Below are 144179 nucleotides of genomic sequence, written 5' to 3'. Positions count from 1 at the left end.
GGTGTGATCGCACTGCATCTGCCAGTTGAAATCATCAGCACTTGCACTTGGCTCTCGCTGCTGGCTGCCTGATCAGGCAGAGCAGCTCAGCATCCAGAAATTTTAGAGGTTTTATATCAACTGCCAACATCTCACTTGGCTTATACAGCAAGACCTTTCTGGTCTCCTCTTTCATCCCAGGATATTTCTTTCATTAAACTAGAAGTAACATTTCCAGGAAATGTGGTGTCCTAAAATGCCAAAGCCAGCTGGCAGCTTTGACTGCTCAAACATCAACATGGGTTCTACTTAGGTAGATAATACAATAACTTGTACAAATCATGAAAACAGTTATGAAACTCTGAAGTTTCCATGGCATCGATGTCTTGACATAGTACAAATGTTTGCTGTTTTTAAAGGCTGGTTCTTTAGAACCTCTGCAGTTTTTTAAAGGGAAGTATATTTACTGGCAAATACTGAGCTTAATGGTACTGGGCTAGAAAGGGCACTCAGAAAAACTACTTCTAAGCACTATGTCTCATGTTACCAAATTTCTAAAACACAGTAACAAACTGAACATGAAGGGTCTACAAAGTCATTTCCGTACTTAAATACAAGTTAAGATCATTTTGCATGTAAAATGCTTTAAAAAAATACATAGACCAAAGGCTTTCAATAAATCCAGTGGAACAGCTTAAAACTCTTGAGAACATGACCTCGGTCCCTTTACTGTAGTACACCTCAGCCTCTTTCCACTGTTACTGATCATAAACTCTTCACACCTTGCAGGACACAGCTGAGAAGGGCCTAGTATGAATTTCCAGGTGTTTTGGTTTGTCAGCTTAGGGCAGGGTCAAGTGTCCTGCTCTCAGTACAACTTAAGGTGTCCTTGCTTTGGGCTGAACTGAGCAGATTGTTTTCCTGGGGAATAACTCTAACTTGGTTTAAAACAAACAAGCAGTTAAAATACCTTAAACTTCAGCCAAGCTATACCCCTTGACACCTATAATCAACATCTTCTCCCACAAATCACAATTCAAGTTTTGTGTCTTTAGAACAAATTCATTCTATGCCTTGGCATACAGTGCCTGTCAGCTTTGGTGGCAGAACTGACTAGACAATGACCATACCAGCAAATAGCAGGTTTTTCCAACCAACAAAAGTGACAAAAACCTCAACATGACACTTCACATGTTAGTTTTGTAAGTTGAAAAAAAAAAAAAAAAGAGAAAAGGAAATAACCCAACTTACTGTGTGCATTCAAATGGCACTTTAAACCTTCTGTTGTGTGTTAATTCTGCTGCTGGTAAAATCGACAAAACTCAATCAGTTTACAAAGAGCTCTTGGTTACTAATTACCATGCTATGGTTTTATTCTTGCAAGAGACGTGCATCAGCAGAGTTCAGTTAGAGATAGTATTGAGCACTCACCAGCTAAGCACACTCCATAGCAATCTCAGGGCACAACCCTGAAAGGAAGCAGTTGGGATTAAAGAGGTACAGAAGACTTTAACTCCTCACGCCTGCATTACAGTGACTAAACACAAACACATCTTCCCGTGAGGACTGGGGAATAAGTGAAAACTTCCCTAGTCAGGCAGTCTCTCAGGCTCCACGACCACAGGAGAAAACCAGAAGATTCTCTTTGTGCTGGGTGCTTGGCTGTTCAATAGCTAACTCACATGATCCGAGCTTCTGCCTTCAAGCATAAAACTGACCACAGATTCCTTGTGGGAACAAAGTTTTTCAGTGAAAGCATATGCTTGGAAAACAAAAGGAATCTAAGTTCATTGAGCAAGAGTTTGCAATATACTCAGCTCAGAAGAACCTCTGTTGTAATAAAAAAATACATAATGGCTTTACTGGGTCAACACTTCATCAGTCCTGGGCAAGAATTCCTGTCTTAGCCTCTGCACCTGGCTCTGACAGAAGGCAAGGTAAGGCCCTCACCTCTGCCTTGCAGGGATGTAGACCATGATGTCTTTGCACTGTGCATAATGAGCCCTGTCAGAAGGACAAGAGGGAGGGAGTGTGTGCTGCAGGGATTCAGCTGGCTCACTCTTCCTCCTGGCACCCAAAAAAAGCCTGTGCTTGCCTCCCCAGCTGTGGAATACCTGCCATCCCCCAGAGCTGGTGCGTCCCACGCTGGAGAAAACCCTGAAGATCCTGCAGCTGGACTACGTGGACCTCTACATTATTGAGCTGCCAATGGCTTTCAAGGTAAAAAGAAAAATTGCTCGGAAAAAGTGCATGAGCTTGGCTTGAACCAAGGTCTCCTTCTAGTGTATTCCTTGCAGCTTCCAGCCTATATAGTCAATAGTATTTTGGGCAGAAAACATATATATTTTGATATGTATTGCATATATGTATTTCTGTGTGCTACCCACCCAAAGAAAGGCTTACAAGGGGTGTGAGAACAGGCCAGGACAGATGGTGCTTAGAGTCTTTCTGCTGGAAGGACAGGTCTTCCAACAGGGGTTGAGCAGTTCCTACTATGAAAAAATTACCATAGCTGAAGCAGTACATGTGTCTGAATCCTCTCTGAGCCATGAGGAGGGAGTCACTGGAGGTAAGAGGTCATACAAAGCAGCAACAGGCTGGGGGCAAAGCTTGGAGTGGGAGAGGGAAAGGCAAAAAAGTCCCCAAGTTGGTTTCCTTAATCAGTCCCAAATTAAAGCTGCTGGGCAAATCATGGTTATGATCTTAATCTCCATAACTGCAGTGCTCAGCTTCAGTAGATCACAACTGGTGCCAAATATGGGCTGTCCATCTCTCATTCTTAAAAGTTCAAGGCTGATATTCCTTCATACTGCTGGCTGTGGGCAACTTACAGGCAAACCCTTTGAATGCAGGGAGCTCACATCAGAGTTGCATGCCTCCCTCTTGCAAGTCCACATGTGTTCTGCTTTCACAGCTCTTTGTACCTTGCTTTCCAATTTTCCTCTACAAGTACATATATAGAGCCAAATGAAATTAGGAGAATGATATTCAAAACATTTAAATGGTTTTGAACTAGAACTAATTAAATCCTTCTAAGAGACAACAGGATCAGGCAATTAGTTGGTTAACTGTTTCTGAACAAGGTTTGAGCTCTAAACTGGCCTCTTCTTGCAAGAAAGATAGTTCTCTGATTATTAAAATAATATTTTGCTGCAGACTCAAAATTACCAGAACTATCAGATAGGAAGCCATTTACCAATGCAGCTATCACATTACACTTGCAACCCTTTTTTTCCCTTGAGGAGGCCATATCCTATTAAGACCTGTATAGGAGTAACCAGACTCTGATATTAAAATTTTATTTATACAGTCACACGTATGGAATCCTTTTGGGTACATTTTTGAAAATTTCCCACCACTAGCAATTTCCTGTTTCCCTCTTCTTGTGTTTGTATTCTTTAGTAGTTCATTCTCCCACATAGTGAAGGTCATTGTCTCACAATATAAAGATATAGACAGCTGGCTTTAAAGTAATGTACATCTGACTCCCTGAGGCTTGTATCAACAATCTTGAGCTGTTAAAGGAGTAGCAGACCTAGACATTCATTCATGTTTCTCATGAGAGGAGAGAAAAAAAGAAGTCAATTTCTGCCTGAAAAATATACACTTTTCTGTGTCAAATACAACAAGAAAAAACCCCATCCTTTTGCAGTGGTGACAGGTTTCCTTTCTGCGCTCCCTCTCTCACAAATACACCCATCCTGCCTGTGATGCTTGCCTTTGATGAGGAGTATGCAGGTGTAACTCTAAGAAACTCCTACTCCCCCCTAGTCTGCAAACATTCATGCTTTTCTCCCCAGAAGTCTTCTAGGAAACACAGTCTCCGGTTGGAACCAGCGATGTACTTGAGACAGAACTTACAGTACCACTCTGAAAACAGTAAGAAATATGCCCCTGCAGAGCCCAGCCAGCAATTTGTCAAGGGCTTTTAGGCAGAGCAAGAGGACTATGGCTTCAGAGAGCACCAGTCAGCAAAGTCCCACTGCTTTTCCACAGCTCACGGATGGCCAACACAGGGGGTGAAACTATTCGCTGACCTACCAACATTAGCCTACACCTCCCTGTATTTTTCCCCATGTAGATTCCCCATTCAGGACTTTTGTCCTTCCTGCCTTTAGTCCCCCAGGAGTGGTGCTCAGCCCCTCTACCCTAGCAAGGCAGATGACCAGCAGGAACAGGTCTCCTCTGGGCCACCACGTGCCCTCTGCCTGGGGAGCTCATACCCACCAGCAGGTTTTTTAGGGGACTCTTCTCAGATGACTAATTCATCAGTAAGCATCAGCCTGTGCACTAAATGATCTGCAAATCCATCCCAACTGTGTGATTCTGTGGTATGACAGGAAAGCAGGTATTTTAGTATTACACTGAACAAGTCTCGTCTAAGTATCTTGTCATTTTAAAACAATAACTCCAAACAGACCACTGGCTTCACTATTTGACTTCCTGTTGCCCTTCTGTTTATAGGACAGGTATTCACAGGTTGTTAAAATGGCTTTCTTGAGAAAGCCTGCTTGCCAAAGACCATTTTATGAAAGCAATGGGATGGGCAAATCTGTCTTCCTGCATCTGTGTTGGTAAGAAAATTATTATAATGAGAGCAGGACTTTTCCTCTCAGTGGTTAACAACTGCTGGGTTTTAAACTGGCAAGTAAGCTGTCTGGTATCTTTTGGAGTGCCTCCAGACTTCGAACATGACATGATAAGGTGTGTTCCCTGCATAATGACAGTGACTGTATGGTGTTGACACACTGATTTCAGTGCTCGTGCAGCAGCATGGTAGCAAGCCACCTCACATCCAGTGTAAAGCACAAGGCTATCTCAAAGAGAACTGCAAGAGAAGACATCAGCATTTCTGGGACTGACTGGTATGGTGTAGTTCATGAGAACCCAGAGCTAAAATACGTGACCAGCTTCTGAAAGACCTTCTCAAAGACCCCATAACCACCACCCCGTCACCATCAAAACACTGCCTTTCTCTCAGCGCTTTATCCATCTGCAGGCAGTTCTTCCATTCAAAAATTCCCTTGCATTAAAAGATAGCTTGGTAGAGAAAGTTTTGCCTGGAGACTATCAAGCAGAGACAACTGCACTTTGACACCTTGCACAGTTCTCTGCAGATAGGAGGAAGGATTGACCACTGTAGAAATCCACAGTAGTTCACACCACATCTCAGTCAAGAGAAGTTCGTCTTCAAGCACCATTCATGCTAACTTGGTTCATTTTTTAAAACACAAGTGATAGAAATAGAGGAAAATGGGAGGATGGTAAATTAGCTGATGTAATTGCTGCCTATTGACTACTATAAAAAAGAGTGGAATAGAAATTAATGAATTAGAAGTGGGACAGAGTAAAACAATCCTGAATTCAGACTCATTTCCTGAACTTAAACAAGTCCAACTGCTGTATGTTGAACTTGCAGTCCTTGAAAAATGTGCTGGGGTATCATGGGATGAATGGTTTTTTTCCAAAATACCATGGGGTGCTTTTGCAAATAAAGCTTCTCCACCTCATGTTATGATGGCAAACACTTTGCCTTCTAACAGAAAAAAAAAAAAAATGTACCCAACAGTCACCTATCTCCATCTAGTTAAGATATTCTTTTTTCCAGGAAGACAGCGCAAGAAAAGCAACAAATTGTCTTTGTGGAATTTGCTGAGGAAAATCAGCACATTTGGAGGAGACAGGCTTATGTCTGTAACTGAGACCTTGGCCCTCTGAAATCCGAGGCTGTGTTTTCCTTAGGCTCACTTTTCCCATTAAATGCCTTGGATTTGAACTCGATTGAATTGGGAGGTGATAGTTACTGATCATATTAGTCACAGCTGCATGTTCCCAAGGAGTTACCACGTCAACATCTTGTACCCAGGCCTTTGAAATGTAGCAGTTTGAAGTCAGATCAAATGTCAAACATCACTGAAGGGTTTCTGTTCAAAAAAAAGAAAAACTAAACCCCAGCAAAACACAAAAGTGAAATTGTGATCAGACACAGGGGAGGGAGATGTTAATGCATTGCCTGCAACAGCAGTGAAATGACCAGCAAATAAGAGAAAGCTGTGCTTGTGAGATGTCAGCTCATAAACCATCCCTGAAGTTCTCTACGAAGAGTATAGAGATCGGAAGAAGGAGCTTCTAGCATCCAAAGAAAGGTGGATAACGCACTTAAGAGGTTAGCTATGCCCATAGTCCCTTACTGCTAGTAGCTCTTGGACCCTCCAGCTGTTGGGGAGAGTACCAGCTTAGTCCAGTGCTCAAGTGCCTGGGACACAAGCAGGAGGCAAAGGAAGGGCTAAAAAGAAAAGAGGGAAGAAGTAGAAGAGAATACAGGATGGTACTCTAACCCAGCCCTTTGGAAGGAGATGAGTCTTTTGGATGCCATAACATAAAGGTCAAAAGTTTACTGAAAAACAAGGCCATCCAGGAACTCCTGAGTGTACTCTCATGTGACAGTTCAGGAGTGTATCCAAGGGTGATCTAGCAGAGGAGGATGTGGTAAGGCCAGCATGAATGACCTGCTGAACTTAGGGTGTTTCAGAAAACTACTCAACTTCTTTTTTGTCGTTTACTAGTAGAAACAGAGTCCGTGAAAACATTTTTGCTCTAAGGAGTGAAAAATTTTTCTTTAAAGCACAGAAGTATGGTTTTACTTTTCAGCCTGGAGATGCACTCTACCCAAAAGATGAAAATGGGAAATTTATCTACCATGAGACAGACTTATGTGCCACTTGGGAGGTAAGCACACATCACCCACCCATATATGCTTTAAACCCACAGATACTCATTCTTGTTTTTACTTGTGGTTTTCATAAACGCAACTGAAGCAAATTGCCGGGGGAAATGGATGGAATTCTATTATCTCCATGGATAAATTTTACTTCTGTCCTTAAGCATGTTTCTTTTTTCTATAATTTAATTATTTTTATGACAAAACATTGTTGAAATATCAGACATCCACATCCCTTCTTTCAGAGAGTGCACTCTACATTCACTACTTGAAGCTTTTATCATTAGATTTTTACCAATCCTTCCCCTTTATCAGATCTTTACAGAAAGAGAAAGTTGGAGCCCTAAGAAGAGACTGGATCATCTTAAAAAAAATAAAATCTTTTCACTTGCAGAAAAAAAGAGGTTTTGCCCTAAAGCTCACCATAAAAAAACCCAATCAATCAAGCAAAACACTCTATTTAAAAAAAAACCAAAAAAACCAAAACAAAAAACCAACAAACCAACACCTTCCTCCCTCAAAAAAACCCCAAAAAACAAAGACCAAGACCTTACCATCACTTGCCATTAGAACAGGTTCGCTCACTTCTAAATTTACTTATCAGATGGGAACACAAGATTTTTCTGGTAAGAAAACTTGGAGAGAAGTAGCATTTGCCTGAAAGATTGCATCCTATATTTGTTTGTGATGTGCTCCAGTCCTTTAGGCAGATGTCTCATTAACCCTAATGTCACTTGGCTTCAGGATCTTGGGTGAGGCAGAAAGTGTGAGATTAGCAATCTCCTCACATTTCTGCCTCGAAAAGCCATGGACACCTCTTTAGTTCATGGCCAGAGCTCTGCTCAGCTCTCCTTCTGCACCAAGTCTGATGAAATAGCATCACTAATTACACCCAGTTCACACCAAGAGAGATAAGAGGTGCTACTATGTGCTCCACTTCAGCTTGCAATGTCCAGATCTGGATAGTTATGTCCCAATTCAGCTCTACTCGAGGTACAGCAGATAAAGATGAATAGGGTGAAATTCTGAGTGAAATTTGAAGTGGAAGAGAGCCCGGGGTGGGCCTGAACTTTCCCTTGGCAGCTGAGCCATCCAGTTTGGCTCTTGGGGGAAAGGGGGACTTCCACGTTAGCTGTTTATGTTACACTTGACTTTGGCTGATGCAATTCATTCCTCTCTTTTCACAGGATGGTTGCTCAGATGTCGAAAGCAATATCTCTGCCAACACTGTTATAGTTTTATCTTTGAGCTGGTATTTAATCTAAAGGGTATTCTATAGCAGGCCTCTCTCTTCATCTAATAAACCAGGAGAAAAATAGGTGGTGGGGAGTGCCTGCAAATAGCAGCATCAATCTAAATTAAAATGGCTCAACTCAATCCAGATAATTTCACTCTCTCAGTGTGGTGCTAGCAGGCAAAAATTAATCCAGATGACTGTATTTGCTGGCTTGTCACTGAATGATAGAAGGCATATGAGGCCAACTAGAGGTCATCAAACACAAAGTGCCTCTTACCTCCCTACTTTCAGCTCCTGTGAGACAGAAGGAATAACAAAATCTGGAGGGGCATCCAGCTCCATGGTGGGGTCTGCTCTGCCTCAAACAGTCACTGAATTATTTGTGTGCAGAGTTTCTGGCAGCAAATGGGAAGACCATGGGAAAGGACCCCCTTTCCCCTTAACAACCCAGCAGATGAAGCTAATGAAGACCAGGGAACATAATCATATCCAGTATTCATAAGAGTTTCTCAGCTATTCGGATTTGTCTAAAATGCAATATATCTAGAATGCCTCTCTCCCATCCACCTTTTTTTTTTTTCTGCTTTATACTGTATGGATGTTTTTTGTGCAGGTTTTGTGATGTGCCTTGCCAGATATTTAGGGGATTTCACTGGAGAGAGACTTCATACAAAAAACTGTCTTACAATCAAAAGGAGTGAAATGACTTATCAGGAAAGCAATCTGTTTTGTTCACTTTTCATTCTCCAGCTTTGAGGCACTGCTAAAGCAGCATAAAGTAAGCAAAACTCTTTACAAGCGGCTGCCTGGCACTTAAGTATCTATATCTCAGGTTAAATCTTTCTGGTCTTCAGACAAATTCTACCCTCACAGGAGGTATAAAACATTAGGATTTGGTCCGGAAAGCATGTTGACACAGGAATAGAGTTTGGTTTGCCTGGACAACACCGGCCCTCATGCTAACAGAGCTGTTAGTTCTGCTGCAGCAAAGGGCTTTCTGAAGTCTCAATAATGGTCTATCTTCCACCTCTCTCTAAAATGCACGCTCCAAGAAATCAAGGCAACCTGTGAGACTCCTCTTCTCTTTGCTTTCTTTGCAGGCTCTGGAGGCATGTAAAGATGCAGGCTTGGCAAAGTCTATTGGAGTATCCAATTTCAACCGCAGGCAACTAGAGATGATCATGAACAAGCCAGGACTTAAGTACAAACCTGTCAGCAACCAGGTATGCCTGCAAGCCAAGGGCAGTGCCTGCCATGGTGCCACTTTGGGGAACACAGAGGCAAACACAGCCTAAGCCACCACGTATGGAAAGGTGATGTGTACTTTGCCACAGATGCCCTCCATACTTCCATTTCCAGCCTGAAAATATTACTCTTCCTATCTGGGCTAAAGATCAATATTTGAAGGCTCTGGAGCAATCACTTTCCTCAATTTCTGCTCCAGGACTATAAAACTGGTGCCTCTGTGCCAAAGCTCCATAACAAGGTTGAATGCTGAGTCAAAGCAGATCTTAGATCTCTGCCTTGTACCTTTTTTCAAGTCCAGAAATTCCCAAGAAAACCATTCAGAGCTAACCAGTCCTCAATGAAGCCATGTCTACCTTAGCTGACACCAACCCAACCCTACAGATTCTGAGTCACTCCAGGCTTCTCAAGTGTAAAAGCCATTAGGAGCAACTCCTAAATTTCCTGTACTTGCTCTCTTGTACTTTTCCTCTATGACATTTGTAAGAGATAGAGAAAATGCTCAATTAATGGAGACCCCGTTGAGTGGCTGGCCCGCACTAAACAATCCCATGAGGATGACAGGCACATCCGAGTTAAATTACAGCAGCGGGGCTCTGGGAAGGTGACAAGTGGCAGCAACCCATCTGAGTGCCCAGTACCTTTGGCTCTGGCCTTTGGCAGGTCACTGCATTTCCTAGAAATCACTGGGAAGCTCTTCTGACTCGTCTGGCACAAACAAATATCCACATTAGCAGTAATAGAGAAGAGGCCAGGGACCAACCAGGACCAACTTCCCACTCCCAGCGCGTGTCTTGGAGGGCTGGACTGGCCATGAGGCAGGGCAAGGAGGCTGGCCACAGCTTTCATTTCTACATTTGGCCTGGAGGGAAGGGCTGCCTGCGAGAATAGGAAATTCCAGCACCCTTCCCTGGTATTAACATGTCCAGTGGGTGCAAAATGCAATTGCTGTTTCTGGCGTGCCCCTAAGACTGCACTGAGCATTGCTGATGCTTCCTGGGGTCGAGGAAAACCAGGCAAAAGATTAAGGCCAGCTTAGGGCAGCTGGCCAGCAAGCTTAGATGTGCCAGATAGCTTCAGACTTGCCAGATAGTAACCACTGCAAACAGCGGTTGCTCTGTCACCTTTTAGACATCCATTTCCCAGAGTCTGAGATCACAGCCAGAAAATCCATGCCTGTGAGGGAGCAGTTTGCAATGTGGGAGAGCAGAGCTCGCAACAAGGTCATAATCTCACCTTTTGTACACGCCCCCCACCTTTCTAACTGGGACAGTTTATGCCAACACTTCCCTAAAAACAACATCTGATTAGTCATCCTGAATGCAAGAGGCAGAAAAATGGAGAACTGTCCCACATGAGATGGGTTGCCTTCTCAGTCTACTTGTCTAGTGAGCTTCCCTCACCTCCATAACCCCCCACTTATTGCCACCTTTCCACTGAGGGCCAACAAAAGTTCCCTGTAGCCAAATTATAGTTGCAGATGTTAATCTGCTGTCCATCAAAAAAAAACCACAAACCCAAAAAATCAATCACCCAGAAATGTAAAATTAGAATAATAACCACAGATTATGTTTTCCTATTCCCTAACTTACACATATCCTTTCCTGAAAGCATCACCTAGTCTGTAGATCTCACAAAATCTGGGATATCTTCTGCTTCTCTATCTTGCCCTGTTGATTAATCCTTCTTTCTACGTTACTCTTGTAGGTAGAATGCCACCCCTACTTCACCCAACCCAAACTCCTAGAATTTTGCAGACAACATGACATTGTTATTGTTGGGTACAGCCCTTTGGGAACCTCAAGGGATGAATCATGGTGAGTCCCCATGTTACTTTCTAATAGGAGGACAATATCCAGGGAAACATAGTTCTCCACTCCTGGATCTCTGTGCAAAATACCTCTGCCCCCATTTTTTAAAGTGGTTTTGAACTTCAGTGTCTAAATATTACTGTTGTGAGTATAAACTTTCAACACTCCTGCTGCATGCTGTCATCAAAGAATGCCAGGTGTCTGCATAGGAGGTTGCCTCAGGTCTCCTCTAACAGAAGGCAAGTGTTTGGAACTGGGAATGTGTGAGGCTTAGGTGAGGAAGGAGAAACTAAGTCAACGTTAGGACATCACGTAGGAAGTTGCCTTTGACAACCTGCCAACCTAAGAGCCAAAGCTTTTCTCCCATCTTTCACCCTACTTGTCAAAAGGTGCACTGTTCTGACCACAAACTAGTAGATGCCCCTATGTTTTGACATTAAAGATGAGGAGGTTTTTTGTTTTCTTTTTCTTCCCACTTTTCTTCCAGGGTAAATGTTTCCTCCCCTCCTTTACTGAAGGATCCTGTGCTGAATGCCATTGGCAAGAAGTACAACAAGACTGCGGCACAGATTGCTTTGCGTTTCAATGTCCAGCGAGGGGTGGTGGTCATCCCAAAAAGTTTCAATCCACAACGCATCAGAGAGAATTTCCAGGTAAATTCATACCCCAGTAGTACATGGATGAATCCACTTACATTGGCTTAGCCCCTAGAGAAGGTAATCTCCCCATTCTTTCTGTAGAAATATGTAGGACTTGACCAATGGCAAACTTTGCTGCATTTGATGCTTTTTGTCCCCACTGCTAAATGGTAACAAGATGTGACAATAATAGAGCAATGCATAGAGAAAATGTTGGTGTCTTTTAACCCTCTGGAGCAGCTAAAGCTCCAGCTGGTGGTGTGTCCCAGAGCACCAGCTGCTGCAGTGAGGAGCACAAGTGAGATGAGGTAACTCAGTAGGTCAGCAGCCCAAGGCTGCAGGAGCTCAGGAATGACTGAATGTTCTGCCCTGTCCTCAGGTATGGGACAGCTGTGCTAGGGCAGGGTTGCTGCATACAAGTGTGACAGAGAGGTTCACAACCACGCCACAAGAAAACACCTGGCTTGACACCACCCACAAATAAGATGAATTGGTTCCTGCATCCCTTGCAGCACTGCTCTCTGCTTTCCCTGGAAATACATTGCTTTCAAAGCTGGTGGCTCAGTATTGCCAAACTACCTTCCCCTTCTCGCAAAAAGGGTGTAGGCAAATGTGACTGGTCTTATTCATGTCCTCGAGACTCCTGCAATTGCAAGTAAGCATGGGTTTGTGGGAGAGATACAGGGAGAAGGAGGGATTGTACTTCTGGAATCTGGAACATATGAAGGTTGATTATGGCAAGAAATGCTAACACATTCCTAACATCTCCTCCATTAGATCTTTGACTTCTCCCTCACTGAGAAAGAGATGAAAGAAATTGAAGCCCTGAACAAAAATGTTCGTTATGTGGAACTGTTAATGTAAGTACAGGAGAAATCCTAGATCCTCGCAGAGCATTCCTGTCCTTTCAGAGAATTAAAAAAAACCCCAACACTTCCTTTTAATATTAACTTTTGCATAAACAACCTTATTTTAAGGTAAGGCTTAAACATGACAGACTTTTAATGCAGCCTGAATATGCTCCCAAACCTGTTGCAAAAATAAGTGTAAAATTCTTGCCTACAGCTCAGGTTGCCAAAGCCCACCTAGTAGAAAGTGACTATATCTGGCTATTCCATCTCTACTCCATTTCCTTAAACTCTTTCTGCTATGTGGAAATGATGGTCTCAGATACTGATAAAGCATAGCATCATCCCTGTCTAGAAGTGTGGATATTGGAGTTGAAATTCAAATAAAATTGAGTTGTTCCTTCTTCTAAGGAAAACAGGAAGCTTGTTTGACTGCTAGACCACTTCCTAGATATCGCTTCCAAGAGCTAACAAGGCTTGATCTCTTGCTGCTTGTCATCTAAAGCTCACCACCCAATATAGTTCTGCTTCACTGTGTTATCCCAGAAAACTCAGACTGGCCCAACATCCCTTCTTCCAGAGGATGAGGCTGTTTGTTTTTCCTTCAGTTCAAAAGCATCTGTGGTTTATGGCCAAACTTTGTTTTCCCCTTTTCAGGGCACTCAATATGTAGCCAAATGCTAGAGATTAATTTCCATGCCTTTCTCTTTTTACTTTGGATTATCTGTGTCCTGCCAAACTGTAGCATGAAATGAAAAGCATTGGTAACAGCATCAATAGCACTCTAAAATGTTGACCATTGCTCAAAAGATATGGGGAAATGTTGCAAAGAAACAAACAAACCACTTACTGTGCTGCATAATATGATTCAAAATATTCACTAAGTTAAAAGCATCATAATGGAGTTCATCTTTCACATTTAAGCTCAGCCAGGTGCTCTGAAGCTTTAGTTCCTTAACATTTAAAATAGCCTTCCATCAATTAGCAGTACTTAGTTCGAGAAGACTTCTCACAAATGGCCTAGGAGATTCTTAAGTGTGTTTTGGTATCTGAAACACTTTGGTTTTATATAGCAAAATTGAGTTATAGCAGCATTCAAATTTTAAAAATTATATACACAAAATGTAACCTTGGTGCAAATGCAAGAGCATTTTCCAGAAACAAAGTTAAAGGCTGCAAATGCCCACAGGAGAAGAACTTTCTAAGCCACCAATCTAAAAAAACTAATAAATTAAATACTTTGCTTTATTAGACTGAAATTGGTCACAGCAGGCCACCAAGGATAAGGAAAACAGGATGCATAGGATGGACATTGGCAGGTCTAGTTTTCACTGGACTCCAGGTTGGGGAAAAATGTTTAAGTACAGTCTGATCTCAGCTATGAAAAAAACCTTATCAGAAAAGTGATGTTGCCATGTAAGGAGCAGATATATAGATTTATATATATAGATATATATGCCTGCTGTGCGTTACCACACTGAAGTGTCTGGAATTGACACTGCATCAGACAAATTAGCCTAAACATATTTCTTATTTCATCCAGCAATATATATCTGAAAAAGTCAAACCACAACACAGAAAGACTTTTGGTTAGTCAACTTCATGCAAAACCTTTGACTGCTGGAGTGCAAATGCCAGCAGGAATGGAGAAAATCCAGCTTTTCTCTGATTCTTCCTATTATCAGCTACCATAAGGGTACTGTGTGCAAACCTGTTGTTCTGATGGTATGAGTACAAACAGGATACATACATGCATACAGGATAACACAATCAGTGGAATGAATTAGCAAGTTAAGCATCTGAGAAGGAAATGGAGGTTTTATAGAAATATGAGTACTTCAGCAAATCTTAATCTGAAATTGTTTCTTGTCCTCTTGGAGAAATCTAGAAGCATTGTGCAGGGCAAGTTTTACATTAAGTTATCTTATGCTCCCATTCTTTGCTATGGATGTTTTTCCTTACCAGTTATGCCAAGCTGCAGTGACTCCTCCAAGTGAATCATTTTCACTCAAAGGACTCAGACTTTTGAATATGTGAGATCTGATTAGCAAGCATGCTCTACAGATGAAAAGTAGAGATAATGACACTGGCATCTCAGACATTATCACATTATACTGAAGTCAAACAAGCCAAAGTGTTGTGGCTTGTTTTGTTTTTTGGGGTTCTTTTTCAACCAACTCAATCTGTTAATGTGTAAACACTTGATCTTGGCTGAATATCAGAATGAAATGTTTTGACACAACCAATTCAAAATGTTTGATGCCTTCCAGTTAGTTACCTTCAATATTGTGAAATGTGTCCTTTCCAGACTGGAACGACTCACAGCTGGATAAATGCCAGTATTTGTTGTGCTCTGCTGTAAGGCAAGGCAGCCAGCTGCCATGGTGCACCTGAGAATGCTCTTCAGAAATTTTTCGTTTAGCTAATGGGAAGTGTTTGTCAAGCCAGGGCTTGTGATTTAGCACCATCTTCTCAAACAAACAAGAAAACCCACTACAGAAAACAGCTACCTCTCTCTCAAGTCTGCCAATAATGGGCAAACACAACGTTATTTTTTCACCTGAAGTTGACCCTTCTTGCCTTTTATCATGATCTTGGATTGTGCATCCTCCCTGAGCATGCAGATTCTAAAACAAAGCCTGAAGCATCTCTACCTTTGTTAGGATGCACCCATGAACATCCCTTTCTCCCCTGGACTGGGTCATCCCAAAGCTTATTTGTATATTCTCAGTCACTGTAGATGCTGGCAGAGCATCTAGGCTGAGCTAGAGGACAGACAGACCTAGTTTAGGTATGGCAGCTGCTTGGGGAAAGCACCATCCCAGACCTGTTCATGCCAGCTCTAAGGGCATAAGACAAAGTAGAACAGTCTGGTGTCTCCACCTCTTCTTCATATATAGCCCTTATTTCTAGGGGTCTTTCTAGACATCTGAACAAAGTCTTCCCCTTCCACAATGCACACATGGTGAAGCCATCCCCCTTTCCTAAAACACTTCTATTCACCTGAGTTAAATAGCGAGAATAGCTGACATCCAGGCTCTTGCTGGTTTTCCCCATCTCTCCCTAAGGTATGCAGCCTGTAGGCCTGAAAAATGCTCCTTCACTGTCCTCTCCTTAAATACATAGGTTTGCTTCCAAGTCTGCAGGTACAGTTATTCAGGGCAGAACAGCTTCTGAATAAGTAGAAGAACCTTCCATGAAGAGCACATATATATCACAAGGAAGAGGTTTGCTGGGCACAGGACAACTGCAGTGATTTGAAATCCTGCTTCGCTCAAGGAGCTCACTTGTCCAATCTGACTTCTCCACAGGTGGCGTGACCATCCAGAGTATCCCTTCAATGATGAATACTGAAAACAAGGTGGGTCTGGACAGCCAGTGCTGTTAGGCTTTGCTGAGAAAGACTCAACATTTGACGCTTTGACTTCGTGTGAGGCTGTTCAAATCAGCATTAAAAACATGACATTTACTTCTTTTTATCTTGTCAGTCTCTTTTTGCTACTGAAGATCAAATCTATCTAATTAACTGAAATTCTGGTTTTGGCTTAGCAGGCTTTAATGCTGAACACTGAAGGCTCAAGACCAACCACTGATAAAACTGAAGATTTCTCCTAAAAACAGGTTCACTAGTTTAAGCCAAATTGGTTCCACTTAATGGAATACTCTTCACTTAATCTGAAACAAAACATTACACTTCAGTGGGTGTGAGGCAGAATCAGAATCACAGAATGGGTAAAGTTGGAAGAGACCACAGAGGGGTCACGTGGTCCAAACCAGCACCATTTCCTTTTCAGATCGAGTAAGAGAAAGTCAAGAGTGGTGAACTAATTGAATCTGATAGCTATGCACATTTGTTGATATTGACTAGGTTTGTGCACTGCTTCATGCAGTGAAGCCCATTTAACTTTGACCAGAGTGTTCTGCAGCTGCACACGTGAGCTTTATTCCGTAGGTACACCCCAGCTGGCTCCACATGGAACTAATTCAAGCCCTAAAGCGTTACAAGCATGTTCATATTCCCACACACACCACCCTCCCCTCAGCCTAGGACCTCAGTAAAACACAAGACAGTGTATGACAATTTTATTACACTGTACTACTATTCAAAGGTGGTCTTACCTAGCATTGCATACACAACCTGGAGCTACAGCTAGGGATGTCCTCATCTCATGAGATTAAAAATCTCTTAAACTTCTTTCATGCTTCACTAACTGGTATTAACCCAAGAAAATTTCTGTTCACTTAAAAATTCTTATAAACATGAAGGCAGAAGCACGTACACTGGAGTAAGGAAGACTGACTCCTTCAGCACGAATTTCTTTTTCAGACCACAAGTTTGCAGCCTATAGGTGCATCTGCCCATACCCACATCTGCAGAAGGCTATTTTGCCTTCCTCCTGAGCCCAAGCACCCCAGTTTCCTGCCACAGAAGGGGTATCAGAGAAGAAACTAAACCATGCACAGAGAGAGAGAGAGAGTACTTCGTGTACTAGAACGTGTGTACGTTGGAAAATGTGTCATACATAAGCTTCAGTCTATAGCATCTGCTTTTATTTATTACCACTGCTATTTATTATCCCTGGAGTGACTGGAACAGGAAAATGCCAGAGCATACAGTTCACGGAAACTCTTCTGTATGGTCATGGTGTGCTCCTCAGAGCTGAGACAAAGAGGGACAGGGATGACTACTTCACAGGAGGAGCAGGGAAGGCTCCCAATAGAGTCAAGTGCAAATGCATCCCAGCATGAGCTCAGTAGACACCACTGGAGAAGTCAGGCCCCTTCATCAGGGCTGGCCTTCATGTAGCATTTGTAAATCCATTCATAAAGCCATGCCAGCAAAGGAGAATTCTGTTTCCTGGAGGTTACCCAAGGGCAATTCCCATTTTATTCCGCTACCCACTTAGACCAGAGGGGGAAGTAACAAACAAAAGAGGGGGGGATGCGCCTTCTTTCTCCTCAGCTATATTAGAAACCTCCTGGTGCAGGTCTAAGGACAATCCCAAGGTCAGGTGGAACTCTGCACCATGGGGTGTCCAGAACCTCTATCACGAGCCCTGCTTTGCCCCTTTGCAAACAGCTGAGGTCCTGGGCAAAAAACTGAATAAAATCCAAGTCTAAATTCAAGTGCCAGAGAGGAGGAGTTACCACCATACCCAACATGTTATTCCAGTTGCTTCACAAGTACAAGCCCTAAATAGAGCTCACAAGGCTCAACTGCTTAACAGTAGCACTGTACAAATTTTTGCACTGTAACTTGACCAGGTGCAATTCTCCAGTCACAGCCAACGTTCAGGCCAGGTTTGGCAAAGCTCGTGTTTTCTACAACTGCAAATGTCAACCAGTGCTTAGCTTAAATGCTCACATCAGCCCCTTTGCAGCTCACTGCTTTTTCCAGGCATCCCCATCCCAGAGGTCAGGCAGCACTTGAGATTCTAATAAAGCAGGTGATGACCTTGTACATGTGAGTAAGGAAGACAATATGCTGAAACCTCTCTAACAGGGAATAGCATATAATCAAATCTTTGACCTATACTGATTAAATAAGGCAGGACAGATTGTGAGAGTTCCTCCAGCCCAAGTCATGCCATCAAATTCCTCCCCCCTCTAATTTTAATAGAATCCTCCTCCTCCTCCTTTGCATTGCCTCATCTGTATCTGATGAGAAAAGATTCAGCCTCTTCCCAGGGGCAAATGCTCCCATACTAGTTTCCATCAGTTACAAAACTGCTACTGACATATAGCCTACTTTTTCCCCCCACTCTGCTCAGTTTCAGACAATTGCTCCCCATTGTTCTCCAACTTGCCCCACAAAGAAAAGGTTTTCATGGGGAAATAAACAGGCCTACAGATGGGAGCTTGGGAAACCCATTCAACCAGCAGCTGCACAAGGAGAGAGAAAAAACCAAACCACAGCCCCAAGTAGGATCTGCTTCTATCTAGCACATTTCAGAGTCTTACTGGCCTACACATCATTGGAATGGTCATGTACAGCCCTGCTCCAACTGGAAGGGTCAGGCATGGACAGAGGAGGCTCCAGCACCTCCTGCTCTCACACATGACAAGAATAGACCCAATCACGTACTGGGAAAATTTACTCACTTTTGTGGTAAATAACCTGAGTTGTTTGTGACCCTGTATAGCTGCAAAGTGAAGTGAAATACAGACCAAAGATGTTTGCTTCAGCTAGGCACAAGTGACTTTACAGCAAAGAGAACAAATGATGCAGCACTTTTAGCAGACTAAGAGCTGGTCTGGTCAGCAGAAACCCAGGTTATGTGCTAACATCCCCAGCAGCATAGCAGTTGCCACAGCAGTTCATTAGAGCCTGGGCTTACCTGGCATTCCCTGTTGTTACACAAGCTCAGGGCAGAGCACAGGGCTTTGGAGTGCAGCAGCCTTGGGCATGTGCGTGCTCACATTTAGCCAGTGAAGCAACAAGGAGGCACTGGCACAGTTATCGTGCAACGTGCCGACATCACCCCACCCTGCACTGCACGGGAAGATGAATTTGTTTCCCCACGGGGAGGCAGAGCTTCATCTTCCCCAAGAGTAAGCATCTGGAATAGGAATCTGTTTCAGAAAGGACATACACCCGATTTTCCCTAATGCTGTGCCCACAAGAGGAATAGGGAAAATAGTAAGAAACAAAGTGGGATGGACTCTGTGTACATTTTTACAGTCTAACATTAAAGAATGCCCTTTGGATTTCTATCATGTTTTCATACCACAAAGCTGCCAAGAGGCTTTACAAGAGTGTAAAATGTGTTCTGTGGAGGAAAAGGCAAGTGGCCATATCAAGACATCAGCCAGAATTAGGATGCAATTTTGGGTAGACAGAAATGGACACCGGGAAAGGAAGAAAGTACCTCCTGTAGTTTTCACCCTTTGCCTGCCAGTAGGGCCTGAGTGCCACAGAGCTGGGTGTAAAAATGAGATCTCTTCTCCTGGTCAAAGCGTAATGATAATTGAGGGCAAATAGTGAGTTTTGCAAACAGTCAGAGAGGATAGGTGACCACAAAAGGCACTGCCTTTGGCTGCATGCAGCAGGATCCTCATCTGATACAGCTTCTTCACTTCTTTCTTTTCTGGAATCCAACAAACCCCAAAAGCTGCTCATCTCCAGACTGGCAGAATATTTAACCATTACCACATTCTTGGGGTATGCAAAGTTATTCAGCAGCAGAGAGGCTGATACATTCCTTAACTAATTAAGATCATCTTGTAACTAGAATCAGAGTTGATTCTTCAATTTAGTGTGTGAATCTTTTAAGTGTGGAAGCAAAGCCAGAGTTATAGGGACTTTTAAAGGAAAATAAATCAATGCCTGGGATGTGCAAGACATTTCTCATATCTCCACAGCAAACACTGAGGACAAACTCAGATCCCTTGTGTAGAGTAAGTCCAATTTGAAGATTTAAGATGAGATACTATCTTTCTACTGTGAGTAGAACCACAGTCTCCTTGTTGCTATCTGCCAAACCAAAACACTTCGAAATAAATCCGTTTGGTACTTGCAAGACAATTTCCTTATTTTCTTGGGGAAGAGGAAGAGAGGGATCTGCTGGTTGAAAACATTTTTCCCAGCTCTCAACAAGAAAAGTCACACGTCTAGAGGTAAGCACTGGGGTGGAGAAGAAAGTCCGTAAGAGAGTGACATGTTAGAATGAGAGTCAACAGGCTTGTTTCACTTGTGACCTAAACTGCAAACACATTTGTCTTTGGGGGCAGAGTAATCAGCATGTAATTGGGTACTAGTGCAGTTTTTACACTAATTGATTCTCAGCAGTGCCATGTTTCAGCTCTTCCCAACGTCCTACTACCCAGGAGCAAAACCACCAGCTTATAATAAAGGGCTTTGACAGTGCAAAAGCCAAAAAAACTTAATTTTCCAATGCCAGACTCCTTGGGGAACCCTAACTCAACATGCATGAGCAATACTCACAACAGGACAACACATTGCAAATCAAATGCAAAGCAGAACCAAATGGAAAAAGAGGACAGAAAGAAGGAGCTGGAAAGGAAGACAACGCATGTGTGTATAAACACTCACACATGGGCACCAGGGGCACCACTGGAGGAAGCTGCGCAGTTTTTCTCTGTAGACTGCAGAGCTACTTGGATGGAGGTCTCAGATCAGTCCAAGGTCATTGAACACAACAAAGGCAAAATCCTCCGCCAGGATAAACATACACTCAATTAAAAGGTAAATGAGAGCTGATGATGACCTAGAACATGTCTCAGAGGAACCTCACACATAACAAAAGTCTGTGCAAGGGCAGGGTGCTGAGGACATTGGGTAGGATCCCGCTGACATTCCAACACATAAAAATCTGGAGTATCTCTGCTGACACAAGGTACAGATGCACCAAATGGAAGCCCCATGCCCTCACTGCAAGGAAACTCTTCCCAAGTTGTCTTTTCCCCCAGTTAACCTGACCAGTGTTGTTCTCCCAAGCCAGGACAGACCCAGGGATATCCCCAGACAGGGATATCTTGCCACGGGTAATTTGTCTTTGTGGTCTCCTAGGAAAACTACTTTGCTCCTCATGCCGCTGCCTCAGCTTCCACCTACAGGGTGACACCCTGCCCGTATGTGACACAGGGAGGTTTCCCAGCAAATTGATCCCACCATCCCACAGGTTCAGCAGTGATGGACCCAAGCAGTCCAGAGCAGCCCAAACCAGCTGTTTGGCACCATACTTTGTATTCAGTCCCTGCTTTTCAGTGGTGGGTCTGCAGTCCTGCTTTTTTTTTTCTACAGGATTATGAGAAGATTGACTTTACATGTCATTAACTATATTGATCTGTACTTGAGGAACTTCAAAGAGGAATCACCAATATTCAAAACGGTTCTTCTAAGTCAGGGATCAGAAATCCACACCCTCATTCAACATGCCGTCTTTCTGGTCCCCTGTGAAGTACAGTCCTCAGAGAACAGAGAAGGAGAAGCAACAAAACAGGAAAGCTAGGCATTGATTTAGGATTTCTACTAATTTTTTTCTAGTCATGGCATTTAGAGCTCACAGGAGTCATGAATTTCCTTGGCAATCTACACCTCTCCAAGACCACCAAGTTACTTTGCTCACAGCCCTGTGTTTCCAGAATTGGTCTTTGGGTGTGCAAGGGTTTGAGGCCATGAAAGCACTTTCAGAGTGCAAGGTAGGAGGAAGGGGGGCGTTGTAGCTCCGTTTCCTCAGCACTCAGAGCACTGAGAAGTGACACAGCAAGTCAGGTTCAAATCTTTACGGGGGTTTTAACCTACATGTCTCACCTTATCCAGTTACCAAGGCATACAGTCTCATGGAAGGCATCAGGCCCCATCCACTACACAGAACTTTTCAACTTCGCATGAGACACTCATCGGGGTAAAAGGGGGAAATAGCTGAGAATCATAATGTACTTTCCTGGGAAGGAGGGCACTTGCAGTCCAGACCTCAGTCTGGTCACTGGTGACAGGAAAACACTCCCAAAGAACAGGGATCAAACCTTTCCCCCCTTGTACTATGGCTCATCCCTGTGCTATGAGAGTTGCTCTCTTTGCTGTTTCTTTTGGACACAACACCAGTTATACTATCAGAGAAGATCCTGTGTTGGAAAGGATGATATCAATGCCATCACAATATGAATAAATGTGAGCTTCACTGCATTTCTGGCATTTATTGCTACAGTGACAGCAAGCCCCGCAGCACCCCTTAAGCAAACACACACCCTAGCAGGCTGCACAGAGATACTACAGAAACAACTGAATTCAGGCATTGATTTGCACCTCCTTCTCGCCCCGTAGTTCCAGCACTCCACAGACTTAAGTGATTGACCTTCTGTGACTTTCTTTGCCTGCTCCAAACTTCATTCCTTGACCCTCTTTGCAGCTAAACACATCCATTCTTGTTCTCTCCTCTCTCCCAAGTTTCTTTTTGCTACATGTATGAACAGCTAAATCAAACTTGACTGCTGAGTGAGGGTTCCCTTCACACACTGTCACTCCCTGCAGAGATTACTTGGATGCTTGCCTTCATTTTTCTGGATTCCTCCTGTTCATTGAGGAAAGAGGCCTTGATATGGCCCACCTCCAGGGAAAGGTCACGCACCTAAACTATTCCCCAGCTCTGGGAAAACTCAGCATTTAAAGAGTATTGGGTGTGAAGTACATCTTTCCAGTCGCATTTATAATGGAAATGTGGATACTCTGTGCTAACCATGAGAAATTACAAACTAAAACTAATTAAGAGACAGAAGCACTAGGAAAACTCATTATATGCTTTTCAGTAACTTTGACTCTGTGAAGGTTTATGAACGTTGTGTGGAATAAAGGTCTGATGTGCTCCACAGAATTCAGTCTCTGGCAGAATCAAGACTGGAAAAGGGTAAAAATAGTGGTGAGGAAGCCAGCTGATGGATTATGGAGACTGACATGTTTAGTGTGGTATGGAGAGAAGCCAATATTCTCCTGCTGCAAACCATTTAATAAGGGAGCTGCATTAGCCTCTACACTTAGACCCTATATCACGGTACAGGAATGCAAAAATATTCATATATTTGAGGAAATAGTAAAAAAAGATTGAAGAAATCAAAGAGCATAATATTGAAATTTGTATGAATTTTTAACTATGCAGGGCCACTTTCTGGAAATCATAGCTACAGTTATTAAAGGGTCAAACAAGGGTGTTGGGGTTTGAAGTGTCCTGTAATGGCCACTGCTCAGCACCTCCACGTCAGATACTGCCTTGCCACCTGGACAGAGGAATGTGATGAGAAGAACTTTCCCATCTTGCCCTGCATGCTGCACACAGGATTATATGACTGAGTGCTCTAGAGGGATTTTTGCACTGCTAGGGTCACATGCTGCTTGGGGCTTAATACTTTCAAGCTGTATTTCATAAAAGCACCTTTAAAAAAAACCCTCCAGTGTTCCAAAAGGAAGACCAGAAAACAGAGATATTTAGAGCTTTTCAGCCAAGAGGTTGAGTGTATTTATGATTGCAGCTTCCCACAGGTATGCACACTCACAGGCTTGTAATCCTGCCCTCTACAGAGTCCTGCCACGTGTTTCCACAAGCCAGTGCTGGGAGAAGGCACATCGAGTTCCATAGGCATCCAGAGCACCCCAAGAAGTGCAACACTTCACTGGCACTAAGGAATCACAGGCTGAGAGCAACCCAGCAGCCCAAACCCAGCAGTGGCACCACAGACAACCTCCCAGGGAATATCATTGCAGTCAAAATAAATTTTAAAAAATCAAACAAAATACTGAAGGTCCCCCTACATTTATCCAGTCTATCTTCAATTCATCAGAAGCCAACTCAGTCATCTCACAGACCCATCCTCTAATAAGGGAAGAGACAAGCTCCTACCTCCCCAGCAGGAGCTCAGCAACCCAAGCAATCAAAAGAGATTTATTACACTTGACACACCTCCTTTTCCTTTCCACCTGCCCTGCAAGGACAAGTATCTTACCTGAAGGAAAGGAAAGGTGCAGTAAACCCAGCAGCCTCCATCTCAGCAGCTTGAACTTTAACAAGAAAAGGAAATAGGCCATCCTAACCCTCCCACCTGAGAGACCCAGCAGCTGTAGTGAGCTTATGTGCTGCTAATTTCAAAAGTCACGGGTATAGGTAACCTCAAATATCCCACCCTGAGATGAGGAAGAAGAAGGAAAAAAAAGAAAAGTCCCTGAGCAAATCTGTGTGCTATGTCCTTGGTGTAGGCCAGGGCTTATGCTGGGAGGCAAACCACTGAAAGTAGGAAGACAACAGTCTGAATATAGCTTTTAACTTATTTTTCCTTTCCCCCACATATGCAATTTATCTCTACTGTTTCTGGGTCATCAGTCTGCAGATCTGTCTTAGTCATCTGGCTAGGGTGTTCATAGAAGAACAAATAAATGAATCACAGTCTTAGCAGGAATTGCTGTGAAATAACTCCCTCCCCTTGCCTTTCCTGTATTTCCCAATTTGAGGAAGCCCAAGCTTATAGCAGTGAGTGTGCCCAGGTCATTGACTGGCCCACCAGGCAGCTTTGCAGGAAAGCAACCTGTGTACAGCTCTGCTGCACCTGCCTTTGGGAGCAGCTCGTGCTCATGGGCTCTGTCAGCCCTGTTGCCTCGGCAGGGGCCTGGATGTGCCCACACAGAACCAGGAGAGAGTGGGAGAATTCATCCTGTAAGGGCTGCACAGTACAGGAACACCTCACATCCCCTGCCTCTGGGGCTGGGATGCCTGTATTTGCAGCTTCCTTAGACCTTGAAAATTAAAGCAGGCGGGCAAGAAAAAGCAAAAAGAGAAGTTTGAGATAAGTAACATTTAACACTCCAAATTCCTCCTACGTGTGGGTCCAGGGGGCTCAAATCCATGCTCTGCACTGGCCATTCACATACAGTTTTGTGAGTTATCCCCCGCAATGTAGGAGAGCACTAGGTGGAAGGAGATCTGTTACAATCTTAATTTGCAGGATGAGGGCCTTGGATGCTCTAGTGCCAACAACTGCAGGGCTGACATTTGATCCCACAGGTTTTGTGACTCTAAAATTGCATCTGGGGCTGTGGTGGGCAGCAGGACCTCAGAGAACCTTCGAGGGGCACGGCTGTCGGAGGAAAGTTCAGAGAGTTGTAAGGCTCAGCTTACTTTCAGAGTGAATTAAACATTCATGTTTTGGTTGTAGGAAGGCTCCTGTTTGCAATTTACCTTGCTTCTTGAGAAAAACATGAAGATTTTCCCTCTGAAAATCCACAGGCTAAGTATTTGGCCTCTCAGAAACTCAGTGAGAAGAACAAAAAGAAATTCCACCACCTTTTAACCAAATCACTTTTTCAGTCAATAAGCAGAGCAGAGCATTAAGCAAGACTGTAGAACATCTCGGTTTCCACCCTTTTTTGACCTTAAAATATCTGCTCTCCTTGACATTTTTGGAGGAAGTGTCCTAGCACAAGGTTTCAGGAGCTCTGTTAAACCTGTGCTTTCAAGGCTTTTTCAGTTTATATGATTTAGACACATCACAACTGTCTCTGCCAGAGAATTCTTGCAGCCTTCTGAGCACCTGAGTTCAGTGCTTCAGTTCATCAGGAAGGTTAAAGTTTGTCTTTAATGCCTACTGTTTATAGCAGGAAACCCAAAGGGCACGCCCAGGATCCTACAAGAATGGCTCTCACCTATTTGTAACTACTATTATGCATTAAGATGGGACTTTCCACCCATCTGGGAAACATTCCACTTGGCTTTAATTTCCAGAAGATTGCTTTCCTTCTGGGATCAGTCCCCCAACAAAGGTCTTGACAGAGAGAGCTACACAAGAGAGATTTATGTGCAAAGCAATGTCCTTTTTTTTTTTTTTCTTTTTTTGCTGGTTTCTTTTTCTACAGCCTAAGTGATCATCATTAAAAAATGTATTTTGCTAGTTACTAAATGTGGTGTTCAATGTGAACTTTCTGTGAATAAATTCCTCTGAACAAGTTCTGAGACGAGTAATTTCTTAGGATTTGCCCACAGTTAATTGTTTTCTGGATTTTTAGTAATTAGTGGAATAAAATTACTTGGCCTTTCATGTTTTATTAAAATTTTCCTCTTCCAAACAAGGTGTAAAGGTTGTTGTTATGTTGTCACATCTCCACAGAATGTTCTCCTTCAATGGAAAACTACTCCTCTGGAAATATTTTGGCTTTGGTAATAAATCATAATAAAGTTATGAAAATTTATTTATATGTGTGTCTATGCTTAAATTTGCCATTAACACATTATTTATCCACATTTCTCTTCTTGTGAGTTTGTGCTGCCTTTTAAAAAAAGGAAACATTATAACAGCACAGTCTAGAGAGCAGTGCATGTACCCAGAGCCTTGGTACTTAACCACTATCTTCATTCAGAACAGTCACAGGATTTTAATTAATGCTCAGTATAATTTTAGCAAGTTTTTTAAAAAAAGCATGACTGAAAGTCCATGAATCCTTATGTATAACAAACATGCCTAATAGCCTAAAGTAAGCAGTCATCTGTCTTTTCAAGCGATCAAACAGAACAAAAGACAGCTAGCCATAACACATCCAGTCTTATTTACTTGCTCCTCTTCCTGTTCCCAGCAATAGGCACAAATGGATCTCAGACTTTACCACAGTGATTCATTTTGCTGGTGTCAGAAGAGCAAAATACTCTAATGCTCCTCTCAGGGCTGCAGCCAATGTCATTGCCCTGCCTGCACTGACCTCCACCACCACGTGGATGTCTAAATCCTCCTGGAGTCACTTCTGTATCACTGGCATTCATGGGTCCCTGTGCACTGACCTTATTCCTATCAGCAAACTCCTGGATCAAGCATCACAGAGAGTCTCCACCTTCACGGGATTGCTAATCAACGCACAATTTTGGAGAATCTGTGTGTGGATAGTGAGATGGGTTTGAGCATGGCTGGAACAGATGTGGTCTCAGAAATGGAAAAGGTGGCCACAGGTTAATTTGGGATGGTTACAAAGATGAGGTGTGAAGGTGTGATCCTGCTAAACCCTTTGAAAGCCATAGTTTCAGGAGATGCCCAGGGTCCTTATAACTTCTGAGGATTTCCTCTGGATATGATCTTAGATAGGTGATGTTCCAGCTGTTATTTTTTTCCCTCTGGTTAGAGGCTTAGAGTGCCAATAGTCTATGCTGTTTCAGAGGAAATGGTGGAAAATTCCTTCAGAAGTGAGTATTGTGAGAGAGCTTTGGTGGATCAATGCCGCGTTTGTCCCTGCTGGGTCCCTCGTGGCCCTCTTAGGCAGCGCTCTGCCAGCACCCACGCATGCACACGATCACAGGTGGTCGTGAACAGCCGCTCACACACCCACAGGCTGTGCATGAACTGGAGACAGAGAGGTGAGAGGGGTTCTTGCATGCGATTGTGAGGTGTTTAATGGCAACAGCCCGAAGGGAACAGAGGCAAGAAGAACACAAAACCAAAAGCCCACTCCAGTTTTATCCTGAAAACTCCCAAAGGCGGGCAGGGCATCCAAAACCAACAGTCTGAGGGCTAGGGGGCAGAGGCAAGGTTGAATGGCATAACAGGGGCCAATGGAAAAAGAGATGGGAGGGGGAGAGGGCCAGTGGCCAGCAGAATCTAGACAAAGGGAGAACTTTCTAGCACAGTGTTGTAAGGACAGACCACTTTTAGGGGAACTTGGGGGGTGTAAAGTGGACTTAGCCACCGCAACAAGTGATTACTGTAGATTAGTCATGGCAGGAGAGGACAAAACAGCTAACAAATGTTTTGTCAACTATAGAAAAAATACAGAGAAGAATCTGGAGAGGGCCAGAGAAGGACATCCAACCCCAGAATGAAGCAGCCATACCATTTTGACAGGTATTCTTAAAGACTCCTGAATGGGAGTCCCCAGCAATCTGTAGCAGGGCTGAATTGTCCATATTGGTACAAAACACTTTACCTAAGTGTAAAGCAAATCTTCTTTTACTGCCCATCACAGTCTCTGCCTCTTGCTCTAGCCAACAGGGACTCAACCCTCCCTGCCAGGGTGCACTCACTCTCTCCTCTTCCCATCAAATAACACACAAAGGTGCCAGGTCTTTTACCACAGACCTCCAGGTTTTCTTGGGGCCATTGGGAAGCTTTCTGAGATGTTGGAGTGCAGACTTCTGAACTGGATGTTTATATCTTACTAGCACAAGGGGATGGGCCTCGAGGAGCTGCCCATTCTCTTTCCAGCACTGTTTTTTGGCACTGAGCAGCTGGGTTAGGTGTCATTTCCATGTCACGTCATCTGAGCACTTGAGAAAGTTGTAAATCTAAAGTATACAAACTGCCACATCAGATCAGGTTATTTAGCAAAAATAATAAGAGAAAAATCATGGAAAATCTGTCTGTTGGAGAAATTTTTTTCTAAATAACCAGCAAGTACTGAGCTGAAATGGTGATGGAGTTATACTGAAATGTGGATGATGAATATGAGAGGGGAAAATAATGTTTTGGATTAGCAAAAAAAAAAAAAAAAAAAAATTCTTTCCAGCAATAGGAAAAAATTTTCATAGGATGAGTTGTCAGCCTTCTCCAATTTAAAATAAAAGGACATTCCTTCAGGGAAAATTGTTTAAAAATAAAATAAAAATTGTTGTACTTAGGAAATCTAAACCATTGTAACTTTCCCCAGCTTGCTTTGTTTGCTTTAGCTAAAGGCAGTCTGGATTTGTAGAACATATGCTTCATCACCTGCCTAGGCTGTCTGTCCTTTCTCTCCCCTTTCAGCTTGGCTCAGGCCACCTGCATATGGTTTCCAAGGATCCTCCTTCTTTTTCATACAGCTGGCACTCTGGACATGGTTTGTGGAAGATGTCCTAGAGAGAAAGAGTCCAAAGACATAGGAGAAAATGTAGCTAAAACCTCTTCCCCAGCTCTGGACCTTCACAGTGCATCCTACGTTTGCTGCCATCAGCACATGGACCCTGGGTAAACCTCAACAGACTGAAGGTAAAAAGTTCTGTTAGGTCATTTGCCTTATTCTTCACAAACTGACCATTGTGTTATTAAAATTCAATGTGATATTCTCTATTTTCTCATGAAGTCCTGGAGTCCTGCAACAAGATCAACATTGATTTACATTACACAGTCACTTTACAGAGGCAAAGAGGCTTTGGCAGTCCAGGCCACTGGGTTTGGTGGTTCCTCATTACCGCAAGATGGATGTATCTCCAAGCCTCGAATTCAATTACCCCCAGAGCACGCATCTGGGTCAAAACAGTGACCCCACTTTCTGATACACCTTTCCATTAGGTTTTTTTAATTGTCATTACTTACTAGAAGCTCATAGTTGTGCATGGGCAGTGAGTTTTCAGTGCTGACTTGTAGCTGGCATAGCAACAAAACACACACTCCTATGGCCCTGGGGTGGGTGGAGGACACAACACACACTACTGCTGGGTTGCTTCATCCCTCCTATTCTAACACATTGATTTTCACTGCAGCAAGCCTTGCTCTGTGCAAATATTGAAATTTTCCATGTTGGAGAGCTGCTTCCTTGTGGTTATTGTTGTTATTTAACAACACTAATATCCAAGGAACACTGTAACATCTATTCCATGAGGAAAACTATGCTTTGTAGCAGAAGATCAGGTCTGGCAGAGCAGCAGTTTACATGGCAAGACCATGTCTTTTGCTAATCCCAGGAAAACCTGCCCAGTGTGGTCAGTTTACAAGTCTTTTGCAAAATTGCACTTCACAAATGTGCTGTTGAAATGCCTTTAGAGTTCTTGGCAGCTGGGCTCCCCTATGGTTTCTCTGTGTCACTCAGGAATTTGAACAGCCAGTCCTTGAGACTGCAGCTGCTGCCATCTTCACTACCTTTGCTTCTGGCCTTCCCTCGCTAAGTTTTTCAAGAAATTACTTTTGTCCTCTTGACAGTTTCTTTAATCTTCTTATTTTTGTGCATGTGTAATAGAGTACAGGCAGGCTATCTCACAGCAACAGTCTGAATTGATTTAAAATGATTAGAGGACCTTGGCAGTAGATGTTAGAGGAGTATGAAGTATTTATACTGTCTGTTTGGTTATAGTGCACCTTTGCCAGAGCCATAATTCAATTTATGCATACAGATCAACTTTTTAATACCTTCCAGGAATAATTGTTGTCATCATTTTATGTTTCAGTGTGTGTATTCAAATAAAACATGTTGCAATTGGATTGAAAAGTTCGAATCCTGTTTTGAAAAGTCTCATTTAAAGTTTATGGGTTTTAGCACTTTCAGAATAAAAGCAATTTTAAAAGTTGTGATGTAGCTATGTCACAAACACATTTTTTCAAAGACATATATATTCCTCTGTGTCCTCAGAGAATTTGCCTAATGGAGTGTGATTTCATTTAATAGCTAATAATAAATAACATAAAAGTCCACAGCTCCCTATGTTCCAAATCCTTTTTCGTGGTCTAACCTGGGACTATTTGAAATCCGTAATTACTATTTCTAGACTTCCATTTAGCAGCACATTCTGGGGCACTTGCAAGAAACTGCTGGAGCTGTATGCTAAGATGCACACATTGGCAACCGTGTGAGAGCAATACATTGCAGTTTTGTGACATTCCTCCAGCTTCAAGAAGTGCAGCCCCTTACATTTCTGGATGTCCACATACTAAATAACCATCCCTTAGTAAATCAGTGCCAAAAATTTCTATAATAACTACTTTCTTGATGGTCAAGGATGCTGCCAGAATCAATAGCCTCGTTGTGTGTGGTAAAATTTGTCAACACTGCTATGAACCATAGAAACTTATTAGCAGCTGTTTTCCCTAGATGATTTTGCTTATTTTAACTTTTCAATTGTCAGCTGAAAATTAACCTTTCAGTTGGCCATGAAAAGTATGTTCATTTACACAGACAAACACCTGTCTGACATGGCAGACACCCCCCAGACCCTTGATATGCTGACAGAAAGGAGTCCCCTTCCCACAGCAGACATCCCCTGATTACTGCAGGAACAGCTACTATCAAAGATTTTGCTTCGGAGTGGGAAAGAGCTTGTGGTTTTGCACAGCAGACATTTTTTGTGGCACACGGTCAGGACCACGTCCTCTTCTAAGAAGCCAGCCAATTTTAGTCCTTGGCACTGGCAGGGCAGTGACAGCCCCTGGAGGAAGAGTGGCTGTGGCCACCCTCCAGTGCCCCGCTGTTCCAGCACGCCTCTAAAAATGAATCCCCACATACTTGTTTTTCAGAGAACAGCAATGGGCTTGTTTCACAACAGCTTTTGCTGTATTTTACTTCTGTTTCTTTCTCTCATTCCCTTCGAGGAAGAAAAGACATGAATCAAGCCTTTGTTCAAAGTGGCTTAACCCTCTCTGCCCCTGAGACACGGCCCGTCTCAGCCTTCTGGACACACCCACACCTGCCAGGGGCAGGGCAGGCTATGCCAACCCCTAGTCATGAACAGCATGGAATCCCACCACTACATGGCAATTCACACCTCTGACGTTTAGCAGCCTCAAATTCATACCTTACCAAAGCTGAATCCTAAAACTGAGGTGCCCATATCCTGCTTGGGGCTGAAAATTATGAAGCACAGTAACATCACTGGAGTTTTGCTTTAGTGTCCCTTACTGCTTAGAGCATTGTGACAGTGCTAGCTGTTGCCGTCAGCAATAAGACAGCCACACAGAGCAACATGAAACAATGTCACTGTCTCAGTTACACCAACTTCAGCTTTTCCTCCTGAGGTATTTGATCCCTGAGTTTTATCCAAACTGCTACTGCCCAGGTTATCTTATCAGGAAGATAAGACCAAGCAAATACTGATACGGATCTAATTGCTTAATTGGTGACTTGAATGTTCTTAAACACCAGCAGAAGAATAATGAAACACACAGGTGTCCTCATCCATTTGAGCACCTCAACCAGTCTCAGCACGCCACTGTTACTGGATGCAAGTCTGCCCAGGTTTGTGGCAATGCAGCACCATCTGAAATTATTACTGGTACAATTTAGAAAGGAAAGAACCCACTAAATCTAACAAATTCACACTTAAGAAAATGCACTGATCGATCACAGAAAGAAAGAAATCGGGACAAGATCTATGAACAGGAACATCAGAAATTTTGCAGTAGGCTTTTCAAGAGATATTGCCTTAGAGATATATTAGACAACAGTCTTTCCATTGGATACAACTCTGTTATTTTTAAAAATGATTGAAACATTTCATTGAAAATGTATTTAATTTGGAACTATAAAAATAAACTTACAATAAACTTTTTAAAGCACTATACTTTTATTCTGTGTTTTTTTTGTACTTCCATTATTTTACTACAAATGGGATGGAATCCACAACAGAATCAGTAAGGTTGGAAACAACCTCTGAGACCACTGAGTTCAACTGTTAAACCAGCAGTGCCAAGTTCACACTAAACCATGTCCCCAAGTGCCACATCTACACAAGTCTTAAATGCCTCCAGGGATGGTGACTCCACCATTTCCCTGGGCAGCCTGTTGCAGTGCTTGACTGCCCTTTCTGTGAAGAAATTTTTCCTAATATCCAATTTAAACCTCCCCTGGTGCAACTTGTGGTCATTTCCTGTGGTGCTGTTGCTTATTACCTGGGAGAAGAGAATGACCCCCACCTTGATGGAGCGGGTGACACCAGCTAACTCCAAGGATTTAAACATCTCACCCACGTGTTCCAGCCTGGTCCTGGCTGAGGCTGGAGAGCTCTTTGGCACACTGAGAAAACCCTGTAAAAGTTCCATTGGCAGTTGTTACACTTCTGTGAGGGCTTAAATTGTATTATTTGTTATTCAAGAACAAATTCCATGAGTCTGGAAGAAAACCTGAAATTAGGGATGACCTGCAAGCCTAAAGGACAGCCTGTCAAAGGATTTCTGTGTGATCCAGTTTGGAGCTGAGCTGCAGTATCAAGACGCACTGTAGAAAATGAGTGTACACAAAATGCATAAAATGAAGAGTGCAGCTGTTGACAGACAGACAGAAACAAATTGTTTAAAAACAAAACAACTCAAGAAAACATACTAGCAACTCCAGCAACTTAACAGAAGCAGATGCAAAATGTTACAAAGTGATAATTAGAGTGAACTGCCTGAATGCATAGTGATGTTGTGCAAGAGAGATCTCTTTAGAAATGTACAGGAGGAAATATTTGCTTGTGAGGAAATATTTGCTTGTTCCAAGCCATAAGAATACAGAACATTGAGTTTTCTGTTCTGAGGGCGTGGGGATGTTTAATGGAGCTGAAGTCCTGCTTGTCAGAGGGCACCTTGTGTTCTAGCAAGCATCAACTTCTGATAACCTTAAATTCCTTTCCTCCTGCATGGAAAGACAGAACTGGGGAAGATTAATTAATTACTCAAACCAAACAGATTGTGCTAAATTCTGCTAAATTTCAACCTTGCACTATTTGGTGGTGGCTATGACAGAAACGATGCTAACACTGATGGGGGGGGGGGCACATATTTGATATCTAAAGCCTGCTGGGCAAGAGAAGCAAGGAGCAGAATGAACATGAATGTGTGCCTGTTTGCCCTAGACTCTGACTTTGAAAGGAAGCTGTTTATGTGGGACAGCTGAATCTCCAGAATTTTTTTTCTTTTTTTTTCTTTTTTTTTTCTTTTTTCTTTTTTTTTTTCTTTTGCATAAGAGCTCTCTGGCAGTTTGTCTCATTTCTGAGCAGGGATATTTTGCAATTATTGTTGTCTGGTTTGTTTTACCCTTCTTTTCCTATAAAACACACAACAGCAGGACAAGCCCTTGGTGTACTCTTCTGCTGCTTCCAGGATGTCAACCCTGGGGAGGTAGCAGGGAACTTGTACAGAAAGAAGCACTGAGGAAGGTGTTTTCTGTATGCCCTCCTTGGCTATTTCATTAAAACAGCCCCCAGGCCTGAAGGGTTGGTTCCCTGCACCCAGCTCCACACATCATGGCTGGGCAGCCTTGTTTCCTTTGGGAAAGCCCTGCTTGCACCACAGAGTTTTCCCCAGAAAACTGTTGCTACTATCAGACTCCTACGGATAGGGATGGCAGCAAACAAAGCTCCTGCTCCATTGAGGGAGAGAGCAATGGGTTTGGCTCAGGCTCTGATCAAGAAAATTAGATGATGTGGCTGCATTGTGAGAGCTGGTCCACAGTTACAAATGCAAATTTCTTCCCTCACCATTCTCTGGGAAAGATGAAGGAGCGCAAGGAGGCCCTGGGTGGAAAATAAGCTTTTGATGATCCTGAGCTATAAGCAGAAACTCTCTGTTTCCCAAACCAGGCCAAGTATGTCACAGCCCCCTTACTCATGTTGGGATATTAATCCACCCCTTCTAGGCTTTAAAGGAAATAGGATCTGACTTATGCCTGTATCTCAGGATTTATCCTAAGTTCTCATGTACTCTCAGGTTCATTCACATAGAAATGTAAAATCCTAACAGTGTATCAGGAAATGTATTTTTCACTAAAAAACTGCAAGTCAGGCTTCATTTGGAGAAAAGTTTGTGTTGATATGTACCAACATTCACATCATATGCATACCTATCAGTTTACTCAAAACTGTTTAGAAAGAAAAGTACCTATCATTGCATACAAAGTCTTAGAATTAATCTAAAAATCTAAAATTAATATTTTTAATGGTCAGAAAATAGAGAAAATAAAACCATGGTGAGTGGAAGGGAGGGAGGACAAGAGGTAAGAAAGTGCCCTATTCTAGAGATTAGAGAGGAGTTAAAATAAAAGGAAGAGCACTGTGCTGAGATACTAAAATCCAAAACATGCCTGTGGAAGACAGACTAGGTGCACTACAGGCTAGGCTTTTTGAAACACAAAGATAACCTCTTGTTTACTTTTAAAGGACGTTGCAACTAGAAAGACAAGCAGGTACTAAAGTGGCCAGCAGGCATGAACCACGAAGTTTTCAAAACCCTTCAGAGACACTGACGATCCGATGGGCCATTGTCACAGTTGCTAAGCAGCTGAGGCAAATGGCAAGTGAAGTGGCCAGAGCCATCATTTCAGTGGCACACAAAATTCAGATCAGTAGTATCACTTTTGAAGGCCTTGGCCAAACTAAGAAACCCAAAGCAAACGCAGCCATTAGTTCAATAAATGTATAGTGAACTGGGAATCCTCGTTAATTCTTTCTAGGGGGGCACTCACTAATTTGTTTGTCAGAAGCATTAGGAAATAATATCCAGATGAGTGTGACCTAAGCCATAGGACTTCTTCTCACTCAACTTTGCAAAATAAGAGCAATTAAAGAGGCAAAGAACATACATCCTCCTAAAAAGGGATTGAGTATTTTAAAATACTGTTAAAAAAAAAAAAAATTACAAGACCTGCTCAGCTAGAGAAAGGACGTTGTGTTCTTTCTGTGTTTTGAGCACACACCACCCCCCGCTCCCCCCACTATTATTAGGAGTCATTTTGTAGCAGGAGCAGAAAACCAGATGGTAATCCCCAGTCTAAATAAATGGGGGTCTCTCTGTGTGCTGTCTTCTGCTCACCCAGCCCTTGTGTTGCCAACTCATGGCTCAGTGCAGGGGAAGAAAACCAATTTTATTGGCAGAAGAAATTGCTGCTATTTAAGGACAGATGTTTGTCTCTGTCATTTATTAAGGTCTGTATGTTGTTAAATCCTTGGTGAGAAAATCCTTGGGGAAAAAATCAAAAATTGAATGATCAATTTCTTCAGCTAAAAGGGTTGTCCTGTCAAGGCTGAAAAATTTTACATGCTTATGTATTTAGCATTCATAGTATGCTACTATAAAACTAAAGTAGTTCCAGAATTTATTCAAATAAAAATTGTTTAGAGTTAATTCATAGTAATTTAGTAAATTGCAGTGTCTTTGCAATATGTTCAAATTTGAAAAAAACCCAATACTTATTTTAGTGTGTGTTGAAATATCCTTCCCTTTCCTTTTGATAATAGCTATGATGCAGTAAAAGTTGTGTAAAGACAACACATTTGTAACCTATACGAGAAATAAACAGCGTGCAGAGAACCAAGAACAGAGAGGCTTACTGGAACCAGCAGGATGAGAAAGAAAATCTCATGTACATACCAAGGGAAACTAAGCATGATTAGGTCCTTGGTATATTAAAAGCATTTGAGATTTATTTAGACCCTGCACTCCTTTCTGTGCAATGATCAGTTGAATCTCAGCCTCTGGTCTATGCAATATCCAAGGATTTCTGAGCAATGAACCAACTGAACAACAGTAGAGACTGAGGGGTGCACTTTAAAGAACAATATTATTTTGGTGTATTTGATGGAGATGCATTTTCTAAATATTGACATTTAGATTGTCTTGCTTATCTTATCTTAGGTGCTTGTCTTTACACACCCTGTACCTTCTGAAAATAGGCAGTGCTTTGTGCTCATGTTGCAGTATCTGATGGCAAAGCAAACTCATTTAGAACAGCCACAATGACATATTAATGAATGTGCTTGAAGTACCTCAGACCTCAGGGTCCAGCTCACATTTAGGTATCTGCTGTCTCCAAGGTGCTTTGGAGGGGACCAGCTGTAAATAATAAGTGTCAAGGAAGCACAGAAATAAATGCTTCTGGCTGCTTCATGAGAGCTTTGCTTCTATTCAATTTCAGCTTTAAAAACTTGATTCCTTATTTCCTGAAAACTAGGGAGGGTTGCTGAAAATCTAAAATTTGCTGCTGTAAATTTCAATTTTGCATATCCAGCCTTTATATTCAAAGAACTTTCCACACTGGTGGCATCAGTGATAGCCATCTCAACACCTACATTTTAATACCAGCAAATGAGTTGAGTAATTCACACAAGACAGAACATCTAATTGGTGCTGTTCATGCAGGTGGCATCCTGGCAAAGGCTTTGACCTTCAGCAATTCCACCTGAGTCAGCTTTCTGGGTCAAACCCAACATTTGAGTCAGCTTTCTAACCTGCTAGCAATTTTGAGAGAGCAGAGGTTTGAGGGGATTTAGTGTTGCTCTTTCATGTTTTAGTCTAAAGTACAGAACTCAACTGATGCAGCTTAATTTCACCCTGAACAGTTAACTCCATCCAAGAGAAAAATGTGGACCAGAGCTGCAATTCTCTGCAGCAACAACAGAGTATTTGATAATGAATAGTAATTAAATTAAAAAGGGATAGTATTAAACTACCTTAATCTTGCTCTGACTGCCACTTCACTATAAAAAATGACTGGAGGACTGTTGATGGTGTAGCTTTGGGATGGAGGCATGTTTCACAAAAAAAATTGAGACAATTCAAAGTGTGAAAAGGGGACCCTGAAATCGACATAAAAGCCACTGGATTTCTTTCTCTTTCTGCTTTGCCTTCTGGTTCCTTAAGTACTTTTCTTTTCTTCTCTTTTTTTTTTTCCCCATAAGTATTTCAAAGGGAATTTTAATTGTTCTAAGGTCTTTTTTGAACTTCCAAGCTATACTTGGTGCCAGAAAAGGGGCACCATGATATGACACCCTGTAGTGGTTTGGTCCAAAATACTCATTACTTGCTAACCTATGACACACCCCAATACTAAACCAGAGCATTTTCTATGAACCTTACCTAAACCTGCAGAAAGCTTACCTAGACCTGCAGGAACCAAAAGCAATTTTTTCCCATGAGTGTTATAAATCCCATGCAGTGAAAACAGTTACATTTATCACAGTCATTTCTTTGTGTATAGGGACACAGTTATTTGTGGGGTGGGTAAATAAGTAATCATTTTAAAGATACATGGGGCTTTCCTGGTGGTTAAACAACATCTTACCTACTTGTCAGACACAAAATCCTCTTCCAGTAAATATAGTGCAGCCAGCTGTGCCATCTATGCCCAGCAGGTATTCATTCCCCAGTAATGGTCAAAGTCTATCTCCTTCACTTCCTTCTCCACCACAAAAAACAGAAGTCACTTCTTACCTTTGTGACACAATAATTGAATCAATATATAACAGTAAATTTATAATAGCCCCTTTGGGACTCGACCATGTAGGGACAGTGTGCTCTAATGGTGTGATAGTGTGATACCCCTCATGTGAAAGCTTGCCAGACAGCAAGGAAGATGCAAATAGCAAGATACTACATTCAGTCCTCCAGCACTTCACTAGCAAAGAAGAGTTTGCACATTCAAAAATACAAAATGCTCTGCCCAATAGCATTTTGTGAAATTGAATTATAGTCATCTCCCTCCTCAGCTTCAGAAAAACATGAAATTAGGTGGCTGGATTTGGAGTTACAAGGTTTAAAAACAGAGCTGGAAGGAAGGAGTTGTTTGCATGTATGTGCTTTCACTAACAGTGTTTGCTCTGTTAGGAGCCTGTCAAAGCAGAGTGTTTTTGTTAAACGGGGAATCCAAAAAGTGACTTCCATACAAAACATAACACCAGACTCGTGTGTGCGTGTGTGTGTGTGTGTGTGTGCAGTCAGCCACAGGAAGCAGTTAACTAAAATCCCTTAGGAGTGTTCTGCATTGCAGAGAAAATATTTGTACCCAGTAATGGCACGAGTCCATCTCAGATACCCAGACTCGTGCACCTCCAGCCCTTGGTCAGAAACTACTCGATCAGTGAAATGGGCTCCTCAGGCTGTCACTGCACAGAAGTGAAATGTTGGCTATCCAAACAGACAGGAGCACCTCAGGGGGAGGAACATGAGATTTGATAACAGTGCAACACAAAGCACCAACACCCCAGCAAACCCCAACACCACCTAGCAGGACAGGTGGGTTAGAGGAGCAAGAACAGATCTGGATTTGGCATGCTGATAATTGGAAAGTTAAAAGAACAATTTTATCAACAACTGGAATTCACCTTTACCTCCTGATTTCAAAAGGCCTGTGCTTAGAAATGGCAAACAAGATCCACATTCATTATGTCCACGAAGCTGCTGATGAGCTCACTAGTTTGCATGAGAAAAACCTTCAGTTTCTGATGAAATCCCCCAATTCCCCTCAGAAATATAAGACAGTGGAATTAAACCAAATGCAAGAGTCCAGTCCAGGGGCTAATTTACTTTGGGGATTTCCTACAGAAAATATGAAAAGAGCTGAAAGTTCAGATGGCAGAACAGTCTCTCATCCATCCCAGCTGCAGCACACATCACTGGGGCGCTTCTCAGTCCCCCAGAGAAATGTCAAGCAGCAGCAGGGTAATTCAAAACAGCCACCACCAGTGTCAGCCTGCAGGGTGGCAAGGAGGTGGCCGTGCCAGCAGCCACCCCTCACAGAGCCCCCGTGTCTCACCACTCACTGCTGCAGGAACTGGCTCCACAGCCCTGCTGGGACACTGCTGTGTGCCATTACTCAGCTCACCATGGTCTTCCTCACTGCTGGTGTCATGATATGGTGAGGATTCAACTTCAGCAGCTGCAATACTCCTGCTTTTCTTGACCTAAGCCCAGGGAAGGTCTGGTCTGGGACAGTGTCACCAGAGGAACTGGCAGACTTCACACGGAAAAACAGGGTGAGAAGTCCCGAGAGCAATTGGGGAACAAAGCAAACTCCATCCCCAGTGTTAGTTATGGGCTTCCCATGATGTTTTCTAGTATCATTTTCCTACATTCCCAGGGTTTCCCACTGGCAGAGACTGCAGAACTCCTCCTCACAGTGTTTCTCAGTGGCTGGCCAGGATGGGGGCCACCAACACTCAGGTGTTTCCAACATTATGACCCCAAACTCAGCTTTGGGCAAGAGTGGGAGACCTCATTCCCAGCAAAATGAACATGAATCAAAGCAGCCATGGTGCCTTGCACCCCTGGCCCCTTTATGGGTCTCCTGAAGTGCTCCCACACCCACAGGGGCCAGGGCTGCACATGGGGGATGGCTGAGTGTAAGGGCTGGCACCAGGGCAGAACCGAAGGGAGCTGCTTCCAGCTGGCCCATGACTGACCCTCAGGCAAGCACAGAAGAGCTCGCTGTCACCTCAGTCCTAAATTACTTGCTCTTCCCTCACCGTGAGCAAAAACTGAGCAACAGCTGCCTGCAATGGCACCACCACTGCTCCCCAGCAGACCCAGTTTAACATCCAAATACTGCCCTCTACATGGGAGGGCCAGGCACACAGCAGGCTGCTGCACACCTGCGTGGCAGCACCAGAGAGAAATCCACCACAACATCCCGCTGTGAATCCAAGGAAGCTTTCGTACTCAGCCTTCAGGTTTTGGGAGGGAGGTTGTGTGAGCACTTTAAAGTGAGATCCCAGCCCAGCCTGCAGTTCAGGAAGACACTGGCAAAATAACAACTTCACTCTTTCTAGAAGAGCAGGAAATGACTGTGGTTTTGATTTGTGGCACAACTGGACTGCAGTACAGGCTGTGGCATCTACCTGTTCTCATAGAAGGGTTATGTGAAGATGGGTCTCATCATTCTGGCTCCAGGACAAAATCAATAACCAAGGCAAGCTAAGGAAGATCAATGAGTCATTTGCTTCTTCGTTATCCAGGAATATTTTGTTTTCCATCTGAATTAAAGCCCTTATGATTCTTATTGCAAGATAACCAAATGGGACCAGCAGAGAAATTAGGGAACATGATGTAACAGTCCTTTAGGATATGATCTGAAAGCCTTTTCTCGCCACAAAATTCAAAGCAGCCAAACCACAGGACAAAAACAGCTCAGAGCCTATTGTCTACTTTTCTTACACTGACAAAATGCTGATGATCTTCTCTCCATGGAAAAACAACTCCAGAGAGTCACCCCTCAAACATGCTTTTTATGCTCCATTTTCCCCATTTCTATATTCATTTCCCCAAGTATGTCCTAAAAAACATCTACTTGTGTACCGTACTTTACATGGAAGCAATTAGTTTTAGAAATTAACCACAATGCACATTTAAATCTATATTGCACTTGTATCCAAATCATCGCCACGCTGCGATGGTTGTATTATTTATTATGATTTAACTGCTACCAGCCTGTTCAGAAGGAAAACAACTCTCAGAGTGGACTCAGCCATTCCATAAGTCATACTTGTAGTTTCCTTCCTGTGAGTGAAACAGCTGCAGTATAGCTGAATGTCAGATATGAGGTTCTTATATGCAACACAGAGTTCAAAAAAGGTGAGCCTTGAAGTGTTATTTCCAGGTGAGGCATTGTTACCTCTGACATCATCTTTATCGGGATGAATGCATATCCTCCAAGATGTATGCCAGGTAAATCTGGTGCTTCTCAAAAATGACAAAGATGGAAGGATTTCTTTTTCATTATTTACAAAGCAGTTCAAATGTCTGAAATCTCAGGTCTGGTTGGAAGGCAATGGTAGTTGTGGTTTCCCTGAACAAAATCTCCAACAAGAACTTCACTTACAAATGTGCTGTGGTGGTCTGTGCTGGAGGGACAGCATCAATGAGAACAAGTGGCATCTCTAGAAAAGCAGCTTCCTGGGAATCATTAAAAAACATGGGTAAGAAAATGCATAACCAAAGTAACAAATATCCATTACCAGCATTTTGGCAGCCAACTCCTCAACAAGCACCTTCTTCTCCTTCCTTCTCAGGTAGCTCCCTTGCCAAGTGTTTCTGCTTGAGTTTGTTTTAAGGTATCAACACATGGGGCTGATCTAGCAGCTTTCATCATTGATTTTTGTTGCTTTACTGCTTATAAAAAATCTAAATAGGTAGGATCAAACCCACAGAGTAGGAAGCACAGCATCTTCCCTGCACCCTGGAAACCTCCCCAAGAATTCTGATGCAGACACAGTCCATGTCCTTGTACCCTTTCCATACACTCCCATGAGCCTTACAGAGATCCTTCAGCTGAAATTCTGCTTACAGGCAGCAGGCATATCAGATGGATTCGTACTGTGGAACAGGAGACACTCATTCACCTCCAGCCCGGGCTTCTCTTTTCCATGTACTCTTTCTACCTACAGGAAAATGTTGTGCTTCAGATATATTTAAAAGAAACTTTGCTAGTATAACAGAACCTAATGCAGAAATACAAGATTGTCTTGATGTGGAAGAAGAGAATTTAAAAAATATGCTAGATGCCAGTCACATCTCATCCAGGGATAAAGAAACTAGATCACGGTCAAACATTGCTCTCTCATGCTCTTCTGCAGCCCTGAACTCCAAGTAACAATAGAAATAACACTCTATGTTTTGGCCTCAGACCACAGTTTTTCTGACAAAACACTGGCCAACAAGCAGACCACATTTTCTGAAAATCCAGTATACATGTCCTCAGAGAAGAACTGAAGGGGTCATTTGTTTGGATGTATTGAAACATTTTCAGTTCCTCTCTCTATGAGAGGGGTAAAATTCATTTAACCAGTTATACCTATCCCATCACTGGCCTTTAAATCAAACCTGTCTCCTAATTTCTCATACTCTGTTCAACTGTGATCAGGTTTGACACAAGAAAATGTATAAAACTACACATTATACCTACAAAACAAAGAATCAATCCACCAGGGTTTTGACTAAATGCTTTTTCTGAATTTGTAGAAAATGCTCATGCCAACTGGAACCACTTCTTTTTTTTCCAGGAACATTCTGTTTTGGCGCTGTTTTTCCTTGGAAAACTTCAGATCTGGACTGGCATCTCTGGTTACTACCCTTGAGCCCAAGTGATCCTATCCTGTTCTCTCTCCATTTGTGAAATGGTAGGGGGAGGCACCCTAAACAGGGAACTTCAGGTTCCGTTCAAGGATGGGATTAAATGTAGGTCTTCCATACCCTGGGGAAACAGTCCACTCACTCCTCTGGCTGTGGTTAATCAACCTCTCAGATTTCAGGAAAAAAAAATTCTGGCCTTCTCCATTGTGAACGAGAGCATTACAGTTGCAAGAAGCCAAACAGTAAAGAAAACATTCCCCCAACTCATGTTGTTCTACCAACAGGGAGGGTATGTACAACTTAAAGTGGTTTGCTGTTTTTTTTCCTAAAAAAGGTCATAGAATCTGATAGTTTTAAAAATGTCTTATATAAAATCAGACTTACAAAACAAAATTTGAATGCATCCCAAGTATAAACCCCAGGTTTATAATAGCCATCATTATAATAAAAATCTTTTCAGTTGCTGGGCTTTCCTAATTAAAACATAAATTTTCTATAAACCCAGATCTAATTCCACAGGGCCCCAACCCCTTTTCCTCATTTCCCCTCCCACTTTTGGATTTGGTTATTTTTCCATCATAAATCAGAGAATCGGAGTGGTCGGCTCCTGAGGAATGCGCCTGGGATCCGGGGCTGCGTGGAAGAGGGTTTGCCTTCTGCCAAGGGGGAACCACCCACACACTGCAAGAACGGGATGGGGGCCCAGCCAGTATCTGAATTGCTCCACTGCCACCCAGGGGAATGAAGTAAAGTGGATACAAACAGCTGGAAATGTTGCCAAAGTGTCACGCTTCGAGTCCTCCAGACCCTGTGGGTTCTGCGATCCTTGTCTGCTGAAGTAGGTTTTCAATTTGCCTCTATTTGCTACTGGCTGGAAAAAAAGTTCATGCAAAGCAGACCAAGGGGTTACAACACTTTTGGTTACACCTCCCTGGTCACTCCCAAAGGACCTCACCAACACCCACTGGGGGTGCCATCATGGCCTGGGATTTTTCAGAGCCCTCTCTCACTTGTTCATGGTCCTTCCCTCACACTCCCTCCTGTCCCAGCATGCTCTAAAGTCCTCCCCTGAGAGCTTGTCCATTGATACAAAGGAACTATTGGACTCAGAGGAGCACATTTCTTCTACACAGAGAACATCTGCAATCCTAAGCAAGCTGAAGCAAAGCACTGGGATTTCAGAACAGGTGTCCAACTGGAAAAGAGAAGGTGAAATTGTTGTTCTATATCAAGTGCACATTTATCTTCCTTGTGCACTGATTCATCCTCATAGACAAGCCCTGGTGTTTCTGTAGTGAGTCATCAAAGCAACTTTATTTATAATCATTCTGCCTGATGTTTCAAAAACACACAAGACCTAACCTAATTATAGCAATACTAAATGAGTTGATGGTCTCCCAAAGCTCATGCTTTGATTTGAAATTCAAGAGCATGACAGATTTTTAGAGAAACAGTCCCGTGAATAGTGAGTGCTGAGGCTCAACCTCCAGATCAGATCATTGGCTGTCATTTAGGTCAAACTAAAGGCACAAGGGATAAACCAACATTTCTGTGCACTGGCCATTTTGATACACAGTACCGTGGTGTGAATGGACAAAACTGTGTCCCCTACAAAGCTCTTCTGCTCAACCATCCTTGTCCCTCTTGTAGCTGCACATTTTGGAGTAACACATTTGCAAACTAATAAAACCAGTTCCTGGACTCAGGCATGTATTTTAGATTTACCTGATGCAAGCTGTTATAGACTACAACCTTTCCCAATCTGATGAGAAGGTGTGAAGAGATATTTATTTACCTCATATCCTATTTCAGGCAGTGCTGGATGGTCCCAGTCTGAAGGAAAAATGATGTATGTGAAGGACCATCTGATTGACTGTTTGAAACAATTTTGACCAAGATTAACAAACACAAGGGATTTCCACAAGAGAGTCTCCTGGTCATGTTTCAGGGACTGCCTCAGAAAACTTCTGTCTTTGTATTCTATATAAATTGCTCTCTCTTACTAATGGAAGCTGGAAGCAAATGTCCATTGTTATAGTGAAGCTCTAAAGCAAGATGCACCACACTGGCCTTTCAGCAAAATGTTAGCTTCTCCTTCCTTGGCCACATGCCTATAAATATGCCTAATAATATCATAACCTAGACCTGTCTAAAGAAATTACCAACAGCTCTTCAACCATGATCCCTGCATTACATCTCCTTACCACAGCCAGGCCATACCATCCTCTTCGGGCCAAAAAAAAAAAAAAAATTATTGTGGTACAAATTGTTCACACAATGTGTGTTGAGACCCTAAGAAATTATTAAAACTATCCCTTTCCTGAACTGGGAGAGGAATCAGAGCAGGAAAAGATCACCTAAACCACAACAGATTACCAACATCTGCTTTTGCTCCCACCAGAACATTCATTTTCTTCTCTTTTATTTTTCTTGACTGTTACAAGACTCCACGCGTCCCTGTTCCAGCAACACTGCACAAATTCCCTCTAACTGATATCTCTGCTTTTCCAGTCCCACTCTTCCTCCTGCTCTAGGCTACAGCATCCAGGATGTCAGCCTTATTTCCCCATCTTCCCAGCTCGCTAGCAGGCTGTGTGGCAAACCAAAATTGTGTCTTCTCCAGGCTCTATGGCTATGCATGCCTCAGTTGGACCTGCTCTTCCACCTTGTCACCGTACCAGCCTTAATAGAAGAATATAAAACACAACTGTAGAAATCCCATTATGGTGTTTTTCCATCTCCATCAAACTTTTTTGAACAACCCCAGCCATGTAACTTGTCATCAGCAGAAAGTGGGAAGCTGTCCTGGCAGTCCCCAGGCCGCTGGGATGTCTCCTCAGTGCACTCCCCTTCGCAGCATGCCTGCCACAGTGACAGCCTGCCAACGCTGTCAAACCCACCACCCAGCCTACCTGCACCCAGTCTACATCAGCAGATCAATGAGTCACTCTGAAGCAGGAGAGGACTCAATAAACAGACATTATTTTCCACAGTCAAGAAAATAATGAGCATAACACCCCATACCTTTTCTTGTTCTTTTACTTACTGCCACTTACTGCAGTGCTAGGACTTCTGCAGATTTTTATCACAGAATGAGGATTCAGGTGTCTCTGGACCATTTTTTGAAAGAGAAGATAAATGCACTATGAATGAGAAAGGAGGTTTTTGTTTCCTGGGAATGCTGCCCAGGAGAGCAGATGTCACTGTGAAACACAGTGGGATTAGCCTCGTGTGCTGCTCCTACATCCAGCCCCTCCTCTGCTCCCTGCTGCTTCTGCTTCAGGCATTTTGCCGTCGGTAAGGAGGTATCTGTGCAGCCTTTTCATGCTGTAGTGATTGCCTGAGGAGCTGAGTATCCCAACTTCATGTTTTCTTCCCTTCACACAGAATCTGTTGCCAAAGCCACCAAGCCTTAGAGAGTTGCTGACCTGACTTCCAACCAGCACAAGCTCTTCTTGTGGTGTTGAAAGAAGAGACCATCTCCTCTCTGATCTTGTGATGATAAGCACAGGGAAAACACTCACAGTCACCTGAAGTGCTGCCTGTGAAAGATATGGGGAGGTTTATGGACATCTTTTTAACTTTGCCTCACTCCAAGTGGTGATACAGAGCAAACATTTTGATCCATTTATAGTGGTGTGATGCCTATTACAAAACCAGGCCTCTCTGAACTGCAGAGTCCTTCTCCAGGCCTCTAGACTCTGCCTTACTCACACTACATCTTTTCTGTTTTCCACTGATGTGACATAGCACCTCGTATTTCAATCCCCATCCCAGGTGCTCTCATTGTGCTGCTGCTTGCCAGAGTTGCTCAGGAAAATTCCTGCCTCTCCTCACAACCTGGCAGCTGGTGCTGCCCACCAGACAGCAGCATCAGATGATGCTTCAGAGGCTGGGGAAGCCCAGAGCCTGCAGAGGCCTCAGGAGCCTGGCAGCCTCTCCGGTGAATGCCAGATCCACCAGCTCCCATGCAGTGACGTGCCTGGATTATGCTGGATGACTCAGGCTCAGCTGTGTCACCAGGGAAGATGAAAGGAGAAGAATACACACTCACTCACAAAAGCACAGTAATGGAGCGGAGCTATGGGAAGATACAAGCCAGAAGGAGCTGCCAAGGCAGTGCTTGGCCACTGTCTGAGCACTGATTCCCTGGTCTGCTTACAGCTCACTTGCCCTGAATAAACTTCTTTTTCCAGCTGCTGAACAAGGCCACCAAAGAAGCCATGCACTTCTTCCAGCCCCAGACCTGAGGAGACATCCTACCTACCTCTTGCTCCCTTGGATTAGCTTTGGAAGGTACTATAGGGCAATGCACACCACCTCCTCTAGACATGAATGAGGTACATGCTTTTTAACATTTTAATCGAGGCTCCCTTCCACAGCTTACAGCCTACTTTAAATATAAGATATCATGAGCGACCATCACTGCACACAATTTATTTTTAAGCTCTGCCCAGGATGCATATGTACCAGAGAAACTCAAATACAGTTCATCATTGGCTTAAGCTATTATGCCCCTGACCTTTTTCCTTCCCTGTTCCTCTCCCTGAAGGCAATGGTCACAGCAGTTTGGGGTGGGGGGTGGGGGAGAGGACTTCTGCTTGGGATAGTCACACCCAAGGAAGAGCAGAGTCACCACCATGTCATGCTCACTGTGCACCAGGATAAAATGAATTCATATAGGAAGTCAAATTACAATGCACGCAACAACCACCCACAATGTGTGTGCACAACAGGGACACCACATCGATCATGAATTATCCAGTATCATACTCTTCAACATACTTGTATCCTTATTTCAGCCCTTTATTTCCTAATTGCAAATATATAAGGAAGGTTCCCATATTTACAATCTTAGCTCAGCATATCATAATATCAAGGGGACAGAGACACTACTTTAAAAAGTCTCTACTCAGACCAGAGCCACCAATTTTGATTAGTTCACGAAAACTGCTTCCATTCTCTTTATTTTATGTTTCACTTCCTTCCCCTTCTCCTCTTCCAGTGTTAATAGAGGCTGCCTGTACTCCATGAAATGTTCCCTCACTGCTTTCACATTCAAGCAGAAAAGGATTTTCAATGGCATTTTGGAAAAGAAGCTGCATGGCAGTTGTCCCATAAGTATGTCAAGAGGTAAGTACACAGATTTTTTACCTTTGAAGTCTAGCACGTATTTCTGTGAAGCAACTTGAAATTCAAAAGTGCACAGGTGAATCTGAAAGCATGGCACCACATCTGCAGAAGTTATAGGGACAGCACCTTGTTCTGGACAAAGCAGAGAGATATTTGTTAGCAATTGGCAGTGTGTCACAGACAGGTTGGATTTAGCATCTGTACGAGTTATGGGGAAAGGCCAGTGATCTAAACCTGTCAGATCATGAACTCATGTCTGAGCTGCATCAGGGTCTCTCTGATGTGTTTCCTGGAATTGTAGAATCACAGAATAGTTTGGGTTGGAAGGGACCTTAAAGATCATCTAGTTCTAACCCTCCTGCCATGGACAGGAACACCTTCCACAGACTGCCCAAAGCTCTGTTCAATCTGGCCTTGAACACTTCCAGGGATGGAGCATCCACAGTTTCCCTGGGCATCCTATTCCAGTGCCTCCCCACCCTCACAGTAAAGAATCTCTTCCTAATATCTCATTTAAGCTTACCCTCTTTCAGTTTAAAGCTGCCACCCCTTGTCCTGTCACTGCACACCCTTTGCCAGTCCCTGGAGCACAGCAGGTTGGAGGGTCTCTCTTATGCCCATCTCTTCTCTCTGTGTCCCCCACTAAGGACTGCTGGTGACTGCAGTGCCATCTGATTACGCGTGCATGTCACCTCCCTTCACCGCCCTTGTGCAGTGCCACCCTCCTTGCTCCCTGATGCCCTTCACCCTCCTCTGACTGCCCTCAGAGGCTCCCCAGAAGAAGAAGGTGCAAATCCAGGCTCTGGAGTTATTTCCAAGTGAGTTTATAGATGGGGATGGCTCCAGATTTGATGGTTTTGATGGGAAAAGCAGGTGATTTTCTGGGATTTGTTTTTCAGCAGAAGTATGCAGGAAGTGAGCTCTTCTCACATACCAGAACTTTCACATTAAAATGAGTTTTCAACAAATTCCCAAGCCATCTGTAAAGGCAGCCTGTTTTCAGAGCTGAGTTTCCTGGGAGCATTGAGGAAAATGAGAAAAAAATGCAAAAACGTGTGAAGTGATGAAGAAAGCACTGGGAGAATATCTGCATCCCTTTTATTAAACAAAGCTAGCAGGTGTTAAGTTCAAAGCAAGACAAAGGAGAGCCTCCCTCAAGCAATATCCCATTCAGCTGTGGGAATATTTGCTACAAGATGTTGTGGAAGCTAAAATTTTCTACAGATTTAAGAAATTATGGAATAATTACTGAAAGAAAAACACATCCAGGGTTATTACATATATAGATACCAACTCTGGTGCAGGAGATCTCCAAGCCAAAATTTGCTGAAGGCAGGCAGAGCAGTTTGGAAAAGTATCGCTACAAGTCTGCCTTGAGTTTCTAATTTTGTTTGGGGATCTTTGTCATCCAGTGATAGGGGCGGGCTCTGGTACACCTCTTGTCCTGATATGATACAGTCTGTCCTACACTTTGGGGTAAGAAGAGCAGGAAGGGAGAGACTGGTGTTGGGTGCTGGGCATGAGAGGGAAATGTTCACTTGCTTTCCATATTCAGCCCAGTGGTTGTGCCCATCCAGCACCATCGGGTAGCTTTCCCTGCTGCCCACGGAGCGGGCGTCAGTGATGGACAAATAGTGCAGGACGATGAACACGGGCAATGACTGAGGTTCTGGCAGTGCCAAAAGCATTTGCAGTAACTCTGCAGCCCTCCGGTGCACTCTGCAGCACTCCCTGCCTCTCACATCCTCATCAAGCTCTGCCTGATGTGGGTCCCACTCCGCACTAATCAGTACCTCGTGCTCAAGAGCCACGATGAAACCGTGACTTTCTGGGGAGGGGGCACTGACCTGGCTGCGGTGCAGACGCCCATGAAGGACAGGACCCTGCAAACCCTGCCCTGCTGTCAGTCAGCGCTGGGCGAGTGCGGTGCCGCCCCGCTCGCCCTCAGCCGCGCCCGCCCCAGGGCTCCGGAGCTGGGCTGGCTCCTCCGGGCGGGGGCTCCTGGGTCGGGCGGGCACCGCCACCTAGGGACAGGAACTGGGCTCTGGCAGGGGCTGCGGCAACGCAGGGAAGTTCGGGTCACCTTCTTTTTGGGGTATGCTTAGTCTGTATTGCCCTTTTATCCTGTTCCATCTCCACTTTCAGTGTCACTCGCAATGACTCTGAACGTACACGTGAAGACCTGTCTGACAGCTGAAGAACAGATCGTTTTGCCCTGTTTCAAGGAGCACTTCGCTTCTTCGAGATATCCAGACCAAAAGATCAAGAGACCTGGCACAGTCAGTCCTGCAGCCATGTTCAGGGGCTTCCCAAAACTACCCTCAGCTCTCATTCCTTTCATCTCCTTCTGCTTGGGCTGTTATCCTTCCTTGCACCAATATCTGCACTTGTCCTTGTGCCTGCTCAGAGGAGAATCCCCTTCTTCCCACACTCTCCTCCATGCTGCTGTAGCATTGACTGCTTAAAATCAATAAAGAGATTCTCACTCCTCTTGTGTCCCGGCCTGCAAGCCTTGCCCCTACAAGACACGCTGCGTTGCAGCACCAGTCACATCCCACCTGCATTGGACATCAAGCAAACAGATATTTCACCTTTGAAGTTGATCTCATACTGCCAATAACCTGCTTGAAACTGGAGAGTGCCAGTCTGGTCAGCCTGAATTGTCTTCTCTGACTGTGCAGAGGTTAAAGCAAGAGCACAGTTATTTGGAGACTAGAAAAAAAAGAGAGGAATTACCAAAAAAAAAAAAAAAAAAGGCTTAAAGGACTTGCAGAACAGCATTTTACTTGCTAACCAGAGGTAATTGCCTACAACTTGGAGTTTCCCAGTGCATTCCAGCTGAACCCCACCTCCCACCAGAAGCTGTTTCCTGGACCCTGCTCCCTCCTCACCACAGCACACACAGTTGAGGACTGGTGCATCCCCAGAGTCCCATCCATCTCGGCAGCCTGTGGTGCTTGCTGCCTTCTCCTCAGCTCTTCCACACCAGAAAAGAGAACATGACCACAGCTCTCAAAAAGGTCTCAAAATGGTCAAATTGTCAGCATGTAGGAGAGCTTTCTGGCACTGTCTTCTGCTGTAAGTTGTTAGGAATCCCAATAGAAAAGAGCACTCTCCTCACAGATGCACACACAACATATATTAAAAAAAATCAGATTAAAGCAGTTTTGAAAGGCTCTGGTTTGGTTAAGAAAATAAACAACATTCAGACATCAGCCTCTGATGGTCCTCTCATGAGTGATATAAGTAAAATTATGAGATGCCGCTGAATACATCAAAATGCATGTGGGGAGACACTGAGGCAAGGCACAAGACATGCAGTGAGAACACAGACAGGGAGGGAGAAGAAAAAGATTATCAGTTTCTGGCAGTTTGCTTAACAGCAGTCTTGAGAGGGAAACCCAAACTCTGCAGGAATTCCTGGACTATTGTCATCATTTCACAGCCCAGAAAATTGTCCAGCTTCCAAATCCTCAGGGAAGAAAACAAGTCTTAAAAGGTTTGGATTTTCGTTTTGCCTGTGCTCAAACCCAGGCATGCCATTTTCTGCCCTCTGAGTGTGCCAGCCCACAGAATATGCACTGAGCAGACACCTGAGCCTGGTTAGATAACAATAGTATTATTTGGTTGTTAACCATGTTTCACCTGTAGAAGTCAATACTTCTGAATTTGCCTGAGTTCCCCAACAAAACCTCCACAGGTGCAGGAATAGATCACCTGGCTACCCAGTCCATGTCCCTCGTGCCACTGCAAAGAGCTGCTTCTCTTTATGAACAACAGCTTTCACAATCATCTTGAGTTCACAGTCATTAGAGGATTATGTTAATTTTTATGTTGGTTGATGGCATTTAGTAGAGAAGAGTCCTGCAAGTTTTCTTCCCAGTTATGAAAAGAAGCTTTAGCATTACTTATGAGTCTCATTAATTATGTTTCAGCTCAGGAAACTGCCTAGATGCCACATGTTAACAGGAACAAGTAGAACTCAAAGTTGAGGGGGAAAAAAAGAAAACTAATCCAAAGGTCGATCTGGGAAGGAAAAGAAAAACCATTGAGCAGGACACATCATGGAGTTACTCAGACTGTGCAGATATAGCAGCAGGTGGAGGAGATCCGTATAGGAAAACTATTTTGACAGCATTGTCACAAAGTTTAGGTTTAGTTAGTAGCCCACAACTTCGTGCAGTGAAACTAATCACATTTCTGACTAAGGAAATGTACAGAGGACATTCTGTTAGGAAGGAATTTGACTTGTTCAGTGAAAAAAATCCAACCAAACCAAACCAACCAACCAATCAAAAAAACCCACAAAACGAACAAATAAACACAAAAATGGGGTTTTTTAAGACATTAGGATAGATGTGAGGACCTTCAGTCAAATAAGTTACGTGAAGGCACAGGTTTTGTCATTGCTAAAATGAGATCAGTTTGTATGAGGATCAAAGAGGAAAAAGGATAGGAAAAAAGACTCTTAGAAGAACTTGCTTGAGCTGAGAGACAAAATGAAGGTCAGCTGGCCTTCAGGACAACAGAATGGATCACAGCTTGAGATGGATGCTACAGAACATAGTAAAAAAGCCCCATAAACCTACAGGAATTTTTAACAGAAAAACAAATTGAAAGTTGCAAAAGTCTATCTGCAAAATGCACTCAGAAAGAGCCTGCAAGAAGGAAGAATGAAAAGGTGCACAAATTGTCTAAGCAGAGACCAATGTGACTTCCAACACCTCCTTTGGACTTAGTCAATGGAAAATGATACTGAAAAAAAAATACAGTTAAGGAGACCAAAGCTGAAGATACAGACCAAGAAAAATTATTTACAGAACACACATTGAAATAAAACTTCTCCTTGGGAGTGGGTAAAGACAAAGCTCCCCACAATGGTGGGGATATCATGTGTAGACATTTCCCAAGCATTTCTAAGCTGAACACGGGCACACCAATTAATGGGCCCTCTGACATCGCTGTAAACCATCTGGAAGGAAAATCTAAACTTATTAAGAACAGATGGATAGGAACCAGGTCAGCCTTCCCTATTGCTCCTATTTGTAAGCTTGATGTAAAAGCAACCTTGTAAAGATGGTTTGAGTTGCTCTGGGAAATAATGCCTAGGACTCAACATGCCAGACAACAGGCACTGAAAAAGAACAGGAGCAAATAGAAAAAGTTATTGCCTGAGACCTGTCTCCTGCAGGCCCCTAACTAAAGACCCCTACCCTTCCCCAAACCCTCAACCTCCATCATTACCACAGTGATCTGGGATCATTATTCCCTCAATCTAGAAACAGCCTTGTTAAATAATGCAATTGTTGAGCATGTCATGCCAAGAACAATATCTGTGTTTTCTTCACCTGGCACCCATACAGTGGTCATGCCAGGTTATGGGGCTCAGGTTGATTTTTAACAGTTTGAACATTTTGGAAAATAATGTGTCATTCAGCATGTTCAATCAAGCATTAGGTTTCTGCTGTTTAATCATCCTGTAATAAATTCTGTCAAAATTGTTAAAAAGGTTTCTTAAAAATGCTGAGAAGTCAAACTTAGCACCACTAAATGAAAAGAAAGCCTGAAAACTTGCTAAGGTGTTACTTAATAGAAAGCCTAGACCAGTTGCATGAATATAAAACCAACTGTGTTAAAGCTAGGGATGCTGTGAAGCCCTAAGAGAACCACAATAAAATCAATTAGAAATACATGATGATGAAAAGATCACTTAAGCTAACATCCTTGCAGAAAAAGACAGTACTTTTGAACAGGTAGAAAAAACACATTCTTTATATGAGTACAAAATGCATCAACTGATCCTTCTGAATTGTTGCTGGTTCCTCAAAAGCAATTGCTAAAGAAATTACTGGAGAAGCTGCTGATGCCTACAGCAGCCTGTCCAGGAGATGACAAAGAGTCTGCTGCTGCAGAACAAGCCCACTCCAGCACCTGCCCATCCCATGGCAGTCTGGCTAAAACACGAAGCAGCAAACCCCTCAGAAATCAGTTTGGCTACTCACAGTGCTCCTCAGGCCAGACCTTTTCCAGCACCATCTTGGTGACTCTGAAACTGTCAGTCACATGCGTGAGTCAGAAACAATTACACCCTTTCTCAACAGATCTTAATTTTTTTCAGGAAAAAAAAAGTGAATGAAAAGCCAATAGATCCACGCTTGGTGCCTGCCAACTATTGGACATGTTGCTGATGGTTTGCAAGCATTTCTCATCTAAAAGGGTGCTGAGAAATGCTTTCTGCTCAGTACTTTGAAGGCACCTGGGTACTCCAGAGGCAGCCAGAGGTTCAGGTTGAGAAGAAGCTTTAGCAAATTTATGATACTGAACAAAAGTCCAAATTAAGTCGTTTTTCATTCTTACTAGCAGCTTCTGCTCCCAGTACCTCACTGTTGAAATATTCCCAAGTCTATTGGCTTTAGATTCCCAGATCTGCTTGGGCTAGAGGTTCAGGATCATCTTATGCCAGTTAAAAATCATGCTGCAGCCTGCTCAGCTCTTTGTTGGTGTCGAGATAAGCAGCCCTGGAAACCGCTCACGCTGAACACCATATTTTGGGTTTGGGTTTTGTGGGGGTTTTGACTAGGTCAGTTTTCAAGCAGGTGAATGCTCTGCCTCTGCCCCCCCCCGCCGCGCCCCCCCCATCCAGCCGTGGCAAGGGGAAAACAGCAGCAGCACCCCACTGGATGCAGGGCTGCTCCTTTGGGCAGTGGCACAAAGGGAGAGTTGCAGAGAGTGACCCTGAAAGAGCATGGGCTCCGCAAGGAGAACTTCCACGGCAGATCTGGTACTCCAGCACCTGCAGAACCCACAGCAGTCCCACACCATTGCACAGTTACAGCCACTCACATCAGACCCTTCCTGATCTTCTCAGTACAACACCCTAATAGCACCTAATTCTGGAGGCAGCTGGAGGCTGAGAGAAACTCTCCCTGCAGTCAGAAATAGTTTAGACTTACTGGAAAACCAAATTTTCTTCCAAACTGTGCATGTTCGCACCTGTCCTCTGTTCTCTGCCTGGCCTCCTCTTTTTCACATCAACAACCCCCCCTTTTCCAGTGCCTGGCCTGCTTCTCAGCAGGCTCTTCCTTACCTTCTCCTGGCTCTGATGAATTTGGCAATCATACTCTGAAGCCCACCTTGCTGGAAACAACTTTCTCCCACATGATGGATGGTTTCTTCTATCATGGAGGAGAAGAAAGGGGGAAGATGATTTATACAAGGGCATCATTCCACAGAGCATTTTGTCTAATAGCAAGTCTTCCCAAACCCTCCATCTCCCAGCCCCTGTCCTGCCCAAAGGCTGCACATGCAAGCCCCCTTAAGCTGATGAAGCCATGCAGGAAATCTATGGAATGTTGCAAGGACCAAGGCAGGGTGACAACTGAGAACAGTCACTATTCAGTCCCTTCCCATCCTTGCAAGCCTGCAGCTTGGGAACAGCCAGGGGAAGGCAAATGTGAGGTGAAGGCTGCCCATGCACAGCACCCATTGGGTGCCAGACCCAGGCAGCAAGTCTGTAAAACAAAGAAATCTCTATGTAATCCCACATAGTTACAAAATTATCATCTTAAAACAGACTTTCTGGTATTGTTTGTACAAATAATGCTCAGATCCATGTTTATGCAAGGCACAGGATGCAGATCTAGGACAACTGACAAATCCTAGGCAACAGCTCTCCAAAATCACTGCAGTTTTTCAATGGAGAAAGGTGTGTGGCAGATAACTTGCTGCTATATGTTGGGGGTTTTTTAATAAAAAAAATATACCATATATTCAGGAAAAAGTCACTTTAAGTGACTTTCATTTTTACTTCTTGACTGTGTGGAAAGTTCTCTGCTCACCTGTGGCTGACAAGACTACATCACTAATTTGCAAAAGAACAACCTTTAGGCTTCTGCAAAAGCAGTGAGACATAGAAGTGCATTAATTAGTGCAGCTCAGGGATTTATTGCAGCCATCTTTCTGAATTTTCAGAAAGAAAAGGGCACCAATTATTCCTGAAGATATCAGGCTATAGAAAAGCTGATGAGATCCTACACACCTTCCTCTTGGCTCCTCCCAGCTATGGCATACACAAGTGAACCACTTGTGATTCCCTCTGCTGAATTACAACTTACACAACAAGACTGTATTAAAATAAACCATTCATTTTTGTTTCCATGCTATCAGTCATCTCAAATGTTATCCCATTATCCATCAAGTTTCAAGTACTATGACCATAATTCAAGCTTTCCATCCCAGCTGCAGCACACATCACTGGGGCGCTTCTCAGTCCCCCAGAGAAATGTCAAGCAGCAGCAGGGTAATTCAAAACAGCCACCACCAGTGTCAGCCTGCAGGGTGGCAAGGAGGTGGCCGTGCCAGCAGCCACCCCTCACAGAGCCCCCGTGTCTCACCACTCACTGCTGCAGGAACTGGCTCCACAGCCCTGCTGGGACACTGCTGTGTGCCATTACTCAGCTCGCCATGGTCTTCCTCACTGCTGGTGTCATGGTATGGTGGGGATTCAACTTCAGCAGCTGCAATACCCCTGCTTTTCTTGACCTAAATCCAGTGGGGACAGAGGAAGGACAGGGTGTCACAGAGATATGCAACTTGACACGGCAGAACAAGGTGAGAAGAGATGTCAGCAATGTGACCAGGAAACAAAGCAAAGTTCTTTGCCAGCATTAATTAAAAAGCTTCCAGGATGCAGGAGCTTCCTGCCATTTACTTGAAAGACAGGCCATGATTCCTTTCTTGAGCATCATGACATAGGTACTTTCACTTTTCCTTCTTCCACATTCCCTGCCCAGCCTCCCTCTGGCATAATCAGCACCACCACAGGCAGGAATCAACCCTAAGTGACTGTATCAGTGGATCAAGGTAATTGTAACTCAGCAGGTGTCACTGCATCATGGTACGCAAGGCAGGTACGTCCCCATTCCAGGCTACAGATACAGTGAATGTTAAAGCTTAGCACTTCTTCAGGGGAAAGAATAAACCCTAAGAAAAAACTATGCCCCCAAAACCATCAGGGGATTGATATTGGTCCACTGCATTACAAAGTGTTCTAAAGCTACAACTAAAATTGAACAAACATTAAAAAAATGTACTGAAAAGTAATTTATTCAGTGTAAATTCAAAGGAGATTCCACCATTCATTACAAGACCACACAGCTGGTGTTGAGACTGTACTCCAAGATATAGGCAGGGTAAATCTGTTGCTTCTCAAAGATGACAAAGATGGAAGGGTCTGTCAGGTCATCCACACAGCTGTCATAAAGTCTGTTTGAATTGCTGGCTCTGGGTGGAGGGCGACAGTACTGGGGGTTTCCCCTCACAAAGTCTCCAACAAGAACCTGAGCAACGAACATGCTGTAGCACCCTCTGTGGGAGGAGCAGTACTCATGGGAATAGCTGGCATCTCTGGCAAAGTAGCTTCCTAGGGAACAGAAAAAGCCACAGGTAAGACAATACACCAGCCAAGGGACAAACACATGCTAACAGCACTTTGGCAGGCAGCGATTCAACAACCCCAGCTGGCCCTATAGACATTCCTGCCAGGTGTTCCCACATCGGCTTATTTTAAAGCGCCGACAAACTCCAGTTCACATTTTGCCATCAACCTCCCAGACCCACCTCTCCAAGAGCACGTACCTGAGGCAAAGAGAGGTATTTCTAGCCCTTCCTGGAATGGGATTGCTGTGGGTGCTACCTGAAGCAATGCAGATGCACACAGGTGAGAGTGCCCTAATGGCAGGAGTGCATGGGTCAGGAACCATCCGTCACTTCGCACCCACATCCCCCAGCCTGGCTGGGGTTTGCAGCCCCTGCTGCTACAGTCCCTACACCCTTCTGCACTTGTACCTTTTCCATACATTGTCCCATGAGCTCCACAGAGTCTCCAGTCAAAGTTCTGCTCACAGATGGCGGACACATGGGATGGACTTGTGCCATGGAACAGGAGGCGCTCGTCCACCCCTTTCAATTTATTGAGCTTCTTCATCTTTTCTTTTTGCCTACAGGCGGGGGGGGGGAGGTGGGGGGGGGAAAGACTTGTTATCCTGGTTCAAACAAGGACAATTTCCCAACTCAGCTCCTCCTACTTCTGGGTCATGGAGGAACAGTGACACAAAATGCTCTCAGTGGGGTTACTGCCTGCTTTGCACTTCTGCTGGTACCCTGCTGCACAGTTGGCTCCTGCCAGCAAAACAAAAAGTTCTCAGCATCACTATGGACTGTGTCACCCACAACTTCACACCACATGGGAGAGTAAAGAGATGAACATCCCTTGACTGGAAATTGGTCAGTTCCCGTGTTATATAAATCCTGAATACATAAATATGATTATAAAACTGAGCTGTATGAAGCCACAGTGAAGACTGTATAATCCCTGCCCCTATCTTTATCACAAAAAAAAAGTCTCCTTTTTTTTTTAACTCTCATGTGGAAGAGGCTAAAACCAAAAGAATAAACCTGAAGCACCAAAGCTCAGTTATTATGAAGGAAAAGAATTTACTTTTTGAATAACACTAGCAGGAATCACACACACATCTTGCTAGGGATAAAAGGCTCATTTCTACACATACAAAAGAACACAGATGCAATCCCAATAACCCAGTAACAGAGAAAGGAGCCCCACTCCCCTTCCAGGACTGCCCCAGGGGAGCCTCAGCCCCAGGGATCAGAGGGACACCCAGCACCTGAGCAATGGAAAGGGTCCAGACCAGCTCAGAAACAAAAAGAGAGCACTGTCCATGAAAAAATGGATTTTCTGTTATGGGACAGAGAAGAGCATTTAGAGGTTGCACAGGACTTACAATGGAATGTTTTACAGAGGAACTGTAGGTGGGAGAATGGAGGGATCAAGGCAGTCCAAGGAGGACAAACAGGAAAACAGATGGATAAGGGGGCAAAAAGGACTGGTTGTGTAAAAACAGGCCACTGCCTGGTTAGTAGGCTTGTCTGGCCATGTCTGTCCTGTCTTCTCCTTAAACTCCCTTTCTAACTCTTACCTTGGTGATGGAGGCCCAATCTGTGTACATGCACATGTATGGGGGTCTGGATGCAGCAACTGGAGTAGGACCTTGGGTCTCATGGGTCAGATGTCCACAGCCCCAGCAACTGCAGCAAGTGAGGGCTTGTGCCAGCATGTGATCACCAGCCAGTGTAAGGCTGCACAGCCAGTGAGGAGGGTAGCTGGCCTGGGAGCCAGGTTTTGGGGCAGTCATAAGTCTGGGCCACCAGCCAGACCTGGGCAGAGAAATACATGGCAGTCTCACCTCTGCTGGGCTGCTGAATTTGGCAGCTCCAAATGTAGACTATGGGGGACAACAGATCAGGAAATACCAGTCTTCTCATACAGTAAGGATAATGAAATAAAACAGATACAAACCACTGAAAAATGTCCCAAAGAGTTGGGTTCTGGATCCTCTGCAGTTGGTTGATGCAGTAATTTTTCATTGTCTTCTCAAACAGCCTCTTGATTTTTCCATATTCTTGGGAATCGTAGCTGAGCTGTATCAACTGAAAATTTTTAAAGCACCAAAAATAAGGTATTACTGAGAGGAACAACTCCCAGTCCTTCCAAAGGAACCAGTAACCTTCTCAGATCTGCTGAAAAGCCCTACCACAAAAATCACAAGCTGCTTCTGTTCTTCCTGTTAACCCTCCTTTACCATCACTCCCCATGTGGAAGCACAGGCACTGACTGAGGAAAATCAGTGCAATCCCATGAGAGCTTCCTTTAGAGGATGCACCTCAACATCTGGACTATTTTTAGCTCAGAGTAACCTGAAGTCGAAATGCACAGTGGTATTCAGGCTGACGCAGAGCGAAAGTTTCACCTTAATGTGACATTCTAACTCCTTCCCTACAGGGCTAAAGGAAATACCCCCTTAAAATGCAATTCATCTGATTTATCAGAGGATGAAGTGCCTTGGGGAGTACAAAGGACAGGTATGAGCAGCAGTGGCCTTCCTTACCCTGTGTGGTATCATAGGGGTTCTCAGAGAGCCTCCCAGGAAATGCACGTCTGTTCTGAATATGAAACTGTCAGTCTTGTTTCACATCGTAGTTGCTTATTTTATAAGACACATTTAAAAGCTGGTAACATCTCAATTGCCTTGAATCATGCTCTTGGAAAAATCAGTACAGGACACAGCTCTCCCCACCCACTGGACTTTCCTACCTTGAACCCGATATCAGGTAGCGCAGTTTGGTCCCAGTGTGGAGGATAGACAGGATGTGATAGAGTCGTATTTTGGCTACAGAATAGAAAAACGAGCCAGTCAGCTGGTGATACTCCTCATCAAATCCTCCTTCTGGAGAATCCAACCACAGGCTCTAAAGCAGCCTTCGGACATCCATTCAGGAGCTCTAGTTTGTTTTCTTTTTGAATGAACACACCTTTGGTTCAACCAAAACTTTAATTGAACCCTCAGCTTCACATGCACTGTCTGCTGGTGACTTTCTAAAACAAAGACAGCTCTAATTCAAATAAATCAGTATGATAAATAACATTTATAGCAGATGTGTTCAAATTCTGTTAAGCTGAACTTCCTTTAGAAAAAACCATAAGATAGGGTATCTCAAGCGCCTCTAGTTCACTTCATTTCAGTGGATTTGCCTGTTCTGTGTTTTAATGTATCCTCAGCTTTCCAAGGGATGACATCCATATGCACCACAGCTCTTGGGATTGGTAGTCCCTCTCTCCTAATCACTGCACAGTTTATTTACTAGTGTTGGGGCATAAATCAAGGAATAAAAATTCCTGGCACGGTTGTGTCAGCCCTATGTGGCCTTGCCTCTCACAGAGAGAGCAAATCTTCTCTAGTGGTCTCTCACAGCTGCCAGAGACTGCCACCAAATGTCCCTCCAGAGAGCTTCACAGACGCATTGCATAATTTACAAATACTGTCACCGCAAAATGTACTGGTAAGCCAGTCAGCAAAAGGTGTCTAGAAACGAATTTAAGAAATACAAAATTGCATTCTAGGCAGGTAGGAGGAACTTCTTAGCAGAAAGGTGCTGTCCTCTAGAGACACTGTTAACCAATGAATGTGTATTACCTTCCATCTTGTCCACCTTCAGACTGTTTAGGCAGTCGAATAACTCTTCTTTGAGTTTGAAAGAGCACATTTGTTTGGACCATGTCTTGAAAGAAAAACACAGTAACTCAATAATGAAATAATTCATTGTCTAGGGACAGGCTCTTACATGTTAAGTAAAAATAAAAGAGGAGATAGCCCAGAATATTGCATTGTGGTACTCCCTCTATCTCACCCACCCAGGCCAAACTTCATAACCATTCCCACTTGCACTGCTCCTACTTGGAGATCAGCAAGCTCAACCACCTGCTAGCACAGGCTGTGAAACTTGAAGGCAACCAAGCACCAACTGCACCTGCACTTGTATTCACATCCAGGCTGCTGGCCAGAGAAAACCACATCTGATGGCAGGCCTATAGCAGGAAAGAGTTTTCAGTGCAATGGGGGCTACAAACCTGGCTTTCCAGGCAGCACAGGGCTGCACCATGGTGCTAAAAGGAAAGCCTGCTCTCCCTTCTTGGTCCTGTAACAATATCACAGAGCACATGCTGCGTGACATGGCTAATTAACCATTGTTTCCTCCTTTAAACAGCACTCTTTATTCATACCAGGAAACACTTAAAGCTTGGAAAGCTAACAGGAGTTTTAAGATGGGTAAATAAATTAGAAACAGAAAAGCATTTTTAATTTTCCTATTTCTCTCTCTGTGCAATCAGCCCTAAATTTTTGTTTGCTGCATTCTGTGCTTTCTCTCCTCCTAAGTAGCTCGCAAGATGTTCACCATGGGCTCACTTCTTCACCTTTTGACTTTTCAGTGCCTTTCTTTCTTTTCTCTCATTTCTCCTTTTTAGTTGTATAAACGCAAATGCGTAAGGTGCCATGAAGCATGTACTCTCAACTCTTCTTCTGAATGTACAATATTGTCAGGGATGGTTTTTTGACTACAGATGCCCACGTGTAGAAGCTCAAGCGGGGCATCTCAAAACTGCAGAGAAATTTACCTGCTGCTCAAGTTCTACTTGGAGAAAATTTGCAGGAGGAAAAAGAGCTGTTCAAAGAGGTGCAAACATAGTGTGAAAACCTTCAAGCCAGCTGCACTGTGTAATGAACTTAAAACAAGGAGATACTTCACCTGCAAAGTCTAACTTATACTGCTGAGAACCAGCCCTGAAAAAAATAACACCATTCTTGTCAGCTAGATATTCATTCTCCAGAAATGCAGATGTTACAGTGGCAGAGACATGATCTGGGTGCTGCAGAAAGAACAAGGAAATGACACCTGTTAGAAACCACCCTTTGTTTAGGTGTTACTGTGGGGAAACACCAATGTTCTCCCAGGTCCCTATCACGGGAGGATGTTCTGAAGTACGTCTCTAAGGCTTCAAGCATTTTGTTCTGCAGCGACGGAGGGGTACCCCACAGAGCACAGCTGCTTCTAACAACAGCAACAAAGCAGCCTTCAGCCTGTGTGGTCAGCTCCAGCCAAAAGATGTCTGTCAGCTCTGAAAAATGCACCTGCTTTCAAAGCCAGTCCCTTGGAAGCTTTCACAGAGCTCCAGTCCTGCTTTGGGGGGTAATTAATAAGACAATTCCACCCAGGCACTGGAGCAGCACTGCAAGGGCACCCAGCAGTGCGTGCAGAACACACCAGCTGCAGAACAACATGCGCTAAGTAACTCTCCAAAGATGGTTTAACAAAAGCTTTTGGCATGAACAGCAGATGAATCTCACCTCTTTCCCATACTCAATCCACTGATTGGAATCATCGAGCCAATACCAGACATACTCCATTTCAGGAGCACACGGATTAGTCAGGAGACAACACAAGTGCAGAAGAGCTGATGGGCACCTGGCTGCTTGCTCTGCCCTATATCAGAAAAGAAATCCAGATCAAAGTAGGGGTCTTTTCCAAAGCTGTCAAACTATGCAATATCCCTGGTCTATTCAGAAATCTATTAACTTCTCAAAAAAGGAGACCACCTCCAGCTGGGAAGTGGAGGTTTGCCCCAGAACTGGGGACCTGGTGTTTGGACATTTATGGGTCACGGTAAGCACCACAGAAACGACCCTGACCTCTCTGGCTTGGACCTGTGCCACTGATTTTCCCTAAAACGTATCTTCCTAAAAATCACATTGTAAGAAAATACATTTGACATAGAGATTTCCCTGCAGCCCATAGAGAAGGCCATGGTGAGACAGCTGTTCCCCTGCAGCCTGTGGAGGACCATGGAGCAGAGATCCACACTGCAGCCCATGGAGAACACCATGCTGCAGCACGTGGACAGGCCCTGAGGGAAGCTGCAGCCCATGGAGAGGAACCCATGCTAGAGCATGTTTATCCTGAAGGACTGCCGCCCATGGGAAATGAACCATGCTGGAGCATGAGAAGTTTCTGAGAATGATGGAAGAGTAGATGGCAAATCTTACAGACTGAGGACAACATCTATTTCCCTTCCCCTCTGCGTTGCTTTGGTAGGGGGAGATAGAAAAGTCAGGAATGAAGGAGTGAAGTTGAACCTGGGAATATGTGGAGGGGGCAATAGGTGATCTAATTTTTTTTCCTCATCATTTAAATCTATTTTAACTGGCAATAAATTAACTTCCCCTAAATCAAGTCTGTCTTGTCCAGTGATCACCTTGTCTTTACCTCAGCTCATGAACTTTCCCATCTTATTTTTCTCCTTGCTGTCCTGTTGAGAATGGGGAGTGAGAGAGCAGCTGTCACTTGGAGGAGGGGATATCATTACTTACCAGCAAAGTCTCTGCTTTGCACTCTATCCTAGACACAGCACCTATAAAGAGAAGATGGAACAGCTAGCCACCAATAATTCCAATTCATGGGATTTTACTTTGCTTCCTGCTGTGCTTCACCCTCCATTTATTCTCCCAGTTTTGGACCCAGACAACACTTTTTTATGTATCTCATCACTTTACTGCCCCTACAACGTTGCCTATCATGGATCACACATCCATAGCCAAAAGCTGCCCACCTGCCAGCCATCAAGATTGCAAGGGTCTGTGACAGAGTTACTCTGAGCTGCCTGAAGAATCTGAGCACAATATTGAAACAGAAACTGGAAATGATCATGTATCCAGCTCTGACGCCCTTTGTTCTTTGGCAGGGATCAGGAGTATTCAGAGCAGGCCAATGGGAGGAAATCGTTACAGGAGCAGCTCTCTCATAGAGCTGTTTACAGTGCAAAGGTCCATGAAACAAAGGCTTGGCAGCCCTGGACTGCCAGAACAAAGAGCAAGGAAGAACCCGGATCTCCTTCGCAGACAGAGCTTGTTCCAGTGCTGCCTTCAGACCACAGTGGCACTGTGTACACAGTAACACTGGCCAGGCCTGTTCCTAGAAAAATGTTCCAAATTCTCCTTCTCCCCCATTGCAGGACATTCAAGAGATCCAGTACTACCAGGAGATTTTTTTTTTTTTGACATGGCTGTCCCTTTTTTCCCCTCTGCACAGCACCATGCTGCTGCTGCTGGCATGGCTGAAGAATTCGAAATTTGTGGATTTGAAGGATGGGATTTGAGGGGGGAGGTGGGGAGAGGAAAAATGGAAAGAAAAGCAGGGAAGTGGGGTGGGATGGTGGTTTCCAGGCAGCTTTTCTCCACTGCTGTCCCCTTCTCTCTTCCCTCTATCCCCACTCCAGAGATGGATGCCAACCCCTGCCAGCTCCCCTGCCAAGATGGGGCTCCCAGTCTGCCCTAATCACATGAGCTTTCAAAAATGTCCGCTTGTGTCTCACTTTCTTTTTCACTTTCCAGCATTTCTGCTCCGTGCTGGCATTTTCCACTCACCAACTAACCCCCAACTAGAAATAAACAGAGGTGAAACACTTAAAAAGCAGACAGAAATATTTCACTGGCAAGAGAGCTAGTGCCCTTCACGTTTAGCTGAAGATTTCGCTACGTGGTCTTGTGCAATCGTAAAGTTGCTTTTTATATCTTAACGGGAGTAACTTTATACAGAAGAAATTTTATACTTAAAAAGCAACCTCATGCTACCTTTTCCCTTACTCAAGAAGAAAAGACGAATGAATGAAGATACAACTTACAGTATGACAAAGTGCAAGCAGGTATCCCTCCAGCAGACCTTAAAGCCAAGCCCACAAGCTATAAAATCCTGAACTTCCTGTGTGTCCGACCCTCCCCGCTCAGCTGCAGCCTGGGAAGGCTGTCAGAGCCCGGCATACGCCATTGCCCTGGCACAGCTCTGTCCTCGGGCTGCCCTGTCACCACCCTCGGGAGCTGAGGGCATCAGCCCTGCGCCGGCCAGGCTGGATGAGCCTGCGCAACCCTTGCTCCGCATGGCAAAGGTGCCCCGGGTGCAGTAACGCCTTCGAAAGCAAAACACAGCTGGCCTGTGAGAGCTCCCCGTGAACTCCCCACAGCACATGTGTACCTCACAGCGTCCCTCGCAGCCTCCTGCCGTGGGACCACGGCTGCCTCTCTCTCCCGGTAGCTTAGGAAGCGGGGCTGAGTAACATTTCCTCCCGGTTAATGCCACAGACGCATGCGCACCTGCCAAGCACGAGCAGGCCGGCCCAGGGCTTCGGCGGTGATCTGCAAAATCAACATCACTGCGAACCAGAGTTTATCCCTACTTCTGGGTTCCTGTCACCGCACACCAGCACTTACCTAAAGCCAGTTCCTCCCTGTCGGTGATTGAACACGGACTTGGCCGGGTGCATGCAAAGCCAACTTTTATTGTACAAGGCACATCTTTATATGCTGTTACAAACTAACAGTTCAGCAGCTACAAAACTTCAGTTTCTAAGGTTACATGTTTTACATCTCCGACGACTACAGATTACAGTCTCCTCTCCCAATTTCCCTTTAACTATCATACTCTTTGTTTCTCCTCCTGCTCTCTGTCTTGCCTCTGCCAAACACGGCCTGCCCGTCTCTCCCAAGACCCCCCGCCAGACAGAGCCATTCTCCATGGTGACATTCTGAACCCCCACACTCCCAGCCTGCCGGTGGCTGGGGTATTCCGGACCTTCTCCTTCCTGCAAGGAGCAGCTTCTGCTGGACGTCATTCTTGGAAAGCCAGCAGCTGGCGCTGGCTTGCAAAGTGACCCGCAAATCTCAGTGCAGAAAGTGGGTGCCACTCTCCCCAGGGTTAGTGATGGCACTGGTGGGGGGTTTGCAGCAAGCAGAGCCACACTGAGTAACACAAACGTGTGTGCCGAGCACAGAGCCCCACGACACAGGCTCACTCAGCCCTCCGAGCTCTGCACAGTCCCAGGTGTTTATGTTCCTGTACCTTGAAGTCTGGTGCTCCTCTCTGCTCTTCCCCACAGAAATCAGACAAGGTTTAGGAGCTTTCCAGCCTGACCTCCAGCCTTTTAGAAGCTGACAGCGTTCCCCAGCAGAGCTCTGAGGCATAAAGCTTAACAACAAGTCAAGTAGTCTTGACTATGCAAACTTGTTCAGATGCAAGCATTTCTTTGACCTTTTTTTTTTTTTTTTCACAGTTTGCATTCTTGAATTGCCCAGAACATTTTTCTTTCCTGGTGATCCAGTCACACCAGATTAGTAGTGGCTGAAACACAAATTTCTGAGTCTCTGGAAAGGGTGCGCTCTGAGTGCATCCTATAGACGTAGCATTAAAACGAACAAACCAACCAACCCAACAACCAAAAAAACCACAAAACCCCTACTGCACGCACACACACACACACACAAAAAAAACCAAAACAAAATCCACAGATGTGTTTATGAAGTTGAACTCTCTCGCTTCTGGCTGTTCTTGAAGCTCTTAGGCCTACTGAGGCCTACTGAGGCCTAGGAGCTTCGGTAAGCATGAGATAGCAGCTTTAGGAAGAGCATTCTGGCTTGGTAGAAAATGTTTACATATCTTTGCTGGGAGAAGCACACCATCCTCTCTAAAAACAAACAACTCTCCACAAACTGGAAACTTGAGCTCACCGTAAACTGATACTTTCCGAACATAGTATTTTTTATTATTATCCCTTTTAATTGCAATGTCATTTGTGGAGCTGTTGAACCTCTGATTTCTCAACCATGGTACTATATCTGTCTGCATTTCCAGTATCTGACAGGTCTTGGAGCAGTCATCCTATGTATAGCCCTGCAAGATCATATTCCTGCACAGTCAGCAGAGACACCCAAGTGTGGTTTCCCTGCATACATCAAATGATTTATCCTTTATAAAGAAACCATGGTCCAGCAGGTAGTGTTACAAAGTCTCCTCCCAGGAATTTCAATTCTCGTTCATGTTTTCTCTTCAGAGGAAATGGACAAAGAAGGGACATTTCACCCTTTCTCTGTGCCTCTGTGAAACACAGCAGCTCTGTTGCAATTTCAGACTGCTCCAAGGTTAGATGTGGGAGTAATGATGCCACAACAAGTGCACACTGTGTTCACAGGGGTATTGCAGCCTCGGACCAGGCTGGCAGTACCTCGTGCTTCTACCTTAAGATGTGTAAAATCCCCCAAACCAGTACCTAAGTGGGTGGTCTCAGGAAATGTTGGGGTGATTGGGCTCACCTGGTTCTGCAAAGTCTTCTGCAGATTGGTCCCCCAGCCACCCACACTGGATCCCAGCCATGGGGTGCTGTGGGTATCGCCATCCCTGGGGACAATGGCCACGGTGGGAAGGTGTTCCAGGGGGTTCAGCTTCAGCAAAGCCTGGCACAAGGAGGGACTGGCTCTTGTCTGGGAACCTGGAAGCATTTCCAGATCTCTCTTGAATCCATTCTATCATTTAAAGCCAGTACCTTCTCCTGTAAATTGTGATGGTTTCCATAGTGAGGATTTTCCCAGCGAGACTGTATTTCCTGTTGGACAGTGTCCAGCAGCTTGTAAATTAAATTGTGGGAGGCTAGTGGGGAAACAAGCCCTGCAACCACACTGTTGCTCTCCCAGCTTAATTCAGCACAGGAACAGGAAGCAGTCATTACAAGAATAATAATTCTCAATTGCTTTGAAAAAACCCCAACTTTAGTTCCAAAATTTTACATGTTTCAGTAGATTACGTTTGGTTTGTAAATGGTATTTTGTTTTAATTTTAGGTACATAAATGTTTGATACAAAGGATTAAAAAATGCTCCATGTTCTGCTGTTCCTCTTTCCAGCAGGAGTCTCAGCATGCTACTTCCCATCTTTTAGGAACCGATTAACAATTACATGATTGTAAACGGCTAATTACTGTTTTATCTGGACATAACATTGTCTCATTAATAATGTAAACTAAAGTAATCCAATAATGGAAACCTTTCTCATGCCATTATCTCAAATTAAGATTTATGGATTGAATCAGCAAGTCATGTGCAATCAGCAAGTTAAAGCTTGGATGTGAAGTCACTCACTTCTTCTTACAGCACTAAAAGATGTGCTTATTCAGGAACCTGCCCAAGTCTCATCAGTGGTCCTGTCTAATTAAAGGAGGAATTGTATTTCACTGGAGCTGGGCGAAATTTTGAGTTTTCAACTTCACTGGTGAGGAGTAGATCTGGGAAGTCAGGGGTGGGACCAGGATCTATTCTGTCATATTCTAGTTGATATTTAGCTGATTTTTTTTTAATGCATTTGTACATTTTAAAATGTCATTCCATGAAAGTAAAATTCAAAGTTGAAAGATTATTTGCAAGCTAAAAAAACTCATCCTGCTTATACAAAAATCAAAGCAAAAACATTATGATCTTACTTTGCTAATACTTGAACTTCAAATATCTTCTCATTAGCTGAACCTTCACTTTCTGGTGAACAAAATTTTATCCCCCTGCCTTCCCCTTTCCAATCAATCTACCTTATCTCTAACTTGCTGTCCCCAACCTTTCCCCTTGTCCACGACGAGGCTACTACAGTGGTTCTGTTTGAAACTTGCATTTGGCTTCCATGTATTGGATTCTAAGTTCTGCAACATGCCTCCTTCCTCTATTTGCCAAGTTAGGAAAACAAAATATTGTCTCTGTACTCACACACGCACACACACACTCAGTTTTACTCAAGACTGGGCTAGGCTGCAAAATTAGGATCTCGGTTTCAAAGACACTGCAGGCAAAGCAAGCTCATTTCAGAGAACTAATTTGCTCTTCTGAAAAAAGGGCAGGAAGAGATCCCAATTGGCAAGCTTAGGAACACTTGCAGCATGGTTTTGGCTCAGTCATCCTCATTTGCACTGACTAAAAAGAATAAAAGCATGGCCTGCTTTTGGTAGGATCAAAGGTGTCAAAAATGGAGTAATATATTTTTATCGTCTTCTGTGAGTTTCTGATGGTTTTCTCAGTAAGTCTTGATTTCTTGTTGGACAACTTCCAGCAGTAACTGTAGTTTGTGTGTAAGATAATCTGAAAGGGTGGAAAAAAAGGAAGGAAGCTTAGTCCAGAGGAAATCCTGAGATATGGCTGAAAATCAGAACATCAGCACTGATGGCTGGAGCACTTTATGTTGGCAGATCACTGTATCTGTTTCCTTTCTTGCTGTATGTTTTCTTCTATTCAGTGGTTACTGATGCACCTCCATCCAACACCAGATCAAAGGAAAACAAGACTTGTAACAGAAATAACAAATTAAATTCAAACCCGGGCTCTCATTTCTGAAAAAGCATTGTGCCACCATGCCTACATCCAAAGGAAATCTGTACTAGGCACTGCATGGAGTGGAGATGTACTTCATTTCCATGGCCACATTTGTGCCCAAACTATCCTGGCCTCTTCGCCAAGAGGACAGGCCTCTGGCAGCACTCTTCTCCTACCAGTCCTCTCCCCAGCCTTTCAGCTAGTAAGCTTGTGCGTGAGGTTACAGTGTCTGCCTGTCTCTCCATCCTAACTTTTCGTCTTGTCGCTCCGTGTCAGACAAATTTGACCCAGACCTAGCGATCCCAAAGACATGATGAAGTTCAGTAGGATCCAGGGATGCGGTGCAAAAGCAACCGTCTCTGTTCCCCCTGTTGGTAGACCTCAGCTTTGTCTTTGTTAAAACAAATTTGGCCATGGAGGCTGTGCATTGGGAAAGACATTGGAGGAGTGCCAGGGGTCATGATTAAGGTTTCATGAGGCCTGTTGGTCGAGGAGCCATTTGCATTAGAGATGAGCCCTGGGAGCAAACCAGCATCCCCACCCCTGAGCCTCTTTAGGTCCACAATACTGGAAGTCAAGTGCATACTTACAAAACAGGTTGCGGCAGCGGTCTGACATCTGCCTGTGAATTATGAGGTAGTAGACTGGAAAACCACTCAAAACCATGGTGCATCCAATGCTAATGCTCACAGGGTCTGAGTAGAAAGACATTGCCACTGTGAAGAGGCAGATGATGGTAAAAGAGACAGGAACAAACAGGGGAACCTGGGGAAAAGAGCACAGAAGACTATCAGGGAAAACTGGTGGCTGTAGCCAATCAGTCTCTGTATGTGCCAACACACACTGTATTCATTTCTCCACCTAAAGAAGATGAGAAGAATCATATCCTGTCCTGCAGAGTGTCTCTGTACAATCGGACTGCAAACAACTGCATCAGCTTCAGAGCCCAGTGTGCCCTGTGAGGTGCATGCCTCCTATATTCATGTGCACCAAAATTTAAACTTCGTTTGCAACTGGAAGCCAAGCAGGGGAAGAAGCCACCCTACACCTCACTGCTCTGTGAATGTCCTGCTCCTGTGCATGCACACACACACACACCCCTACTTGCCACCTAAAAACTGCTGAGGGAAAATCTGAAGCCAAGAAAGTAGTGACACTTTGAATCAAACTGTTCTTTGCTTATAAAACTCACTACTTGTTTTGCCCTTCCTCCAGCTCACCTGAGACTTACAGTGACTAAACCAAGACAAACCAGACTCTATCTCTGTAGTACCTGCACCAAGAACATGAGATTCAGCAACACCATGGCAAAAATCAAAGCAGCACTCAGCACTTCAGGCATACCCTATTGGGTGAGCCAATTCATCTGGGTTATTTGGAGAGCAAATAGGAATACTGCAGTAAATAATAAAACTGTGAAACAATCCCTCTGTCTCTGGATCCAAACTCAGCCAAGTAACTTCTCGCCATGGCTGGTGGAATGAAGGAGCTGCTCTCATCTAGGGTGACAATCTTTACCAGTAATAAAGATTGTATTTTGGATGCTCAACATGCCGAGTTGGAAGAGATCAGTTGCTCTAGGTGTGGCAGGCATCCAGCCACCAAACTTAGGTACTCTTGTTGTCTTTCCAGCCGGAGCATCCCCTGCCAGCCATTCCTACATGCACACAGTCACACTGCACATCTGCTTGAGAGGTGTGCGAGCAGACTGCTCCCTCCTCCTTCCGCTGTTTTCTCACCGTTTTTAACCCAAAATGCCGTAGAGAGTTTAAGCACCAGCAGAGTCACACGCATGTCACGCTCCGTTCTCCACCGGGCAGCGGCAGGGGACGGCCCGTGTGCGGCCGCTAGAGCGCAGCACGTGCCCGCGCCACCTGCCCGCAGCCCTTCCCTCTTGCACAGAACTGATAAAAACTGGGGAAAAGGCGGAGGGAAATCAGCCCAACTGACCAAAAGGCCAGTATTTCCCTCCCTCGCTCAATCAGCATTTAGGACCCGCTAGAAGTCTGAATCTCTGTTAAAAAAACAAAACAACCGGGCAAAATCTCAGCATCTGAAAGCAGCAGCAGTGCCACCCACTAATAAACCTCCCCTGAGAAGCTTGGTTTGAAAGAAAAAGCAAAAATGTATTCAGTTTGGTCCTGGAGGAGTACACGAATACAGCCAACCAACAAACTGGGAAACCTCAAGGCCTCTGCTAAATGCAAAGACTGAGAAGAAAAATTACCCCAAACTTTGCAGGAGGACACGCACAGCTCATGGAGGAGCCCTGCGGGCTGCAGGAAGTGTTTCTGACCCCTGAGCTCCTCACTGCCTGGTGCCAGCAGCTCTGGAGGTCCTCTCTCTTCCCCGGGAGCTTCTGGCTGGAGGCACCATGCAGGGGCGACCAGAGTCAGGAAAAAACTGCGCCCGCCTCAAGCACTGCCCCAGCCTGATACCTTCTGCACATTATCCAGCAGTGGGAAATGTGCCTGAGTGCAGGAAAGCTGCTCCAGCAACCAGCTCCAGCATCCCCTGCTGACATGAGGAAGATCCCAGCACCCAGCAGCATGAGAAAGGCCACAAAAGGGGCCCACTGCTTTACAATAGACAGTATTTCTATACCAGCAGATGATTCCTCCCAAGTCAGATTTTCTCCCTTGACCCCTCTGCCCATGCTCCTTTTTCCCCAAGCCTGATACACTCCTGCTTCTCACAGCTAGAGCTGAGACTTAACTACCACTGAAATAACATCCAGGTAAGAGTCCCTCCTTGTAGCCCACAAGAGATGAGTGAGAGCACTGCTTTCTGTACATCTGCCAGCTCCAAGCCTGAAGCTTTGTCCCCTGTAGCAAGCAGTCTGGTGACTCCATGTAGAACTGGCTTTATAGGTTTTACCACATCTGACTGTTTGGGCACATCAACCAATTTCAGGAGCTCCCCATATGCATTACTAAGCATCAGGGATTGAGACCCCTTGGAGCCTAAAGGGCTACCATGGCCATGTAATGCTGTAAATTAGCAAATCAAAGAGAGGAATGACAGGCCTGCACATTCTTGGCTGCCAGGTGTGTGCTGTGCATTTACCTTGAAGGGGCTGTGCAGCTCTGGGTGACGGTGGCGATGGACGATGAGCCCGAGGGTGGCTAATCCTATGAAGAGCCATCGGGAAAAGCTGAAGAAGTTCAGTAGATGGTAGATGTCTCCAATGCACACCATGGCAGTGACCAAAGGGAACTGAGCATTGTGAACATGAAATACAGTCATTAAAGCCTTGCTATGGTACTCTGATTAGGAAGGGTAATACGGATCACCTCCTCCAACTCCCCTGCAACTACTTCACAGCCCCAACATTTTGGAGGTCAGAGAACTTTACAAAACAATGTCACAGACTGAAGGCAAAAGACCTAAAGGCGCTATTCTGTAGTGCTACAGAAAGGAGTGATCATTTCAAGATCAGTACCATCTTTGATGCTTCATGTTCAAGACAGGGCAATTAAAACATGCATGATCCAAAAGCCTGCACTGCTTGTACACAGGCTATCTATAACGACATCTGCTAAGTTTTTAGTAGGTCAGCCAAGCTGCAACAGGCACTGCAGCACAGTTAGGATGGAGCTGGACCACTGCCATAAAAAACCCCCCTGAACAAACCAAAGTATCAGACCAGATTATCTCTACAAATGCTCATTCCTTGCATTTCCACCACACCTGGGAATTTTCAATTTCCAAATAGCAAAAACCAGGCAGAGGTGTTTTCATAAGGCAATATCAAGCAACACCTGTGGCAGATGGTAGGGACAGTACTTTTAAAAAAGCTGTCTAAGGTTATAAGGCAGGGACTTCAAGGCTGTACAGTTGGGTATCACTGCTGGCTCAAGGGGACTTAGTACTTTCCAGCCATTTCCTGTATCCTGCCTTCTTTATTTTCTAGGGGGTAATTTAATGTCTCAACACCCTTTAAAACTCCTCAGTTTAACCAGTCTTTGCAAGAGAGACAAGACTGCAAATGAACAGAACATGTCACACAGCCAGATCTCCTTACCATTAACATGACAGCAGGAAGGGGTGTATGCCGTCGAATGTGGATCATGGAGAAGAGGGGAGGCCACTGTCCTTCCCTGGAAGCCACAAACAGAGTCCTAGGAAAAGACAGGCAGCCCTGTGCATTAACATCCTACATCCAGACTAGAAATGAGATCAGTCACTGGACTGACTTGAGGTATCAGGGCACCCTCTCCGTTTCCCAGCACAAGTCCACAGTTCTGCCTTTAGCTGCACCTTCAAAGAATCATCAAATGTCTTGGGTTGGAACCCATCCCCCCTGCCATGGGCAGGGACAGCTTCCACTTTGGGGGCATTTGGAAGAAAACCCCGAGGCTGGGTTCCCATAGCTCTCCCAGGACCAGTTCAATGCAGTGCAGAGCCCACCATCAGAACCACTGGCAGTGTCTCCTTGGGTGCCTTGTTAGCAGAGACCTTTGGGCACGTCCAAAGTGACCATGAATGATCTCAGGCTGGAAACAGGAGTAAGAAGGTCTCTTGCCATCAGAAAAGTAATTAATCTTTCCAGTGAAAAGGAAATGGAGGGATTACAAACTTCAGTCCTTAATAAGAGAAGCTGGTGAGTTTATGGAAGGGGATTGTGAGTTTTGAAGCCTATATTCTTGTGTGTACATATATAGAAAATACAAAGTGCAATCTCCTCAAATGGCAGATGATTTCCAATCCTCTGGTCAGCTGCTGGAAAATACAGTTTGTCATACTGCCAAGAGGCTAGCTACACACAAGAACAGCTACAAAATGAGAGCAGAGTTCCTTGCTTCCATCCTTCTTTGACTCATGAAAGAGCAATTAAGGAGAAGACAATCACATCCAATTTTATAAATTTAATATCCACAAACAAACCATGCCAGAGCATCAGCTGGGCTGGAGCAGGGCCCAAAGCAGCTGGGACACAAGTGTACAACCAGTTTTATTGCTGTCTCTGTGGCTTTGCAGGGGTGTGGCTGGCAGGCAGCCAGGGAGGCCCCATCAGTGTTTATATGGGCTTTCTGCAGTGATTATGTTAATGATGCCAGGATGGGGAAGAGAAGGTCGATAAGGGATGCAAAGAACCTCTGCGCTGTGCAGAGACTTCTCATCCTCAAAGAAAACCACTATCTAGAGCAGCTAATGGGAAGGATCATCCACACCTGTATTTAATACAGGACTTCAGGGTAGTGGATCAGATAATTCATTAGCTTTCATGCTATGAAACATTCCTTTCAGATCAACTGATTTTTCCTTTTGCAATCAAAGCTGTGAAGCAGAACCCACCACAGAGTTTGCTCAGCTCCACAGGACCAGCACAACATCCTTCTTCATAAGGTCTGCCCTCCTCTCCAATTTCAAGGCTCCCATAAGGACAGGGACTGTGTCAGACATTGAAGCTGGCAAGTTAATTTTTCCATGGAACAAAGCTTTTCTTATTGCTATAACAAGACTTCTTGAACCTTGACTATTACTTTAGGGGTAGCCCACCCCAATGATATTTCACGGACTTCAAAGGAAAGTCCTCAAGGGAGAGTTTGCCTAGAGAGCCTCACAACAGAGGGACCCCATGCCCTGCAGCAGCACAGCTGAGTGAACCCAGTGAAAGAAGACTCGGTCTCACTGAGCAGCTGCCAACATCAACAAAGCCTTTAGTTCACCAAAAACATTGACATTTCAATTTAAACTGGGGATTTAAACTGAAGGGTAGGGGAGAAGATAAAAATCTTTCTTTGTGACCAGACCTAGATACCAAAGTCTGGACCTGGCCAGAAATAGAAAGAGTAGACACTTAGCCAAAAGGGACCATCCCGTAGCTGACAACTTGGGAGTCAAAAGCCTTATTTTTCCCACAAGAGTGGCTAAAATGCCACCATGTGGATGGGTAGTTGCACAGGTTGCCAGTGCTTCCCTCTGATTCAGTAAGCCAAAAGCATAATAGATCCTTAGGGATGTGACCTTGAAAATGTGAAGATTCCTCCATTCATGGTTCCAAAGCAGGACAGTGCGACAAGGACAGGGACCACGGAGATCAGGCTTTTGAAGGCTCGCTGCACAAAGCTCTGGAGGAAGAAAAAACATGACTTGAGGAACATGTGGTGATCTCTAGGTGACATCAGAGTCAAAAAAACCCGAAAACTTCTTCCATTGAAGGAGTGATATATAAGTCATAAATCTCACCTTTTCTACTGTCATCTGCAGGTTATTTTTCATTATCTTTTAGGCACAACTAGATGAAGTTACTGTTGCCCAGTAATCAAGAAAAATTACAAAGCAATAAAGCATTTTATAGGAAAATCATCTCTGAAAGACTTGCCATGACCACAGCATAAGCTGGCCACACTGAGGAGATAACAATAGCAATGACAGCTCACCACAGCCACAGCAGGAGAAGCCAGAACATCTTGTGTTCCCAGGACTGTGTAATACGAGACATTGGTGAGCATGTACCCCACAATTACCGTGATCACAGACACGATGACAGCCAGGGGGATATTTCTACAAGAAAGGAGAAAACACATACGCAAAGAACAAGCTGCTATCCCTTGTTATGCACACTATTACTGCAGATTTTATCTGGTAGTACGATTGATTGCAGTCAGGTGAACCCACAAACATATTCCTCCCGTACTGCACTTGGGAAAGCTGTGCTACCCCCGAGGCTGGTAACCCAGGGCAGCTTCCTCCCAGCCTTACCGTTCAGGTTTGACCAACTCTTCACGCACAAAGCTGGTCTGAAACCTGCACGATGGGAAGAGATGGGGTGAGAGTCTGAGTCATGCTGAGGGCACCTGTCTGCTGCTGTGACGTGCCCTCCTATCGCACCTACCAGCCTGAGTATGCGAACATGCCTGCATAGAAAGCCAGGGGGAGCTTATCCAGAACCAGAGACTGTCGGTCAAAAGCATCCTGGAAGTGTTCGGTGTGGCCTGCAGAGGAGATAAACAATGGACACAGAGTAGGAAAATGTCAGAGACAGGCTTTCTTCCCTGTAGGATAACATCCCTTGTATCGCTTGCCCAGACCTGGGAAGAGTGTGATTTTCTTGGAGCCAGGTATTCAAATTCATTTCATTGCTTTAATTTCAGTGCTGTTGCTGATATGTTTACTTTCCTACAGCGACATAAAAAAAAACAACTATACCTTGTCCGGCTACGGAAGGCATTTCAGGAAGGGCAACAACAGTAGCTAGTTGTTTCCAACAGACCTTGCTATGGGAACAGGAGATCGTGGAGATGAGAAGATTGACGTTGTCCTCTCCTTTCCTCAGGCCCAAAATTAATTTGTTGGATTGACCCCCATGTTTCGTCCCCAGCCCCCTCAGCAGCTGGACACGCACTCCCCCTTTGATGTGGTGCAGCCAGTGAGGCGGCTAACTCAGTTCTCACTATGCTCCCTCCTGTTTCCTGCTGCTGGAGCACTGACCCCAGCCCTGTGCCGGCCAGAGCATGGGAACCAGGCTGGAGGAGGGGACAGGAGCAGGGAACTGCCAGTCTGACCCACCACCACTCACCCACAGGTGAGTGCAAAGCAAATAAAATTTTCAAAGTAGAGGTGTCTCAGATATTTACCAAGTCCCCTAATTTTCCTTCCAGTTCTCTACTTGAAATAATAAACCAAAACATACCAAAAAAAAAAATCAGAGTCAGGGTTTTCTCTAAATAAAAAAAAAAAACACTTGGGGAAGAGACAAATGCTGAATGGCCTCCCATTCAAACACAGTCAAAAAGAGCTGCATTCCCAACATTTTCAAATCCAGGTAACCCAAGGTTCAGTTCCACGTCGATGTTCAATTTTTTATAATAAAGTCTTTTTAAGAGTAAGAGGTGTGAAGCTTGCCCAGTTGGGCTTCACCAGGCAAGGTGTGACATGGCATGGAGCATACAAAGTCAGGCCACTTCTATGGAGGTGCTTCTGCAAGAAGTTCAGTGACGAGATTTGGGCACTTGGGTTTGAAACGCTGGCCCAGCAAGTCTCTAAAATAAGCCTGAGCCAAAGAGAAGGTAATGGCAGAGGAAAGGACAAAAGTGCAACCAAAAAAAGCAGCATAAGGCAGAGGAATTAGGCAAAATTATTCAAAAGCACAAAACTGATTTTTAAGCACAAAAAAAAATTCAAATTGAAAATAGGTTTGAAGAAAACTAACCTAAAATATAGGAGTGGGCCTGTTGGGGTACTTTTTTTATGTTCTGAAATGATGGCTGGTAAGTGATGGTGCATGAAAAGGATTTATTGCCTGCAACGCATTAATGAGCAATTTACAGTCCCCCATGAGTCACATTAAATACAGCCTGTCATACTGGAGTCTCTTGGTGAATTCTCCCTCCAGATGTCACCTGCACTTATCCTCCCCACCAGGGGACAGGTGCCAGGGCTCCAGATTGTCATTTGAAGGCATTCCTAACAATAATGGCTCAGGATTCCTAGCTGCAGGGCAGTCATTTAGTTCAGAGGCACTGCCAGCCCAAGGGGATCTTTGCATGTTCAAAGGAGCCAGCTCCAGACATCAGAAAGAAACATGAACATGGAGCCCACTGCCTGTGGTGTTTTCTCTGCAGAAGAAGGTAATAGCATGAAGAGGGAGCAGGCTTCATCCCTTGAGTGGGAATGCCTTGGGCTCTTCTATAAACCGAGGCTTGGATTAAAGCCAATACTCTCGTATTGTTCACACAAGATACTACTGGTAGGGTTTTCCTCTCCCACTCTGCATGTGGGCATGAAATCCTGTACCAAGATCATTGTAAATTCACTAAATTACCACCCATCTCAATCTGGAGGTAAAAAACATTAGCTTAAGCCACAGAAAGGTTAGAGATGTCATTACCAGGGCTCCACTGAGGGCTGGTAACTCATTGCACAGTGTGACTGGCTCAGGGGATGCTGTCACATCCTAAACGTCTATCAAATACGTGCTGCTTTGGAAAGATTTTGAGCCACACTGGAAACAGGCAAGCCTGACTCCAAAGAAAGACCATCTGCAGAGGAAGGCGCCTGTATGACCCCGGGTAGGATCACACATCCTCTGGCACTAAGACCCACTAAATTTTGGAAAGCACCACCCAGCCAGGTGCAGCAGCGCAGTGCAATGATGCAGCTTGTGCCAGCTACACCGGTCTCAGCTCCCAGCTAATTCACATTGTCATAGGTTAGCAAGCTAAGTCTCAGAAGTGATATTCTTCTTACAGCTTCCTCTACGACCTGACAGAACCTATCAGCTGGCCAGTTTGAATATGGACAATTGTTTGAGCCACTTAAAGTTGTGACCGCCTCTGTGATACACACTTAAGAATAGAAACCCTGAGGCAGAGGCTCTCTCTTGTTTCCAGTGCTGGGACAGGTGGCTGCGGGCCCCATGCGGGGTCAGCGGGCCCGGCCAGGCCCTGCTTGGGCCAGGCTGGGCCACTGCCATCCTGGAGCTGATGGGCCTGTTCCAGCCGTGGAACCCCCCCCACAGCAGGGCTGTGGGCAGCCGGAGCAGCTGGGCTCCCCCCCCCTCCACTTCGATAAGCCACGTTCCAGCCACAAGGCCTAGGTGAGATTAACCCTTTTAGTGCTGTGAAGAGCTAAAAACCTGAGAGAAGAGAAAGAGGAGATGCTTAAAGCTGAAATTCTGTTGTAAAGCTATGATATATCTGAGTACCCGTTGTAATTTCAAGAAGATATAGAGGGTGGAGTGTTCAACTCGTGCTTGTTAACAAAAGCACCCGTGCCGAGATAGGCAGATGCTGACGCAGCTGTAATTTCATGAGAAGTTTGGACAGGGAGAGATGGAATCAATGAGGACTTCTGCTCCAAATGGGAAAGGAGAAAACCTCAGTTCCTAGAGATGATCCCAGAGATAGTCCTAAAGATGACGATGAGGATGACCCTTTGCTCCCAGGGAAGGAGGAGGGCCTCTGTTCTTAGAGATGAAATGCTCCCAGAGATGGATGAAGAGAACTTTTGTTTCTGAACGGCTCAACCTTAAAATTGTACCCCAAAAACCTTCAAGAGTGGACCCTCGAGAGCAGTTGTGGGAAAAGCTGCAAGCTGGGGGAAGGGACTCACATGCGAGCAGAGAGACTCCTCTTCCTAAATGGACTGAACAAGGTTATTGTGGAAGTGGTAAACAGACTGAACATCTTAAGGGTTGTCTTTTTACGTTGTCAGTGGGAGAAGGGAAGAAGGTGGGGAGAGGAGAAGAGTTCTGAAAGTGTGGTATGATTTTTCTTTTCTTCTTTTAAGTCTGTTAATAAACTTCTTTATATTCTTTCAAAGTTGGTGCCTGCTTTGCGTTTCTCCTAATTCTTATCTCACAGAAGGTAAACAGTAATGAGTATTTTGGACCAAACGACTACACTAAATCAGTGTTTCCGCCCAGTTACAAACCCAACCCGCTACAACATCCAGCACATGGACAGAGAAAGCTCCTGGCAGCTAAGTGAGCACTGCACTTGTCACTTGGGACCGATAAAAGCCATGACGAGGGGACCAGCGAGCACCTTCCTTCAGCCATGCAGCAACACCTACCCTGGGCCAGCAGCATCATCCCTGGCACGATGATGAGTGCAAGAGCCAGGAGTTTGACAACAGAGAGAGCCGTCTGCAGCCGTGCGCTCCAGGTGACACTCCAGGAATTGAGGGTGAGGACCGTGTCTGGAGAGAAGACCACACTGCTACAGCTGCAGCCTGTGCTCGACACACACAGGAAAAAATACAGCAGCTCTCCCTGCCCTGGGGATGCTGGGGGAAGGCCGCATCTTTATGCCTTAGAGAGGATGCCTGGGGTGAGAGATGTCAGAAAACATTACAGGTGTGGTCCAGCATACAGTGTTTAAAGAGGGAGCTGAGTTATGTTCCTAAAAGGCAGCAGGAACCGGGTTCCTGCTGGGTGATCCACACCTGCCTGGGGGAAGAGTGTGGAACATCTCAGCAGCCCACTTTGCAGATTCCCTGTGCCAGTCCACACCAGTCTGGAGCAGGCAGGACAGCTTCATGGGCTGGATGCATCAGGGGAGGAGTCCAAAACCTTGAGCCTTACGCCCACAACCCATGTAGCTTTTGCACAATTACACATGGAGAGTTTCTGCTCCCACACTTGGCAAAACCCCCCTACCTAGGGCTCCAGCTGGTCAAGAGGGAGGCCCATTCCCCTTCCTGGAAAATACAGTGGCCCAACACCATCACCTTGAATCGGAATATTTTGGGTGGCCAAGGAGGTAAGACAGGACTCCTATCTCACGGTTGTGCCAGGAAAGCCCATAAGTGCTCCTAGTCCAGGGCAGAGAGGCCAGGATGGACAATCCCATAAGTGTTAGTACTTACAGTAGCCCAGGAGAGACACGAGCTTCACTGCAGGCACAGGGGCAGCACAGGGGGCAAAAAATGGCTCCAGCATGTAGCGTCCAAATGCCAAGGAAACCACAGCACTGTTGGCAGGCCTGGATGGGGAGTGTGGGGGGAACCAAGCACAAACTGCTCTGAGGATGGCTGAAAAATGGCATGAGTCAAAACTGCACTAAACTTGGGAAGGGGAGCAAGTTTCCCCACCTGGCTTAATCCTCTTACCCACGCAGATGGTGAATTCCCATTGAGTTTTTCTCATAGGTTTTTCTCAGGAAATGGGTTAAAAACCACATGCTGCAAAATGATTAATTTCCAACTTGAAAGGAAAAGTTGAGATTAATCATACTGAGCAAAGCAGCGTGGTTCATATGTCCTGCTTCATCTCAGCTTACATGAAGGATACAGGTTATTGAGAGGTGAGGACTTCCTTTTTAATGTTAAAAAAAGAAGTAGCTCACAATTTTATAAATTATTTAACTTGGGACTAAGTCAGAAAGTTGTCTCCACTTTCCGAATCTGGAAAAATCAAAGAAGTTTCACACTGAAAACAGAAGACCTGAAATAAATCTGGCATCTATTGTCAGTCTCTGAAATACACCACAGCTCTTGGGGGATACCATCTGCCAGGGCAGAAGAGAGCTATTCTTCAAGTACAGAACACATTTAACATTTGTAACGATTTCTACTTTGCATCTTCTTCCTTTTATCACTGAAAAATCTTTTAAAATCATTCAACTTGTTTCTACTCTTTCCTTTATGAACTGCCTGGACTGTTACCTGGCACCATAACTTTAGGTATTTTAAATTATCACTGCATCCAGGAAGAGACAAGCAAACCAAATCTCTTACCTGATAGCAAAAAACTCTGCCCACAGGAATAAGAAGCTTGGCAGAGGCCCTAGTGTCTCCAAAATGTAGATATAATGTCCTCCAGACTTGGTGATTCTTGTTCCAAGCTCTGCATAGCACAAGGCACCTGGAAAAGTTCAGGTAGAAATGTACCGAGCAAATAATCCCATGGATTTTCTCTTTTCTGTGTGATTTTTCAGAGATTGAACAAATCCATGTAAGATAAGGAGCGAATGAGAGGAAGAGAAAGAGATTTAACAGAACTACTTTTCCCTATTTTTGTGTACTGCCGTGTTTTGAAGTAATTGGCTTACCTGTCAGGTGGAAAGAAATTGTCTATTTTGTGGTTAATGTTACAACATTTCCATGGAAGCTCCGCAGAAGGGTGTGTCATAGAAATGCTGCACAGAGCAGCAAGAAGTTTCCTTTGAAAAATACCCTGGATTCTTGCTTCTCCTCACAGTTAGACTGGTGAAAGGGTGCTTACAAAGCAGCTACAGCAGCTCAGCCACAAGCCATGGCTGAACTGGTCATCCCAATCATGTTTTTAATCCCAGGCCACATTCTCGTGTTCTTATCTTGCATCTTCACATAAATCCCTTCCCTCCTTTGAATCCAGTTGTGACATGGCCATGCCTCCAAGCCCCATAGCAATCATGCCACATTCAGGTCGTGCAGGATGGTGACAACCTCAATGTTTCCTGCCTCCCTGCTGGAAAATTTGTGCAGAATTCCTGTTCAAAGCATCAAATATAGGCAGACAGCCCATTTCATTTACTCCAGTGGGTCCCTTGAGACATGCATGCCTCAAGCATGCATGTAAGTGTGTTGCTGAACTCATGCAATGGACTTGTATATATGCTCCAGTTGAAAGAAAAAAAAAGCATAAAAGAAAGCAGGCCTTTTAAAATACTGCAAAGAAGTGTCAGAGAAATCATATGGGGAGGTCGTCAAGCTGATAAAAGGGAAGAACAAACCAACAAATCCAGCTACAAAATGCAATAACTTGATAAAGAGGCTCCCAAGGCCCTTCCAGCAGAGTGTATCAAAGGATGCTGCAGAGGGAGAAACCTTTGCAAGTGCAGAGCTTGGCTATGTGATTAGCACACACACTATCATTTACTGCTCTTCTTGGTTAAAAGAAACACCATGCTCCCGTTATATTGTAAGCTTTCCTTTAAGCAGAAGTGTATAATTCACCAAACGACCTCACAGAGGTTGCAATGTGAAATATTGGTACACATATACTAAGAGAAAGAACAACTTGTTGCCCTATTAACAATTGAATGTCTCAATTTCTAAACTTGCATGTACATGTCACAGTGTCAGAGTGGTTTTTTTCACATGTAGTATTTCTCCTTGTTGTTTTTTTCTTAAGTAAGTTACAACAGAAGAAGAATGTTAAAGTCACACACTGTAATAAGCATCAGATTTCTCTTCTGGGCTGGAAGAACTTGCAGTTGTCCTAATAGCACCTTTAGAGAGTTTCTGGGGTGGTGATGTTATACAGTTAATGAAAGAAACTAAAAGTCATGTGTTTTATCCACTGTAACTTTTAAGAGCTATGTTATTTCAAAAGAAACAGAATGAAACTGCCATCCAAAAGACAACCTTCGTGAGAAAAGACTGGTATTAAATGACAGAAATCAATCCAACAGTAACACACAGAAAGTGGGGCTGATCTGCTCCATCTCCTGCTCCCAGGCAGCATCAGACATACCCACACCATTTCTGACAGACACCCAGACACCCACCCCAGGCTGGTGCATACCCTGCAGCTCCGCAGGCATTCCAGTTCAGTGCTTCGCTATTCTCCCCGACAGAAAGGGGATCCCATATGGCATATTGGGACTGTCCCTTCCTGCCCCCTTCACAGTGTCTGTGAAAAGCACAGCACAGCCCTCAGATTCCCTTTTAGGTGCCTACATCTCCTTTCCACCTTACAGAAGGAATCCCCACATTCTCTCCCAGCTTTCCTGGCGGAGACCATGCTGCCTCCGTTCACAGTCACTGTCACTCCCTGACTTCTTAAACCTTTGTTGCAGTAGGAACCAGGAATTTTGGGTTTATTCATCTCCCAACTTTCTAAACATAAAAATGTGCAGGCTCCCCTCACTTCCCAGGTGCTTAAGCAAAGGCTGCCAAAGCCCACCACTCACCAAACATGGAGAGGAGCCCACAGGAGAACCAGACGACCAGGGAGAAGCCCACGCTGCCAGAGTTTTTCAGTACTCCTTTGGGGGAAATAAAGATGCCACTGCCAACCATGCTGCCAATGAGCAGCGAGAAAGCCCGCAGCAAGGTTATCTTTTTCCTCAGGAAGATGGCCTCTTCTTTCTTGTCTTTCCCCATGGCTTTTGTCTAATCACAGGGGACGGTCATGCATTCAGGAGCTACAGTCTCCCAAGTTTCCTCAAGGTTCACCTGTAAGACAAGGAGTTAGGGTTTCGAGGATCTTCTTTTCTGGACAAATTTTTTTTTCAGTAACCTGTTAAGAGCTGTTGAATCTGTTCTCCTCAGCTTCAGGAAGCACCAGCCAAACCACAGGTGCATAGAACGCCCTTGGTATCATCTCTCTCATCAGTACAGCTCCCAAGAGACACTCCAAGTGTTTTCTGCTGCTTCTTCTTCCAGGCACCACATGTTGCATGCCAGCCACACTTCAGGATGATTTCCAGATTTGACTTTGATCAATATCAGAGTGCCCAGACTGGAACTGGCCAGCTTAGGGTTAATTTAATGCGACCTAATACGGGGGTACATTGATTTCAGCTCACTGGCAAAAAACAGATTTAAAGTTGCCAACCTAACAATCAAGACCTTGAGAACCTCTGAGGTTAGAAAAACATTAAGCTGCATTAGTTGGTGCACAGAGATGATTTAAGCTTTTTGAACTTCCTATCCATCCTTGCTGAATGAACTAGCCCTGATTGTCTCCCTAGAGCTCCATTTTATCAGTGTTTCTTAATACAGTGACAAGCCTTTTTGCTTTCAAGTATTGAAGAGGCAGGAATAAATACTGTTTACAATTGTAAGACAGAACTTAGTCATTACTAACAGACATGTCATTTCTTCTATTAATATTAAAAAATTCTTGGTAATAGCAGCAGTGAAGTTTTTCCTAGAAAAGAAGGAACTTCAGACACTTCAGGGATCATGAGTTGATCCAGATTCAGTTCTCGCAAAGTGCAGCAGCCTCTCCCTTCCCCTCCTTTTCTCTCCCATCTCTATCACTCCTAAATTGGCAACTTCACCAAGAAACTCACCTTTTGTTTAGGAAGGTAACACGAATTCAGGTCAGTTACTGCAGCCTAATTTGCTGCAGCAAACAGGTCTCTAGTTTTCCTAATAGCCAGGTAGATGTTTTACACGGGTAATTATCCCTGGCAGAGCAGGCAAGACAAGTCTGGAGTAGATAATTTGGCTCTTGTCCGGCCTCCTGCCACACATCCCCAACAATGCTCACACACCCAGCTTCAATGCTTTTTTCATTATTCTAACACAGTAAATTGCATTATGGTGAATATTTGCTCCAGCCCCATGGCTGTATATTATTGCAAAGCTGTGCTTTACATGAGACCCTATTTTATGGGTTTCTTGAATAATTTAGTAATTGCAGTGGTGTGTCCACAACGAGACAATGGTCACCTCTAGAAGCAGACCTAAGCAGCCAGAAATTGCTTTCTTGGTAGAGAGATGGTAGAGTTAGATTCCCTAACTTTGAGGGGACCATTCTTGTTACAACTCACCCACAATACTTCTTTGCACATGCCCTGTGCAAACTCAGTGTAACCAAGGTCTTTTCTCCCCCACCCCCAGCTCTTTTCCCACCTGGAAGCCGGCAGGAGGAAGCAGGGTTATCACTTTCTCTGCACACATACGACAAGCACATGCAGAAAGCCCTTTCTCCTGCCAGCAGCACGAGCTGGTTTCTCTGAGATTGTGCCAAGCCTGCACAAGCATCTTCTCAATCAAACCAGCCAAGTCTAGTTATTAAACCTCTAATGAGTCCCGGAGGACTCTTTACGGCTCAGATGGGTCACGTCAGCCTCGTCTGGTCCCACAGAGCTGCTCCTCAGAGTCCCAAAACCTCACAGGGCTGCGGGAGACAGCAGCTATGGAAGAGCAGGGAAAGACCCCTGGGAGCCTCCCAACCCCTCAGCTGCAGTTCCCTCAGACACCAATTAATTACCTTAATGTGAAATACCAATATCGTCTGGTATTTCTCAGCTGAAATGAGACCCACACAGCATTCATTTGCAGGCGTGAAGCACAGAGCCTCACCAAACTGAACCGAGATGCTGTGCACAGCTATGTCTAAAGCACTGTTTGGAGACAATTGAAAGTGCACTTATCTGTTTGGCTGCGTTTTAAACAAAGCAGGTACATTTACAATCCATCAGACTCCCATTTCTTGCTGGGATCCCGAAGCAGCAGAAGACAGAGTCTCTTTGCAGAGTCTGAAATTACACAGAGAGAGCAGGGGAGGAACAAAAAAAAAAGGAGAGATCAAATCAAATTTACAGGCCAGGTTAATGATCCAAAGTAAACACCAAACTCCGTACTTCTGTCCCCATGCTTTTTTTTTTTTTTTCCTAATTTTAATACTACTGCCATGCAAAAGTACGTGGAGATAAAAGAGTCCAGTCCAGTAAATTTTAGAAACATTAAATCTATCAGTACTTTTTCCAGAAGTGGTTGAAGGAGGGGGGGAAAAAGGCGGAAAAGGAAAAAAAACATAAAGAGTAATAGAAAGCTATTGAATAGAACTTCAAAGAGTCACCTAGCAGAGCCTACAGAGCCCAGAGAGACCATTCCTGCCTGCTCTGCTTTCCAGCAGCTACATTCCAGCACCAGGCACATTAAAATTCAGGGATGTTAATCCTTGTGGCAATGCTTAAGAATATTCACAATGTGCTTAGCACAAAGGAAACAGGCAAAGCTGCTTTTTGTTCGCCCCTTTGACTTAAACGATAGGCTGAAATCCTTCTTGTCCCAAAATGCAGTACCTTTACATGAGATAGATCATCAGTCAGCAGGGCTGGAGAAAAACATTACTCAAACCTATTTCACAACTTATCACACATACTGGATCTTTCCTCCCTCATTCTTCATTTACACTGGCTTTATTGTTGATTTGGGGTTTTTTAGCTGTTAATCTTACCTCACAAGCACTGGAGCATGGACAGAGAGGGAGAAGACAGGCACAGAGAGAGAATCATGTCTGTTATTCGTAGTGTTGTCTAGAAGCCCCAGCCAAGAGCAGGACCCACTGTGCTCAGCACAGAGGCAGAGTGGATGTTACTCTGATGAAAAGTTAGTGAGATAAACAAGCAAGCTGGAAAAGGAGAGGAGGGAGACAGCATCATTCTCAGCTGGGGAGCTGAGACCTAGAACAACGAGTGACTTTCCTCCTCCTACCCCGCAGGAAGTGGGTGGCATCCCTGGGAAAACAGACTGTACCTCCAGAGTCCCACTTCAACGACCTACCCCCCCAAAAAACACCCCAGCTACTAGGGAATATTCATAAATATTTACAGCTGTGTTTTCTTTGTGTCCTCAATCAATATCATACAGCCAAGAACAGGTTAACCCCTTCGTTTTCGTACTGCAAGAATGCAGGCATCAAGCTATTCCTTGCAGTCTCACTATTTTTTCTTTTTTGATGCCAAAAATGCCATTCCAATTCAATGACTACCACAAGGCACAGAATCTAACTAAATAAAATCAGCAGTGAATGGGAGCTTTTTTATTCATGCATGAAAGTAACATAAATAAGCTTTAATGAGGCTGATGGTGGTCTGTTCTGGGAACTCAATCAGAATATCTATTTAGGAGACCTGAGAGATGTTTGTTTATAGACCAAAATGAACACGAGAAACAGGCTGAAAGGACAAGACGTGAAGCTCAACTTCTTTTCAACTTTCTACAGCTGGTTTGCCACCCTGGATAAGAAACCAAAAGGAACAGTAGTTAATAAATCAGGCTCAGGTTTGCAGCCCCAGATGTAGTAATAAATCCATGCAATTGCCTTAGGTGTAAATGTAAAAATAATTTCCATTGGCTTCTTCTACAGAGTTTCACAAATATCATCTTGTGAACTGTCTATCAAAAGACTACTATTTCCTAACATTTCTGTCTTAATGAAAAATTTTTTTTGCCTTGACAGCAAAATTGCTTTTGGCTCAGGTCACAGCACTTCTATAATCTCATATAGGCATTTCCAGTTACCCTTCAGACAAGGGTAACTTCTTCTAGAAAACAGGCTGATGGTATGGTGAGTCTGGACCTCTTAGTGATATGAGGATGACCTTTCAACTGAGAACTTAAAAGTATTGACTCCACACTTTGGCTAAAAATTGGACTAAACCAAGAGCAAGGTTTTCAAGCAGCTAAATTCCTGTTGGCTTCAGAGCTCCTTCCTACCAGGATTTATATTCTACATCAAGTTTAAAATTCTTCAGAACAACCAGTCTGACAAAGCAGACGTTACAAATGGAGATGTTTTATAATAGTAGTGCTGATGGATTTTCACAGGATGCACCGATTGTATAATGTCATCTTATTTTTCTAGGCATCCGATTATAACGCACCATTCAAACTGCCACAAGGAACTTGCACTTCTGTGTATCCAGAACTGATTTCCCATTTATGTTGTTGTGCAGGAGCATTGGTCCCTTCATGAGTATTTCTTCCTCACATGTTGCCAGTGACACGCCAAACACAAATCTGGAGAGATGCACACCTGATTAAAAAAGACTCCAGTCTTCTACAGCACCAGCTCTTAAAGACTCTCAGAAGAGTGCATTGGCATCCCTGCGTGATGAACTAACACGATTCCTCTTTCTTACAAGCAGGAGCAGGGAATACCCAAAGCATTTGCCCCCCAGCCCATCAGGTCCAAAGGAGCAACAACACCCAGAGCACCAGGCACTGGAGCACAGGAACCCTAGGCAAAGAAGAAAACAAAACACTTAACAAGACACTGTCTCACATAGCTGTTCTTCCTGAGGCCAACATCTTGGCTCTACATTATCTCTAGTGGGGCACAGTGCAGGGAAGTGTCCTCAGAGCTTTGTTCTTTTGTAGACAGTCCTCCAAGAAGCAAGCTGTTTTCACTCTCCAGATCAGACCTCCTCCCTGGAACAAGACAATTTGTCCTATTTGAAACTGTTTTCTTAGCTGCGTAAGACAGAACAAAAACAAAAATAAATCTAAACATTTCTAGCAGAAGACACCCAACAGAGAAGTCTAATGTTGTAGCAAAGTGCAGCCAAACTCCCCAAACGAGAATTCTTCTCAAGCACTTCAAATTTTAAAAAAAAAAAAAAATTGCTAATAGAGAAACATTGCCCCTCATTCCAATGGTTTGTGGCACTGCAGCAGTGCTGAGGTCTCGGGGTTTGTCTGCCTTTGACCTGGAGCTGGGCAGTGCCAATGCGCAACAGTTCTTGCTCCTGCAGGGAAAATTCCTCCATGAACCAGGCCTTTGTTTTACCTCAGGCCTTGGCTGAGGGCTATAAAAGATACTGCTTCCTAGACACTGCTTGGTGACTTAACAAAAAAGCAAGTTTGAGAGCCTCAGGCTGCTCTCTGGGGAGCTCTTACTCATCCCTGGGGCTGTTGCTCTGCAGGGCTGCTATGGTGGGGTCTTTATCGGGGCCAGTATTCCCATCAGCAATAGGCCAGTGGCACCATCATCCAGAACCCCACGGTGCTTTAGAGCTGCAGACTAATGCCTAAGCCTCTCCATAAATATTCTGCAAGGACAAGACACATCTTCTGAAAGGGGGAAAACGCCAAAATGGCCATGCTCATCACCAGCTTTCCTCACAAAGAGGTAATTCCTCACTAATACTGACTATTTTATCCTGCTATGGAGACAGCTCTCTCCTGGTGAAACCCTGCTGGAGTCAGAAGAAACCCTCTGCTGCTTTTGCTGTTGTCAGATGGTGGGCCCCATCAACAGGGGTTCCTGATCTACCCAGCTTTAACCATCTGGAATGGAATCCTTTGAGAGCTGACTGAAGTAATAAAATTCCTCTTTCTATATTGCTTCATATATTACATTAGTTTCCCCCTTAATCTCACTGCAGTGCTGATGATTTATCACCTCAGGCCTCCAGTTTCCTGCAGACTCGACCTCAGTGCCTGGGTTTGCTCCTTCTCTTCCCTCCTTCAAGGAATTCAAAAGAAAATATAAACATTAAAAAACAACAACCCTTTACACTTTCATTAGTCACTCACTTTGCTTGCTACTCATGGTCTAATCCACAGTTAAACCTCAGTGTTTTATGCTAAATCACCCACTCTGGCACCTGACTCGCACACAGCCCAACCTCTGCCTTGAACATACCTCAGAATGGGGGGAGTCTCTCCTTTTGGCCTCTCTGCTCAGCTGTTACTCATTTATTAAAATATAAGCCAAATATACAATTATGCTGGAAGAAACATGTATCCTTGTTAGGCCTTTTTGGCTCTTATCCAGCAACTTTCAGGCAACGGGGATTTGTATTTTACTACACAAAGTTTCAGATTAATTCCTTACCCTTCCCCAGCCTCTGATGGAAGGAAGGGGAACAAGAAGGGTTTTCTCTGACCTCCACCTCATCCCCCATGAGACAGCACAGGAGCACACATCCTGGTCTGTCCTGGGTAACAGGGAGCAGTGACTTCTGAAAAGACAGCGTATGTCTTTTTATATGATATGGCACCATATCATCTCAGGCAGTGCAGCCCCTGCTAGCTTCCCAGAGCCAGGGGCATGGCACCAGAAACTATTCAAACACCTAACTCATGTTTTTTCAGGTAACATACAGCCCACCCCGCGTTTTCACTTGTATTTAGTGAGAATCAGATTCTAGGAACAAGCATGTCAACAAAACCAGATCAACATGCTCACTGGGAAGGTTAAGTCAACACAAGGGCATGTTTATTCAATTTTAATGTAAGTACAGTCATGGAAGTCTCTGCTGGGAAGGACACCTGGGTGCCTCTGGCCCTGTCTCCCATAAGAAGCAGGACTTTTGCCAATACTAGCTCAGATCATCCATTGTTTTGTCTAGCCAAGTCTTAAACCCCCTTAAGAGTCCCTGACATCTCTGTTCCAGTGCTGCACCACTGTTCTGTGGAGAAGCTTTTCCCAATGGCCACTCAGAACATCCCAACCACTCCTTGTGGCTGTTACCCATGGCTATGTCATCTATCACTGCAGAGGCCTCCACGTGCTCACCCTCACAGATCAGCTCATAGCAGCCTTTGGTGATGGTCCTTGTCACCCCTCCCTCCCCAGCAGCCAGGGCTCCACGAGCCCCAGAGACTCACTTCTCTTTGGGTTTCCCTGAAGTCTGTGGACTCAACACTGCTGCAAGCTATGATGGCTTAAGCACAGAGAGCTACAGGCAGTGAAAGGCACCAAGTGGATGTTTCCCTCCTATCTGGAGGCTCCAGCATGTCTCTGATGTCCTCTGAGCCCCACACTGAAATGACCTTTAGCCTTGGAAACTCTATTTTTGGCATGGTTTTTTTTCCTCCCTCTCCTTTTTCCATCCTGGACTTTGAACCTCCCTGTGATCTTGTCCGCATGATTGCATCATTCATGGCAGGTAAGGTCAGCATGAATAGAAGGAAGTACAAACAGCACTTCACACAGCACTCCAGCAGCTGGGAGAACCTGCAGCCAGCAGAGGTTATGGACCCAGTCAGGTCTAATAAAGACCTGCATCAGTGGAGGGGCAGGAACTACAATTGCGATTATTCATGTTGAAACAGAGGTCACTACGTCTCCTGCTTCAGTGGCAAATCTGAGCCCTGCGGAGTGTCTCGGGAGGAGGTTTCCTTTGTCCACAGCCAGGGCAGCCCAGCAAGGCTCTGCTGCAGGCTGCACAAAGGAAGAAATACCATGTGTTTTCCTTGTCACTGTAGCTCAGCACAAATGCAGAATATGTATGGAGAGAGGAAGGGAGGATTTTCCCTTATAGGACTGCACTGTAGTCCTGTGAGGCACTCGGATTTGGGGTCATTGTGGCCAGTACCAAGGAGTCACCATCCTGAATATCTAAGATCTGAATTCAGCTCCCCTCCTGGATGCCTTTAAACAATACCAGCCAGTGTATCCCTAGCCCCTGCATTTCCACATGGCTCCATCCTAGGAGTCCTTGCTGTGCAGGCGGCAGCGGTTCAAACCTCTGCTTGTTTCTGTCCCCAGCTGACTTGCCATGTAAGACAAGGAGAACAAGGGGACTGTTCAGGGCAGCTACTGCTCACCAGGTAGAGGTGGGACAAGGAGACTGTTTGCCTGAGGAAGACCACTGCTCTGGCAGGGGCTGCAGCAGTGCTGGCTGCCTTGTGGGACACCCTCTCCGTGGCATCAGTGCTTTTTGACAGGTGCCTCATGCAAGTGAGAACATTGCAAAATTCAGGACATCTGTACAAATTCCAGACTGATGCAGCTGCTGAAATGTAATTATGAAAAACATTAGTAATTGAATTGGGAAGGCATCACAAAACATCTAAGGAGAAAGAAAATAAACTGCAAGCACGTAACAGCCTCCACATGTCACTGGGACCAGCACAGTCTGCACCAGCTGAGGCACTGCTTCCGGAGAAGGAAAAACACTTCCAGGGGAGCAACTACACAGCTGGGGTCAAGCCCTTGTTCCCTGTCACAGTGCTGGTGAACCATGTGGGCCTCCCCTGCCACACAAAGATGGGTTTTCAGGGAGACTGAGTCCTCTGGCCACAGTTTGGGCTTCTGCACTTGTCAAAGCCTGGGACTGAAATATAATCAGCTGGAATGAGTCAGGAATACTCCTCAGCCCTGTTCAGAATAGGACCCATGGGCCACCAAGAATGCTTGCTTTCAGTCAGCACTTTGCTGAGCATCCCCAGACCTTACCACCACTACCAGGAGCTGCCAGACCCTGCCAGCCACATTCCACCCCAGTGCAGCCTCTGATAACAGCTGACCTGGCCCTTTGGTGCTGAGCTCTGCAGAGACACAGGGACAAACAAAGAGGCAGGTGATGACCAGTGTTGCCCACTGGACTCACCAGCATGGTCAAGGTTGTCAAACAATCACCCTCTCTTTTCCCGGTGTCTCTTTGGCTGCCCCCTGACAGGCATCCTAACACCAGTTTGGTGCAAAAAGCTGGGAAAAAGTTACCATTCCAGATCAAACAGCCCAGATCCAAGCCCCAGGTCATACATTTTGCAACTGTACTCACATGCAAAGCACATCTAGCCTCTTGCTGTACTTTCATAAAGCACATCCAGAAAGAAGATGCAACATATCCTGCATATCAGTGGAGACAAGACAGTTGGAGCAGCAATAAGAGATTATCCCACACGCATTCAACTGTTTCTACTTAACTGGTGGCTACTCAGCAGCAGGAACAGAGGATACCAAATCACTAAGTTCTGTCAATTCCTGTAACCCTCTCATCCCTCCCCAGCCACTTAAGGCTCTTTTAGGTGAAGGAAAAGGTTTATTGTGTTTTTTTCCCCTTCCTCCCCTACACTCTTTTTGTTTTATCCTGAGAAATGTAACTATAAAAGGTGTCAGCACAATGCTACACACATGTGGCTGATGGAGAAGCAAGCCGTAATTTCAGTCCCAAGACAAGGGGAAGCCAACGAGTCTTTCCCCATGTTTCAGCAAACTTCAGGTGAAGACCTCCAGGGTAAAGAAACAAAGAAAACACAAACCCTTGTACTTTGTTCACACCCTCAAGCAGCAAGGAGCCTTGGATCCTCGAGGTGACGCCTTTGGGGGTGCCCTGTCCCAATGCCGTGCGAAGACGGAGCGAGCCAGCAAGTACATCCAGCAGTGACTGTTCCCACCCACGTGGGATGCCTGCAGATGGTTTTTCCAGAAGGCCTTGGAGACAGCTTGAGGATTTTGCTGCTGAATCAGGCTTTCTGCAGCACAGGCAGAGCCCCTGCCGCTGGCACCGAGCCCTGCAGCTGCACAACGCCTGGCACATGCCGCCTGGGCTGCGCAGCCAACACGGACAATCCTGGGGTGACGCGGGCCCGCCGCAGCCGCTCACTCACTTCCAGCCGACGGCATCACTGGCGGCTTGCATGTTCTCAGCAGGAAAAGCTAAAAAATAGGCACCAGAGGACAAACCACAGGAAACACGTCCCTTTCTGGGACAGAAAGGACTTGTTGTACAGCACATGCCGTAGACATTGGAACACAGAGGAGGGGTGTAGATTTGGCACTTGAGTGCAAACACTATGTCCCTGCTGTGCCACATCGCTGGCCACCTTAGCCTCAAATATTTTGATTATTCATCTAAGAGTACATGTTCTGAAATATGTAATTGTCAGGCTTTCCTGAAAGCTCTTCAAATGAGGAGTGCCTTGGTCCTTCTTCACAGACAGTTTCCACCTGCAGGGAAAAACAGCCTTATCACTAAAAGCCTCATTTTCAGCTGCCACCAACTGTTTATCTCTGCAAAGCAAGCAGCCAGGGCCACTTTTCTTCCTGCTTTGCTGTAGCTTCTTCAGAGCAAGAACTTCTTGACCACGAAGGCAGCACGGACCTTGGCCAAGCTGTGTGCATGTGTACATTCCCCTTCCTTATTTTGCTTTGGAGCGAGTTGTCTTACACAAGACTAGGGGCAGCACGATACAATGCCCCCCCCCTCAGGTTTTGGTGTCTCCTGAAAAGCCCAGGGCCTGTGCACACCAGCTCTGGTGTTTAATGTCTGGCTCACAAGAACGCTGAGGCAAGGGCAGGACCAGTGCGACTTTGTGGCAGTATTTTCCTTTGTTGTGTTTCCAGAGCAGCTCCTCTCTTTTGGCAGACAGGAGGGGTGGGCAGGTAAAGCTGCTTCTGAGGGAGACACTCCGTCTCAAGTGTCTCACTCCAGCTGGCAAAGGCAGGGGACACACAAGTAGGAGCAGCAGCTCTGGAAAGGGAGTCAACAGGGGCAACCACAGGAAGACAGGGGAATAGGAGATTAAACCATCAGATCGAAAAGGAGCAATAAATCCCTGTTGGGGAATATAACTGGGGGGGTAGAGCAGGAACAGAATGCAGCTCAGTAATGAGGCAGATGGTGTTTTCTTTGGGATCTGCAAATCCATTTGGGCTTTTTAACAGACAAAGATGTCACACTATCCAGAAACCAGCTTGATACATGACCTACCTCCCTCTGCCTTCAGTGGCAGTAGCTGCTGAAACAGCAGCTCTGGCAGAGCCCACCTGGTTCAGCAGCACAGGCTGAGGCCAGTCTGCTCCACGGCTGAGTCCCTGCAGCACCCCTGCTCTGCTTGGGCCACAGAGACGAGGTGACAGCTGGGCTCAGTGTCACAGGCAGGGCTCCAGACATGAGGGGCTCTCTAGAACCATTAAAGGCTGAGGGCATCTGACAAAACAACATCTTGCTACAAGGATCCTTGGAGTACTGAGACTGTGGCTCCTCCATCAGGCAGGAAGGCTCCAGCCACGTGGTTTTCATCTGTAAGAGCTGCAGAGAGCAAAGTAGAGCATTCCAGGATATGACACCCTTGGAGCAGGGATGTTTCTACCAGCCATCAGCACTCATGTTCTGGCAGTACAGAGGCATTCTTGCAAAACTCTTCCAGGGAAGGAGAGGGAGGAAAAACAGCAAGCCACAGATGCTCATATCTAGCTCCCACCCCTCAGTTCCCTGTATTTCATTAGGCAAATAATACTCAGGGTCAATAGCATCAGCCTCTTTCCTGGAAATGAAAAAACTACAGCCAACTCTCAGGTTGCCAGGCTGGAGACCCGGGGGTGCAGCAGAGGTCCCTGCTCTGCAGTCAGCTTCTTGTGGTGTCTTTACACAGCAATGCTTCTGTGTCTCTCCTTTGCTGTGGTTTGGGTAACACACACATATGAAAGACAGGGCAAGAGCTCCCACCCACACACTTGGTTTCCTCATGGAAGCCTTGGCAGAAGAGCTCAGGAATAAATGGGTACCAAGTGGTGCATCAACCCTTTAAAACCCTCTCTTCCCATCAGCTGACATGGGCTCTCCTTGACTAGCAGTCAGCTCACACCATAGGTAGAGGGACAGGTACAGATCTCACCTAACAGCATTTCACAGTGTTCCTTCTGATGTAAAAGAGTCGAGACTGTGCCACACGCAACAGCTGTAGGCTGGTCTTGCATTGCCACTGTTCTTGCAACTGCACAAATATACTTACCTCTTTCTTGGCTGCACATCCATTTATGTGTTACCACGAGTTTTTCATGAACCATCAGATTTAGTTCCTGCATTTTCCCCTCTTGTAAAAGTTTTCATCATGCTTTAGGCTCAAGCTCTCTTGACTCTTCACAACCCATCTCTGGCCCTTTATTTCAGGCTGTTTGCTTACAGAGGGTCCTGTGTTTCTGGCTGGAGCTGGCATTGCACACAGTGTTAAGAAAACTCTGCAAGGTCAGGGCATTTTCTGAAAAGTAACAACAAATAGGCATGCATTGTTTAAAATGCATCTCAGACCTACAGTCACTAGAGGTGCTCTGCCTTGTCAGTCTTGCTTGCAAAGGACTGAGTACCAGCTCCTGTGCTTTGTCAAAGTGATGTTCCTGCCTTGCATGAAAAGATGCTTCAAAACACTTCTCTGTCCCAACTTCAAACAAAAACCCAACCAAACTAAAAAAATCGTGCTGCAGTCATAGAAACATCATGCAAATCCCCATGAGCTGATTTTTTTCTAGGGAGGTTCCTTACCTCTAACACTGCTGATAGAAAGTCAATATTTAACAGAACAGATGCCACAGAGATACAGTTCTGTTTCTGGAAATAAACCTGAAGGCCTTGGACAAGCCCTCACATCCCCAACATGATGAACTTACCACATGGCCCCAAGGACAGCCATAGCTGGATCTCAGAAAGCTGGCTGGGTTTATCTGCAGACTGGTGAGGAGACATGAGGGAGAATAACTCAGTAAGTTGCGGTCCTGAAAAGCTGTAGTAATTCCAGAGTCTGCATAAACATCCCTCCACCAAAAGACATTGCAAAACCCAAGGGACAACATCAACTTTCTCCACGTACTTTCAGTTAGGAAAACAAATTGCAGAGCAGAGGCCTTTCATAGTTTAAAGTAGCAATAAAGTGCCTTCAATGGTAACAATTCCTCAGCCCAGCTGAACAACACATGGCTTTCTAGAACTGTTGAGGCATGGCGTGTGTATATTTCTCTGGGATCCATTTTTTTCTTCTCTTCATTTGAATTCCCTCCAATCTTTTCATTTTAGTGACAGATAGATTGCAAGATGGATCCCAATAAAGAGCCACTTGAAGTTTTTCTTTCTCTCCTGTGACACCCAAGTAAGTATCTTTAACCACAAACTCACAGAAAAGATTGCATTGGATTTTCACCCATCCTCCCTCGAGGAGTGAACGTCTAAAAATTGATGACCAGTCTAAAATCCTTCTGAATATTTTACTGCATGCACAAACACCTATGGAGCAAAGTAGGCTATGGGAACTCTGTCAAGCAATCTAGAGCAGGGGAGCTGCAGGGAAGATGAAAGAACCAAGAAAAAAGTAAAAGGTTATAAGACATTACACAGGGAAACCAGCAGGAAGATGCATTTGCTCTGCCTTCACATGGGCATCTTCAACCACTGACAGTAACAGCCAGGACTACAATATTGGTTTTCTGATAGACAGGACTACTGAAAATTCCAAGCCTACCAGAATAGCACAAACCCCCCACAGATCTAAGCCACAAAAACTGTCACAAGCTGGTATTTCCCTCCTCTCTTCCCCAGCCTTTTTCCCAAAAAAGCTATTGAGTCAAAAAAAACCCATTTTGGTTTTTGTTTAAGGCAGTGGCTATTTTAAGTCTGAGTTACTTTGAAATAAAAATATAATTGTTTGCTCCCCCCCCCCCCACTGAAGGAAAGCAGTATTAAAACCCAATCTAATCTCCTTTGACACACAATGTAGGTGCAAGGAACTTGCATTTTCCCTGCAGAAGAATGCTGTGGGAAAGGCACCCCCCATACACATCTCCTGGGTTATGGGAACTGGAAGTAAACTTGAGGACCAGCTGAGAGATGCAATCAAAAGATTGGCTTTATTCTATTGTAGGAATATCCCTTTGACTGTGACCCTGCCATTTCAGTCCTGGTTTCTCTGGGGTACATCACGCCTAACATCTCCCACTGTACATCCCTGAGAGCAGAGGAAGTGCTGGCCTCCAAAGCGGTAACTGGGGTGAGTGCAGTCCTTTGTTTTTACCGGATATTTTCAGGGTAGCACAGAAAAAGCAATCACATCTGGGACCACCTCAAGGGGCTGCTGGCAAAAATCCAGAGGCTCCACAGAAGAAGCAGCAGATTGCGGATTTCGATGCCTTGGGCAGGATGTCTGTTTCCACAATGGCTGGGGAAGGAAGCAATATAAAGGGAGATGGTCTGATAAGAGCATGGCTATGATAAAAAGACTCTGTTCAGTATTAATTTATTTCAGCAAGAAGAAAGGTACCCACAGTCACTGGGTTACATACATTAGTCTCTTGCCTCAGTGAAAAGGGAACTGGTTAGTCTTGAGGCAATGTTGAATACTAAATTTTAAAACAAGTTAAAAATAGACAGAGAGCAGAATAGATGTGACAGACAGTGGGTTCTTCTCATTCATCCTGCAGTTTTGCAGAAAGTTGTTAAAATCATTTATTCATCAATTTCAATGTTGGTGGTTCTGTCCTGCTTTGTCCTGAGCAGAGGAAACTTAGCTGCAAGGTGAAGCTCTGTGCTTTGTGAAATCAAGCATCATTTCCACAATAAAAACTACCAGCCTTTAACTTACAAATTTGTTCTGCCACCCTTGGATAGCTGGGAACATTCCCATTAGTGAGCAAAGTGGCCTTACTGACTTGCCTATAAAGAGCTTTACTAAAATTTTTAAAAGCACTTTACCACGGGAACACTCCCCTCTTCTGGCTGCCAGCTGGTCTTTATGCCATCTTATGCCTTATTTTTTTACCAAGGGGAAAAAGATTTTGGAAGTAAAGTTTGAGGCCAGGATTCTCTGTTATAAACAAAGCCATCACAATGTGGTGGATAATCACATTCTCTCACTTCCCAGTATCAGCCCATGGCACGTTGTCCCACCTGGCCCCGGGTTCGGATCGTTTCACCTTTTCCAGGTGCAGTTTTATTTTGTGGATTCCTGTGTCAAATGCCAGCACGACGGCTGCCCCTGCACTGTTCGGACTTGAAGTTCCCTCTGGAGAAATTCTCAAAGGCTCGGAGGCAGGAGGCTAAGGCTACAGGCTGTGTCATGAGCTCCTCCTGGTGGTCAGGAATACTGGACTAACTTCCCTGTGTTAAGAGCTTAAGGATAAAAATACAGCTTTGAATAAAAACACAGCTTTCTGACATTATTCTCTTCTATACTCAAGAAACGTGTGAAGCGGAAGCATAAAATGAGCCACATATCCTGGGAGTGATGTAAAGGCTTTCATTCCTCACTGCTTGCAGATGTGGCTAAAGGGAATGAACACATCCTTATCCCATTTAAGGCTTTTTTCATAAAAATCACAAAGTTTCACATCTTATTCCTAGCAGAAGAAATAATTTCATTTTCTGTGCTTTCCAGTCTTGTATGACCCACAGCCAAGGAAATACATCCTCCCTAAATATTTATGTCTGTTGAAGCATTCTTCATGCTGAGTCTGCAGGGCAGCAAGAGGGAAAGAGGAAGGAGTTACCCCTACCATCTTCTGAGATTGGAATGGAATGGATAGAATGGGAAATTCTGCTCGACTCAAATAACATGGGTAAAAATACTACAGAAAGTTAAATTATAACTAATCCTGGCTCAAGGTGTTAACTAAATCTCTTTTTTAGGCACTGTACAAGCATCCAGCACCCAACAGCTGCCATCCCAGAAAGGATACATCACAAAGGACAAGCAGTAACCCCCAAGTGAAACAACAGGGAGGAAAGAAAGCAATATAAGAGTTTTTGCAAAGACTGCCACTAGCAATGGTCTCCACTCCCTTTCTGGCTGTCCATTAGAATATGACGTTATAGCACTGCAGAACACCTTCTGATTTCTTTATAAAGATATTTAAATATATGAATATGTGAATACATGTATAAATGAATTTATATTATTTTATTATACACACTCCACCAGCCAGGTCGTAGAAACATAATCTTGGCACCACATCTGCCTTTGCTCAGAACCTTGCCGTCAATAACTGACTTGATCTACTGGGAAATTTCAGAAAGAGGCATCAGGCAGTTTCTTAAGGGTGTGCTAGTAGAAATTGTTGTTAATCCTGCCCATTTTCTGTACACACCCAAGATGCCTCACATCAGAGCTATTAAACCCAGCAGCTTGCATTAGAAAGGCTCCTTTTAGAAATGTTTTTTCCAGGATATCCTTCTGATGACTTGGCACAGAATTATTCAACAGCTGACCTGAGTAACATCAGAGGGTTCATTTTTCCCCACAATCTTCAGCATACTTTCCTTTTTTTTTCATTTGCTGCTTCTACATGATCACTGTCCCTTATTCCACACAGGAAGTGCAAACTATGGGCTTCCAAAACCTAGATTTTGCTCAGGTGCTGTCATAGAGAAAGAGAGAGAAGTGGATTACACCATGGATCAGAGGCACAGCCTGGCCCTGTGTCCAACTGCATTCCTGTGTAGACAGTATTTACCTCAGAAGTCAATCCCTACCTGTGGGAAAAACATGAAGTAATTAAGTAAGCTGCATACACATGGACACAAATATGCACCTTTTCTTCTGCACACCTCTAAGATACCTTGCAAAATAAAAGTGATGCAGGTTCTATGTTTGAAAGTGATCTAAAAGTCCCTTGCCACAACATCTCCAAGAGAGAAAAACCTCTTTTTCTAAATTTTACTGTTACACTTTAACTTCCCAAGTATTGATGTTCTTGATGATGATCTTGATGGTGTTGATTTGAAAGTTCTTTGGGCTGTTGAGTTTTACCAGCTGTTCACAGGTGTGCCAACCTTTGGGCATTGCATTATTTAGCATCTTAGAATATCAATAGCATTTGAGGAGACAGGAAAATCAGCTAGTAAGAGTTGCATTCAGAAACATCCCCAAAGATTTGGAATATTTGAAAAATGTAGAAAGGAAGGCCGGAGATGTCTTAGTACATATGAGAATCACATCAGAGAAAAGGACTCAGTACTTCAATGCAGAAACACTGCAAAGCATAGCCAAACAAATTAAGTGGAGAAGAAGTAAAAATCATCATAGATCCCTAAAATGCTCACTGAGATTCTGTAGCCTCCAGCTACAAAAACTAAAAATCTATAGAAATAATGCATTTAAGATTTATTAGATTTTTGACTTTTAACTTGTATCAAACTTGGTTGCAACAGTAGACTAGTCAAAACATGAAAAGTTAAATAGACAAAAAAAAAAAAAAAAATTTAGTCAGGAAATATCCTCCAATTCAGATCCTTTGCAAAACCAGCCAGAATCATTATAGCCCAATCTTCTTCAAGCAGAGGGATCCAGAGTTTTTAAACAATTCTCCACAAGAGATGTTTGGATTAGATGTTTTTATACAAAAACGAAATGTGTCTGTTCAACCTCCTTCCATCCCGTTACCGCAGTGACAGAAATCCTGATGATTCAGTGCCGCTCACACTGCTTTCCAGGCAAAGCTGCTACATTACTATGTGACTCAAACATTGGACAAAGCTACATTCCACTCAGTTTCAAAGTAACAAACGGAGAATGAAACATACCAAAATGGCAATCGTTTAGAAAGAACTTTTCCAAAATTGCCAAATGGAGAGGTTCCCTCCATATTATGCCAGTAGTGTAAGTGAAAAATTTGTTTGGAAAAGCAAGACTTTAGTAACACTTCAAAATGCTCAAAACCCAAGCTGACCCCAGAGGTTGCATTTATAAGAAAGCTCACACCATTCCAGGTAGCAGGTGTAATTTTTTGTCACGTTTATCACAGGAATATGCTTAACCTCTCCAGACCTGACATCCGTACAAAGGACAAGAGGAGGCCACGGAAGGAAGGGAATACCAAAACCCCTTCCCCATCGGGCCACAGTCCCCAGCGGGCAGTGGCTGGGGATGGGAGCCATCCTCTCAGATGACCCTGGTGAGACTGGTCAGGCCTCAGCCTGGCTGTTGCTTATGCCCACACACAGGGGAACACAGGGATGTCTTTCACGATTCCACCCTTTCCATGCTCTGCACACCACAGGGGCTGCCAGGGCTGGAATACTCTGCTGACTTTGGATTACTCTGACCCCTTCCCTCACCAGTACATCCCTGAGGCCCTCAACACATTAGCAAAACAAAGGTTAACATTCAGCATCGAAATCCAAAGCCTTCCCCTACAATGAATTCCTGCATAGGAGAAACCAACTCCCAGGCAGCAGAGAGGGTCATCTTGCCTCCCTCCCACAACAGGCTAGGAGGCAGCAAGATCACTTTTCTCCACAAAAACACTGGGAGGTCTGGATCATCCTAAGTCTTGGCCACGGATCCCAAAAGAGCAAACCGCAGCATCACTTGGAAACCCCTAGAAGAACATATTTAAAGATATGTCACTACATCAGCTGAGGCATTAATACTAACCTCATCAGAATTGTCATATGCATGTTCAGTATATGAGCTGGTTAGAAATAAAGGGTAGACAAGGTGTGCAAATCTAAGCAGATTCTTCCCTAAAAAAAAAAAAACCAAACAAACAGTGGTGCTTCCAGCAGAAACGAGCCCTATTTTGGCCCTGATACTTGCAGTGATTCCTATCACCTTAGTTGAAGTATTTCAGGTATTAAGCCTATTCAGCTCAACTCCTTCATGCAGGTGAGAGTGAAAAAATCTAGTATTCCTGTAGCTAATTCATAAAAAATCACTTCATTTTATACATATGACTTCCTTTCTATTCTCTACCACTCTGTACATTTTGATCTGATTAGTCAACATGACATCTTTAAGACATCAAGTTATACCACAACCTGTGCTCTAGTGCTTCAGCTAATGACTGGAGGTATGGGCTCCACAGAATGTTTAACAGATCAGTGATTTCTTTTTTGTGTTGTTCCCAATCTTTCAGTCCTTTTCAGTGAACCACAACAGGGTGGCACAGAACAGTAACTCCGCTTTTTCTTCAAGCCACGAGCTGTAAAATACAGCAAGAGTTCGCATCAGTGAGGAAAAAAAATATAGAAATGGCTAAATGTCCTGACCGAGTGGAAAAGAATTTAAGTATTTTAAGAGTATTGACAGCACTATTTTGGTGTCTATTGAAATGTATAATAAAAGGATTAGCAAAGACATTCCTTTAATCATAGCTAATATTACTGGAGTTTGGTAGCTGCCATTTTATACCATTCAAAATTCTTTGAGATTAGAGGCAACAGAAAATGAATAGCAACACTACTGAAAGCAGTCTATAAGCTACGAGGGCATAGCAGTGGCCCTGTATTGAGAGTGCATAAGGTTTGTATGGAGGAAGTGTCCTACATCAGAACCATGAGTGTTACACAGGAATTCCCACTCTCCAAATACTTCAGTTGTTCCAGTACAGATCACTTGCCCTTACAAACCTCATTCATAAGGAAACTGGGATGTTTAACATGAAGTATCTTTCAGGGTTCTGTACAAACTGAACTTCCTAAAGTGAAATCCTCTTAATAGTGGAGAAAATGCATTAACAGAACCAGTGTCTAAAGTAACTTCCTGTAGCACCAGAAGAGGCAGGTTATACAGTGTTTTTGAGTTTTCCCAAAGCATGTCACCAATTCCTCTTTTCTGAGCTGCTGCAAAATCTTGGGGGAAAAGGGATCCTTCACATGCCATGTCCCATTTAATGCTTGGTCTCCCTCCCCAGACTGCAACAGTTCAGCATCACTTGTGGTGCTTAATGACAGGCACAGCTCTCCAGCAGTCTTTGCAATATCATCAACTCTATTCACAGTAGTGGACTGCACAGCTCATAGATTTGTCTTCTCCCCACTCCCAGGAGACCTGGGCTGAATATGAACAGACTTGGAAGCAAAATGGTTCCTCTCAAGGAGGAACTTCATCTGACCAATCACTTCTGACATTACTTTTAGGACAGCTGGCATGGCAAATACACTTTGAATACTCTCCTTCCAGAGGTGCAATGCTTTAACACATGGGAACAGGTCTGTCCAGTAACCACATCATGATGGAATTTAAAACCCTTTCTACAAGGGCTGGCTGAGCACAGGAAATTTTTTACTAGGCCAGAACTATTCAAAGACCTTTTGTAAAAAAGTAAAAAACCCTTTGTAACTAGGAATCAGCTTAAGAATGAAGCACAAGATCTAGTGTCTTCTTCGAACTATTACTAGGCTGAAATTGCTGCCGCCAAGTTAAACCAAATTTTCCATAGCCTACATCCTATTTTAGGAGAGCAGAGTAGCAGTTTCTAGAGTTTTGCTGGCTTTTAGCTTAACCAGAACAAAAAGCCAACTTGTATCTTTATGACTTACCACCAAGGTGTATGATTCACGGGCACATGTTTCTTCCAGATAGATACTACATTCTCCGAGTATGGATGGGAACTTTACTCACACTCATTGCAGCAAAAATTTCTTACAAGAAATAAACTTTGGGGCGAAGCATCACAAACAAGCAGGTTCTTTGTATACTGGTTTTTTTTTAGTTGACTTATATGTTCCAAAGTAGAATATTTTTTCCAAGACCAAAGCAAATACAGCAGAAGCAGTACAGATAAATAGATCTATTAAGCCAAACACAATTCTTCAAAAATTTGCAGTAGTTATTCTAAAGACTGAATATAATTGGCTTTAGAGAAATCAGGCCTTAGTCTAGACAAAGCAAACTGTGCTATTAGCCAGCTGTTAGGTGGAATACTGAGCTCTGGCAATGACAGATTTTATTCACTGGCTTGATCACCAGCTGTTTTTTCTGCAGGTAAAAACTTCAGTCACTACCATTGTAGAAACCAATGTGTCTAACAATCCTGGCTGTATCAGAAGGAGTAACAATAACATTCTAGTTTTACAGTTGCAGTCCCCATTAACTCTTGGCTTGGGACAGCTGACATTACTTACCAGCACTAAAAAGTGTAATTTCAAGAGCTCCCAGGACAAATACTTGTATACAAAGAAAAAACTAAGTTGCTACAGAAACTAACACTCAGCATGATTGACTTCACCATATTCATGCTATTAGTCAGGTTTTCATCATCAATCTGATGTTCCACCTAAACAAAATGAACTAGAAAAGGTTTGGTTGAACATGTTAACTAATGAGCTGCCACCACAAAAGCCTCACAATTTAAGCAAGTCAGGACAAACCCTCTAGAGAGAGCTGAACTTCACTAAATGTACAGAAATTAAAAGCCAGTCTGTAGGCACTTTACAAGGGGGTACTTTATCTCAAACACAGCAGAATACTGTTAATTAAAAACCAAAATCAGTAACTTTAGTCTTCAGATACCAAGAAGGGTATCTTGTTCATTCCCTGACTTTAGAAATTCAATTCTTTTGCTGGATTTGGTAGCTTTGAAATCTTTAAAATCCATCTGTCCCTTAGGAAAGAACAATCCAGGTAATTATTTCTCCATCCTCTGCAAACAGAAAAGCAGAAGACCAGAAACTCTGACTTTTAATGAAAATATGGCTCCAGCTGCTGAAGGCTATCCAGTAGCATTTAAAGCAGCACTTGAGACATTTCATGTTTTCCAGTGTATTACTGTATTATCCACTGTCACAGAAAAAAATCTCTGAAGTGTCACTGGCAAAAAACAGAAGGCCAAATAGTAAAGTTGCTTTCGTAGGTTTTTATATGGGTATTAAACTCGTACTTGTGGCCCACTGAGGAGCTCTCTGAAGTCTATCACTAAGACCAACACATTACTACGAGCAGCGAGTTGAATGTGACAAATCCAGATGAGAGTTTGATGAAAATGCATAGGTTGTAGCAGTGCTCTTCCATCACAGTGATTCATACCTTTTCAAAATATGCAGTTGCTCTGACAGACAAACAGCTCTTTCAGATCTTTGGCAAATCTTGGGCTAACCAAATTTAAAATCAGTTTTAACACATTAATTGAAAAGATGTAAAGGCATGTCAAACTACAACGGGAACAGATTTCTGGATGTATAAATACTTCATCTTCAACCCCTGTATTTGACTCATGATTTTTCCTCATGATTTCTTACTCCACTCAAATGAAATTTGTTTTTGAAACAGCACAGAAGGTTCCGCTCCCGAAATCTATAACACTATCATGTTTTAAACTTCAGGCCACAGAACTTCCCAGTTTGTTGTGGTTTTTTTAAACTGTTCCATTAAGCAGTACAGGGTTTGATGAGGTTGCCATTCTTGTTCTTTGTCTGTAAAGCACCTGGCACAATTCAGTCAATGAACAGATCTCCGAGTTGTTTTAGTCAACCATAAATTCTCTGTAAACTGGAAGTCAGGCTAAGAAGCAAACCTGAACAGCTGAAGAGGATGCTCGTATCAAACCCCTTTTGTCACCTGGTTCTTCCAATGCCATTGGTGCATCATTTATCTCAAGCTCCCAGAAATGACCCCCAGCACAGCTCTGCAGCAGGTCAGTGGTGCAGAAGAAAAGGCATTACACCACGCTGCAGTGCGGGGCAGCAATGCTTTCATCTCCCCTAGTAAAGCACCCACATGCAAACACTGCACTGCCACAGGGTCACAATAGGGAGCACTGGCAGCTGCAAAACACATGATGATGTCTGGAGGGAAAAATCAGCAGGGAAGCCCTCCAGGACAAAAGCAAGTATGACTAAGCGTATGTAAGTGTGAAAGAGAAAGCTCTTCTTCCAGAAACTGCACACACTTTCAAGGAAAAAAGAAAAAACCAAAACAACCAATAAATCAAGAGATGAGTCAGCCATCAGTAGCATGAAACAAACCCCAACAAAAACCAAGAGCAGGAATACAAAAATACCATTTGATACCCTTCTTACAGATCTAGATCTGATAATACGATGAATCACAAACACTGCCATCTCCTTTTTATATTAGGATTCAAAAAGAATATACACATCTTCACAAAATGCATTTAGTTGCCATATAATATACCTGGATTGAAATGAAACTTGCACTTCGAAAAAAAATTTTTTAAAAATTGGCATGAGAATATTCCCTCACATTTCTCCACAAAATTTCTTCTTTGAAATGTGACAAGCAAAGGGCACAGAGATTGGACCTAGAAAAGCATTTTTCTCCTGACGATATTCTGTACATTTTACTGTATTTACACTGAAGTAAATGAGCAGAAGTCTGAAGAAATTAAACGCTTTCGAGTGCTAAAATCAAAACATAAGCATACAATTTTTTAATTTCAGTATTTTAAAGTACAGAAAGTGGAAACTATGAATATCAAATACAAATTTAAACAAAGCCACTTGTCCTCCCCCTAGAATAATCAATGTGAACTACTTATAGAAACTTACAAATTTAAAGTAAAATCAAAACAAAATAAATACTGTACATACACTTTCCCTGCCTGCAGGCAAAAGAGGATGGGAAATACTGTTATGAATTGAAAAAAATGCTCTTAAAGCTGCAGCATCCCATTTCCCAGCCAAATACTTAACACAGTAGTGCGTTTCTGTAAAAAGGAAGACACACATACACCGACCCCTACTGAGCAGACAAGCTAATATTTTCAGAAACATTAAGAAGGAAAGATAGAAATTAGACTATGAGAGTAGAAAAAGGAGGAAAAGACAAAATGGGCCAGCAAAACATTACTACAAAACTAGTAAATATAGCCAAGAACTAGCCCCCTTTTTTTTTCAAATTCCACGTTCGTTTTTTTTTTCTAAAAAAAAGTTTCACCAAAGCATTGGCAGCAATAGACATTTCCCAGCAGAAGTGACAACATGTATCAATATAATCTCTTAAAGTGATCCCTTTCATTCCCTTCCCACAGCATGAAACTCTTATGGCTTAATTTATATTAAAAGTAGAAAAAGTCTTTTTCTTCCAAACAGAAATGCAGCCTATGAAGAACATGCATTTCTTTATCAGTGCTACTTTTATTTCCCATCCACTGTATGACTTTTCATTCATACTCTCCCACTAAGAGGGTTACCAGGGTGTTTTTTTTGTTGGGTTTATTTTTTGGAAAAATGGATGTTGCAGCTTTGCATCTTGTTTAACAATAAACAGTAAGGCCCTTGGTTCCATTTGTATTTCTTCTGTCAAAGAGTAGCACTGGGCTCACTCAGCCCCAGAACTACAAACAGCTTCTAATGGTCTGGAAGTATTCTGTGAATGACACTCTGGAAAGACACAAGACTTGGGGGTCATGGTGGGAGTGTGGGCATGTGGAGCCTAAAGAGGGCACTAGTCACTGGGTCATTCACTGGGTCATAGTTTCAGTTCTGCTTAGTCTCCACAGCTACCAAAGAGGGGGTAGGCAAGATTCTCACCAGCTCTGGCTTTGAAATCCTGCAAAAATTTTTCACACTTAAAATTTATGGCCTTGTGAATTAAGGTAGCTTATGCCTTAGAGCAAAGCCCAGGGAAAGCTGAAGCATCTAAAATGTGATCATGACACTGTGCTCTCTTACATCTCTACCAAAGGTAACACAAGCACTTCAACCACCAAAAAAAAAAAAAAAAATCAAAACCCCAAAACCCCCCATGTGATCAGAAAACAACAATTTTAACTCTCAACATCTAACCCTTCCAAAATTCTCTTTAAGAATGAATTCATGTAGAGTATTATAGGTTGCATAGGTAATCTACCTCAGAGGTCAACAAAGGCTACCCTGTAGCCAGGGTTTATTAGCAAGTATAGTAGGAGAAGAAAAGGGAAAGTTGCTGGAAGAGTCTTTGATATAGTTTCTGGGTGGTCTTTCCATTTTCGTGTTTGTTTCTTTTTTTGCAACTGTAAGAACGTGAGAACTTAAGGGAGTGGGAAAACCCCTGCAATATTTCATTTCCTACTGTTCTGTCTACAAAAAAATTTTAAAAACAATAAAATTGAGTTTTATGCCAAATCCGAGTTCTTTGACTTTTCAAAAAAGATTATCCTTGAAAACGAGTTACCAGAGCAGGCATAATCTGCTGTTGTCCAGCCAGTGTTCCCTGCTCCCTCCCTCTTCCACCCCAAGTGAGACAGCAAGGAAAAAAACTGGGCTTCTTCTCTCCAGTACAACAACACAAGGTTCAGTCCATCTACAGAAAGATTGGTGCAGAAGTGATTTCAGCTAGAACACAATAAATATATCTCACATACAAGTACACAAAACAAGTGAGGTCACCACATCCTCTTCATGAGCTACCAGGAGATTTCTTTTTTTCCCCCCTTTGTTGTTTTTCTTTTTTTTTTTTTTTTTTTTTTTAAATACTGCTCAACATGGCAATTTCTTTTAAATTACTTGTTCTGAGTTGGAACATCAGATTTAACTTCTGCTGGAAGCATGGATATTTGAAGAAAATGGGAATGAACCTCTGCTTGTTGACAGCCTATGAAGAGAGTATTACATAAATTCATGACAGTGGAGAGCCACTTGGGAAAAAAAAAGGTAGAAAACAGAGTAAAAGAAAGGATAAAACCAAGAAAAAATAATACATATGGGTCCAGCCATATCTCTGTTTCAACAGTAAGATACAGATAAATAGTGTGGATGGTCAGAAAAGAGACTCTGAATAAGCCAGTCACATGTACAAGAAAGCATACTCATTATTTTAAAATTCCTTACTCCAGATTCTATTCTGGCATACTTTTACTTCAGACAAAAATCTGTCTTTAAGGAGAGAGAACTCATTCTTCATTCTGCTCCGAATCTGACTGCTGCCCTACCCTGGAGTTTTCCATCATTAGAAATTGTCCAGCCAGCAGGAAGGAAACAGTTTGGTTCAATATACTAAAGCTAGAACAGTTCCAAAGCCTGGCAGGCATTAAACCACTTGCTCAAGTTTAAACAAAAAGAAAATTTATACAGGTATATAATTTTAACTAATACTGACAACATCATTTATTTATTCGACTTAACTTTGGTGAGAACATGTTAGAAGATAGTTAAAATATTCTCTTTCAACTATTTCCATCTAGAAAACATAGCACCTGAGAACAGCAAGTCCTTATAGTCATCTTCAGCACCTGTAGAGTACTTCTTAGCTTATCTTCTGCTTTTTAGAAACCCTTAACTACCTTCATTCCCAATATTCTAAAGGTTGATAACTTGTGTTAAATTAAAAAAAAAAATTAAAAGACTAAAAACTTGCTTTTGTGGAACATTAACTAGCAAACGAAAAAAAAAGTTTAAAAATTCACCCATACAAGTCACAAAACAAGTCAAGTCATTATAAAGTAAAAGTAGGGCTGTAAAAAATACTCCCAAATTATAATTTTCAAGCTCCAGATGAAGTAAAGCTATGAAAGCTACCTGACTTTTTTGCAGTAGCACTATACTCTGATGTTTCTCTGCTTAGAAACAGGGTAACATAGTTGTAACTGGTTCTGACCCTGCAGCAATAAAGAACACCTGACATCAGAACTACTTCCACAAATTTCTAAAGGCATTCGTAATCTAGCCTAAATAAAAATAACTCTGCACAAATATTCTGGAAAATAAAACTGACTTTGTTTTTAAACCACAAGAGAAAATTATTCCAGTATAGAATATGGAGGAAGGAAAAACTGTTGTGGAAAATTAAATCCATTTCATGACTTGGACAGCTATGCAGGAATATTTTTACTCTTACCAATCAAAAAAAAAAAAAACCAAACCCCAACCAACCAACCAACAATATTGTGACTAGCATATTAATGTTTACATTTTGGCTGGACCCTGCAAAATGCCCTTTTTCCAGAATCAAGTAAAAGTATTCCCCTTTCCGCCTTCATCCCCGTCCCTCAAAAGTTAAATATTTAATTTTATATTACAGAAAAATACAAATTTTAAATCAAAATTATTTACAGCAATTCAGAATTGGCATTTGCTATCAGCTCTGTGTGAAGCCTGACACAAATGATCATTCTGATACCAGTAAGCTACTTAAAGGCTTATATATATATGGACCAGTTAAGACTTCTAATTTGCTGTCTCACCCAGCTTTGAAAGCAACACACGTTCTCCTGCTCTCATGACTCTTCAATAAAATGTGTTTAACGTACAATAACAACACTTTAATGCTTCTTCCATGCTACATTAAGTAAAATGCCAAATCTTAGGACTGCAATGTATAGCTCATGAGTTATTTGAGAGCAACTGTTCTGAAGAAACATCTTAACTGATGCCCCCGTTCCTCCAAAAGATATATTGGGTCTTCCTGCTTTCTACCAACTCTTAAATAACTTGTACAAATACAAATTTCAGGGAGTCTTTTTACAGAAGAAAATCATCACAGATGGATCATCAGGAGGAAAATATGCACTCAGATTTGGAGGAAAGAGGTGCTGCTTAAAACAAGTTAGAGCCTGGACTGACATAAAAAAATTCTTCTGTCTTTAGCAGTCCCTTCTAGTCCATTAAATAAATAAATCTGATATTAAAAAGGACAGGTCAAAAAATAATCAAGCTGGCAGAGAATATGCAACTTGCAAGTCAACAGAAGCCCAGCCAATAGCTTACAAAAAGCAGGAAAAAAAATAAGATTCCTTATGCCTTAATTTAAAAAATAATTAATAAAGCATCTCACCCCTATTTAAGACTATAACCTGAATATCAAATTTATGAGTCCAGACTGATCACAATGAATGTGGCTCTCCACTGCACCAAACACACATTATCAAAACAATTTAAAACTTTCACATTATTAAATCTAAATTAATAACCCCCCACAGAAAAAAGTCTTCCAAATAAATAGTTTCTTAAATGAATTTTAAAGTTGTGAAAAATCTATCAGAAATAAATTATTGATAAACCACCTTCATCATCTTCCCCTCATTAATTTAGGTCAGAAACTACCAGCAACAAATGATATTCAAGCCCTGATGAGAGACTATTTCTCACAGTCCGTGTCTCTCTGAAGATTTCCCCATTCCCATATGGTTATTGCTGAGCAGGTGTGGCACAGTGAAAATGCAGCATTGGGTTGGTTTTTTTTGTGTGGTTTTTTTTTTTTCTTTGTTTTTTTTTTCTCTTTTTTCTTTCTTTCTTTTGTTCATCAGGCAGTGTTTTCTATGGTACATGCAAGTCTGCTTCAAGCAGAGGAATAACAGTAGCTCCAGGCTCTGTTGCCCTCAATACTGGTCTGTGTAGGAAAGACAGCAGTAGTAGAAGTAGCAGCTACATTAAACAAAGAAGCGTGCATGGCCATTCCGGTTCAGCTTCAGGATCTTCCCAAGGCGCTGTTTAGCAGTTGCCATTCCTTTCTTTGGACGTTTGCCTGAAAAACCCAAGCAAGGACTTCAGTCAGGAATTTCAGAATGAATTTTAATCATTGCAGAACAACAGTGAAACCCAGCTTTCAAGCTGAAGCAGGCAAAATTTTCACCGGAATCAGTTTGAAAAGCAAATAGGGAATCAGAATAGTTTAAAAAAAAAAAAAACCAAACAGGAACTGTTTTCCCTAAACTCTGACTAGAATTATCATAAATTAAATGAGTATATTATTTACAAATATTTCCAGTCTATGAAGGGCAGTGGGTGTAATAGGGGAGAACCTAAACTGAGCTTCCTGAATTTTACTCAAGTTATTCCCTTGAGTAAATTATAGAATATAAACTAGAAACTAAGAACTAGATAGTATGCTCATGAGACTGTTTCTGAAGTGTTAAAACTTTTAAACCTTCATCTCAATAAGCAAATCTGATTTAGGCTAGTTAGATCTCTCTTAATTCCACCTCCCCATATTCTATGCCAAAATTTGAGTGTCCTCAGCATGCTCACTTTGTATTTTTCCTCAAGGTCTAATCCTGTCCTTTACTCAGTTTCTGCGTTTAGTCTTTTCCTTTCCTCCCCGCACCACTTGGGCAAGGGGATGGAGATAAGCATTACCTTTTGTTGCCTGGTTGCTGATAGGGGGTGGATTTGATGCTGGCCTCTTTGTTGGGTGCAGTGGTACAGACAGGGACGTTTCACCATAGGGCCTGTCAGGGCTAAGGCTGCCATCACTCAGCTGACATTCTCCTTGCATTAGGCTGGAGTCTCGCGTATATTTGCCATGCTGAAAACTCAAGCTGTTGTTGTGGACTATGCTTCTGTTTTCCTGAACCTTAAGATTGGCTTCTGATGCACCCTCCTTCTTGATAGATTTGTGAGTTTTATTTGCATCCTAGTATGGAAATGAGAAGAAAAAATGTACAAGTTAGTGGCTTCTGGCTACGGGTTCACCCCAATTTCTCCGATTACACTACTGTGTCTTTGAAACAGGTGTTTCGGTTCCACCAGTATCTGACCATTTTATGAGTCCATCATTTCTTTCAGTATAGATACCTCTTAAAGATAGCATACAACATAGTCTCTGCAAGCTTTTCCATATGCACCTAAGGGCAATTCTACAGTTTAAGTACACATACTAATGTACTCAATTTCTCTATGTTTTGTTTGCAGCTTTCAGTGACCAAAACAAATGCAATTGTTCTTGATTAAACCAGCCACTGTAACAAGCCATATCATAACCACTGACTACTTTAATAGGTAATTTGTTTTCAATATTCAGCTGATGAGAGAACAAATGCTAAATTGGGAATTACAAACTGGAAAGGAAGTACCATGTAGTCAGATATTCCTAGGAAGCAAACACTTCTGCACAAAGCATGCAGTTAAAAAACACTGCTATTTAAAGGTTGTAATTTTGCAACTTCAGTTGTTCTATTGAATTAATTATTCTAATACAGACAAGTTCAGAAATACTAGAAAAGACACACACAATTTTTCATTCCTTGCTGGATTCCAGCTGGACATCAGAAGACAAAAATATTCCTACCTAGCTGTTGAAAGCTATCAGTTTGGCAGTACCAATTTCCTAAGCAAGTATCTTTACTATACATACTATCAACATGTTCCACTTGTTCTGATGTTCTGGCTGGGAGTAACAATGAATAAACAACAAACTGCTTCCCCAGTTAGAATGAATATAAATCCACACTTTTTTAATGCAGTATTTTTTATTTTTCAAGATACTGCCCTGAACACCTAAATATTAGGCACCACGAGAGAAGAGAATTTGAAAGGCAAAAATTCAAAACAACAACAGTGAAAAAATGCATGACAAAAATAATCCAGTTACTAGAACCAGAAGTATCTGTCACACACACAGTGTATAAAGACCTGTCCACCATGCCTTTTGTACTTAAAATTTCATGATCTTTTCTCCTATAAAAATGTGTTCAGAATGTTTTAAGTATTGCTTTACCTGAGGGGTAATCCTTGAAGCTTCGTTCAGGTGTCTAGTCCATGCTGAAGTTCCCAAGTCTCCTTCCTCCTCCTTCACAGACCTAGCTAAAGAGAAGTACAACAAGCTTAAATTTTAATACTTTCAATCTTGCCACAACTTTCTCATTCTTGTAAGGATGCCACAAAACTTTTAGATGGAAATATTTAGAAGGGGTGTTCTGATGACAAGCTAAGTTTGCCCCAGTTTTCAAAAGTAATATTTACTTTTTTATAGAAAAAAAAATCCACAACAAAGCAAAACCAAAGAGCACATCTTTTTAAATGTCAGTCTGATTTATTCAAAAGCTACTAATCTAATAACTACAAGTCTAAAAATGTAGCTGTGAGTGATTATTCTGAGCACTGTGTCCAAGAGCAGGGAGCAGCAGTGTCATTAGTTCAGATACCTACCACATTCTATGGTTTTGTGGCTCTGAGATGTCTTTGTGTCTTTATGCCGACTTCTGGGGTAGCTTCTGTGTTCCTGAAGAGAGGTTCTTTTATTTGTGCAGTCTGTGCTTTGAGTATGACCTGGTAAACATGTAGTATAGTGCAATCCTGCCATAGAAAGCATGCCCTGAATAGCTTCTTCTTCTGTACTTGTCGAGGTAGGACATTCCCTAGGAAAACCAAAGTAGTAGTAAGCAGTTCAAAACAGAACCTATGAAGGACTGATTTTTACATTGCTATAAAGTAAAACCATAAATACATGCTAAAACGTCTAACAGTTTATAAAAAATGCCCACCATATACTTACTTTTTACTGGGAGTTTCATTTCTGGATGGCTTCTGGGTATTTTGACAAAGGTCTCTTGTGACCTTAGATTCCTCTTTGAAATTTGATGTTACTTCCTGCTTCTCTTCTTCACCTGAGCTTTCTGACTCCTCTGTGGAGGAATCCTTCTGCTGAAACAAGAGGAAACAGAATGGTCACCAGACCTCCTAAGTGGAGACTCTATCTTAATTTATGCTAAGTGAAGAATTCAAAAGCTTTGAGGTCCAACTTTTTCTATATTTATATAAATATAAATATTCTTATAGTATCCAGAATGCAGTTAATCTGAATATAGTGGTTGAGATGCTATACATCCCAATTTTGTAATGCTGATAAGTACATGTTCCACAATATAGAAAGCATCTCCAAAATCCATTTCTTACAAACCACCACACATTACACCATACACAAATCACTGCATTCTCTTTAATGAGAGCATTAATTATTCTTATCTTCAATATCCAAGTACAGGGAAAAACCACAGAAGTATGGTTCCAAGCAGCAGACAGAATTGATGCTTATTATATACAACAGGACACATTCTGCCCCAGAAAACTGCTTCTGGTTCCTGCTCTCACAAAATGTAACTTTCAACAGCACCATCTCTGATGAATGACAGATGCTCTCAGGTAAATCCAGAACACAGCAGGAACAGAGACACAACAGCTGTTGCCTCTCTTACAGAGGCACAGCCTCATTTCATGAATGAAAGAGCTTTTCAGCTCCTGCTGAGATTACAGCTTGTATGGGCAGGAGCTTCTCAAAGGTGGAGCAACCATATGTGACTCAATATGCCTTTACACGAAGCAAGGGCTACAGTACATATGTTCCATCTTGGTAATTCAGACTTATCTGTTTTCAACAAGTACAGAGAACATCACAATTTTTTTTTCAAGCCAAGGAATATATGTGACACTCAGCAGAAGTGTTGAAAACAGAAGAGCAGAACATGGAGCAGTCCTAGTCCTTAAAGACTGACATCACTATCCTCATCATCAAAACAGAACTGGAATGAATGAAGTGCATTTCATCACCAAGAGGCATTTTTATACAATAGTTTCATTCACATGAGCAGCTTCCTAATCTTTGACCCTTAGAAAGTGACACAAATGGGCAATTAAATTATAACTATAATTCAGTGTTAGTAAAAAAGGTATTCTTTTCTTAAGATCATCTTCAGTATAATATAAAAACGTTAAAAGGATTTACAGGTGCTACCAAGAGAATTAGTTTTGGATATGTCATTACAAAAGACAAATTTAAACATGCAGAAAAGTTATTCCATTAGATACTATTAGAAATTAAAAAGCAGGAGAATATGGAAAGAACTAAGAGAGTAAGTACAGCATAAATATAAAACATTCTCCTGTGAAGATGAAATATATCACCTCTGAGTAACTACTGATTCTGTCTTAGAAAAGGAAGCCTTGTGAGCCAAAATTGCTAGCAATATAGTTTAGGAAACCAGAAGGTTCCTATCACTTATTCCAACATCTAGATTAGGTAATGATGAAAGACATCAAGTATCAAAAAAAAAAAAACAATCTCAACCACCATGGAAAGAGGAGGAACTTAAAGACTTCTTGTAAAGTCTTATAATAGGCTGACAACTGAAATAAAGATCAAGGCACTAGCCTTCCAGAAGCACAAAACAAAAATGTGAGGTAATCACTTCACCTTACTGCTAACCAATAAAAATTTAAATTACTAAGTACAAACCCAATTTGCAATGAAAATTAATGAAATGAAAAAATACTTATTTATAGATATATACACATTTCTAAATTCTAGAAGTTGTATTAAAATATATTTGTAAATATCTATACATATGTGTGCATTCATATTTTGTTTAGTTCTGAAGAAATCACCACAATTTAGACCCTCAAATTCCCAAATGAGAACTCCCATCTATTTCCAACAGTCTAAAATACCTGAATAGGATTTAGCCACTTCAGGTTGTTTATAAAACTGAATACCTGTAAGATTGTTTCTAAATGAATGCTCTAAAATGAAACTGTGTGGGAGATAATCATAATTCGAATGATAAAATTTAGACTTGTTATTAAAGAAATAAATAAAGCAATTAGGATCTGACTTTTCTCAGACTTTGCTTGCTCCAGAGCAGGGCTCATCCTCTGCCAACCCCACCCCAATGACAATGAAATCATAAAACTTGGCTCAGGTTAGCATATCTTATCATCTTTTTTCTCAACACTAGAATAAATTAAGAATGAAGCAGAACATTGTTTGAGATATTAATCTGAACAAGAATACTTTGTCATTGCTGCTTTAACACAAACTTTGACCAGATAAATGTGAAGGACGTGAGCAAAATTACATTTAATTGCATCATTAATTTCTGTGACTTTTTTCTAGATGTACCTGTGTAGTGCAATCAGGCTCAGATTCTTCTGAATCAGAAATATCAGAGTACTCTGAGGATCCGTTCCTGAGTTCTGATTTCACACTTTCAAAGAACACTGCAGAGAGAAGAATTAAAATATAAGACACAAGATTTACTACGTTAATATTTAACAATTATTTTTGAAGCAAAAACCAAGAAACACATATTTAGTTTTTAACAGTCTGTAAACAAAGGCAAATGCACACACTGATCTGGTTCACAAGTTTGCTTAGAACTACAGTGAGTTATCTAATAGACTCCTCAAGCAACTGAGCAGATAAAGACAGGAAGAGAAATCAGATGCAACAGGAGCTTGTGTTTCTTCTCTCCCACAGAGCACCTACTCCAGAGGTGGCACCTTGGGCAGTTCTGCTTTTGTGTACAGGCTGGAGTCAGAGCAGATCTCAACAACTTGTACCCTTAAAAGACAGCATTTGTCCCAAAGAACCACAAGCAGGAAACACATTTCTAAGTGTTTGGATTCCAAGGCTCAAGGCCAGTGAGCTGTATGTATACCTGTGTCAAGGCTGCTGGCAAAAATCTGGATTAAGTATAAATTCGTTAAAGATGACAATCTGCAGCCTAGGTAGCACAAGTTTTTTGGAGAAAAGCAAGGTAGGATAAAAAAATTATGACTGTGTGTCAAGGAAATAGGGGATAAAGAAAGAAACATGACTTTTAAAGGATTAGTAGTTTCATACAAAACTATGCTGAACGTAAAGCTACACAGATCAGAAATTAACTCTGGAATGAAGACAAGTAAAATTGAAACGTTGGTTTGTTTTCAGCATAGTTTTATATGAAACCACATAAACAGAACACAATTCTTCCTAACCATAATTATGCAAGAATAAAGGATGTACCTGTAACCATATATACAGTGCAATTCTAGTAGAGGTTTGCTCCTATTGAAGACTGTGGCAAACATCACAATTAGGCACCAAATATATTTTAAGGGATATTATTGATTTCCAAACACTACACAGTGGTAATTATTTTTAGAGTCAGAAGAAAGCTAAGAATGAGACTTATTATCAGAAAGTGAGTGAGTTGAACAGCTGGGACCAGAAGCTAGAGAAGACTATAACTAAAGATAGTATTAGAAAGAACCACAAGGAATATCCAAGCACATTAAATGAGCAACACCACTGTATAGGAAATTAAGCTAGATAAATTATTGCTCAACATACAACAATAAAATGAATATTTTTAACTACTGCAGCTCAAACCAACCTGAGGGATTTCTGATGATAACTCATGCCTTTGGCTCATTTCAAAAAGGCAAACAAGATTCTAGGATAAGCAATAGCATGAACAATACAGAAAATATAATTTTAGAGATCAAAAGAATTTTCCTTTAGACTACTGTCTTTTCCAAGAAAATCTATGGCTCTGTATGCCTTCAGAGACCAGGAGGAATACTCCTGAAATTGGGTGAGTGACAGTAGTCCTTATCTGTGAGATCAGGCTAAGACACTGTGAATTTAGAAAAATCTCAGATCACCTTCTCTTCATCCACACAAAGCACCTTGCTCTATTAAGGACAGCACTTGATCTTTGTCTCTCTGATACCTCTGGGTCACCATTTAAAACCATCATCTTGGCATGACACACAAAGCTAGATAGAGCTTGATCTGTTTAAAGGCATCTGTCTGTGGACATTCCTCTTGGCCTCAATCCCAGAAAGAACAATGGAAGTCAGCAACTGTTACAGGAACAGGTAGTTCCTTTTCTGGAATTCTCTGCAGACAATACCTTACCCCTGTCCCTAGAGTCTCAGTTAAGGTAAAATAATTACATATAGGTAATAGGGAAGTTTGAAGATGCTCAATACTCAATTAAAAATATCAGCAATAGTCCTGAGCACTCAATTTTTGGAAGAACAATCTCAACATTCACTTCCAGTTCTAAGTACATTTAATACATTTGGATACTCACTGCCATATTCATTCTATATCAAATAAGAGCAACAATTTTGAAGAAAATTTACTATTTCTCTGTATGATTTAATCTTTGATTAAAGTGCAAAATTTAGTTTGATTTACTTAGTTTAATTTTGGAAGTGGAAAAACACTACAGTAAGCCTTCACTCAACAAGCTGTTTGCCCTGTTGTTTCAAGAATACCCAAGAAAGACCTCATTCATGTGCAGGTTTTCTAATACTGTCCTCTGTGACATCTGGAAGCACAGTCAACAGGGATTATAGTTTGCTTTATAAATGAAAATAATTAAATATTTTATTCAGGCTGACAGCAGAGTCAAATGTTATGGACTGTTGTCCAGGAAACTCAGGGAACTGTAAGTCTCTAGAGGAGTCTTATTTTAAGTGTTGACTTCAGTTTCCTAGTACATACCTCCTGAGCCCTTGTAAGCTCTACTGTGAAAGCATGTGACCTACAATTAAGCAGAGAGCTGAACAGCTGTGTCAAGGACTAATTCTATCTGCACACAGATAGTGATGTTAAAAGTAGGCATTGGCAACAGGCATTCAATATTGATACTTTACTAATACAGTGCTGAACACTTGGCAGGACAGCTTGAGGCCACAGAAAGACCAAGAAAAGATTAGTTCCTAGTGAAGGATGGTTTAAAGCACTGGAAAGTGGGATTAAAGTGCTTTACAGATTACCTAAATTCTTTCCTAACCTTGCAGGTTGGAAGTATAAGATTTTATTAATGCTAAACTATGTCTTATCACTTGTATGGAATAAAGCAATTCATTAGTAAAACATACAAAATTGTATAAGCAAGTATGAAATTGTCAAATGGAACAGAAAAAGTGAAATACAAGATAGCTTTAAAATTATCTACGAATATGATCTTTCATTCTCTACAGTGAAATGATGTGATGAGCTTTTCATGATAAGGTATATTTTGGTTTTAAAAACAAAATCAAATCAGCATTCTTACATTATGAAGCAGACGTAGAGTAACAAATACTCATTCAGAACGCCAATTAAACCTCCGCTGTGAAAAATGCTGTCCATAGCATTCAAGACAGCACTAACATAAAAAGATGAGTTTTACTTTTCATCTCTATTCTGTTAGCTTCTTCAGTGGACAGATAATATTTGAGAAATGTTCTGTGTAACTTCTAATACTACTCCTCTAATTTATTTCTTTATCCTCTTCATATGCTGTAATATTTCAGTCAGACTAACTAACAGTAGTTAGACCCTCACTGAGGCCATCAAAATGTTCAACTGGTAAGACTTGGAGACAATCTTACTGTTCAGTGGTTTCTGGGCATCTGCATTCCCTTCTCCTTCACATCCTGAGGGCTGGTCTTCTACCTTCACAGCTGTCTTTTTCGACCTTGTCCTGTCATCTTCATCTTCACTATCTGCTGTGTAAAGACTTCGATCTGTAAATGGACGTCTCTCGTCTCTTCTCACAAGAAAAAAAAGTCATGTTACTCTTAAAAACCTTAAGCAACTGTTTTCCTTTTATTATTTACAACACACTCTCAAGATATAACAGTAATGTTGTCTTATGCTCATCTCTTCATTCTGAATTGTAGGTATTCCCATTTACTTCCTATGTAACTGTCATTTCCATAAGGATACAAGTTTAACACCAGAGTACTTTTAATGAGAAGCACTCTAATAGACAGATACATAACTTTTTCTACTTTGAAGCATTCCCTTCAGTACAGACCCCACTGAGCCAACGGAATGAAATGCTGTAACAAAGGAACATGCAAAGAATCCCCCTTCCTCTTCACTCCCTAACTGTGGCTCCACTAGGGGACAGCAGACACAGACATTCCTTCTGTATTCCTAACCTGACTCTTACTGGTAAGAACTTAGAGCTCTACAACTAGAAATATTAACAATTAGCATACTCCAGACCATAATGACCAGGAAAAACTATCCACAATCAGTCCTTTATACCTAATTATTCTTCCATTTGACAGCAGAAGGCGAAGATCATTGTCTTTCGTTCTCCATTCAGGTACTGTAGAAGAGGGCTGAAACGGCTTGTTAAACCTCCCATTCAGTTTTGAGCTTGTGATATCCTAAAGAAGTAAAACCAGTTTTGCTAATTATTCATTCCAATGAATTCAATTGTTTTTCTGCACTCCATAAAAGATCAAATTCATTACTAGGATGGTTACCACCTGGATAAGCAACTGAAAAAAGCGCAGACAAAACATGTTGGGATGTAAAGAACTTCAGAAGACGACTGCACCTTCTCCTTCCTTGAACCATCTATACTCTCCTGAAGCATCTAAAACAAATACAACTTTCCTATAATACTCCTTTTATGTTTCCTTTGGAGAAATACCAATAGAGACAGGCCAGCTGAAAGATGGGCTTGGAACTGCTACAGCAACTCCTGGATTGGGTATGTGCTTCTCTGAAATTAGTATCTCAGAACTGATTTAGAGCACAGCAAAACATCAGTAATGAAAAGTAACCTGCCATAAGCAGAACTTTTTTAGCTGAAAGCAATTTACATTTGAGATATACTCTGAAGCAATCAGCAATACAATTACGTCCCAAACTAGGACCATGTAAAATAATTTTTCTTTTTTACAAATCCATACTGATAATGATCCTTTTATTTCTACATTGAAGGACAATGACTGATACTCCTAAACATTTGTTCAGGAGCAATGAACTGCATGGGTTAACTATTTGTGGTAAATTTTAAATTCAGCTTCATGTCTTTAGGGGCTAAATGAATGTCTCTTGTTCCATGCGTTATGAACACCAACATAAGGACCCAAATAATTATATCTCCACTATGACAGTCCATCCTGTCCCAACTAAATATGTCATAATTTCTTATTCTCAGAAAGCTACTTATTTCCATTCTCTTAGCCCTTCAGCTTCTGCTGCTGTTCTTTGAAATAACATCATCAAACCTCAAAAAAAAGTATTTTTCAAGATACTACATTTCACTCATTTGCCTCATGATACTTTTGCAATACAACCACAAAGTCCTCAGCCCCAATACAGAGACCAAAGGTAGCCTGAGGCTTACTGGTAGGTAGGTACAGTAATAAAGGAAATAGGAACATGACCAAAAAACCAAGGCTAATCAATTATAGTAACTGAACTATAAGAAACAGCTATGTAAAAACACAGAGAAGCAAGCTGGCTCAGAGCCTCACCAAGCCAAGGATTTCCAAGTTCCCTTTCCTTCACAGAACTGATTAAAAGTACCACTTGACAACAACATCAGACCTAATTCAAAAACTGTACTTGAAGTGGGTAGTGGATTCAGGGCACCCTCGGAAACAAAATGTTGAAGGAACCTCCACAAAACAATTATCAAGGAAAAGAGATATTCCTACTGGGAAAAATCAAAAGAAACCAGAACCAAACCTATCCATATCTCATATGACAAAGAGTTCTACTCTGTATTCCTATGCATCTTAAAACCATTTTCTTTTCAACATAGATTAGAAATCTACTCTGGTTTTGTTTTTCCTTGCACATGACTTCATACTTGCCTCTTCCCATGGTGACATCTCCAGCCTTTTCAGTACCTCCCTAGTGTGGAGTTCCAGGATGTCCAGATTAGAAGGAGTTTTGGTAGCATGGTCTCGCAGCTTCCTCACCCTTCGTCTGGAGTGGTGAGGGGAAGCTGTCTCATGTGAAGATCGTGAAGTTGGAGACACCCCAAGAATTCCCTGAGTTTTAACTAATTTGCTGTTTTCCTCCTGTAATTAAAAGCACTTTTCAGAATAGTCTCAGAGGAATAAATCCACATGCTTAAGTGCTGCTTCTTATTAATCTAATTAAATGTAAATTATGTAAGGAAAATTGTTAGACCTTTTAGAGAAATACTACATATTTCATTTGGATTTGATGTCCAAAGTTTAGTTCTACTGCACACCTCTTTCCCATTTGAGGCTTTTGTGCTACTCCACAACAGTAGTGCCAACAAAACACAAGGTTTTATTCAGAAAGGCAGCATAGGATAGACATGTGTTGTACACAACAGATCACATCCCCTCAGATCAGTTCTCTTCACATAGAAATATGAGAATTTTTCAAGAATCAATAATCACTGAGGAATAAAGGAGCAGAACACTGGTATGGGAGAGAATTAAAAAAACCAAAACAAAAGGGAAACCCTCCCCCACTGACTATGTAACAAACAGCCACAAAACATAAAAGTGAGCAGAAGAGATGACAACTGGACCTGAATTAACAAACAAGTGAATAGGAGTATGGAATATGCACAGAATTTCAGATTAAAATCTCTAACAACACATTAACAGTAATTATTTTAAGTAGTTATAAGTAACTACATTTTAGAAATACTAACCTACAACTGATTTCACCATTAAAATCTAAAAATTAACAAAAAGTACATAAAGCGTTCACTATCCATTTTCTTTATCTGAAATACCCATAGCTTAGTATTCCCAACAGTTTTCCTCTTGATGTTCTATTATTAAATGAATGTTAAATAAATTAAAAGGTGAATATGGTCAAACAGAAGCATAACTACTATGGAGTTCCCTGATTCAAAGATTTATTTCCTGCAGGCTTACGTAGGGTTGCCTCCATTCTTACCTCTACAGAACGAATCACTTTAGAGAGCTCTTTGATGAGATGCCCAGGCCTAATGTTGTCTGGAATTTCAAAGGCATGTTCTGTTACAAGCTGTATGCAAAGGGGGAAGAAAAGATACTTAGCTGTTTTGGTTTTTTTCCAGATAAAAGCAGAAATAGTATGAAATAAAACTACAAGGGGAAAAAAAATAAAAGTAAAAGAAAAACCAGATTCATTTCTGTAATAATGACTCCAAACTGCCAGGACTGATACACACACAGTAGCTTCCAGTCCAAGCTTTAGTAGTCAGCAGATATCTCTCAACGTCTCCAAGAATCCAAAGAAGAGATAAGACAAAGCCATACTGACAACCACTTAATTTTTTTTTACCCTCAGTACAGTAATCACCTATTTTCCCTTTACCATGGTCAGTATAGAGCAATACTTCTGACATTCATTAGAGTCACAACTTTAAAAACATCTTAAGACTAAGGCAATTTCACCCCAACAAAAATTAAATCGCAAGAGCAAATCAAGAATAATCATGAGTAACCAAGATGCAGGTTTTGAGACATCTTCCTGACATCTAATTCCTACAAGTTACCTTTTTAGCTTATTTATAATGTAGTAGGTTGGAAAATGCAACTCAGAAAAAATACCCATTTTTTAAAAAAAAATGCAGAAAGCTGTAAGAGTTTATGTTCTCTTTAATCCTCTGAAACTATCAGAGACAGATTTCATATATATACACACACACAACAAAAATCCAAACATTCTGCAGTTAGATGTAGCAAAAAATATTTTGTATGTAGCTTAAAGGTCCCTCAAAACACTTTTACTTAGGATTAAACAGATAAAACATCACTTAACACACAAGCTAGAATGACTGACATGAATTCCTGTAATCAACTATTTAAATGGAAAAACATCCCAAACACTTTCAGCTAGCCACATTTCAAAAATGAGATTCAGCAGCAAAATGATTGCTAGAAGCAATTCAATACTGTATGTGCATTTCATTGAACCTGGCTTCCTCTCAGTCATTAAAACAAATGCTTTCTCCCCCTCCCAGAAAAACCCAACATCAACATACAATCATGATATAATCATTCATTTCAGTGCCTCTAATTCTACAGGGAAGATTAAATCAGCTGCTATTATTTACCATGGTTCGTTCTCTGAATGTATCACCTCTACACATTCACCCTGGAGAAAACAGCACCTCTGTCACTAAACCGTATAATTTTTCCATCAAGTTGTTGGTCATTTTAGGACCATTCAGTCCTTCCTACTTCCCTCTTTCAAAAGAAGATGAGTTTGAAATTCTCTAGAAAGTGGCACGAAACAATCCTCTAAGATAATTCACCTACGTTGGAAAGACATACTCCATGACACAAATGTGAAACCTCATGAGTAGGGCTCTCATTTGGGGAGCACACAGTTGTCATTCCTTTTTCAGAAACTGTCTGAAATCCTCAGCATGAGCAGACCAAACAGCAAGGTACAAAGCTCCTCCTGTCCTCACCTGCCTACAGCCACAAAGCTATCACCCACAAGGTCTGCCGCATAGACAAGACTGGCTCGTGTACAAGGCAGTAGCCAGAAAAGATGGATGCAGGGTATGAAACATGACAGCTGGTGGACAGCAGACAACACTGTGGCTAAATCACTGATGCTCTGCACTTTCCTCCCTGTCTTGGGGTGAAACCCACAACGGGTGCGTCTGCTCATCCAGTGGTTTGGGAATACTCACAGGCCTCATTAACAAGCATTCGGAATGCAGCAAGTGCAATTGATTTCTCTTCCACAGAAAAGCAGAAAACCTATCACATTCCACATGAAGTATTAATCAAAATACTTAGTGGGCTACTAGACAGTATACAAATGCTACTATACTACAGCAATCTAGAAAAAAGGAATTTGAATCCGATTTCAAATCACAATAAGAATTTATATAGGCTATGTTTGATCTCAGTTCAGTAGCCTGATCACTTAGCTTGCTTATTATCCATGCCACAGATGCAGAGATAGCTTGGATTCACACATGGTTTAACAGCTTAGGCCCAGCATCCTGTAAACACTACTATATTACACATTAGCAAGCTTTCATTCTGAACAGCAGAGACCAAGAGACACTGGAGAACCAACTCAGAGGGTCACCAGAGCTTCATCTGGGATCAGTAATGCTACACAGGCTGGACCCCAGCACATTCCACACATAAAAACCATTTCTGCATTTGCACCTCATGTTTACTTCCACAAAGCTCATACTGTTGGATGCAGCATTGTGCAATTGTCGTAAGTGTTGTATAGTAAATTCTCTTACAAGTAGAACTTGTGGGCAGAAAGAGCTTTGAGAGATCTCAAAGAGCCAGTTCAAATCATCACAGGCAGCAACAAACCAGAATTAATACCCTCAGTAAGAACCAAACCGCCTGTCAGTGAACAGCACTTCCCAGGAGCACCAGTTCCAAGAGGGCTTATAAGCACAGACACATGAAAAAACACATGGAGTTAGACCAGACCCAGTTCTGTGCCAAAACAAACAAGCTTTCTTGAAGAGAAGAGCACCAGCAAAGCCAGCACTGATGGCATACTTATGATTTCACAAGAGTCAATCAATGTTGAGCAAGGACAGTATTCAATTGAAGTTAATATTCCTCAATCTGAATCTAAACCTACTCTTCAGCAGGTGTAGCTGAAATGTGCTTTCCAAACCACTGACATGAATGGAAGAAGCTAAACATCATGGCATTCCATCCCTCCACTGCCTCAGCCTAGGATTGACTACATAAACACATTTCTTACAAAAAGCCCCATCTTATCACCTTATCCTCTGGCATTCTTATCCCATCCTGAGGTAAAAAGCAAGATTCTACTTCAATCAGCTACAATACTTGAGCTTATTAAATGGTCTAACAGACTTTATTAGCATCATGGAATATAAAATTGTCATTATGATTCTTCCCCAAATCAGCAGTATATACTTTCAATAGACTTTTCCAGTACTCATTAACAGATAAAAATAAACTTTAAAAGGGCATAGACCTTCACTTAGTTCTAAATCAAAACAGAGCTCACCAAAATAGCAAACAACACTTATACTTACTTCTTTTTTCATCCATAACTTTAAAGCAGTAAGTAAAGCCTTCACTCCTTGCACTAAATAGCTTGGAGGCTGGAAACCATCTTCCCTCAGTTCTAAAAAGGATACAGAAACCAATTTAGAAACACACTAACAGCGAAGACCTTCAGTATACCCTTCTACCCGTCTTCTTCTACCCTTCAGTCAATAAAGCCGCCATTGTGCAACAGCACAATAAAGGAAAAATTGTGCAAGCAAATGAAACTTGACATCCTGCATTTACATGCATACTGTAACAACAACAATGACAACAAAAAAACCAAATCCAACCCTAAAGTGCTTCTACATAAAACCTTTTCTTAACTTATTCTTGTGTGAATTAGGGTTAGTTTACAACATACTTAAAGGTCAATTAGGGAAAAAGAACCCAGATCTAAAATACAGAATGAAAAATAACATTTGAAGAAAAAAGACAGTCTTACTTCATTGAGAAATATTTTAGTCAAAGGGGACCAGCAGGATGTGGGATGTATCTCTAAATTAGAATTCGCATTGCTTATCTCCATACATATGCAAATGGCTCACACTAGCATACTTCCACTTCCCAAACATTTTTTGTCACCCTTCCAATTATCACAGTTCCCCCTCATATGGTTTACATCATTTTTCCTCCCAAAATCAAACGGGACAGGGGGTGGAAACCACTCTGCCACAGAAGCTTCTCTTCTTAGTGAAGGAAGATGGTGTTCCCAAGCAATTGCAATTCATTTTCACTCTCTCTTTTGCTTCATGGGGGTAAAAGAAGTAGAGAAAAGACAAATCCTCCATAAGCAGACAAAAGGAGATTAAAACCTTTCCTCATGTTCCTGACAAATATTTCCACTTGTCAGTAGCAAATGGATCAACACTAGAACCATTTGGCTCATTTTATTCCCTTAAAAGAATACACTAATAAAACACCGTTCTCATGGATAATGTATTAGGAAGCTGGCAGAAAAAGGAAGGTTCTGTGAGTAAACAGCTGTTCTTCTCTCAAAGGCCTCCTACTTGTTAAAGGGTATGAGAGGTACTGGCAGCAGAAACCTTCCTGCCCATTAGCTGACTCAGTTGATAAAATTTTAAGAATACAGTGCAGTACCACAGGCTGAATTTTTTAGATGCAATAGAAACAACTGCATGAACTGAAAGTAATTCAAATTAACGAGTACAGGATGCATTAACAACAGCACAAATTGCCTATTTTGAAACCCCAAGAATTAAGAAAAATAATTTAGGTGAATGCAATACTTATGATGAAACACTTTCTGCCAACAAAAAGTCAAAATCAAAATGTTTGTGACCCTGCTGCTATTTTATAAAAAGAACCAGGAAGACATGCTGTGTTGATTTTCCTTACTGACCTGAATTTCATATAAAGTACTGCTAACAGTTGGACATCACCATTATCCTAATACAACCAAACTAGCATCATCCTTTATTCATAAAACAATGGATTCTGACTAGCAAACACCTAATTCATGTGAGTCTTGATGCCAAAACCCAATATAACCTTCACCCTAGCCACGGAAACATTCATTTTTATTTTTTATGATGAGTTGATAGGTCAGAGCATTGTTCAGCAACAAAACATCTGCTAAACCAAAGATGAAACATAACATGAGAATAAGCTTCACAGCCCTCCCCTAAAACACAAGCCACCAGAGGCTCCCAGCCTCTGGACTCAAGGAGTCATGGGATAAAAAGGGGAGGGGGAAGAGTGGGACAAACAGACACAGCATATAGTTAGCTAGATCTTACAGAAACATACGTGTTCCACTGCTTTTCCAGCAGGAACACAGCTCCTATGTCTTCTGACGAGTTTGTAAACACTAAATATGCATGAATGAGACAAATCAACGCAAGCTTTCAAGATAAAAATACTCTTCTTGGAAGGAAAAATTTTCTGCAAGTTTGTTCTATTTGGCAAGATTTCTGAGTTTCTCTAGGCTCACCCCAAGACTTTAAATGCTCACTTAGGAAACAAGTGGTGTTCAAGGCTTTAATTTGCTGAAAGGAGAAGAGATAATTTGTAGAAGTGCATGAAAACTTCTGTGTTCAGCTGTGAAGCCACCAAGAAGAAATCCATAGATGTAAGTTAGTGGGATCATTTCACAAATTTGCTCAAAGGAAAGGCTATTAAAAGACATTAAAAGATCTTAACTGATATGAAAGAAGCCTGAGAAAAAAAACTAATGCCATGGTCCATTATCACTTAGGAGAAAAAGAATTATAAAAGCAGATACATGTGCATCTCTTAAAACAAAACAAGCATTACCTTTCAATGTTTCCAGTAAGTTTTTGGCCACAAACCAACAGATGGCTTCAAAGAAAGGAAATTTGAAAAGATCTGGGGTTTTTAGTCTCTTCTCCATTTCATAACACCTGAATAAATGCAAATATTACAAAACATGAATGTTGTAATTATCAGATTCATTATTCAACTATGCAATCATTTAAATTGACACAATGTCCAAAATAAAATGAAATAAAATAACCATGGCCATGATAAATAAAAGAAGTCAAGTACCACATAGTTAAACCCCAACAAGACCACAGACAAGATTGAACTCTGGTCTCATTCAGGCTCTGACCTTATCAAGTTTGACTGCGGCACTTCTAAGAATAAAGTTGGACTTCATAAAACTAGGATACAAACCCAATGTGTGATCTTTTAACAGATGGAATTTTATCAGGATTCCACTGTAATAAATAAAAACAATATGTTTAGAAGACAGCTCTACATCTTGGACAAAAACTAAATACAGCTGCCCTTAGAGCAATGCTGACTTGAGGATGCTCATTTCAACTCAGTGTCGCACACCTGGGCTTGCTTAGTTTTGTTTTACTCACTTACACTAATCTCCAAAGTAGAGTTTTTTCTCTTTTTTTTTTTTCCCTCCTTTTAGTCACTTAAATTCTTGCATAGCCTTCATTTTGCTTTTGAAACAAACTTTGCAGAAGTAAAATAAGAGAATGTGCTTGATACATTCTAACTGAAAATGCCACTATTGTCTGTTAAAGAGCCTGTACCAATTTGATCCTGGTTAAGCGCATGAAGAAAAATCTCTATGAAAAGAATATCCTACTTACTGGGGCAAAAGTACAGGAAGAGCTGAGACTAACCTGAGCTGCATGCCAATGTTGAGGTTGTGCAAAAAGTTTCCTCCAAAAGCCATACAATCCTGAGATGTGAGCACAGCGTGAATCCAGCCTGAAACGACAGATTGTGAAACTTAATACATACGTATGAATTATTCTAAGACTGTTTTTAAATACACATATAAGTAAAAAGGCTGTTCCTGAAAGGAAAGAAAGCAAATGAATTTGTATTCTGTGCTAGGAACAAGTAATATAAATTTTAACAACATGTAAACTACAGTTTCAGAAATCTGGTGGAACTGTAATTTTCTGAACAAGTGAAGCTTAAAACATTTACCACTGGGAGGGGAGGTAAGGATGCAAAGCCAACTTTTCAAGTAAAAATTCCTGAAGTTTTCACTCCGATCCACAAATATAAACAACTCAGGAGGAGAAAAATATAATGAACAAAAGATCAAGTCATAAAAATAAAACAAAATTATATGTCTTTCAATATTTACATGTTGCTTACAGTAACCGGGCTGTATGCACAACATAAAGTCATTTAGCAATACTGAAGTTTCTCAAATAGAAATGCAGAAGTGGTCCCACAAATTTTCTAAATACAGTCATTCTAAGTCAACTGAAATTATGATCAGTTTAAAACCCAGTCTAGACACTCTATAAAATTTGTCACATAATTGAAATATTGTCCTTATGAAATCCACTATTCAACTTGGTAAAGCATGGCCAACATCATGCTATCGATCTAGCTAATTACTACTGGATAATTTCAACTAAGTACACAAAAGAACACATTACACGAGCTTCCTGATTAAAAGAACTTATCTGTGAAATTTATACTGTGGAGCTCTAATGCAAATAAATTACAAGTGACTTTCTTCTGTCAAGATCTTTTTTCTGATTTTGCATGCCTACAGATGATCTTTGACAGAAGATGACTTGGACAGACATTTGCAGACTATTTCATGGCTTCACTGAGTGTAGGCAAGATGTACAAACACAGGAAGCTTCCCAATTAGAGAAAAGATCAGACCAAATCACAAACAACTATGTATTACAAACTAGCACACAATCCTAATTCAGCTAATAATGAACAGTTTTATGGTATACCTGCATCAACTAAAGGCTTTGATTTTTTTACATTCCTTCTTGCTATTATTATGCTGCACTTTTGATCAAGGTCTACATAACAAGGAATGAAAATTCGGTGTAGACCACACAGCATATCTTGAATAATACTTAACTCTAAAGAGCCTCCCAGTAGATGCTATTCACCTACATGCAAGATTAATTTTAGATCAGAAAACTACTCTGAACATATTTCAAAGATTATAAAATAATTATGACACCCTCTAGCATCGGTGCAAGCAGAAACAGCAAGTGGTTTTCACCAAAGATCAGAGTTGGATTTTTTTCAAAGTCTTTACTCAGTCTTACACAATTTCCAATTTTTTTAAACACTTGGCTTGAAACCTGGTTGAATTTATTGGTTTTTACACTGTACTCCATCATATGTATATGAAAAAGTATGTGTGTATACACATACATGCACATGTGTAGACACACATTTATATTTGAAAGTATCATTTTTTTATGTGTTTACACACTGAAATACAGTGAGAGCTCAGATTCAGCTGATTACTGAGAAAGCAGTAACTATTTTCTGTGAGTCACAATAAAATTCTTCATTCTGTAATTCTGCTTTCTTTGCTCATAGCTGTATGAACTTAGATACATGGATAATTAATGCCATCTCTTGCCAGAAAGACACGGTTTTAAAAGCTCTACTGCTCAGGAATGTCAAGAGCACACAGAGGTGCTCATCAGGTAGTACTTATTCTGCACAAGCTGTGAACTAGAACAGTAAACACTGAACCTCACAGGTACAGAACCGAGCTATGAGAAAAATGCAGTAGTCTAGAAAGTGCACAATGGAATAACATACTGCACATAATCTTCAAGGCTTCTTCCAGAAGTAGAATTGGAAATCATTTTCATGCTCCACGCATTTAAAGCTTTCTTTCCCCAAAAACAGGGGAAGACAGCACCAGTACAAATTTTTAATAATAAAATAATAAAAACCATTTATAGGGATAAGTCGGATAAGCAAAAATACAAAAAACTGGCAGTCAGTTTATTGGCAAAATATGGTTTGATTTATTAAAGATTTGTAAGTTTATAGATTTGGGAGTTTGGGTAGGGTGGGGTATTTAGTTTGAAGGATTTTTCTGTGCTTTCTTCTTTAATAAAGAAGTTGAATTGTTTTGGCATTTCTCACAAAAGCAAATCAAAAAAACCACCCAACTTGTATTTTTAATACTCTAGCCTGCAGCATAAGAAGTTTATGTGATGTTGTTGTAATAATTATGCCTAGTAGGCCTTGCAATACTGAAATCTGCAAAAATAAAACTGTATTATAAAATTAGAATAAGAGTTCAGTCTGGATACTTATCAAATAGTGAACAATCTGTGCTCTATTAACTGGAACTACTTCCCTGATAATCAAATTAAACTTTAATTTGTTGTCTTCTAATTGGGTAACAAATACCCTTTCGTTCCCTGATAATTGTTATGGCTGTCAGCCAATCTTAAAAGCTAATTACTTGTTCTGAAAATCTAAATTTCTAATTTTTTATTATTCTCTCATCCATAATTTTAGAGGATACCAAATTTTGATAATGCAATTACTTTATTATATTCATAATTTCTGGTGATTAAACATGCTAAGTCCTAACAGTTAGGGTAAAATCTTACCTGTTGGAACAAATAAAGTGTGTCCTTGCTTCACAACACACTTGTAACACTTGTCAACCTTGTCCCCAAAATATACTTCACTCTGGGTGACAGACGAACTCCAGGACTCATAGAGAGCCAAATTTTCATCAGTGGGCTTGATCAAATAGAATATCTTCTCACCCTATTAGACAAATACATCAAATAAATAAATTAGTATTCTCCTAGAGGTACACTACAACCTCTGAGTCATTCCTAATGAAGTAACAGATTGACCGAAATGGCAAGCATTCCATCTTCCCACTATGGCATGTTCAGGCCTCCCAGCCCAGTGCCTCACAACTGCAATCCACCAAGAGCTTAGACACAGCACATGAACCAGTTGGTGTCTTGTGATTTAAAAGAAGTAAACAAACCAAGCAAAACTTTTCACTGGAGTATAAAAAACTCCAGTTTTCATAAACAATTTATGGATATGCACACACCTTCCAAATGAGAAAATGTAAGATGAAACCACTTCGCCACTTCTATGATGTACATGTGGTCAAATTTGTGAGAAGAATAAAAAATTGAGTAGGCCAATGATCTTCATGCAATTATTTTTTTTCCTACTAAAACCTCACTATATCACTCACAAGTCTACTAAAGTGATCAGTCAACCAATTACAGTCTACAAGTCACCAACAGCATGCTAAAATAAAAGCATAAAAATCACAGAGTCACACAGAATCACCAGGTTGGAAGAGATCTCCAAGATCATCGAGTCCATGCCCTAACACCTCAACTAAACCATGGCACTGAGTGCCACATCCAATCTTTTCTTAAACACATCCAGGGATGGTGATTCCACCACCTCCCTGGGCAGACAATTCCAGCACTTCACCACTCTTTCCATGAAAAACTTTTTCCTAATATCCAACCTATATTTCCCCTGGCGCAGCTTAAGCCCGTGTCCTCTTGTTCTGTCAGTTGCTGCCTGGAGAAAGAGACCAACCCCACCTGGCTACAACCACCTTTCAGGGAGCTGTAGAGTGTGATACGGTCACCTCTGAGTCTCCTTTTCTCCAGGCTAAACAACACCAGCTCCCTCAGTCGTTCCTCATAGGTTCCAAGCCCCTCACCAACCTTGCTGCCCTCCTTCGGACACGTTCAGGTGTCTCAGTGTCCTTCCTGAGCTGAGGGGCCCAGAACTGGACACAATACTCGAGGTGCGGCCTCACCAGTGCTGAGTACAGGAAGAATGACCTCCCTGGTCCTGCTGGCCACACTATTTCTGATACAGGCCAGGATGCCATTGGCCTTCTTGGCCACCAGGGCACACTGCTGGCTCATGTTCAGTCGGCTGTCGACCAGCACCCCCAGGTCCCCTTCTGCCTGGGCACTGTCCAGCCACACTGTCCCCAGCCTATAGCGTTGCAGGGGGTTATTGTGGCCAAAATACAGGACTCGGCACTTGGACTTACTAAACTTCATCCTACTGGACTCTGCCCATCCATCCAACCCTGCCAGGTCTCTCTGCAGAGCCCTCCTGCCTTCCAACAGATCGACACAAGCTCCCCGCTTAGAGTCATCTGCAAATTTACTAATGAAAAACTCCATACCCTCATCCATGTTGTCAATAAAAATATTGAACAGAACCAGCCCCAGCACAGACCCCTTAGGGACACCACTGGTGACTGGCCGCCAGCTGGATGCAGCACCTTTCACCACCACTCTCTGGGCCTGGCCATCCAGCCAGTTCTTAACCAGCCAGTTCTTAACCCAGCAAAGAGTGCTCCTGTCCAAGACCAGCAATTCACTTTCAAGCTCCTCCCTCAGTGTTGCAAGCACAAAATTTCATGCAGGTGATAATGTCACAACAGAAGGCTACACACTGAATAACTTTTGCTTCATATGGTCATAGTCATCCTAGAGGTGGTTGTACACTGGAACAGGCTCCCCAGGGCAGGGGTCACAGCACCAAGCCTGACAGGGCTCAAGAAGCATTTGAACATTGCTCTCAGGCACATGGTGTAACTCTTGGGATGTCCTGGGCAGGGCCAGGAGTTGGACTCAATGATCATGATGGGTTCCTTCCAACTGAGCATATTCTGTGACTCTGTAAATCAAGAAGCATTCATACCCAGAGAACGTGGTACCAAACTGATGTTCCTCCAAAATCGATATGAAAGTCAGTATAGCTGTCCTGGACACCCATTAAGCAATACTTCTGAACAAAAGGCTTAGGGAAGACAGAATCATCTGGCCAATAATTTTCCACCCACGAAAGCTTTCTGGCAATGTCTGGTACTTCCACTAATTCAGACATCCTTTTAAAAAACAAATAAACAAAACAGAACTGTTAATATAAACAGGAGTAAGCACACCTCTTTTGAAATGACAGCTTCCTACAAAGACATTACTTATGAACTAATAAATATGTTTTATACCCACATTACATCACAGTAGCTGTCTACATAAAATACACTTCCTCCTGTCTTTCCCACTACAGGCATTATATTCCTACACATATTATTCAGCTCAGTGAAAACCACTCCCTACATTCAAGGAATTGAAGTCAATACTCACTTTGTGTCCGAGAATTCCAGGCTGATCACATTCAATACTTTGGGTCGGTCAGGATTTGTGAAGTATTTAATGTAATTATGGAGCTTCATTTTACTGTCTGCTTGTCTTGCTACATCTATGACATCTATCACTTTGTCACCACCTGTGAAAAACAGGATTACTTTTTTAAGGCTATCACAGATAAAAGACATTTCAGGTATTTAAGAGAAAATTTACTTTTTTCCAGTCTTTATCAAAACATTTCTGCAGAAAAACTCCACTACTATCATTATTCTCTTGGAAGAGAGATCAGTATAAACCAACTTTTTATTAAGTTTAACTTTAATTACTATAATCAACTATGGACAGAACTGAAAACACTCTAAAAATAAATCCCACTCTAAAATAACCCCCTTTCCTGGGGTTAACCAAAAAGAAAGAGTAGTATAGAATGGCTGCATCTGTTTAAAAAAAAAAAAAAATTGGTTTATGGCTGCAATTGCTAAGAGTAGCATGGAGAAACTTATCAAGGCAGATCTCTTCCTCACTTTTCCTTTCAACCATCACCAAACCCCTACCTTCCTTACATACATACATAACTTGCAAATAAGCAGTAATTTCACTGAATAATTATCAGGGGTGTGATTCATTTCTGATGACAACAGAGGGGGTTACACACCGTGTATTCTGAAGTGATACATTTAGAGAACTAGACAAGCCAAAGACTAACAACAACACTATATTAGCCATTGGTTTATGGTCATTTAGTTACACAATGACCAAATTTGACACTTAATTCTGGAATGCTGGAAACATGCCTAGATGTACATTATAAACATATTTGCTTTAAGACTCCAAGTTTGTATCATCTTGATAAATTCCAGCTGAAATAGTACTTATTCCTTTTTCTTATTTTTAATTTCAATAATACAAAGGTAAATCTGGGGCATTCCTATTTTTTTCCCTGAACTGTAACACTTGGCAGGTCAAAATGTATGTATAAGGATGAGACAATCAAGTTTCTCTCCGAATCCAAAGAGGCAGAAACCCAAAAGAAAAGACTCAGAAATATCACAGTGATAACTAATCTTTAAGGCAGAACACATTACAATTTATCATCACAATGGTGACAACACTTGTGGTGCCTTTGTAAAATATTGATGGACAGAAAACCTATTTTCAGCACCCATCATTACATTAGGTGATCATGAGAATACACTCAGACTTCTCAACTGTTCCATGTGTTACAGGAAATGTCCTGCTGCAATTGGCTTGGTCTCTGTCTGTACTGCATGCTTACATGAAGCTGGCACAATTACAGACTGATAAGAGATCTGATAAGAAAGAAGTGGTTCTTGGGAAGCCCTAGCTTTCCTGGCAAAGGATGCCAAGGTAGGACATTTTTCAGGAAGATTTAATTCAGAAAGGCCAATTTACTGAGTCCAAAACATTAAGTTTTGTCATAGCCTAACCAATAATTAAACTTATTAATCCTAAGAGTGACTAATTCAATTCCCATTATCCTTGGTTTACAACATGTTGCAGAAAAAAACCCAGCATCTCACATATAGCTTGCACTGAAATTAACAGGTTTGAAAGTTGAGAAGTAAGGCTGTAGTCCTATCACACATCTACCAAACAGACATACACACACACACACCAAAAAAAAAAAAAAAAAAAAAAAAAAGAGAGAGGAAGAAAAAAACCACTCCAAACCACAGCTTTAATTTTACTCTCTGCTAGTCTTGAATTTAGAATAAATATTTAGCACTCTGGAAGCTCTTATAATCATGCAAGTGTTTATTTTAATTTACAGACAGGATCATTTTAATAAGTACTCCAGAGTGACTCTTACCTACATAGCGTTCCACATCTAAAACGGAGAAAGTCGGTGGAGGAAGTCTGAGTCCCAGACCATCTAACTTAGGAACCATAATGGGAACATCAAACCCATGTTTCTCCAGGTATCTTTGTGTCAGCTGGCTTCCATGCATTTTCAAAATTACTTCATCAGCACTGGTGGAAAAAAATGATGCAGTATTAGCAGAAGAGCATCCTCCAAGCACTACTGAAATAAAAAAAGTCTCAGTTTGGGGGAGGACAGATGGGAATGGCTACATCTGAATCCAAAAGAAACACACAGTACTGTTTTATTACGCATTTAACTAAAGACAAAATAAACAACCTCAACAAGCAAAGAAACTTACTGTCTTGCATAATCTGGAAACTCATAATCCTTCTATATGACTGAAAAGAGTAACTTAAAAGGATGGGGAAAAGAAATTCTCAGAGGAGGCATTAAAGTACATTTTGCTAGTAACAACCACCACCAGCAGCTGCTCTAAAGAATTGTTAAGTCATTATGTTTCAGTGAGATAGCCAGCCAAGCTCAGGATCAAAGTATAACCATGTTTCTCTGCTTTCTTCTAAAGCATGTGAGAATGGGTAGACTACCAGCTCATGTGAACGTTCTACGGTACTTGGAATGGAACTGAGAACTCTTCCTGAACTACAGGAGTAGACAGGCAATATTCTGACAGTAAGAGCACAAACACAAAACAAAACCAAAAACAAACAAACAAACAAACAAAAAAAAAAAAAAAAACCACCCCACCCCAAAACTCTAAACCCCTCAGACTGCCCTGCAGCAGTCCCAACAGACAACCCATCCCAGTGCAAAACTGAACAGGAGAAACTACTGCATGAAAAGGCAACTGTACCCATCTGAAACAGGGATGCACTGGGAAGAATTCCAAAGAATGCACTGGGAAGAATTCCAAAGAAGGAAGAAGTCATCCTCAACCTTCACTTTGTGAAGCAGAGAAACATCAGTCACCTCCCCTAAGACACACTCAGATGACATTTCTCTGTGTTTTCCAACCAAAATATGGAAGTAAGGTTCTGTACCTTGGGAAAGAGCGAGCCCGCAGCTGTTTAACAAAGGTCCGTGTTCCAGCCTGCACTGGTTTGGAACCATCATCTGGCTCTGTGTAGTCATGTCTGTGCCAGTTTCTCCTCTTCTTCACTACAAGTTTCAGAAGGATTAAACATGGAATTAGTTAAATCAGACGACTCAGATTAGCAGTCATCCCATCAGTCAGACAGACATGCCTCAATCACATTACTGTAATTAACAAACCTTATTTCTTTAATCAGGTAAAACTCTACCTATTTGCAACAAAAGAAATCTGCAGGACACAGTACTCTCTATACTTTTATAGCTCCTTCTATAAGAGAATCTCAGCGCACACTATACACAATTTAAGATTCCATATCCAATCCAACACAAGTAAACAGGTGCAGCCTGAAAGCTGCACAAATCTAAAAAATCAGCAACAAAACTAAAAATTGTAGTTGAATTTTTTAAAGCTCAGACCTTTTTTTCTTAATCAACAAAAGGATGACACCTCTTGAATAGCCAGAGACTTCATTTTACATATTCACACAAGGTTAACAAGACTTAATCCCAGTGTGCTATCAACACCCCATAAGTACACCCATATCTGATAATATTACTGCTATTCACTACCATTTCCATTCCTTATGCCTCCACAATAGTTTTGTATGCAAACTGTTTTGGGCAGGTGTGATCTTTACAATACATGTAGCAAAGGCACTGCACTCCAAAACATACAACCTCTGAGCAGTTTGAAGCTTTTAATGCACTGCTACAACATATTAATAAAAAACAAAGGATAAAGTCCTATTACAATTTCAGGAATCCAAAACTAATAGTTCAATAGCAACAACTGCATTTCTAACAGCTCCTTATACCTAAAGGGCCAAGGAAATTGAAACACTAGACATTCTCATAAAAACTTGTTGTGGTGATCTCCCCATGACAAACGACAGATACTCAAATGAAAAAAGAGTATATATACTTTCACAGAATCATAGCATGGTTGAGTTGGAAGGAACATTGAAGATCATCTAGTTTCAATATCCTGGTATGAACAGGGACACCTTCCACTCTCCCAGGTTGCTCAAAGCCCCATCCAACCTGGCCTTGAACACTCCCAGGATGAGGCATGCATCACTTCTCTGGGCCACCTGTGCCTGTGTCTCACCACTCTCACAGGAAAGAATTTCTTCTCTAATCTAAATCTACTCTCTTTCAGTTTAAAGCCATCATCCATTGTCCTATCACTAAAGACCTCAGTAAAAAGTCATTACTTATAAGCCCCGTTTACATATTGGATGATTGTTCTGTAAAACATTGTGAGCTGTATGTAGCCTCCCCATTTGAATTTTTTGACCTTGAGTGAAGGAGAGGACAAAGTGACTTATGATATCATGGTTAACTTAACTGCCTGTCCTCAAATTTTCATAATTTCACGACAAATCATTTCATAATGGGTATTTTATTGATTCAGTTTCATCAACCACTCATTTTTCGTCTTCATTTATAAAGAACACAAGCTTACAGCCTTGAATGGAAGCCCTTGGTGGTATCATCTGTTTGTTAGTACACTGCTCTTTAGAGCACTTTCCCTCTCTACAAACAAACCTACCTTTCTCATCCTCAAACTCTCAACAGGCTGAGAAGCCCAATTAAGTCATCAAGAGGTGCCTCTGCAAAAGGGACCACCATCTCATCATTTGGGAAACAAACTCCTAGAGTGGTGAACTTCCTACCCTTCTAATCTATTGACTTGCCAGCATATCACTTACAGTATTAAGAAACACACTAAGGGTCCAGTAATTTTAAGGCTGCATTTCAGTTTTTGCTAAAAAAGCCAAATGCTCCCCAGCTAGACAGCTGCTACTGGAAGACTGCCCCAAGAAGATTTACTGACATCAGATCTATAATTTAACCACTAATATTAAACAGAAATTTAGTTGTATATATCCTGAGGAAACTCAGAAGAGGAAAAAGCTGATGTTATTTGTCAACAAAAGTAGTGTTTTATAATTGTCCGCCAAACAGCCTGAAATGTAAATACAACATCCAGCAAAACCACTGCATTAATACAAATTTTAACTTCATGGAAGAGCTCATTCTTAAATTCACCTAAGTCATGACATATCCAAAATGTAAAAAAGCATTAGCAATACTGGAAACACAGCTCACTGAAATAGGAAGCTGGGGATGTATGAGGGGGGGAAAATAGTTTCTAAAAAAGAAAAAGAAATTGCTGCTTCTCCAGAAAAAAACAGTTGGTTCCACAGGAATAACAGACATCTTATAGTCATTACACTTAAGAGGGAATAATTCCTATTGATGTGCTGTTTCCTACAGACATAACAACATGGACCCTTTAGAAGACATTTAAGAGAATAAACTGACATTTATAGATCTTTGCTAACCTGAAAACCAGTGCTGCTTAATGAGCCAACTATCCAAATACTGTAAAACTTCATAAATAATGAAGACAGGTTTATTAAGTTTTCAAAGCTATTTTCTCAGTCATAAATAATAATACAAGAAATTAGTGGCTAATACTAATTTTCAGCAGAGTAGTTCCCCATAAATTCACTGCTGTTACAACAGCTCATTAAAATTGTAAGATGATACAGCTGCTTAAGAGATTTTATAGCATAGAAACACTTTTTAAAGTCTGTCTTTCCAACACTTACAAATCAGAAAATAAAATCATTCTTTTGCTTGTACTTGACCAATGTACATCATCCTTTCATGAGGGAACACTGAAGAAGAGGAAACAGTAATGAAAACTTTCTCTGCTTACGTATCTCTTAATTCTAGAGCTTTTTTAACCCCTTTAGACATTACAGAAACAACTGGGAAAAAAAAACCACTTTAACTGAATGGATCCTAATGCTCAAATTAAGGAAGGAACCAGTGTTCACCCTTGGTGTTTCTAAAAATTGAGGCAAAACCAGTTGTGACAACACTAAGAACTACACAAGACAGCTGCAGGGAGGGTGAGAAAAAGAAAAGTGTGTCCTGGAAGTTTTAATGAAAATTAAGTGTAAAGATTATGTTTTGTTTTGGTTTTTTTTTTAATTACCTTCCTCATACACTCAAAACAGTGGGCCAATAACTGTCTCTGCTCAGGCAAACACTCTTCCCTGCCTTCTCTCACTACTGGACTGTTTCCCTCAGAGACCACCATCTGCTACACTTCAAATGGAGACCATCAAGAGATGTACACATGTACAATGAGGCCGCAAGCCCTGGAAGGGGCACTGGAGATTCCCAGTGACCAAAAAGGCACGAGAAATGTTTGCACAGGAAGACTGAAAAGTTTTAAGGAGCACACAGTAAATCGTAGAATACCCTTCTAAGGCCTGGTACAACATCTCATATTCTCAGCTCAGAGCAAGCATGGGCATTAATACCAAAAACATATTGGTTGGAGGGTATTTACAGAACTGAGAAGGCAAAACCATATAAAGAAAATAATGTCTTGACAACCACAGTCTTATTAGGACTTATTGAACCTTGTGCTTTCCCAAAGCTCTGGACATCATAAGCTGGTGAAACATCTGACTCACAGATTCATGCAAATAGAGCATTTTCAGACTTAAGGATCACTGAGAGAACTCTGAAACTAACAAAATGAATACTCTAAATCGAACAATCTAAAAAAAACCCCTCCACAGTATATTACTATTTTTTTAATTGCTGTTTTCTAAAATTATTTTGGATTTTAGGATTTATCATTTTATACACATGGCTGCTTACTAAAGGTCTTGCAAAATTGTTATTTCAAATCATGAAGAGGATTTTTTTCTTTTAAATAGATGAAGGAATTGATTAGTCAATTTTATCTTTCCATCTAACACTCAGTAGCTTTCTTTTCATTATTGGAACTTTTACATAATCAATTTTGTAGGATACTGAAAGTACCCATCCATTTGTACTATAAAGTATGTGTTTCCTGTATATTTTAAGTAAATTTTTTGCACTACCTCATTTGATTATAAATTCTGTTGCAATCACAGATATATACTTGCCCTCTTAGCTGAATTTTTGTCTCTTTGAAAACTCTTAGACAAAGTTGTTTTAGAATATGAAGCCGTACATTAAAATGCCTTTTTTACTTACATACATAATTTCATATGACTGAACTGGAACATGAGACATTATCAGTCTCTTTAAAAACTGAAGGAAGTAGGGCCCAAACTACAAATTGCCAGAGATTTGATTCTGACAGCTGAGAACAATTAATGAAATTCAATGTGAAGACATATTTAATTATATCACCTCTGTTTGGGTTGGTAACTGACATGTCGAAGCTTCTACTAAATCTAGATGATCTACACACTTGAGGCAATATGAAATAACAAGGATAATTTTTACCACAGATTCTTGTCTTTTTGAAAAGACTTCCAAAACAAAAATCCCTCTTATCTCACTGTCAAATTGCTGCAGGTAAGACATCACTTACACTACAAGAAAGGTTATTTTACAGGCATCAGGGTGAAGCAGACTAGTTCCCACTAATCAAGAAGAGAAAAGAAATTTCAAATTTCAAAAAGAAATTTCAAATTTTGAAAAGTTTGATATGATCCCTCTTCTCTTCCTAGTCCCTCTATTACACAGAAAAAAAAGAGACAGAAAGGTAAGGAAAAAAATGGCTGTTGTTTGTATTCTGACTTATAAGACAAACATGCAGTTTTTGAACTGAAAATGACCACTGGAGTACTAAAAACTACAACTACATAAACCAGCATTTATCTTACCTTTTAGCTGACAGACCTTGAACTCATATATTACAGAAGATACATATCATGCAACATGTATTAATTAAATCAGCAATTGATGCTTAACCATTTTGTTCATACCCCACAAGACTATCACTGACGGTGGTTTTAAACTTATTTCTAAACGTAAAGTAAATTCAGATTTGAAACTATTATATATCTTAAGTCAGCATTGACTATAAAACATTACGTGGTGTCTTCAAGGGAAAAAACCAAAAACCAAAAAAAAAACCAAACCCCCAAAATCAACAACAACAAAATCCACAAACAAACCCGCATCAGAAAACACAAATGACCATGGCTCAGTGCTTGGAGGGTAAAGACACATTGCTTATACTTTTTAGGTCTGAACACAGAAATTTAATTCATGGTTGGAAAGGTGACATTTATTTTTAGATTTTTCACAATACTGTTTCTGCTTGAGAAGGGAAGACATGGGGGGAAATCTAGGGAGTCCAATAAAGCAGTAACCTTTCAGTAGTCACCAAAAGAAAATATGTTTCAATTTTCCACTGCAGATCTCTACAGCAAATTTATCTACTGAAAGGAGAACCAAAGAGATGTCTCTTGTTGCTCTGTATCAGACTCTTCTGGCAACTCATTTTGACCTTGCTTATAAATCAGAACCTGAGATTTGGAACTGTGTAACTTTCAAGGACATAAATGGGGGAGGGGGAAACAAAATCAAAAACAAACAATGAAAAGCACAAACAAACACCACTCATAGGATGTTCATATTCTGCTTTCACTTTTGGAAAGTTGTGTTTGACTATTGTGGCACATAACCTACAACCATCAAGAAAGGAAAGACACCTAACTTGTACATTTTTTCAAGGTTGCCTACTTAGGTATTTATCAGAACTTTGATAATTAAAATACAGGAACCTTGAAGCCATCTTTGTATTTTCCTTTTTTTTTAAAAATGATGATTCCCTAATTTTCATTCTCTCCCTCTCTGCCAAGTCCAGAATGTTTTCTACTAACTCTGTGCACTTTGATTTCTCCAATCTATAGTCGTGCATTGTATTTTATTCTATCTGCATCTCCACATCAGGGAGGCTTTCAGGATGGTTTGTTTGTTCTGTGGGTTTTTAATCAGCTCAGAGTTCGTCATGTAAAACCAGTACCTTCTAAATAATCAAATTCATCTTGAATATTCTTCTGAACAGTCCTTTGCATTTGTACGTGGAGAGAAAACAGTCCAAACATGTAAGATGAAATCTGAATAAGCCATACTTACTTAGAGAAGGTCCATGGAGAATTGCACAGTTGGGACAATGGTATAGATCAATGTCAACAGCATGGTGCTCCTCTACCCCAACGCAGCTGGAATAATATTTTTTACATGTTAATGAGAATGCACACAGGGTTTACTTTTCAAGCTAAAAAATAATTAAATCTTAGGCTTTTATCAAAACATGCTTACTCTACAAAATGATAATGAGATACCAGATTATCTCAACTACTGGGTTGCCACATAAATTTTGAGTAATAATTTATCACTGAACACAGAATGCCATTAAAAAAATCATAAACAGGAAACAAGAATCAAATTCCTTTAAAAATAAGCAAATCCGCAATATATATACACCATTGACCCCAAAACTTTGATCCTAATTACTGGAAACAGTTTATA

The 144179-nt window shown here is 42.3% G+C and overlaps 4 protein-coding genes and 1 long non-coding RNA gene across 10 annotated transcripts in view; 1 reads left to right on the top strand and 4 right to left on the bottom strand.

The window, feature by feature from the left end:
* LOC121672758 (aldo-keto reductase family 1 member D1-like) overlaps positions 1 to 15948 on the top strand; it is a 34884-nt gene extending 18936 nt beyond the window's left edge. Inside the window, exons 3-9 of the mRNA XM_042045560.1 lie at positions 2083 to 2199; positions 6631 to 6708; positions 9038 to 9160; positions 10890 to 10999; positions 11481 to 11646; positions 12409 to 12491; positions 15791 to 15948. Coding sequence (XP_041901494.1) covers positions 2083 to 2199; positions 6631 to 6708; positions 9038 to 9160; positions 10890 to 10999; positions 11481 to 11646; positions 12409 to 12491; positions 15791 to 15833 — 720 coding nt within the window. The 3' untranslated portion in view covers positions 15834 to 15948. The remainder of the gene's footprint in view (positions 1 to 2082; positions 2200 to 6630; positions 6709 to 9037; positions 9161 to 10889; positions 11000 to 11480; positions 11647 to 12408; positions 12492 to 15790) is intronic.
* Positions 15949 to 39751: 23803 nt separating this feature from the next.
* Positions 39752 to 49169, bottom strand: LOC121672756. The gene is made up of 3 exons (XR_006018972.1): positions 47613 to 49169; positions 41674 to 41767; positions 39752 to 41282 (listed from the first exon to the last, which is right to left on the bottom strand). It is a non-coding gene; the product is annotated as an uncharacterized LOC121672756 (long non-coding RNA).
* A 7509-nt stretch (positions 49170 to 56678) lies between these two features.
* On the bottom strand, positions 56679 to 65215 carry LOC121672755 (protein mono-ADP-ribosyltransferase PARP12-like). 5 transcript variants are annotated; one of them, XM_042045553.1, is made up of 9 exons: positions 65028 to 65215; positions 63371 to 63411; positions 62351 to 62486; positions 61752 to 61872; positions 60641 to 60725; positions 59761 to 59836; positions 58966 to 59096; positions 57438 to 57589; positions 56679 to 57012 (listed from the first exon to the last, which is right to left on the bottom strand). In XM_042045553.1, the coding sequence occupies exons 3-9, from the start codon at positions 62408 to 62410 to the stop codon at positions 56732 to 56734; spliced, it is 906 nt and encodes a 301-aa protein (XP_041901487.1). In that variant the 5' UTR covers positions 62411 to 62486; positions 63371 to 63411; positions 65028 to 65215; the 3' UTR covers positions 56679 to 56731. The 5 variants fall into 5 exon arrangements, with proteins under 5 accessions (XP_041901487.1, XP_041901490.1, XP_041901488.1 ...); XM_042045556.1 differs by lacking the exon at positions 61752 to 61872 and adding an exon at positions 59555 to 59609; XM_042045554.1 differs by lacking the exon at positions 65028 to 65215 and adding an exon at positions 64681 to 65004.
* A 96-nt stretch (positions 65216 to 65311) lies between these two features.
* Positions 65312 to 86775, bottom strand: LOC121672754 (cystine/glutamate transporter-like). Of its 2 annotated transcripts, none has more exons than XM_042045551.1 (13): positions 86522 to 86760; positions 83517 to 85817; positions 81358 to 81484; positions 80488 to 80603; positions 79693 to 79818; positions 76013 to 76112; positions 75880 to 75924; positions 75558 to 75681; positions 75142 to 75245; positions 73196 to 73292; positions 72238 to 72387; positions 69762 to 69936; positions 65312 to 68940 (listed from the first exon to the last, which is right to left on the bottom strand). In XM_042045551.1, the coding sequence occupies exons 2-13, from the start codon at positions 83707 to 83709 to the stop codon at positions 68876 to 68878; spliced, it is 1422 nt and encodes a 473-aa protein (XP_041901485.1). In that variant the 5' UTR covers positions 83710 to 85817; positions 86522 to 86760; the 3' UTR covers positions 65312 to 68875. The 2 variants fall into 2 exon arrangements, with proteins under 2 accessions (XP_041901485.1, XP_041901486.1); XM_042045552.1 differs by having other exon boundaries at positions 68868 to 69142; positions 86522 to 86775.
* Positions 86776 to 106647: 19872 nt separating this feature from the next.
* LOC121672757 (lysine-specific demethylase 7A-like) lies at positions 106648 to 143907 on the bottom strand (the record flags this gene model as incomplete). Its single annotated transcript, XM_042045559.1, has 19 exons — positions 106648 to 111687; positions 112299 to 112575; positions 113659 to 113744; positions 114090 to 114298; positions 114436 to 114584; positions 116836 to 116933; positions 120087 to 120244; positions 120751 to 120875; positions 122319 to 122528; positions 123391 to 123480; positions 126479 to 126570; positions 128769 to 128875; positions 129617 to 129704; positions 132350 to 132512; positions 134451 to 134637; positions 134897 to 135038; positions 136731 to 136891; positions 137783 to 137900; positions 143784 to 143907. Coding segments are annotated over 19 exons (2679 nt in total), but the record flags the coding sequence as incomplete, so codon positions are not given.
* Positions 143908 to 144179: the final 272 nt, after the last annotated feature.

Source organism: Corvus kubaryi, unplaced genomic scaffold (assembly GCF_017639235.1).
Source record: "Corvus kubaryi isolate FWS band 111438036 unplaced genomic scaffold, C.kubaryi_AGA036_p1.0 64936, whole genome shotgun sequence".
NCBI lineage: Eukaryota > Metazoa > Chordata > Aves > Passeriformes > Corvidae > Corvus > Corvus kubaryi.
The sequence above is the reverse complement of the archived record's forward strand: the minus strand, read 5'-3'. Positions and strand labels throughout refer to the sequence as shown.

Excerpts from the sequence above, each read along its gene's own strand:
- LOC121672754 (XM_042045551.1), bottom strand. The coding sequence starts at position 83,709 with ATGGGGAAAGACAAGAAAGAAGAGGCCATCTTCCTGAGGAAAAAGATA. Across the intron at positions 75,246-75,557 it reads CTTCTCCTGCTGTGGCTGTG|AGCTTTGTGCAGCGAGCCTT; the intron begins GTGAGCTGTCAT and ends TTCTTCCTCCAG. Across the intron at positions 73,293-75,141 it reads GGAATCTTCACATTTTCAAG|GACTCTGTTTGTGGCTTCCA; the intron begins GTCACATCCCTA and ends GTCTTTTCCTAG.
- LOC121672755 (XM_042045553.1), bottom strand. The coding sequence starts at position 62,410 with ATGGAGTATGTCTGGTATTGGCTCGATGATTCCAATCAGTGGATTGAG. Across the intron at positions 61,873-62,350 it reads GGATTGAGTATGGGAAAGAG|CACCCAGATCATGTCTCTGC; the intron begins GTGAGATTCATC and ends TTCTTTCTGCAG. Across the intron at positions 59,097-59,760 it reads TACCTGATATCGGGTTCAAG|TTGATACAGCTCAGCTACGA; the intron begins GTAGGAAAGTCC and ends AAAAATTTTCAG.